This window comes from Carcharhinus amblyrhynchos, chromosome 12 (assembly GCF_965287045.1).
Source record: "Carcharhinus amblyrhynchos chromosome 12, sCarAmb.v2.hapA, whole genome shotgun sequence".
Lineage (NCBI taxonomy): Eukaryota > Metazoa > Chordata > Chondrichthyes > Carcharhiniformes > Carcharhinidae > Carcharhinus > Carcharhinus amblyrhynchos.
Genome location: NC_137335.1, coordinates 27,057,923 through 27,202,101, shown reverse-complemented (window position 1 = coordinate 27,202,101; position 144,179 = coordinate 27,057,923). Strand labels below are relative to the sequence as shown.

Below are 144,179 nucleotides of genomic sequence, written 5' to 3'. Positions count from 1 at the left end.
TAAATAGCAGTACTTCAAATGGTTCCTGTTGTGTTTCACAGGTTTTTAATTCATAGGATGGAGTGAAAAAAAGTTTGTGCTTCAGGGTTTATATTTTGAAAGCAAGTGGTAAAGGTGAAATCTTTTTGTGAGCATTCTGAATTGCATGATGATAATTGCTCACATTTGAACAGCTCAGTGATCTTGCAGAACGAGCTGAGTTTGTTTCTTTTTTAATTGGCCCAAGTGTTTTGAGTTTACATTGTGTGACATGAGTTGGCTCATACCCAGCAGAAAGATCAGCCATCGATTGTGTGTTTCTAAAAGTTTGTAAGCGATCAGTCCTGACCTGACATCAGATGGTACTTTTCAGAATGAGTATTGATCACAGATCAGTGAAGCATGTCCCTACCAAAACATTTTGGCATCACTTTTGACCTCATGTCTAGTCAATATTCTCAATTACAAATTGACATTGAGAGTTCTCATTCGGAATGAATTTGACACCAAATTTGATGGCTTGCTCAGCGCTATCCCACGGTGTTTAAAGTTACCCTGCCATATTCAAGGGTATCCAATGCACTCAGCAACCTGCATTGCAAAGTTAAAATGGAATTATTTATTTAAATAAAATCTGATTGATTCAGTATTTTATTTAATCCAAAATATTATTCCGCTGTGCAGCACAGGCTAGCAAGCACCAGCTCATCCCCATCAGCTCTTAATCCATTTTAGCCTCAGGGTCTGGACTTCCAACCTTTCCCTCCCAGGAGCCTCTTCAACCTTCCATTCCTCCCCCAGCTGCTACCTCCCTCCTTCCCAGCCTCTCCTTCCCTCCATCCTTCCCAGCCTCTCCTTCCCTCCATCCCTCACCCAGCTTCGCCCTCTATCCTTAACATTTATACCAACTTAAGTAATCAGGTGATACAATAGTTTTAGGGGGTCTTCGTGAGAGCAGCACCAGTATTTTTTGTTCTTTTAAGTGTCTATCTAGTATTTAGTTTTTTTAATCTAAAAACCAACAGAAGGAGGGAAATGTCAATGATGTTGTGTGCTATTCCTGCACGATATGGAGTACCATGGACACTTCAAGTTTCCCTGAGGATGACATCTGTGGGAAATGCATCCAGTTGCCAATGCTCACCGAATGCATGGATTGGTTAGAGCTGCAGCTGAAGGCACTAAGGAGCACACAATTAGCTGAAATTGTTATAGACAATAGCTACAGAGATGTGGTCACACCCAGGATGCAGGAAGCTACATGAGTGATTGCCAGACGGGGTAGGCAGTCAGTGCACGGGTTCCCTATGGCTGTCTCCCTATCTAACAATGCCGTTTTGGATACTGATGAGGGGGAAGTTCAATTAGGGGCCAGCAATAGCAGTGGCCAGAACAAAGGCACTAAGGTTAGCCCTGCTGTACAGACCGGGGGTACAAAGAAATAGTGGTAGGGGATTCAATAGTTAGGGACGCAAGTAGGCACTTCCGTGGCCACAGAAGGGATTCTAAGATGGTGGTTTGCCTCCCTAGATGTCTCTGAGAGGATGCAAAGTATCTTAAAACGGAGGGAAATCAGGCGGGTGTTATTGTCCACATTAGCAACAATGACACAGGCACAAAGAGTAGTGAGATCCTACAATAGCAATGTAGGGAGTTAGGTAGAAGGTTGAAAAGCAGGACCTCTGAGGTAGTAATCTCAGGATTACTCCCCGTGTCATGTGCTAGTGAGGCTAAGAACAGGGAGAAAGTGCAGCTGAACGCATGGCTAATGATCTAGTGCGGTAGGGAGGGTTTCAATTTTTTGTATCACTGGAATGTCTTCCAGGGAAGGTGGGACCTCTGCAAGAAGGATGGGTTACACCTGAACTGGAGGGACACCAACATCCTCGCTGGGAGGTTTGCTAGTGTGGTTCAGGTGGGAATCAGAACAGTAGGTCAGCAAGTGTAGAGACTGGGGATGAGCATGGACCCAAGGCCAGCTAATAGGAAGAGCAGGCTGGGGGAGGTCGAACTCAGTGGGCATAGAGCCTTGGAGTGCATCTGCTTCAATGCAAGGAGTATAACAGGTTAGGCAGATGAACTTTGATTATTGCGCGGAACTTGGATGTGATTGTGACAACGGAGACTTGGTTAAAAGAAGGACAGGACTGATAGCAAAATATTCCAGGGTATAAATGTTTTAAGTAAGACAAAGGGAAAGATAAAAGTGTTGGGGCAGTTGCAATACTGGTTAGGGAATAAATTACAGCTGTACAGAAGGAGAGGACACCTTGGAAGAATCATTGATGAGACACTGTGAGTAGAGCTCAGAAACAGGAAGAGGACAGTCACTATGATGGGGCTGTACTACAGGCTTCTCAACAGCCCACAGGAAGTTGAAGAACGGATATGTAAGCAGATTCTGGACAGGTGTATAAATAATAGGGTTGTTGCGATGGGAGACTTCAATTTTCCTCATATTGGCTGGAAATCCCTTACGGCTAAGGGTCCAGATGGTGAGGAATTTGTTAAGTGTGTCTAGGAAGGTTTTTATGGAACAATATGTGGATAGTCCATCTAGAGAGGGAACTATACTGGACCTAGTACTAGGAGGTGAGCCCAGCCAGGTCATCAAAGTTGCAGAGGGGGAACATGTGATGAACAGTAATCACAATTCCGTATTTTGGATACTGTGGAAAAGGACAAGGGTTGCCCAAGGGTGAAGGTGGTAAATTGGGGCATGGCTGACTACAACCGGATTAGACATGATTGGGAGGCTGTTCTTTGGGACAGGCTGTTTGAGGGTAAATCCACATCTGGCATGTGGGAGTCTCTTAAGGAGCAGTTGATCGGAATACAGGACAACATGTGCCTATGAAAAGAAAGGACAGGAAAGGCAGGATTCAGGAACTGTGGATGACCAGGGAAATTGTGGGTCTAGTCAAAAAGAAAAAAAATGCATATATGAGATCTAGGCAATTAAAAACAGACAAAGCATTTGAAGAATACAGGGAAAGTAGAAAAGAGCTCAAACAAGGCGATAGGAGGGCAAGAAGGGGGTCACAAAACATCTTTGGCAGACAGGATTAAAGAGAAACCTAAGACATTTTATACATATATTAGGAACAAGTGGGTAGCTAGAGAAAGTGCTGGTCCACTTAAGGATAAAGGAGGGAAATTATGTGTAGAATCAAAGGAAGTGGATGAGATTCTTAATGAGTATTTTGCATTGATATTCACAAAGGAGCCGGATACGTCAATTGATGGAGCCTTGGAGGGATGTGTAAACTTTTTAGAACAAGTCATCATTACAAGGGAAGGAGTGCTAGGTAAATTAAAAAGCATTAAGATAGACAAATCCCCAGGGCCAGATGACATCTGTCCCAGATTACTGAGGGAGACAAGAGATGAAATTGCTGGGCCTCTAACAAAAATCTTTGTTTCTTCGTTGGCCACCGATGAGGTACCAGAAGATTGGAGGATAGCCAATGTTATCCCGTTATTTAAAAAGGATAGCAGGGATAACCCAGGTAATTAAAGGCCAGTGAGCTTGACATCAGTGATAGTGAAACTGTTGGAGAAGATTCTTAGGAATAGGATCTATACACATTTGGAACTGAATGGTTAGCAACAGACAGCATGGTTTTGTACATGGGAGGTCATGTCTCACTAATTTGAGTTTTTTGAGGAAATGACAAAATGGTTGATGAGGAAAGGGCCATGGATTTTGTCTACATGGACTTCAGTGAGGTATTTGACAAGTCCCTCATGCTGGCTGGTGCAAAAGATTAAATTTCATGGGATCAGGAGTGAACTGGAGAGATGGATTCAGTACTGGCTTGGCCATAGAAGATAGAGGGTGGCAATGGAATGGTGTTTTTCTGAATGGAGGTCTGTAACTAGTGGTTTTCTGCAGAATCAGTGTTGGGGCCTCTGTTGTTTGTAATGGCTTGGAAGAAAAAGTAGCTGGTCTGATTAGCAAGTTTGCAGATGACACTAAGATTGGTGGAGTTGCGGATAGTGATGAAGATTCTCAGAGAATACAGCAGGATATAGATAGACTGGAAAATGGGGTGGAGAAATGGCAGATGGAATTTAATCTGGACAAATGTGAGATGATGCATTTTGGTAGATCCAGTTCAGGTGGGAGCTATAAAATAAATGGCAGAACCATCAGGAGCATAGACACAGAGAGATCTGGGATATAGGTCCACAGATCCTTAAAAGTGGCAGCACAAGTGGAAAAGGTGGTAAAGAAAGCATATGGCATGCTTACCTTCATCGGACAGGGCATCGAGTATAAAAGTTGGCAAATTATGTTATAAAATGTTGTTTAGGCCACATTTGGAATACTGTGTTCAATCCTGCTCACCACATTACCAGCAGGAGGCTTTGGAGAGAGTGCAGAAAAGGTTTATCAGGATATTGCCTGGTATGGAGGGTATTAGCTATGAGGAGAGATTGAATAAACTAGGATTGTTCTCCATGGAAAGACTGAAGCTGAGGGGTGACCTGATAGAAGTTTATAAAATTATGAGAGATATGGATAGGGTGAACAGTTGGAAGATTTTTCCCAGGGCAGAAATGACAATTACAAGGGGGCACAAGTTCAAGATAATTGATAAGTTCAAGTTCATTGTGGGAGGCCAGGAAAGAAATTGTGGGTCCCCTAGCTAAGATATTTGAATCATCGATAGTCGCTGGTGAGGCGCCTGAAGATTGGAGAGTGACAAATGTTGTGCCTTAGTTTAAAAAGGGCTGCAGGGAAAAGCCTGGGAACTACAGGCCAGTGAGCCTCACACTTAGTGGGTAAGTTGTTGGAAGGTATTTTGAGAGACAGGATCTACAGGCATTTAGAGACGCAAGGATTGATTAGGGACAGTCAGCATGGCTCTGTGAGTGGAAAATCATATCTCACAAATTTGTTTGAGTTTTTTGAAGGGGTAACCAAGAAGGTAAATGACAGCAGTGCAATTGATGTTGTCTACATGGACTGTAGCAAGGCCTTTGACAAGGTACTGCATGGTAGGATGTTGCATAAGATTAACGCTTACAGGATCCAGGCTGAGATATCTAAATGGATACAAAATTGGCTTCTTGACAGAAGACAGAGGGCGGTTAGAGAAGGTTGTTTTTCAAACTGGAGGCTTGTGACCAGCAGTGTGCCTCAGGGATCAGTACTGGGTTCCCTGTTATTTATCATTTATATTAATGATTTGGATGAGAGTATAGGAGGCATGGTTGGTAAGTTTGTAGATGACACCAAGAGTGGTGGCATAGCGGACAGTGAAGAAAGTTATCTCCGATTGCAACGGGATCTTGATCAATTGGGCCTGTGGGCTGATGAATGGCAGATGGAGTTTAATTTAGATAAATATGAGGTGATACATTTTGGTAGATTAAACCAGGGTAGGACTTACTCAGTTAATGGTAGGGCACTGGGTAGAGTTACAGATCAAAGAGACCTCAAGGTATGTTCATAGCTCCTTGAAAGTGGAGTCACAGGTTGACAACGTGGTGAAGAATGCATTTGGCATGCTTGGTTTCATTGGTCAGAACATTGAATAAGGGAGTTGGGATGTCTTATTGAAGTTGTACAGGACATTGGTAAGGTCACAATTGGAATATTGTGTCCAGTTCTGGTTACCCTATTATAGAAAGGATATTATTAAACTAGAAAGAGTGCAGAAAAGATTTATTAGGTTGCTACCAGAACTCGATGGATTGAGTTATAAGGAGAGGCTGGGTACACTATGACTTTTTTCTCTGGAGTGTAGGAGGCTGAGGGATGATCTCATAGACGTCTATAAAATAATGAGGGGCACAGGTCAGCTAGATAGTCAATATCTTTTCTCAAAGGTAGGGGAGTCGAAAACCAGAGGGCATAGGTTTAAGGTGAGATGGGAGAGATACAGAAGTGTCCAGGGGGCAATTTTTTTCACACAGAGGGAGGTGAGTTTCTGGAACAAGCTGCCAGAGGTAGTAGTAGAGGTGGGTACAATTTTGTCTTTTAAAAATCATTTAGACAGTTACATAGGTAAGATGGGTATAGAGGGATATACGTCAAATGTGGGTAATTGGGATTAGAACAAAGAACAAAGAAAGAACAAAGAACAACCCGGCACAGGAAACAGGCCCTTCAGCCCAACGAGCCCGTGCCGCCATTTTGAAGCATTTTCTTACACCTACCTTGCCAGGCCGGCATGGACAATTTGGGCTGCAGGGCCTGTTTCCATGCTGTAAACCTCTATGGCTCTATAACTCCATAAGGGGGGAAAGGTTCAGCGGAAATGTGTGGGGGAGGTTTTTTATGCAGAGGATGGTGGGGGCCTGGAATGCACTGCCAAGTGAGGTGGTTGAGACAGTTATGTTGGCCACATTTAAGACTTATCTTGATAGATATATGAACAAATGGGGAATAGAGGGGTATAAGTGGTTGGTTAGAAAGGTAAACATCATGGGCTCAGACTTGGAGGCCCAAAGGGCCTGTTCCTATGTTGTATTGTTCTTTGTTCTTTGCTATCTGCCCTTCCCTTCAGCCTCTCCCTCCCTCCCTCTCTGCTCCCCTCAGCCTCTCCCTCCCTGCCTCCTGCATCTCCTTCCCTCACTGCCCTCCATCCCTTGCCTCCCTCCATCCCTCTCCCTAGCCTCTCTCTCCCTGCACCCCACCCCCCAGCTTCTCCCTCCCTCTATCCCTACCCATAGCTTCTCCCTCCCTCCCTCCCTGCTCTCAGCCTCTCCCTCCCTCCACTCCTCCCTGCAGCCTCTCTCTTCCTGCTCCCGGCCTCTCTCTCCTTCCATCCCTCCTCCAGCCTCATCCTCCTTCTCTCAGCCAGCCTCTCCCTCCATCCCTCTCCTCTAGCCTTTCCTTCCTCTCCTGCTCCAGCCTCTCTCTCCCTCCCTATGTCCCTCCCTCCAGCCTTCAGGTTCTGCCTTGCCTTACATGTTTGGGCTTTGCTGGTTTTGCCTTGCTCCCAGGCTGTATCCTGACCTCCATTATCCGTATTGCTCCATAGGGTGGGATGAGAGCAAGAAAGTTTGTGATGGGTAAGGGAAGGATAGAGGAACCAAGGGGGAGGGTAAGCAATGGAATGAGGTAGGTGAGGGGAAGGGGAATGGGGGAGGGGAGATGAGAGAGGAGAGGGGGAAGGGTTGGGAGAGGGGAAGGGCAAAAGGGGAGTGGAGTAGGAAGAAAGAGAGAAGAGGGCAAGATGAGAGTGGCGTAGCAGGGGTTTGAGGAGGGGAGAGAGAGGAGGGAGAGAAAGAGTGGGTGTGGGGAGGGGAGTGAGAACACAATCAGCTGGGGAAAGATTGACTGTATATATCATCACACTTTGATATGATAACTACAGGATGGTAATTGATGTGAGTGATATCTGATGATAACTATCAATTAACATCACAACTATGGATCTGAGTGAAAATGAAATGGAATGATAGCCAGATGATATCAACTGATGACAAATGAATCGAGTGCGGCTGATATCAATTGAATGCTGTTCCCAGGCTTTCTCTCCTGCCCCTCCGCTGCCTCTCCCCATCACTTCCCCTCTGACCCTCACACCCTCTCTCCATCACCCCTTTGTCCCTCCCCATCCCTCCACCCTCTGTCCCTTGCTCTTTCTCTGTCTCTCCCTTGTCCCTGTCCTCCCTCTCTCTATCCCTCCCTCTGTCTTTATGTCCCTCCTCTGTCCCTCTCTCCCTCTGTCCCTCTTTCCCTCTGTCCAACTTTCCCTCAATCCATCTCTCTCTGTCTTGCTCTGTGTCTCTCCCTGTCTCTGTTTCTCTGTCTCAGGCTCTCTCTTTGTCTGTCTCTCTTCGTCTCTTTCTTTCTCTCTCTTTGTCTCTCTCTGTCTGTCTCATACTTTGTGTCCCTTGCTTTCTATTTCTCGCTCTTTGTCACTCACTCCTTCTCTGTCTCTCTGTTTCCCCTGCAGCGCCCCCCCCCCCCCCCCCCCCCCCACTCCCCACCCACCTTTTCTCTCTTTCATTCTTCTCTCTGGGCAGGATTTTCCACCGAGACTGGAAAATCCTATCCGAGGTCAACAGAGCTTTGCGTGATCCACCCCTGCCCGCTCTGATTCCCATGGTGGGCAGGACAGGAAAATTCCACCCTCTGTGTATGTGTGTCTCTTTCTGTCTCACTCACACTGTCCCTCCCTGTAGCACTCCAGATCTCTTTCTCTCCCTTTCTGTTTGTCTCTGATTCTGCCTCTGTCTCTTTCTTCATCTCTTGTTCTTTCTCTCCCCATCAATCTTTCTCTCTCCATCTCTCTCTGTCTCTATCTCTATCACTGTGTCTCTCTCCATCTTTCTCTGTCTCTCTCCATCTCTCTCTGTCTCTCTCTTTCAACTCCATCTCTCTCTCTGTTTCTCCTTCTCTAGATCTGTCTTTCTTCCATTGCTTTTCATCTCTCTCTCTCTCTCACTCTGTCTCTTTACATATTTCTCTCCTGTTCTTTTTCTCTTTTTCTTGCTCCCTCTCTTTCTCTTCCTCCAGTCTCCACACTCCACAGCCTAAACTCTACATTGCTCTGAAATCCCACAGAGGCTACATGTGTTGTCCAGGCCTGTGATGTGTCTTCCAGTCTGGCCAGTGACCAAGAAGCAAGAAGTGTTCTGGGTGGGGTAGAGGCAGAGGGTTAGGGGTGAGGGGATGGGACATTGGGGTGTGAGATAGGGGTGGGGGTTGGGGACAGGAGGGGATGGTGTTAAGATAATGGAAGTGTGGGGATAGAAAGTGGGGTGGAGTTGATAGGAGGTGGGTGGAGGAAAGGGTGTGTCAAGAGTAGGAGGGGGTTGGTGGTAGGGGTATATGGGGTTGGAGGTTGGTTTGGGAGGTGAGGTACGTGGATGTGAGGGGAGGAGGTTGGTGGTGGCAGAAAGGGGTGTGGGGTAGGCAGATACGGTGTGGGAGTAGGAGGTGTAGATGGGGATAGGAGTGGGTGGTGTAAGGGGTAAGAGGGAGGGAGGTTGGAGGTTGGGGATTAGGACAGAGGTAGAGATGAGAAGTGTGAGGGTAGGAGAAGGTGGGAGTGGAGGTTTGGGATAGGCAGGTTAGAGGGGTTGGGGTAGAGTTTAGAAGCAAGGATAGGTAGTTAGGAGGAGGGGGAGTAGGGGTGGTGTTATAAGAAGGGAGTGGCGTAGGAGATAAAGGGTGGGGTGGGACGGATGCAGTTTAGGAGGAGTTGGCTGCAGGAAGTGATGGAAGGTAGGACAGGGTGAGGGTGTAGGAGGGGGTCGGGAGGTGGAGGGCAGGGTAGGAAGGGTGGCGTTTAGGAGAAGTTTGGGGTAGGAAGTGCTGGAGGGTGAGGGTGTAGGAGGGAGTAGGAAGATGGACGGTGGGTGTGTAAGAGGGGGTAGGGGGGTGAAGGGTGGGTGTGTAGGAGGGGGTAGAGAGGTGGAAGATGGAGGTAGAGTGTGGTTGGTTTTGGGGTGTTGGGAGTAGGAGTGGGGTGAGCTATGAGGGGAATGATGGATAGGATGTTAAATGAGGTATTAGGCCAGAGGGTGTAGGGAGTTGGGGAGAGTTGGATATAGGAGGGTGTGGGGATCGGGAGATCAGTGGGGGGGTAATGGCAGGTTAGGGTTGTTAGGAGTTTGGTGGATACTTTTCCACGACACTGCAAACTCAGGGGCAAATGTTGTGACAACCAAACCATAATATTTGCTCTTAACCACATTGCAGTAACTTTATTAAATTTCCAGCAGTTTCAGGGATTTATCCATTTCTACCTGGGAATAATTAAACAGCTGAAGGTACTCGCTGTGAGCACGGTTAAAACTAGCTGATTCAGCAACTTTCCATGGCATCTGAGCATCAGTGATATCGGCTGAAGGTTGCAGGTAGAGAATATGGTTCGCGTGCTGTATGAGTTCATTCCGGGTCAGTTACTTCACCCCATCACTTTCACATATCTAATGATAACTGAAGGGTAAGTTTGGAACGCAGAGTATTGTATCCGCCGTTAGTTAATGCGATGCACACAAAATGCTGTCGGCGATTTCAGGTAGGGACTGATTGATGACATCTGTCATCTCAGTTTACTCTTTCCAAAAGCAGCTGTGTGCTTTTGTTTTGCTCTTTTGTGTCATATCGACTCCATTTTAACTTTTACAATGCTGGGTGGAAATATTTTAGCCATTATTCTATATTTCCTAATTTTAGGTCATTCTTTAAGTGATTGTGGCATTGATAACAAATGCTTTAGTAACCTGGACAGAAGTCAGAAAGGAGCAGATTATATTTTGGGGCCGATTTTCCCATCGCGAATCACAAATCTTCTGACAGGTTGGGTTGGGAGCTGTGCGTGTTGGCCATTATGCAGGATTTGTGCATGTGTTCCCAATGCATGTGTGTCTCCCAGAGTCAGAGAACAGGCATAGTTGAGACCACGCTGGAAACCGGCGGGAAGAGAGGTAAGCAATTTTAACATTTTAAATGTATTTTTAATCTATTTGAAATTGTCATTATTGGGCCAATAGCATCTTCCATCCCACCTGGAGTATTTCACTCCATTGGAATTCAGCTCCCCCTATTCATAAAACTAGTGAGAGACCCTGCAGGAGTGAAACGGGGGGCAATCGGGGTCCCCCAGGGGTCAGGCGGTGGCAGGGTGGTGCCCCCTGCCATGGCACCCTGACAGTGCCAACCTATGCCCTCAGCACTGCCCAAGGGGCAAAGTGCTCATGCCCAGAGGGCACATTGGCACTATCCAGCAGGCATGGGGCAATGTCAAGGAGCAGGGCCTATTGTGGACAGGGCCTAGGGGACAATCAGTGGGGATGGGGGTCCTGCTGCCACTTTGCATGGAGATCTGTCGGGTTGGAGGAGGGAGGCCAGCAATCGGGGCAGCGGGTGGCGGGGGTGCTCTGCCGGGGGGGGCTGTATCTGCCTTCTGTCGGAGGTGCCTGTCTCGGGGGGATGGGGGGGTAGGGGTTGGTCTGCTGCAAATTAACAGAGTAGGGGGTCTGCTGCAATCGAGGGGGTTGGGGGGGTGGTGGTGGTTGCCACTGCTTTTGGGGGGTGGGGGTGGCTGGAGATCAAGCTGGCCAATAAATGGGAAGACTGACAGGTCGGGGCCACTGCACACGTACAGAATTCCAGAGCAATCAGACTCTGGCGCAAATATGCTCCACCCTGGAGTTTTTAATGATATTCGCAACTGTGACCCCTGCATTGCACAGACTGGGGAGATTCGGGTCAGAAGTTACACTAAAATAATAGTCGTGATCTAGACCAGTTTTCTCGCCAATTCAGCATTTTTGGGAGAATCGCCCCTTTGTAGAGCAAGTTGCAGTTTTACTGAAGGCGATGAAACGTTATGTGGTTCAAGGAACACATTATAGAACAGAATAGAATCATACAATTCCTACATGTGGCTGGGGGCCATTCGACTCATTGAGTCTGCACCAATCACAATCTCACCCAAGCCCTATCCCCGTAAACCCCACACATTTATCCTACTAATCCTGCCGATACATAGGGGCAATTTAGTCCGGCCAATCAACGTAACACACACATTTTTGGAGCATGTGTCTCTCTGGAGAGAGAGTGACGATCTCATCAAGCAATCAGAAATTTTGTCTATGTGAATTTATCAGCAATTTAACGTGAAATGATGTGATTCTGTGCATAGCGGGAACCCAGCTGAATGCTGAGATCTTTATTACATATGCAATTAGCATTAGCCTGTCCTCCTGGACTGCAGAGGCCAAGCTTTCCCAAGCCTTTGGTGATGGTGGCTCTGTTAATATCACAACTGGAATCCGGGAGCCTTTGATAGAAGAGAACTAGAAAGCATGCTGCTGTAAGTTAGTGAACACAGTGGCACTATTCCTTTCCAACCTTCTTCCCTCAGCTTCCAGTTACATGTGATCTGACATCACTGAAGGGACACTCCAGCTATTAGCATAGCAGCTTTTATCCATCCTGCTACAACGGCAGGGGCTGGGAAAAGACAGTCTGCATTCCCTCCTCTGGAGGACCATCCTAGAGGCAGGCTGAGAGCCAGTTCAGCTATCTGCTCCATGGAAGCAGGCAGCCAATTAGTAAGGTGTCATTTTGTGACTGCACTTCTATCTTCCACCAATTAAATTAGCTGAGGCCTCTTTATTTGAGGCACCTTTATGCTGATGTGCCTTCCTCAGCAATGCCCACACCTCACTGCTGGAACTGCTGACCTGACATCTCTCCAGATCCAACCCTTGCATGTTCAGCCTTGGGAAACTTGCTGGCCTTCCACATGTTTTATGGCCTCCTGGAAGATTGCACGGCCAAGCTTCCTGATAACACGATGAGCCCAGGATCCCCAAATAAAGTTAAAGTTTATTTATTAGTCAGAAGTAGGCTTACATTAACACTGCAATGAAGTTACTGTGAAAATTCCCATGGACCTTCTGCCACACTCCTGATGCCAGCCAGGAATTCCCACCCAGTGAGCCCAAATCATCTTAACATTCCTGGTGTGAACCCTTGTGAGAATTGGAATAAAGATTACAGAGAAAAAACTTGCAACAGTTTTTCAGAATGGAGATCTGCAGGTAGTAGTGTTCCGCTGGGATCAGTTCTGGGACTTCTGTTGTCTGAAATGTATCTAAATGATTTGGAGGAAAATGTGGGTGGTCTGATTAGTAAGTTTACAGAAGACACAAAGATTGGTGGCGTTCTTGATAGTGCTAGGGATTGTCAGAGGGTACAATAAGATGTAGATAGACTGGAGACTTGGGCACAGAAATAGCAGGTGGAGTTTAATCCAGACAAATGGAAGGTGATGCATTTTGGAGGGTCGAATTTAGGTGTGAATTATACTGTAAATGGCAGAATCTTTCGGAACATTAACAAACAGAGGAATCTGGGCATTCAGGTTCACAGATCCGTAAAAGTGACAACACAGGTGACCAAAGTGATTAAGAAGGCAAATGATATGCTTTCTTTCATCAGGAGATTGAGTACAAGAGTTGGGAAATTATGTTGCAGCTATATAAAACCTTGGTTAGGCCGCATTTAGAGTATTGCATACAATTCTGGTCACTACACTATCAGAAGGACATGGAAGCTTTGGAGAGAGTGCAAAGAAGGTTCACCAGGATGTTGCCTGGTCTCAAGGGTGTTGAATATAAGGAGAGGTAGAATAAACTAGGATTGTTCTCACTGGAAAGACAAAGGCTGAGGGAAGATCTGATGGAGGTCTCTAAAATTATGAGAGGTGCAGATAGGGTGGATGATCAGAGGCTTGTCAATTGCAAGGGTGAGAGTAAGGCTTCTTAAGGATCAACAAGGTCATCAAGAGATGGGCGAGGTCCTAAATGAATATTTCTCATCAGTATTTACTGTTGAGAAAAGCATGGTTGTTAGGGAACTTGAGGAAATAAATAGTGAAGCCTTGAGTAGTTACATATCACAAAGAAGGAGGTGCTGGAAGTCTTAAAGCGCATCAAGATAGATAAATCCCTGGGAACTGATGAAGTGTATCCCAGAACACTGTGGGAGGCTAGGGAGGAAATTGCGGGTCCCCTAGCAGAGATATTTGAATCATCGATAGTCACAGGTGAGATGCCTGCAGATTGGAGAGTGGCATCATTATGCCTTTGTTTAAAAAGGGCAGTAGGGAAAAGCCTGGGAAATACAGGCCAGTGAGCCTCACATCTGTGATGGATAAATTGTTGGAAGGTATTTTGAGAGACAGGATCTACAGGCATTTAGAGACGTAAGGACTGATTAGGGACAGTCAGCATAGCTCTGTGAGTGGAAAATCATGTCTCACAAATTTGATTGAATTTTTTGAAGGGGTAACCAAGAAGGTAGATGAGGGCAGAGCACTGATTTTGTCTACATGGACTTTAGCAAGGCCTTTGACAAGATACCGCATGATAGGTTGTTGCATAAGATTAAATCTCATGGGATCCAGGGTGAGGTATCTAAATGGATACAAAATTGGCTTCTTGACTGAAGCCAGAGGGTGGTTGTAGCAGATTGTTTTTCAAACTGGAGGCCAGTGGTGTGCCTCAGGGATCAATGCTGGGCCCACTGTTATTTGTCATTTAAATTAATGACTCGGATGAGAATATAGGGCCATAGTTAGTAAGTTTGCAGATGACACCCAGATTGGTGGCATAGTGGACAGTGAAAAAAGTTATCTCCAATTTCATAAGAACATAAGAACATAAGAAATAGGAGCAGGAGTAGGCCATCTGGCCCTTCGAGCCTGCCCCGCCATTCAATAAGATCATGGCTGATCTTTCAACGGGATCTTCAACGGGAATTTCAACGGGATCTTGATCAATTGAGCCAGTGGGCTGACGAATGGCAGATGGAGTTTAATTTAGACAAATGCGACATGATGCATTTGGTAGATTGGCAGGACTTACTCAGTGGTAGAGCGTTGGGGATATTACAGAACAAAGAGATCTAGGGGTACGTGTTCATAATTCCTTGAAAATGGAGTCACAGGTGGACAGAGTGGTAAAGAACGCATTCAACATGCTTGGTTTCATTGGTCAGAACATTGAATACAGGAGTTGGAATGTCTTGTTGAAGTTGTACAAGGCATTGGTACGGCCACACTTGGAATACCGTGTGCAATTCTGGTCACCCTATTATAGAAAGGATATTATTAAATTAGAAAGAGTGCAGAAAAGATTTACTAGGATGCTACTGGGACTTATTGGATTGAGTTATAAGGAGAGGCTGGATAGACTGGGACTTTTTTTCTCTGGAGCGTAGGATGCTGCGGGGTGATTTTATTGAGGTCTATAAAATAATGAGGGCCTCAGATCAGCTAGATAGTCAATATCTTTTCCCAAAGGTAGGGAAGTCTAGCACTAGAGGGCATTGGTTTAAGGTGAGAGGGGACAGATGCAAAAAAAATCAAAATTTTTCACACAGAGGGCGGTGAGTGTCTGGAACAAGCTGCCAGAGGTATAGTAGAGGCAGGTACAATTTTGTCTTTTAAAAAGCATTTAGATAGTTAAATGGATACAATGGGTATTAAGGGATATGAGCCAAATACAGGCAATTGGGATTAGTTTAGGGATTTTTTTAAAAAAGGTAGCATGGACAAGTTGGGCCGAAGGGCCTGTTTCCATGCTGTAAACCTCTATGACTCCATGACTGTAAGTACACACAAGAAGAAACAGAACGCTGTATAGTGCTTAAATATAAAACAGGAAATTGTTAAATGGCTGAAGTGATGTCAACACAAGACAGTTGGAGACATGTTAACAAGATAAATGAAGATAAAATCATAAACAGAGTGTGGGTAATTTTGCCTTTATCTGACTATGTGGAACAGCAGCGCGCGTGTGTATGTATGTGTCCCCAAGTTACATATCTCACCTAATTATCATTCCTGTTGCAACAAACAGAAATGAAAATGAAAGAAGTGTAACAGGCAGCTGTTGTAATGTGGGTCACTGGTCTGTGTCTCAAACATTCCGACATATGTTTGAACAGGTAACAAAGCATAGAGAGCAGTCCCTGTGGGGAGTGGGATTGGTGGTCTGTACTGGAGAGCCCCCTCATGCACCAAGCTCGGTATTAACCATTAGATAGCAACAGAGCCTGTTTTTGAATAATTATGACATGTCTTCAACTGTAATGACAAAAGGTTATAGATTGGCTGTCATATGGATTAGTGAACGGATAACGGCTGTGAACAGCAGACTCTTAATGAGATTCTGCATCACAAGAAGGCCATTGAGGCTTAGAATGCAAATATATTTTTAGAACATTTGTAGGGTCAGTGGAGTGGACTGTACACTTTCAGAGGCTGCAGTCCTCATGTCACAGGCCTGTACCTCACTCTAATGTTTTATTATGGCTACAGTAATTCTGCAATTATATCACTGGACTAATAAAACAAAAGTCTTACTGATGCCGTTTTAAATGTTGATTTCACTTAAAAAAATCCTGGAAAATCTTATTATCTCCTTAAGGTAAGGAATGAATGGACACACTTTAAATATTTCCTCAATTCCCTCTGATTCATCAACAATAGTAACCATGGAACTGCTGGATTATTATAACAACCTGAGTGGTTCGTGAATGAAAGAAGCTTGTTACATTCTTTCTGATCTAGCCTGTATGTGACTCCAGTCCCACCCCAGTGTGGTTAACTCTTAACTTCCCATGGACTTGCTTGGCCACTTCAACCTGTTTTGTCAGGCATCGTCAGGGCAATTCAGAATGGATAATAAATGCTGGTCTTGCCAGTGATGCCCACATTCCAAGGAGGAGATTACAAATTTACTTTAGTGGAGTTAACGAGTATTGTCTCACAGCACAATAGAAAGTGAAGATCTGGAGGAACTTCTTCCTTATAGCGTAAACATTAAATCCTATTTATCCCATGAATTCTTGTGTGTCAAACTAGGTATGGCTCAAAAAGGGGTATTGATTGGGCTTTTCCTAATTAATGGTCAGGATTTTGCACGTACATTTTCTGCGGATGCACATGGTGACATTGGAGCAAGACCTCGCAAGAGGGCAAAAAGGAGGATCTCACAACTGTGATCTCCTGGAGGTCACTGCCAGTGTGAGAGAGGGATGAGGCAGTTAATCTCTCTGTAGGTCCCTGTCCATCAATGATGAGTAGGGAGGTGCGTACGCATCTCACACTGGTGGACGAGCTGTCTGTCGTCTCTCTGGGCTCCTCTCAGGGCACTCCAGATAAGGGCAGCAGCTCCTCCACCCCTCCGCCAATGGCTGCTGAACCTAATGATGCCATGAGATCTGAGGAGTGCCTAGTCATGGGGTTGGATGCTTCTTGCGAGCCGGAGCTGTGTTGAGGCTGTACTGGATTAGAGCATGAGTATAGTCCACAAGCACAATACCACTGCTGGGATCTTGTCAGGCCCCATGACCTCTGCTGTTTCCTGATATCATGTGGAGTGAATCAAATTGGTTAAAGACTAACATTTGTGATGTTGGGCACCTCTGGAAAAGACTATGATGGATCTTCCACGTGTCACTTCTGGCTGAAGGTGGTTCCAAATGATTCAACCCTATCTTTTGCAATGACATTCTGGACTGCTCCATCTTTGAGGATGAGGATATAGTCTCCTCCTCTAGTGAGTTGTTTAATTTTCCACCACACTTCATGACTGAATGTGGCAGGACTGCAGATCTTTGACCTGATCTGTTGGCTGTGGGATTACATACCTCTGTCCACAACTAGTACCCTCTGCTGTTTAGCATGTATATAATCCTGCCTTGTAACTTCACCAGGTTCACACTTCATCTTAGATATGCCTGGTGCAATTGCCTGGGATACAGGTTCAGTCCACTGGTTTGATGGTAAGGGCAGTGAGAGGGATATGCCAAGCCATGAGGTTATAATTCAATCTGTTGCTAATGATGGCCCACATCTCCACTTGAATGTCCAGTTTTGAGTTGCTACATTATCTTCAGGACACCGGAGGCTGCCAGTGAGATGGCACCCTCAAACATTGCTGATCTGTGATTGCCACAGGATGAGAGAGAGACTGCCAGTATGGGGGCAAAAGTCAATGTTTTCCTTGATTGCACTGGGGGAACGGTCCAGCTTCTGGTCAACAAGGAGTGCTTAGAAAGATACGTCCCTCTTTAAAGTGGCATTTCTGCCTCCCTTTCACTGCCTGGTTTCCTCAGCCCTAGGAAACCGACATAGCAACTGTTACATTTAAGTTAGGCTCCCAAATGCACCGTGCAAGCTTGACTATATATATAAACAGTGTTCCACGTCCTGCAGGACACTTACTGCCATAAATCCAAGGACCCTAAAAATGCCAGCAGAGGCATGTGAGGTGTGTCGAAATGTGTTTCCTGTTTTTATAGATTTAACACTGCCATTCCCCTCTCCACAAACCATCCTGCCCATCATAAAATGAGCTTATATTAAGGCCTTTAAGTTTTACTCTATACTGGACGTTCTCCAATATTTTACTGAGAGAACAGAGCACATGTCTGCATAGTAGGCAGTTAAAATAGCAACTAGATCCTATTTAAGTGGTTTGCAAATCTCAATTTACATTAAAGCACAAACACTCTGTTTGAGCCAGATGGGTGCTTTAACGAGCCGGGAAAACAGGAATAAAAAAAATCTGCAGAGCAGGAAACAAGCACTAAGTGTCAGGCAGAGGGAGTTCAAACTCTCTTTTTGATTTTATTGTTAATTATCATGGAACACTCAGCACAGCTCTTGACTGGGCTTTGGTATTTATAGAACACATACCAGCTTCCTTCACTTTGCATTAGCACTTTACCTTAATCCGCCCAGCATATACTTAATCCTCTAATAACTGTCTTGATATTAACTAGAAATCTGCTGACTATTAGATTTCAGCAATGCGTGTCTGAGCATCAAGCCATTTCAGTTGGTTTTAAATGACCATTTAAAAAAAAATCATAACATACTCAACATTCATGTTTAACCAAGCAACTGGGGTAGTAATAAACAGTGGAAAGATATTCCGGATTTGATTCAAATTAATGAAGCACAGCCTACTTATGTTGCATTTATTTTCACTCTGCGAACAGGACTATTTCCCACTGACCAGGGGCGCACAGTGAAAGGAGTCACATATTGCTGATGCCATAAGCTCTTGTCGTCAGCCAATGTCAATCAGAAAATGGGCAGGATCCCTGGAGACTAAATCCGGTGGCAGGCAGAAAAGTCGGAATGATTCTTGCTGGGTGGCAGGGTAGCTGAACATGTACGATCTTCTGCTTTTCACCTCCTGAATTCTGCACCTGCGAGGAACTTGGCAAATCCCATGGCAAGGCAAGCAGGGAACGGGTCACTGTTACCTCATGAGGTCAAAGGTCCAGGGACTACAGTTAATGAGCTCCTGGACTGTCATTTGCCACCACCCCCACCCCCAGCACCACATCCCCCCCACCCCCTGCCGCCATCGCTAGTCCTGTCTCCATCTCACCGCTCCCCACTAGTTGTGGTACCCATGCCCAGCCTTGGCACAGCTTGTGCTTTAGGCACCCAACATGTAGCAGCGACAGTTTAAAAGAAAGATACAAGTAGTCCGCAGACTTCCAAGCTGTGGATGAATTGAAGCTCAGCGGGTGCATGCCACGTATGTACAGTGGTAAAACAGAGCATTCGAATTGTCTATTGGTGGGAAACTTAATTAGCAGGGAACATGATTCCAGCAAGTTGGCCTTTTATTGATCATTCATGACATGGTAATGAATATAAAGGGGTTCTCAACACTACTCATCCAGAAACATGACCCACCTTTAACGTACCTTGAAAGTCGGGAAAACAAAATTCCAAACTATTTTCCTGTTATTGGGAAAGTGATTGATTCCACACCAAATTATGTGCCACCGTTCTCCCTGCTGATGCAAGTGGGAGATTTCATCCACCAAGTCTAAAAAGGAGATATTCAGACAGGTGGGAAAAGTGATCGATTTTAAAGTCATGATGTAAAGGAGGGGAGAGCAACTGGGAAGTTTAGGGAGTTCATTCCAAACTTTAGGCTCCAGCAATATTGGAGCAACGGAAATCCAGGATGCAGGAATTGCTAGAATTGGAGAAGCACAAAGTTGTTGTGTTATAAGATAATAAGAACATAAGAAATCGGAGCAGGAGTAGGCCATCTAGCCCCTTGAGCCTGCCCCGCCATTCAATAAGATCATGGCTGATCTGAAGTGGATCAGTTCCACTTTCCCGCTTTCTCCCCATAACCCTTAATTCCCTTGTCTATCAGAAAAGAGGAGGTTACAGAGATGAAGAGGGAGGGGTTGAAATGAGGCCACAGAGGGATTTGAAAACAAGAATAAGGCAGCTGGTGAAGAGCACATGGTATCAAAACTTCAGCTCAGGATCGAGTAGGATATCTAAGTTTAAGAGCAGTTTGTTAACCTGTTAGCCTGGGTAGAGAATAGACTTGGTGCTGAGGGAACTGAATTTGTGGTGGGGACTAAGGAAAGAGGTTTTGTATTTAGTTGGAGGAAATTTCAGGTCACCCAATAGTAGATGCTGAACAAGCAGCCAGACAAATCAAAGTCAACAGAGAGTTAAGAGATGTGGTGACGACGTAGAACTGGGTGTTGTCAGCATAAATATCGTACCTGTTGTACTTTGGAATGATGTTGCCAAGAGGCAGTACGCAAGCCAAAGTCCATCCATGATGACGTAAGAGGTTCCATGGTGACAATTTGAAGATGAGCAGAGATAAGGGTTAAAATAGATTGCTATTAAGTGGCCAGTGCAGACACGATGGTCTAAAAGGCCTCTTTCTGTGCTGTAAAACTCTTCTCCTGGGGCCCTGAGTCGTTGCTATCCCATGAATTACAAAATCTAGTGGGGTGGTCCAACAAGTAACACAGAAGACAAATGGCATTTTGGCCTTCATTGCAAAAGGATTGGAGTTTAAAAATAGGGGGATTTTGTTCCAATTGTACAGGATGTGTCCAGGCTTCACCTGGAATACTCCATACAGTTTTGGTCCCCTTACCTTAAAAATTGGAGGTAGTCCAAAGGAGACTCACAAGGCTAATTCCTGGGGTTGTCCTATCAAGGGAGACTAAATAGCCTGGGTCTGTATTCCTTGGAGTTTAGAAGAGTAAGGGGTGACCTTATTCAAACATATAAGATCCTGAGGGGCTTTGATAAACAGGCCGAAGGGCCTGTTTCCCGGGCTGTTTTTGTTCTTTAGGTAGATGTTTTCATTAGTGGGAGAGTCTCGAGCAAAGTGACAAGGCTACAGATAAAGATCATTTATAACTGAGGTGCATAGAAATTTCCTCTTGCAGAGGGTGGTGAGCCTTTGGAATTCTCTCCCTCAAAGAATAGTGGGGGCTGGATCTTTATAAGTATTTAAAGTGAAGGTGGATAAATAGTTGATAGTTTGAGGAATAGAGGGCTCTGGGCAAATGGCACAGAAAGGGAGTTGAAGCCAGCATAGATCAGCTATGATGATATTGAATGGCAGGGCAGGCATGAAAAGCCTGATGGCCCACTCCTGCTTCTATTTCTTGTGTTCTTGTGTATCTCTTAACAAACACTGAAATAGTTGAAAAAGACACACTGCGTGGCCATGTTCTTTTTGTCTGCAAAGGACAGGGACCTGCGTCTGAATGTATTTGCTTCTAGCACACTGAAGTGAGCCACACTCCAAGTCCGACTGATAAATTTAAATTTTGCTTAATGCAATTCTTAGCACAATCAGGATTGCTTAGCAAGCAACTGGCAGATCACATCAAACAGCATGTCCTCTTAACTGTTTACAATGCAAAGTAATGACCATACCCAACCTACCTGTGCTTGCAAAGCTCAGATCATAGTGTTCAACATTAAATGTGATTCCCTGGCTAAACGTCAGTTGCTAAACAATCCAATCAACTGAACAAAAGCTTGGGAAGCATTCAATCAATGGGCCAATGTCTTGATCAATCAGAATTGACCTACCTGGTTTGAATTTCAACAAAGTTGAGCAATTAACTGTTCCATGCTGCATTCTCTATGGCAACATCACCACCAATCAGAGTCCACTTGCCAATCAATCAATACTTTCTTCTCATGTAGTCAAAATTGTTGGTCTCCTTTATTTTGATAGACTTATGAGTTATCCTGATGAGTCCAAAATGAAAAACTTTGACGGCCCAACTTCTGAACTATCAAACAACTATTAATGAACATCAGCAAAAAGACAGATTGGTGGGATTATACGACCTTGCTCATGCGAGACTGGAAAATTCCACCCGAGGTCAACAGGCATTTCCGTTGTCCACCCCTCGCCTGCTCTGAGTCCATGACGGGTAGGATGGTAGGTTTCCAGCAATTATCTGAGTATTTATTTCATTGATGCTTATGAGACTTTAGGTGTGTAGATTAGTTGCTACAATTGCCTACGATGGTGATTACATTTCATTGGTTGTGAAGTATTTTGGAACAACCTGTTGGTTTGCAAGGTGCTGGAGGAACATAGACTTTTTATACACCAATTCTTCTCTAAAATCAAAGAAAGTTCAGACAAAAGAAAAAGTCTAAATAAATATAAACATGAATAGAATTGAGGAATGTAGGAGCAAGAGTAGGCCATTCAGCCCCTCAGACTTCCATTCAACTGGATCATTGCTGATCTACTAGCTCAGTGCCATTCTCCTGCACAATCCCCATATCCTTTAATAACATTAGTATCCAAAAATCTACTGATTTCTGTCTGGACCAAGTTTCCAAAGCCCTCTGGGGTAAAGAATTCCAAAGATTAACCATTCTCTGGTTGAGGATCCCTTAATCTGAGGCTGTGTCCCTGGGTTCCAGATGCCCCCCAGCCAGGGGAAATATCCTTTCTGCATCTACCCTGCCTAACACCTCATGAATTTTGTAATTTTCAATGACATCACCTTTTATTCTTCTATATTCTGGAGAATACAGATCCAACCTCCGCAGTCTCTCCTCACAGGAGAGTCCTGCCATCCTTGAATCAGTCTGGTGAATCTCTGCTGTACTCCCTCTATGGCAAGTCCAGTAAGGGACTAAAACTGTAAACACACTGTACTCCAGGTGTGGTCTAACCAGGCTTCTACACACTTGAAGCAATGTATCTTTACTCCAGTACTCAAATCTTCTGGTGATAAAAGCCAATGTATCATTTACCTTTCTAATTGCTTGCTGCTCCTGCATGTTAGCTTTCAGTGACTTATAAACAAGGACACCAAAGTCTCTTTGCACATTAATGCTTCTCGATTCCTCACCATTTAATAAATACTCTGCACTTCCATTCCTGTTATTAATGTAGAGAACCTCACATCTTATTCACATTACACTCCATTTGCCATATTCTTCTGCACCCACTAAGCCTGTCCAAAGCCTCTTCAAGCTGGTTTACACCATCCTCACACAGACTTTCCACCTAATTTTGTGTCATCCGCAAATTTGGAAATATTATCTTCGCACCCCAATTCAAATTATTGATACAAAGATATTGTGGACAACTGGGACCCAAGTACTAATACTTGTGTTACCCAACTAGGCACAACCAGCCAAGCTGAGATAAACCTGTTTATTCCTACTCTGTATTTTCTGTCATAAACAATTGTCAATCAATGCCAGAATATTACTACCTATCCAAAGTGCTCTGCTTTTGTTTATCATAGAACTATTGAATCCCTACAATGCAGAATGAGGCCACTCAGCCCATCAAGTATGCACTGACTCATACTCAGTTTTACCCTGTAACCCCACCTACTTACCCTGTTAATCCCCTTACCTATATTTTTTGGGACACTAAGGGGCAATTTAGCATAGCCAATCAACCTAACTTGCACATTTTTGGACTGTGGGAAGAAACCAGAGCATCTGCAGGAAACTCATTATTGGTAGAGGGATTGAATTTCGGAGCCATGAGCTAATGTTACAACTGTACAAAACTCTGGTGCGACCGCACTTGGAATATTGCGTACAGTTCTGGTCGCCGCATTATAAGAAAGATGTGGAGGCATTGGAAAGGGTGTAGAGGAGGTTTACCAGGATGTTGCCCGGTATGGTGGGAAGGTCTTATGAGGAAAGGCTGAGGGACTTAAGGTTATTTTCATTGGAGAGAAGAAGGTTACGAGGTGACCTGATTGAGGCATACAAGATGATCAAAGGATTGGATATGGTGGACAGTGAGAGCCTTTTATCTTGGATGGTGATGGCTAACACAAGGGGACATAGTTTTAAATTAAGGGGTGATAATTATAGGACAGATGTCAGAGGTAGGTTCTTTACTCAGAGGGTAGTAAGGTCGTGGAATGCCCTGCCTGCAGCAGTTGTGGACTCGCCAACTTTAAGGGCATTCAAATGATCAGTAGATAGGCATATGGATAACATTGGAATAATTTAGGTTAGAGGGTCATTAGATTGGTTCCACTGGTCGGCGCAACATTGAGGGCCGAAGGGCCTGTACTGCGCTGTAATGTTCTATCTATGTTCTATCTATGTTCTATCTATCTATCTATGAGATGGGGAGAACATGCAACCTCCACACAGACTGTGACCCAAACTGGGAATCAACCCCAGATCCCCTAATCTCTTGTTTATGTCCATATCAAAAGCTTTCTGAAAATCCATCTATTGGTTCCCACTTATCCATTCTGCTGATTACATCCTCCTTACTTAAATAGTAAGGTTGCATTTGCAATCTTCCAAAACAGATTTAGGGTTATTCATGTAAAATCTTGCTTTGAAAGGAGCAGTTGTTAGCTTAAAGATTAACTAAGTGCTTCAAAGTAAAATCTTACAAGGTGGAACTATAGATTTGTCTTCCTCAATGTTACTGCCATGAGAATATACAATCGTTTTCCTGAGAACAGAGAAGGCTGAACAAGAGCCTGATTCATGTATACAAAATTATGAGGGGCATAGATAGGGTACATAAGTTGTGGAATCAATAATCAGGCAGCATAGATTTAATGTATGGGGCAGGAGATTTAGAGTGGATTTGCAGAAAGACATTTTCACCCAGAGGGTGAGGGACTCTGGAACTCTCTGCCTGAAAGGATGGTAGAGGCAGGAACCCTCACAACATTTAAGAAGCATTTAGATGAGCACTTGAAAAGCCATAGCATTCGCAGCTATTAGACAAAGTGCTAGAAAATGGGTTTAGAATAGATAGTTGCAGACACGATGGGCCAAAGGGCCTCTTTGTGCTGTAAAACTTTGCCAACTCTAACTTTGAATAGAACTGAGTTGTGTGGGCTTCAAGATCTAATTTTCAAAGCTAACAGATTGCACAGACTACAAAATAGGACATCTCCCTGCTCTAGGGTATGTCTCTGGGTTCAATTCATGATGATTTAAGATTTATTTCATTGTTGGTGCTTCTTCCCCCAAGGAATTTTAATCTCTGCACGTTAAAGGCTCTAAGTCATTTTCCCAAGTAATTTTGTGTATATGGCTCTTGGAAGCGTGATATGTTAAACTTGTTAGGATGAGTTAGATTGAAATGTCGCTTCTACACTTTTAATTATGCCCTTTGAGAAGAAAATATTGTGAGATTTTTCTATTCATAGAAACCCTACAGTGCAGAAAGAGTCCATTGAGTCTGCACTGACCACAATCCCACGCAAGCCCTACCCCTATATCCCTACATATTTACCCAATAATCCACCCACCTCAGGACACTAAGGGGCAATTTTAGCATGGCCAATCAACCTAACACACACATCTTTGGGCTGTGGGAGGAAACTGGAGCACCCAGAGGAAACCCATGCAGAGACACGAGGAGAATGTGCAAACTCCAGTCAGACGGTGACCCGAGCTGGGAATCGAACCCAGGTCCTTGGAGCTGTGAATCAGCAGTGCTAACCACTGTGCTACCGTGCTGCCCTATTGTCAAGTTAGTTGTTCAGTTGCCTGGCAACATTACATCTGCAATGTTATCTCAAAGCTGCTCCAAAGCTATCAGGAAATTCTAACAATGCTCTGTGGTCATGTTATTGATGGTAATTAGTAAATGTAGCTGTTTTATAATTGCAAGTGCATGAGACAGTGCAATGGGTAAATGTTATATATTCATCTCTCAGCGCAGAGTTTCGCTCAATGGGGGTGAATGTCGGAAAATTAACACATCCCTGAGTCGTAGGGCTGAAGTGATGTAGAGATGCTGGCGTTGGACTGGGGTAAACACAGTGAGAAGCCTCACAACACCAGGTCTAAGTCCAACCAGTTTATTTGATAGTAATCCCACAAGCTTTCGGAAACAGTGTTCCTTCGTCAGGTGTGTGAAAGGTTCTCCACGCACCTGACGAAGGCACACCGTTTCTGCAAGCTTGTGGGATTACTATCAAATAAACTGGTCGGACTTAAACCTGGTGTCATAGGGCTGAAGGCAGAGGTATGTGTTCAGTAGTAATGGGAGTAAGGAGAGAAATAACTAAAAATGCCAGCATGTCAGAAACAGTGTGCTCCCACCCAGTTTCAGCCTTTACAGGCATGTGGGAAGCCACAGTGAAACCCCATGTTGAGTTAGTGATTAAAATAGTCAAACATTGATTGTGTCTTTGGGGGTTCAGCTATTCCAGTTGGTGAGACAATTCAAGCATGTTTCAGAATAATGGCGCTAGCATGGGGGTAGGCCACCGTTCCAGCTATTGTAGAATTTGGGCCTGCCTCATCCCTGGAGAAGAAGAGGAATTCTGTATTTTTTACACCAGGATGGAGGAGTTAGCTGCCAGTGAACAGGTTTCCTATTCTGTGTGGACCACACACAGATCAACAAGGTGAGTGAGTGCACAGTGGGGAGTTACTGACACATGAAACTGATCGGCTGGAATAATTGTGAGACAGCACAGCTGTGTTTTGCCAGATGAAAGGCTTGTGTTTAGGGGACTGTTTCTCACAGCATGATTTCAGTGCTTGATTGGTGACTTCCAACATTCTTTGGGAGTCATTTGACATACCTTGCTCTGCTTTCCCCTGCCTTCAGATTTGACTGGAGCAGCACATGTAGCTATTGTATGACTCCAGTGGAATCAGTGGGGCAGCCAGACCAGTGCAAAGAGCAGCAGAAGCAAGAGGAGAAACAACAAAACCCATGGGAGCTGCCTTCTCAAGCTGTTTCCCAGAACAGAGCAGGATACAGAACCCCCAACTCAACACACACAATGGGTTTGATTATCACTTTCGAGGCAGGTAGCGTTAAGTCAGAAAAATCCTATTTCCACAAGTCTGCCTCAGGGAAGATGTGGTTCCAGAAGCTCAGTGTTTACTGGGGGGGGGGAGTGCGGTGTGGTTCTGGGGGTTATGTTGGGCGTGGGTTGGAGTCAGGCCTGCTGACCCTGGAAACAATTCAGAAGAAGAGGTGGGCCTGAATTCAGGGATGGACTTTTCACAACTGGGGCTATAGAGAGGTTGCACAGGACAACAGTCATAGGAGAGAAAGGAAGACAAAAGGTTCACAGGTTGTGTGGAAGAAAACTACCAAATACTGTTATGTGTGTAGAAATTGTCAATGTCAGCCAACTGGTTAATGATGCTGTAAGAGATGGACCTTTACGGGCCTTCCATAGGGAAGTATAGATTGTCAAATCTGCCTATTGCCCACACGTAAGGATTGTCCACACAGCAGTGATTCAGTGCTGGCAATGATCCAGCACACCGGCCATGACGGTGGTTATATCTTGACAGGTTTAGCAGGTCACAACACTATGCAATAAGTGAAGTGAGTATTAAACCTCAGGAGCTGATCTCAGGACCCCCACATGACTCCTTAATATCCTGCCACATACCCTTTCATCTTTCACATTTCCAAGTGTGGGCCCCCAAAGGTGAGACACCCAAAACTCTAGAGGTACACACTGTGTTATTGCAGGCATGGGAGCAGTCCAGCAGGGATCTCTAACCCCAAGAACACACAACGACATTTTAGGGTGCTTACACACACAAGTACAGTCCATCCAGCCTATGCCGGCAGCCCCATACCACCACCTCAAACAATACCAGTTTGTGGACAACTGGAGATTACATGATTACAATCTGCTATTGCGTAGTGCCACAGAAAGTGAGAATGCTTACTTATATATGTTCATTCAAGGCGAAATGTCACACAAGAGCAGTGTGAGTGGATCACGCAAAGACATAACTGCCTGGCTGTGACCAGGGCCTGGAGATCCTGGTTCCAGCTGGAATTCAGGATGCAACAAAGTAGATAGCAGGAGAATGAAAAGTTAAGATTATGGGCAAAATTTTTCTCTCTCTCCATGTCGCGTTTGGTGGCTTGGGGGTGGGGGGGTGGTGGGTTCACACCTCACTCACAACAGGATCTTATCGCCTCGCCATTGTCAATGGGATTTCCCACTGAACGCATCCATCGTGACCAGGAAATGAACGTTTCAATGAGTCTGCAAGCCACTGATTATAACTAGCACGCGCTCAATTGCCTACCCCATCTGATTCTCCATGCTACAAGCTACACTTCCCATGGACTCCGTCATCAGCACAAATGCTGAGACATCATGGCACTCATGTTAGAGATGGACAGCTCCAATCTCTTTCCAAATCTGCCCCTGGAAACACTCGCATAAGCACAGATTTTTCCATGCTGCTCCAGAAGTTCCTTTTTATTGTTAACACCCTGAGGCTCAGCGTCTGTGCTCAATTGGACAGATGTCAGAGTGTCCTCTGCCCTAAATGGGGAATCTCTAGTGCCATCTTTCTCCTACACCTACTCCTGCTCACTTATGATACATTCTTCACTATGTGACTACTTCCTGTTATGAATCACGTGGGAGCCGTAGAGCAAATGACCAAATTTACAGGTTGACCCCAAAATGAAGAAATTAACAGACAAGGCTTCACTTTTTGAAACTTTTCCTTTAACCTAATTCAGAAACAACATAAAATAAATGCAAATTTACAGGTAAATCATGATCGATAATAACTCTAAATTGAAAATGGGATAGCAGATACCACAGAGATTATCTCACTGGGTTAGTATTGAGTTCATTGCCTCTATGATCCCAATTTCAGCCTTTAAGAGTTTAGCTTAATCATAGATCACTGAATCATTGAAGCACTGCAGTGCAGAAAGAGGCCATTCAGCCCATAGGGCCTGCACTAACTCTCCAACAGAGCATCTCACAGGCCCACCTCTGTCCTACCTCCCCAACCCCATGTATTTACCCCACAAATCTCCCTAACCTAGCTATCTTGGGACATTCAGCAGGAATTTAGCATGGTAAAACACCTTATCTACACATTTTTGGACTATGGGAGCACCCAGAGGAAACCCACACAAACACGGAGAGAATGTGCAAACTCCATACAGTCACCTAAGGCTGGAACAGAACCTGCGGTCCTGACGCTGTGAGGCAGCAGTACTAACCACTGTGCCACTGTGCTGCCCTATCTTAATGTTTGCCATCCTGTCATTGTTTTTAATGTCTCCATCAAATCAGTCCGTGAACCCTCCTGTTCTAATGAAAATGACCCCAACCATTGAGGTATGATGAAAGGGTATGATAGTCATGGAGGAGCTGTTTCTGCTTGTGGGGAGTCGGGAATCATCAGTACAAGGCAGTCACTAAAAAATCCAGCAAGAAATTCAGGAGAAAATGCTTTGCCTGGAGAATGGTGAGACTGTGAAACTCTACCAATAGACAATGCCAAAAATGCAGATGCATTATTAAAAGGGAAAGCTAGGTGAGTGTGTGGGAGAAAGAATTAGAAAGCTAAGTCAATCAGATTTAATGATGTTAAATGGGAGTAAGCTCATGTGGAGCATAAACGTTAGTATGGACCAGATGGGCAGGGCTGTAAAGTTCATTGTAAAGGGTTGCTTCTCATTAGCAAAGTTATTCTCCAAAGGCAGCAGCTTCCACATAAACAGGATGACATATGTGCAGTCCTCCTCCTATGCAATTCTTTCCTCCCTTCTCTCTACACTGTCTGCTTTCCTGTTTTTGTTGTATCCGGCCACATATCCTCCATTTATTAACTTCTTTCCTATTGATACTGCTCCAGGTCAAGGGATTTCTAGGTCACATGGACTAATATTCCTTACCCTGTAATTATAATTAATCCTTTTGCAAGTGCTGCAAACTCTTAAAAGCCCTTATCAGGCAGGTTCCCCAAACATTTTAACATAACTACAAATTTTCCTGACTGGACCAAACATTGTCACGCTTCAATTGCTTCTTGTGTGAGTTTCTGTCCCCATAGTAACTGGATTACACGGGCATGTCTCAGGCCTGAGGTGTTTATCTGGAATTGTCTGTCTAACTTTGAGTTAGAGGTACATTTCAAAATGTAGCAAGTGTGTAAATTTCAGCATCTATGACAGCTCTTCCCAAAGAAGGAAAACAAATTACAATAGTAATGATTTCCTCCATAATGAGCTTGTTCCCAATGACAGATGTTAAGCTAATCAGCCTATAGTTACCTGTTTTTTGGCTCCATCTCTTTTTGAATAAGCGTGTTACATTGGAAATTTTCCAGTCCTCTGGGCTTTTTCCAGGTTTTTGGAAGATTAATACCAGGTCCGCTATCTCTGTAGCTATTTCCTTCAATATCTTAGGATGCAATCAGTCAGGTCCAAGGGCTTATCCCCATTAATTTCCCCTAGTACTTTTTCTCTAGTGATTGTTACTGTATTTATTTCGCACCCCCCCCCCCCCCCCCACTGTGCCTTGAATACTTAGTATTTTCGGAACACTATCAGTCTCTTTTACCATGAAGACTGTTGCTTGGCTAAGCCCGAGGACACAATGGACCCGACATTACCATTTTCACTCTAAGTGCTGAATCTGGGTGCAATTCAGATCCGACTTGGAAATCTGCTTTCAGGCCACCACCCCCCACGCACTCAGCCTGAAAAAAAATCAGAGTCTGAATCATGCTGTGGGCCGGGCTTATCACACCCGAAACGATCAGAGCTCTGAACTGTGCATGCACAGTTAGAAAAGAATTTGAGAAAGCACGCTGGTGTCAGATTGTTCTCGAACCACAGAAAACAGGGAAAGCAGCCCAGGAGCAAAACGTGGGAGCAATGGTCCCCACGGACATCGTCCCTTATCCACCCAACCCCCCGCTACCCAGTCCGATTGCGACCCTGCCCTCTCCCCCCAACCCACCACATTGATGACCTGCAGAATGGCAGTGGACCCTCCACCAGAGATCCATCTGGCCTCATCCCTCCCACTCCCACACGTACATCTGGCCTCCTCTCCCTCCTACCTCCCCCCAGAGAATGATCTGGCCTCTAAATATAAAAAATGATAGTAAAAGTTTTTACAAATATATAAAGAAGAAGAGAGTGGCTAGAGTGAATGTTGGACCCTTGGAGGATGAGAGGGGGGATATAGCGGTGGGAAACAATGAAATGGCTGAGGCTTTAAATAAGTTTTTTGCGTCGGTCTTCACGGAGGAGGACACAAATAACTTACGGAATATTAAAGATAGAGGGATGGTAGGAGATGAGGTCCTTAATACAATTACTGTCACTAGAGAGGTTGTGCTTGGTAGACTAACGGGACTGAAGGTAGACAAGTCCCTGGGACCGGATGGAATGCATCCCAGGGTTCTGAAAGAAATGGCAGAAGTAACAGCAGGTGCGTTAATAGTTACTTATCAAAATTCACTGGACTCTGGGGAAGTGCCGGCAGATTGGAAAACAGCTACTGTTATGCCGCTGTTTAAAAAAGGTAGCAGACAAAAGGCAGGTAACTAGAGGCCAGTTAGCTTAACGTCCATAGTTGGGAAAATGCTAGAATCCATCATTAAAGAAGAAATAGCAGGACACCTAGAAAAGAACGTTTTGATCAAGCAGGCGCAGCATGGATTCATGAAGGGGAAGTCGTGTTTGACGAAGTTACTGGATTTTTATGAAGATGTGACTAGGGCAGTAGGCAGAGTGGAACCGGTGGATGTGATGATTTCCAGAAGGCGTTTGATAAGGTGCCTCAAAAAAGGTTGCTGCAGAAGGTTAGGGTGCACGGAGTTGGGGGTAAAGTGTTAGCGTGGATTGAGGATTGATTATCTAACAGGAAGCAGAGAGTTGGAATAAATGGGTGCTTTTCTGGTTGGCAGTAGGTGACTAGTGGAGTGGCGCAGGGATCAGTACTGGGGCTTCAACTGTTTACCATTTACATAGACGATCTGGAGGAGGGGGCTGAGTGTAGGGTAACAAAGTTTGCTGATGACACGAAGATGAATGGAAAAGCAAATTGCGTGGAGGGCGCAGAAAGTCTGCAGAGAGATCTGGATAGGCTGAGTGAGTGGATGAGGACCTGGCAGATGGAATATAACATTAGCAAATGTGAGGTTATCCACTTTGGAAGAAATAACAGTAGGAGGGATTATTATTTAAAGGGTGAAAAACTGCAGCATGCTACAGTGCAGAGGGACCTGGGGGTCCTTGTGCATGAGTCGCCAAAACCCAGTCTGCAGGTGCAGCAGGTGATCAAGAAGGCAAATGGGATGCTGGCCTTTATAACGAGGGGGATAGAATATAAAAGTAGGGAGGTCTTGCTGCAACTGTACAGGGCACTGGTGAGGACGCTGCTGGAGTACTGTGTGCAGTTTTGGTTGCCGCACTTGCGGAAGGATATATTGGCTTTGGAAGGAGTACAGAGAAGGTTCACCAGGCTGATACCGGAGATGAGGGGGTTAGCTTATGAGGAGAGATTGAATAGACTGGGTCTGTACTCATTAGAGTTTAAAAAGCTGAGGGGGGATCTTATAGAGACTTACAAGATAATGAAGGGGCTAGATAGGGTAGAGGTAGAGAGATTCTTCCCGCTTAGAAAGGATAGCAGAACTAGAGGGCACAGCCTCAAGATAAGGAGGGGGCAGTTTAGAACGGAGTTGAGGAGGAACTTCTTCACTCAAAGGGTGGTGAATCTCTGGAATTCTCTGCCTGTTGAAGTGGTTGAGGCTACCTCGCTAAATATATTTAAGACGCGGGTAGATAGGTTTTTGGTAGGCAAGGGGATTAAGGGTTATGGGGAGAAAGCAGGAAAGTGGAACTGAGCCACTTCAGATCAGCCATGATCTTATTGAATGGCGGGGCAGGCTCGAAGGGCTAGATGGCCTACTCCTGCTCCTATTTCTTATGTTCTTATGTTCTCACACCCCCATCCCCCCCCCACTCCTAGAGAACGATCTGGCCTCACTCCCCCCACCCCACAGTACATCTGACCCACCTTCCTCCCCTCCCCAACCAGACAACGATCGGGCCTCCCTGCTCTGCCCCCCCACCAGAGAATGATCTGACCCACCTCCCTCCCCCGGAACACCCGATTCAGACTTTTATTTAACGTGTTCATTTTGGCGAGATTCCGGATCAGCGAACGTGGCAGTAAAGGGGGAAACGCTGATAAAGTTGGGCAGGCAGTTCATTAATTCAATTTAAATGCATGCAAACGCATTTAAATCGGATCGCCGCCATTTCTGGGTCTCAGTAAAGTGACCATCTGCGTGGGCGTGGATCGCGTTAATGGCCTCGTGCCTGACTTTACCACATTTTCACACCCGAAAACGGGCGCAACACAATGGTGAAATCGGACCCACTATGTATGAACTCAGTTGGAGTCTGGTTCCACATGGGAAAAAGAGTGTTCATTTTGATTGTCATAGAGTCATCGAGGTTTACAGATGGAAACAGGCCCTTCAGACCAACAGGCCCAACTTGTCCATGCCACCCAGTTTTTATCAACAAGCTAGTCCTAATTGCCCACATTTGGCCCATATCCCTCGATACCCATCTTACCCATGTAACTGTCTAAATGCTTTTTAAAAGACAAAATTGTACCTGCCTCTAATACTGCCTCTGGCAACTTGTTCCAGACACTCACCACCCTCTGAATGAAAAATTACCTCTCCAGACACTTTTATATCTCTCCCCTCTGACCTTAAACCTATGCCCTCTAGTTTTAGACTCCTCTACCTTTGGGAAAAGATGTTAATTATCTACCTTATCTGTGCTCCTCATTATTTTGTGGATCTCTGTAAGATCACCCCTCAGCCTCCTACGCTCCAGGGAAAAACGGTCCCAGTCTATCCAGCCTGTCCTTAAAACTCAAAACATCAAGTCCTGGTAACATCCTAATTATTTTTTTCTGCACTCTTTGTAGTTTAATAATATCCTTTCTATAATAGGGTGACCAGAACTGTGGACAGTGTTCCAAGTGTGGCCTTATTAACCAGCCTGCCTCAGAACTAGGTAATGACCATGGCCAGCCACCTCTGTACTTCCTCGGGAAGCAATAGGTCCAACACCACTCTGTCCCTGTCCCTGCCCTTGCCACTGTCCCACCAGAATGAAAGTACAATGCCCTGGAGCCTTTTAAAAGGAGACAGCTCTGCTGGGTCAAATATTTTACCAACACAACATTCTCAGCCTTAGCTGTCAGACCAGCAGAGTGGTAAATAAGAGGAGAGATAGGGAAGACTCTTGCCTTTTATCAAACATTCTGTTTGAAGGATCAAAACTTGAAGTACTACCACACCAATTTACAGTTAACTCTCATTCTGGTTTCTACCATAAATTGTTAATAGGATAATGACAGTTCATTCTGATGTGGAAGCTACATGTTACTCTAATCCATATATTCAGTTAGTGAACACACTTGTCAGAGTCTCTCACTGTCAGCAAATCCCAAGAACTAGTTATTACTTCTCCTTTGTTTATTGTGTCTTCTCCAGTTTGCCCATCAGATCTTTGTGAATTGTTTATCCATTTTCCCTCTTGCAGGTATCCCAGCCATGCAAACCTTGACAGTGAAGACTCCAATTTATTCAATCCTGCCGATGAGTGTGGCGGGGAGCAACCCCATACTCAGCAACAGCTGATGTAATGCTCATAAAGTGGGGCAGGTGGTGGTATTGTTCAGAGAAATCTGGGGACTGGGTTCAAATCCCACCATGGTAGATGGTGAAATTTGAATTCAATAAGAACTCTGGAATTAGATCCAATAATGACCATGAACCCATTACCGTAGTATTTTTTAGAACTAATGTCCTCACCTGGTCTGGATGATGTGTGACCTCAGATCAACAACAATGTAGTTAACTCTTAAATGCCACTTAGATCAAGGACAATAAATTCTGCCTAGCTGGTGATGCCCACATTCCATGAATGACTAAAATGTTCATGTCATTTGATAACACTGGGAGTCATTATCAATCCTGCCACTAACCTAGAAATTTGGAGTTGAAACCCTAATTAAATCTGCCACTCAGAAGTAAAAACAGAATCTACAAATGCAGCAAATGGTGGCACGGTAGCACAGTGGTTAGTACTGCTGCCTCACAGTGTCAGGGATCGGATTTGATTCCCGGCTTGGGTCTCTGTCAGTGTGGAGTTTGCTTGTTCTCCCCCCTGTCTGCGTGGGTTTCCTTCGGGTGCTCCGGTTTCTTCCCATGGTCCAAAAGATGTGCAGGTTAGGTGCATTGGCCATGCTAAATTCCCCCTCAGTGTAACCGAACAGGCACCACAGTATGGCGACTAGGGGATTTTCCCAGTTACTTCACTGCAATGTTAATGTAAGCCTACTTGTGACACTAATAAATACACTTAAACTTAAAACTTAAAATATATGTCAGTGTTTAAAGAATATTGGGTTACTGTTTGGTGTCTCTTCCCTGGGTGGCAGCTGTGCCTCAATGCTTTCTGCATCTGAGTCAGATAGATGTGAGTTCAAATCCCCTTCAAGATGTTTGAGTGTATAATCCAGGTTGGCATTCAATCGCAATGCTGAAGCAGTGTGGTCATATCTCACAGATGACGTGTTAAATCACCTGCCACTTCCCCACCCCCATACTTTTCCCCCTTCTCCCCCCCATATTCCCCTCAGCTGAGTATAAAAGATCCCAAGGCACTATTTTTTGAAGAAGAGATAAGGAATTTCTCCCCAGCGTTCTGGCCAATGTTTATTCCTCAACCAACATTACTAAAGCAGATTACCTCACTGCTTTCTCACTGCGGGACCTCGTTTTATGTAAAATGGCTGCCATGTTTCTCATGATATATACTGACTTCATTAACTGAAAAAGTAACTTGGGACATCCTGAGATCATGAAAGGTGCTATATAAATGCAAGTCTTTTTGTTCTGTGCTAATGGATCCTCTGAGGATTTCCAGTAATTTCTTGTTTTTCTTTCTGACTCTTTTACTCAGTGATGCTTGAACTAATGGCACTGTTTCCCTGTCGCCATGGGCGATATCAACTCACCGAGCACAAACAAAGGACCCAATTATGCTCTTCCTGATCAATGTACGGCACAACATGGTCACTTACCCAGTGAACTTTCAGGTCCTCTACGCATCTTGCTAAACAGTTGACACAGAACCCATTGACATTACATAAGCACAAAGTAGAGGCTGGAATAATGAGGTCTCCCACTTTTATTGAGTCAAATCAGATCTATTGACAAAGAAGCCAGCATCGGTAACTCAGTGCAAACAGTTATTGTGCTTTTTGGAAACCATCGCTTTGAACTGCCACTGTGAATAAAATTAATTCAAGCACCCAAATATCAAAGAGGAATGCTTCTCATCTGAAGAGAGCTAGCTACAGTGCATTCTCTGCCACAGGATCCAATACACAAAGACTGAAGCACTATCAGTTGCTAAATTGGTTCAGTAATTGGGGGCTCTTTGGGAGTCGGAGTGGCTGTGGAAACAAACAGCTGCCTCCTGCAAATGCTGCTAATAAGATGAGCGGGGCCCACCAGCTGACGTGTAAAAGAGATTAAATCTGATCATCAGGATTAGATTATTCCAGAAACAGCCATTGCTTCTTTCTCACGTTGTCATTCTCATCACTGTTGTAATTGTCACTCGGGGACGATTTATTCCAATTGGCCTGCTCGAATTTGGCAAGGGTGACTTCGAAGGGAGCGGGGCAGCTTAGCCCACCCCATCCACAACCCCACCCTGACCTCCGGGGCTCCAGCTACCACTTCACTTTGGAAGACGTGCAGTTCCAGTCATTCTGATCCCCTTTGCAGAGACCTGCAGCTGTCATTATCCTCCTCTTCAACATTGTTTTTCGCAATTTGCTTTTGGGAATATATCATCAGGTCTCCAATTAGCAAGAAACAGATGTTTTGTTACTGAAAGTGTCAAATCTGGCTTAAGAAAACTTTTTTTTTAAGTATGAATTTGCAAATTGAATTATTATTTTTTATCACCATTTTTGCGACACACCAAGTTTCTGGGAGTAAAGGTAAGTTGATTACTAGATGTTGGATTGGCTAATTCTACTGTACAAAATATTGAAATAGATGATGACTTAACAGTGAAGCAGTATTCTATTTATAGCATGACTTTAAGCAGTTAAGATGCATTGTAATTGTATAGGAAGCTAATATTCTCCTCTTTGTCTCATGTCTCTATACCCATGTACGACCCATTACCAAAGAGGGTGTGTGCAACCTGCTTCCCAGTATCCACTTAACCCTGATTTAACCTGATCAGAGGGAGGATGTCCATAAACTAGTTCCATAAACTATAAAAAGCTATTTGACCTTCTTCAGGAACGTAGGACCAGGCAACACAACCTGTAATCAAACAGGGTAAATCCTAAACTAACCTCTAGAAGTACGAGGCTGGAATTTGATGGAAAAGTAAAAGCCATGAGCGATGCATTTCATTATTAATGCATAAATTCTCCAGCAACCTCCAGTGCCCCAACATAACACTTCATCTTGCCATCCTCCCATCTGCTCTTCTTACTGCTGCAGATTGCAAGTGATTTATATAATGAGTACATTTCCATGTATTGACTGCAAGGATAATACTTTCCCACTTATAAAGCACTGATGACTTGAGGAGGCAAATTGCGATTTACCACAAAGTGCTAGAAGATTTTCATTGTTCCACAATTAACATTGTGAAATCAACATCTCGTATTTAACCTCCACGAGATTCATGAAGTTGCTGCACCTACACATTAATAGCTCATGACATTTACCCCAAGAAATTAAGTATCATTAATAGTGCGGGCACATTTTCTTAATTATTCATGATTGTCAATCAACCTCTGCATTCTATAAAGTGAACAATTAGAAGCATGGAGTCTCAATCCTTCCGGTAATGAAATATTTTTGGAGACTTTATGGATGGGACTTTACTCTTGACCTGAGACCGGAAAATCCCACCCGAGGTAATGACTTGTGCCGGGGAATATAAAGTTTGGGATTGACCACTTCATGTGCAGACTTCCCATTCCCTTCCCAGCCGTGAGAAGGCTGTCCAAGGAAAGGATTGAATATCAAAGGGAAACATAGGATCGTAGGAATTCTAGAAAAAATGGCCAAGATCTGTGTAGTTTGTCATTCAACCATCCAGGCTGGTACAACAATAAATAATTGCAGAGTACATCAATTAGTTTATAATGGATTTGGGCACAAGGTGAGGAAAATTCTAATGGTGGTGAGCTCTGGGGATCCTAGTCACCTGTCCCCCTGAACATTCGGTACACAATTTCATTCTTATCCATAGAACCTTTTAAAGGAAAATATCTAATTTACATTTGGATAAATCAATTCTCTTTCTAGTGAAAGCTTGTTCACTGAGGGATTGAGTCTGGACTTACTGCAGTGCGTCCGGTTAGATTATTTTCTGTACTCTTGTCTGCCCCTCGCCTGTTCCGATTCCATAGCAGGTAGGGTGGTAGAATTCCGGTGTATAACCAATTTCTTTATTGTATGTTTTCTGTCTCTCTTAATCCAATCTTTCACAGCTTTCCCACTGTCCCTGATTCGCCTAGAATTCATCCTGCTTTTTGGTTATGTCTCTACTTATTTCTCAATCCTTGGATCACATTGGTTAGAGAAATACACTGTTGGTCCCATCACTCAGAAACTGTACGCAGCTCTGTTGCCTCCACTTTGCATTTATCAGCTTACATTTTCAGCAACCCACAGAACAATGACAAGAGTACAGAAAATAATCTAACTGGACACACTGCAGTAAGTCCAGACTCAATCCCTCAGTGAACAAGCTTTCAGTAGAAAGAGAATTGATTTATCCAAATGTAAATTAGATATTTTCCTTTAAAAGGTTCTATGGATAAGAATGAAATTGTGTACTGAATATTCAGGGGGACAGGTGACTAGGATCCCCAGAGCTCACCACCATTAGGATTTTCCTCACCTTGTGCCCAAATCCATTATAAACTAATTGATGTACTCTGCAATTATTTATTGTTGTACCAGCCTGGATGGTAGAAGGACAAACTACACAGATCTTGGCCATTTTTTTGAGCAATTCTTACGGTCCTATGTTTCCCTTTGATATTCAATCCTTTCCTTGGACAGCCTTCCAAGGCTGGGAAGGGAATGGGAATTCTGCATGTGAAGTGGTCAATCCTAAATTTTATATTCCCCGGAACAAATCATCCAACATAACACTTCACCTTGCCATCCTCCCATCTGCTCTTCTTACTGCTGCAGATTGCAAGTGATTTATATGATCGGTACATTTCCATGCAAGGATAATACTCTCCCACTTATAAAGCACTGATGAATTGGCTATAATCCAGGTATTTACAAGGACATTTCCAATTGAATCATGCTGTTGCAGGCCCTTAAAATGAGGCATGAATTAAGTTCCTATTAACAACTTGTCAAAGGCGAGCTAGCCTAATCACTGATTTTCAACACTCCCCCTTTTGGCTGCCAAGATCCTAATCTCTAGAATTATCTTAAAATATCTTCACCTCTCCCACTCTGTCTCTCTCTTTTTAACATGTTCCTTAAAATCTAACCCTTTAACCAAGCTTTTAGGCACCTCCTTGTACAGCTTAGTGTCGAATTTAGTTTGTTAGGGAGAGGATTTATATGCATTTGGGAAAGCATGATCTAATTAGGGAAATAATAAGTGTCCTGGTGTTGTCAGACTTTTTACTGTAATTAGGGAAAGTCAGCATAGCTTTGTGCAGGGCAGGTCATGTCTGACTAATTTGATTGAATTTTTCGAGGAAGCAATGAAGGTGACCAATGAGGGTAGAGTAGTGGATGTTGTCTAGATGGATTTTAGTTAGGCTTTCGACAAGGTCCCTCATGGTAAGCTCATCCAGAAGATAAAGATGCATGGGATCAGTGGTGACTTGGCCACTTGGATTCAGAATTGGCTTGCCCATAGAAGTCAGCGAGTAGTGATGGAAGGGCGTTTTTCTGGCTAGATATCCATGACTAGTGGTGTTCCACAGGAACCTGTACTGGGACCTCTACCGTTTGTGATATGTGTGGGTTAGTAAGTTTGCAGATGACACAAAGATAGGTGGAGTAGCGGGTAGTTTAGAAGGTTGTCAAAGGATGCAGCAGGACATAAATTAATGGGTGGAGAAATGATAGGTGGAGTTTAATCCGAACAAGTATGAGATGCTACACTTTGGGATGTCAAGGATAAGTATACAGTTCATAACAGGACCTTGAACAGCATTGTCGTACAGAGGGATCTTGGGATTCAAGTTCATAGCTCCCTGAAAGTGTCCATGCAGTAAAGAGGATGGTAAAGAAGGCACATGACATTGGTTGGGCATTGAATACAAGAGTCAGGATGTCATGTTGCAGCTTTATAAAACTTTGGTTAGGCCATGCTTTAGAGTATTGCGTTCAATTCTGATTGCCACAATACGGGAAGGATGTGGAAGTTTTGGAGAGGGTGCAGAAGAGTTTACCAGAATGCTACCTGGATTAGAGGGTATGAGCTATATGGAGAGACTGGACATACTAGGGTTGTTTTGTCTGGAGAATAGAGGCTGAGAGGAGACCTGATAGATGTCTATATAATTATGAGAGGCACAGATAGGGTTAACAGAAATAATCTTCTTCCCAGAATTGAAATGTCTCATACTAGGGGTTATGCATTTAAGCTAACAGTGGGAAAGTTCAAAGGAGAATGAGAGGCAAGTTTTTTACACAGAGAATGGTATGTGGCTGGAATACACTGTCAGGGTTGGTGGTGCAAGCATATATGATAGGGGCATTTAAGGGGCTTTTAGATAAGCACATGAATATACAAGGAATAGGCAGATATGGACCAAGGGCAAGCAGAAGGGATTAGCTTAATTTGGCGTCATATTCGGCACAACATCATAGGCCAAAGTGTCTGATCTTGTGCTGGGCTGTTCTATGTTCTATGTACTATTCCAGTGAAGCCATTTGGAACATTTGACTGTTAGAGCAGCAATGTGAGTGTAAGTTCTTATTGATGTTATGATGACCAAACAGTGCATGACAGACCCATTCACTATGGGGGAGGGGGAATTGACTTGCTAATTGCGTAACCAATACTGTATAAAGAATTTTGACCTTGGCATAGCTAAAAATCTTGATAAGTTCAAAGAAAGTTGAAACTGCCAAGCTCCTTGGATCAGATAGCAGATAGCTTAGAGCATGAAAGGAAACTTTGGAAGAACTTTACAAGGATCTAACATTATTGAACTGATGCAGAACTCGAAGGAGGTGAATTTGATACTTAGCAGAAGGTTTTGGATGCAAGAGCAAAGATTGCAAATGCTGACAATCAGAAACCAAAACAAAATGCTGGAAATGCCAGCCTATTAGGCAGCATCTGTGGAACAAAGGGCAGAATATTACAGTGACAAGAGGTCAGGGAGTGGGCAGATCACTCTGGCCACTCCAGAAACAAAGCTGGCATGGAGCTGTCCTGCTCTGTGTCCATCCATCCCAAAGCCATAACATGATGTGGGTGGGCTGAAATGGGGCAATGTGGGAGCCCCTGGGGAGTCAGCCCCACCCTTGGGAGCTGCCAGACAATCCAATTGGCCAGCAGCTCCATCAGCCCCAAGAGCGCACTGTGGCCACTGTTGGGATGAACAAGAAACCTGACTGACCCCAGAGCCAGGTAAGTTTGGGGTTTAGGGAGGGTTCAGTGGGGAGTGGGTGGTATGTTAATGGAAGAAGTCTAGGGGAGTATTATCTTCGGGGGACTGCACCCCCAACCTGCAAAGGCAGTCCCAATCCCCGAAGGTAGTATCTCCCTTCCTCCCTCTCCTTTAAGAAGTCTATTAAAGTGCGGTTTTCCCATTCCGCTCACATGAACCGTTTCATAGCATAGACAATGTATTATCAGGGCAAACTGTCTTGTTAACAAACACAATTGATGCTTGATTCTTTGTTCAAATACACCAGGCGGACACCAATTTCAGCACCTTCTTCCCCCATTCCCTCCACCATCACTACCCCCGCCCACATTATGGGGTGAGCTCAGGGGTAGGTGGGAAATTGGGGGGGGGTGGGCCCTCACCCTACTTTATGTGCCCCCCACCACCCCTACCCTGCCCCACCACACCCAAAAACACACCCTGGCATTCCAGGTTGATGAACTATCACCAGAACTGACTTTTCTGATGAAAGGTCACCAACCTGAAACAATAACTGTTTCTCTGTGTAGACATGCTGCTGGATCAGCTTTCTCTGCTTTATGTCGGAAGAAAGCTATCCAATTGAACTGAAAGTCAAAGGAATTCTTGGCAAATAGACTTGGGTCAGAGGCTGTTTAAGGTGAGAAACAGAGTCTACACTGGTGAGGTATAGTGCTAGATTGTGGAAATCTCACAAGGGGTCAGCACTTAAACCCATGTTTTTAATCCCTATTTAATCCACATCTCATTTGGTGATGACGCAAACATTCGCAGAGCTGTAACAAAGGAGTGGAGGGGGCGAGGCAGCAAATTGTTTTACAGTGAGGTTTTAATTGCTTCTGGAACTTGACAGACTGATGATAAATGAGATTCCACACAGGTAACTATGAAGTATGGCACATAGGTCAATTGAAATGTTTGAAGAATGCAATTAAATTAACATGCAGAGACCTATTAAAAGGATATAAGAATCAAATGGGCACGTCGCTTTCGATGTTTGGATAAAGCATTCTCCAATGAAAACTAATAATAATGACAGCAGATTGCAAACCTGGACAAGTTGTTTTTAGGGTTTACATTGACATTGTCAGTATGTTGTGTCAATTGTGTGAATAAAGATACACTTACATTAGAAAAGACATCAAAAACCATATGAAAGATGGAAGAAAGAATAGAGAAACTTAACCTTTGCAGATTGGAAAGAAAATGATGAAGGATGTATGAGAGGGTATAAATGGAAAGTAGTGAAAAGTAAATCTTGTACAGGTATCAGTGAAAAATATTTAATGTGATTAGCCGGCTAGCAAAGTGGGGGCAGAAACATTGGGAAACGTCAGCCATCAGAAAGATAGGTTTGAAAGGGTGAAATTGGTTTTGCTTGTCCTGATTTTTCATTGTGCTAACTAACTTTTCCTATTATTATCTCCCAATTTGTCAGCCAGATCTTTAAATGTGAAAACAACAAGTGATGCTTTACCTCTTTGCTGACAGACTTATTTCACACTGGATGCGGTTATAATGATATATTGGCCTTGGAGAATAAGGGATAAAATTCTGAGGACAGGTTGCATTCACTAGGCTTGCATTCCCTGCAATATAAAAATATAAACAGAGCTCTCATCAAGTTGTTTAAAATGATTAAAGAATTTGTTCGGATGAATAGGGAGAAAATATTTCCTATGGAGGGACAGTCCAGAACAAGGGGCTACAACCCTAAAACTAGAATCCCTAAAATGCAGAAGGAGGCCATTTGGCCCATCAAACCTGCACTGGCAACTATTCCAGCCAGACTTTATCCCCAGAACCCCACATATCTGCCCTGGTAGTCTCCCTGACACTAAAGGGCAATTTAGCATGGCTTAACCTAATATGCACACCTTTAGAGTGTGGGAGGAAACCCACACAGACAATGTGCAAATTCCACAGTCACCTGAGGCCAGAATTGAACCCGGGTCCCTGGCACTGTGAGACAGCAGTGCTAACAACAGTGTCACTGCACTGCCCTAGAATTAGGCTGTTCAGCAAGCACTCATTCAAAGGGTATTCATGAGTGTAGAATCCAGGTAGGGCAACAGACTTAAGATACAGATCAACCAAGAATAGCAGAGCAGGCCGGAAGGATTGAATGGTCTTTTCCCTGTTCCTATGATCCACATGAAGTCCTGATGGCATGAGAGATGGTCTCACAAAACATATTTAAATAAAGCATCGCATTACTAAGCAAATATTTAATTCTCGTCAGTAACAATACTTCCAATTTGCATTAATGTGGACTATAAATGGCCCATGATGTTCTATAGGAGTGAATTATTGATTGGAGACTGTAAATAATTTTGCACCACTAAATTTTGTTTAGGCTAAAAGGTTATTTGTTCTGCCAAACCTGTGAACGTTGTTCATCTTCCTTCATTATGGAGTGAAACAATGGTTGTCTGTTGGCCTTAGAAGACATTAATTTATTCTGACTTGCTTACAGGGTGCAGTTGGTGTGGTCAAAACAGAGGCTGATTTCATTCATTTCCGTAATGGTTTTAGTCCAAATTGGTGACACATAAATAGTCATGGTTCAGAAGGCAGAACAATTACTGTCTAAATGGAGTAAGACAGATTCTTGTTTCCAGTTCCACTTTTAATTCTTTGTTGTTTTCGAAATTATCTATTGTGTACAAGAACATTTTAATTATCCTCATTTCTAACATACAATAATAGAATGAACAAAGATTTTTTGTGGTGGTTTCTTTTTTAATAAATGAAATGTGTTGTAACATGTTAAAATGGCAGCAAGCCAGAGGATAGGAATTTCCACATTATTTGGATGATTTTTTTTCTCTCTGTTACTTGTTGTTCTGACTATGTTCTAACAAATTTATTAGATTGCAACATCCAGACTGCTGTCCATCTGTAATCCCTCTACTCTGGGTATCAAACGTTGCAACAATCATTTTGGGGTTGTATTGGAAGGCTCCAATATGCATACGTACAGAGGTGAATGGGCTTGTGAATTCACACCACTGATTAGTGTGTCAGTTTCCCAGCACCATCTTGTCCCCAGGCTATCTTGCACGAGGGTGTTGGAGGATGCAGCAAGACCATTCATCTATAAGCGGCTGGTAGCTAATTGACATTGCTAAAAGCCTATTAAGACCTATTGTTAGATTTTCCAGTAGGTCTCCAGACTCCCAGAGAAATCAAGGAAGGATATAACTGCCCAGAGGCACCTTGTGTTCGGTGGAATAGCAGTGTATATAGACTGGCTTAGAAGCTCTCCCCCCTGACTGACTTCAACTAGAGCAGGAGGCCTCCCTTGGAGGGTTTCACTCCACAATGATGGCTGGACAGCTAATGGCTTTGTCACTTTAAACTTTAGAAAATGTTGTACGTCCTGCCATCACAGGAACAGGAGGTCACTGCTACTGATGTTATCACTGTGCGCCCATCACTGCTGCACCTCCAGCTTCACACAGGGAGAGGGGCAGTAAGCAGGGAGGCAGCGAGAATTCAAGAGTCGGGGAGGGAGGCATGAGGGTCAACAAGTGGGACAGCGAGTGGAGGTGAGTGGGGCAGCAAGCAAGGTGGCAAGCGGGAGGGAGTGAAAGAGTGGAGAACAAAGAACAAAAACAGCCTGGGAAATAGGCCCCTCGGCCCAATGAGCCCGCGCCGCCATTTTGACATTACCAGTCCCCCCTCCACCCATGACCCTTATCTATGATTATGGCAATCCACATTGAGGGAAAACTAATTTAGGGACAATTTATTACCTCCAATCGGCCTAATAGCACATCTTTGGGGTGTGGGAGGAAACCGGGGCACCTGGAGAAAACCCATGCAAGCACTGGGAGAATGCGCAAACTCCCATAGACACTGGCCCAAATCCATGTGTCTGCACAGCAAACAGTGATAGTCTCTGAGCTGTCGTGTTGCCCAGCATCTGGTCCAGTGCATTCTGCAGGATGTGGGAAGTCAATGCCTTTGATGATTGTATCTGCAGGAAGTGTCATCAGCTGCAGAAAGCTGAGCTCTGGCTTGTGGAACTCGAGCAGCAGCCGGAGTCACTGTGGTGTATTCACAACGATTATGTGGCTAACATATTTAAAGAAGAACCAGTGAAGCAGCACACAGGAAGAGAGGGAATGGGTGACCACCAGAGAGTATCTAAGGGGAAGAGGCAGGAGTCCCTTGAGTCTATCTCACTCTCTAATTGTTTTTCATTTTGGATATAGTGAGCAAGGTGGTTCCTCAGAGGACTAGAACAAGAGCCAATCTGTGGCACCACATGTGACTCAGCTGCATGGAGGATGGGGGGAAGATTGGAAGTGTTATAGTGGTACAGGGTTCTATAGTTAGGAGAGTAGACAGGCATTTCTGGGGAACTGACAGCGTTTCTGCAGCCATAGATGAGATATCAAGATGATGTGTTGCCTCTCTAAAGCCAGGGTCAAGGATGTCACACAGCAACTTCAGGGCATTCTTGAAAGAGAGGGTGAACAATCAGAGGTCATAGTTTACCTTGGTACCAATGAGACAGCATAAAAAGGATGAAGTCTTAAAAATGGTTTTATGGAGTTAGGAAAGCAATTAAAAAGCAGGGCCTCAAGATCAGTAATCTCAGGAATACTCCCAGTGCCATGTGCTAGGGAGCACAAGAATAGGAAAATTGAAGAATTCAACACATGTCTAGAAAAATGGAATAGGTGGGAGAGCCTTAGATTTCTGAGGCATTGGGACTGGTTCTGGGGAAGGTGGGATCTGTACAAGAAGGAAGGGTCATAATGTAACGGGAATAGGACTAATGTCCATGTGGAGACGTTTACTCCTTCTGATGGGGAATGTTTCGGGTAGATTGGCAGTGGGATAGAAAATTCAGAGTGGAGAGGAGAAAAACTGGCAATGGGAAGAAGAGAAGTGTTAGCTGATAAGAAGGATACTCCAGAGTAATATCAAGGTAAATAGAATTCCTGGAGAGTTTGATAAGGTTAGAGTAGACAATGGTAAATTATTAGATGAAGTTAGAATAAGGGGGAAAGTTAAAAAGCCTAAATCAGGATTAATGTATATTTATGTGAATGCATGGATTGTGGCTAATAACATTGGTGAACTACCAGCACAAGCTGTCAAAGGGAATTATAATATTCTTGCTGTATCTTAGAAACATGGAAACCAGAAGCAGGAGTAGGCCATTTGGCCTTTTGAGCCTGCTCCACTATTCATCATAGCTGATCCTCGAATTCAATATCCTGATTCCCGCCCCCTCTACCCCCTGCACATCCCTTGATCCCTATATCTAATTTCTTCTTGAAATCAGACAACATTCTGGCCTCAACTACATTCTGTGGTGGTGAATTCCATACATTCATTACCCTTTGGGTGAAGACATTTCTCTTCACCTCAGTTCCAAAAGGTTTAGCCCTTATCCTCAAACTATGATCCCTCATTCAGGACTTCTTCACCATTGGGAACATTCTTTCTCAATCTATCCTGTCTAACCCTGTTAGAATTTTATAAGTTTCTATGAGATTCCCTTCTCACTCTTCTAAACTCCAGTGAATGCAATCCTAATTGAGTTAGTCTCTTCTCATTTGACAGCCCTGCCATCCCAAGAAACAGCCCGGTAAACCTTGATGTACTCTCTCTATAGCAAGGACATCCTTCCTCAGATAAGAACACCAAAACTGCACACAGTACTCCAGATGTGGCCTCACCAGTGCCCCATATAATTGCAGTAAAACATCCCTATTCCTATACTCAAATCCTCTCACTTTAAAGGCCAACATACCATTTGTCTTCTTTACTGTCTGCTATACCGCACTTACTTTCATGACTAATGCACGAGGACACCAAGGTCTTGCTGAGTATCTACCCCCCTCAATTTACATCCATCAAATGATAATCTGCCTGCCTATTATTGCTACCAAAGCGGACAACCTCACATTTATTGGCATCCTGGCTCCAAGAGGGACAAAACTAGGAATTAAATAAGAGAGCAGGAAAGGAAGAAAAAGTGGGGTGGGGGTAGAAGAGTGGTAATATTGCTTAAAGATGGTGTAACAGTACTGGAGAGGGAGGATGTTCTGGAGGGGGCCAAGGTTAGAAACTCTCTGAATGGAGGTAAGGAATGAAAAAGGTGCAATAACATTGATCGGTGGAATAGATGTAGAGAGATAAATTAGCAAAGAAATTTCAGAGAGATGCACGAATTATAGAATAATTATAATGAGGGACTTCAATTCTCCAAATATAGACTGGAATAGAAATAGTGCGAGGGGACAACAGGGCAAGAGCTCTGGGACTGAGTTCAGGATAACTTTCTGCCACAGTCCAATAAGAGTGCAGACATTGTTGAACCTGATTCTGAGGAATGAGTTGGATCAAACATCAGTGGGAGGTTCAGATTGGCCATGGAAGAGGACATGAAACAATCCAGAGCAGGTATAACTAACTAGGGGAAAGACAACTTCGATGGGATGAGAATGCATCCACATGAGTCGAGTGAGTTGGAATCAAGTGTTAGCAGAAAAGATGGTGGCAGAACAATGGGCTGCCTTCAAAGAGATGGAATTGCAGGCAACGTCAAGGTACATTCCCCTAAGGGGGAAAGGTCGGACAAATAAATGTAGAGCATCCTGGATGGCGAGAGAGATAGAGGTGAAGATGAAAAGGAAGAAGTGTTCATATGACAGAAATGTAGAAAATACAATGGGGAATCAGGCTGAGTTACAGAAGGACCAGACAGGAAGTGAGAAAGTTAATGAGAAAAGCAAGCAGGGAGCATGAAAAGAGACTGGCAGCAAATATAATATACGTGCTTATCTTTTATAAGCATGTAAATAATAAAAGGATGGTGAAAGAAAGAGGAAGGCCAATTGAGGATGGAAAAGGAAACTTGCACATGGAGGCAGGAGAAATAGTGGAGTTATTAAATCTGTATTTTGTATCTGTCTTTACAAAGGAAGACGATGCTACCCAGGTGAGATGAGGTAGGAGGTGACTAGAACAATTTACCTTTTGAGAGGAGAAGATGGTAGAACAGCTATGTTTATTTAAATTAACTAAAGCACTGGGACCGGATGTGAAGCATTGAAGGGTACTGAGAGAAGCGAGTGGAAATTTTAGAGGCATTAGTGATAATCTTTCAGCCTTCCTTAGATACAGGGTGGTGCCAGAGGACTCTAATATTACAACCTTGTTCCAAAAGGTGTGCAAGTATAATGCTGGCAACTACAGATCAGTCAGTTTGACTTCAATGGTAGAGAAACCTCTGACAACTGTAGTTTGGAATAAAATCAGGAGTCACTTAGACAAGTGCAGGGTAATTAAGGAAAGCCAGGATAGATACATGAAGGGAAAATCATGTTTACCTAACTTGCTAGAGTTTTAGTGCAGCTAACAGAGATGGTTGATATGGTGTATATGGATTTTCAGAAGGCATTTGCTACAGTGCCACACAACAGACTTGTGAGCAAAATTATAACTCATGGAATAAAAGGTAAAGTAGGCACTTGGGTAAGAAATTGGCTGAGTGACAGAAATCAGAGTAGTATAATAGTCATGCGGTTAGGTGCATTGCCATGCTAAATTGTCTCTCAGGGTATCCGAACAGGTGCCAGAGTGTGGTGACTAGTAGATTTTCGTTGCAGTGTTAGTGTAAGCCTACTTGGGACACTTTGAGTTGAACACAGACACATTTTTGACATCTGAGGAAGGAACAATTACTATTTATTTCTGTGAATATGTTGCTGCTGCTTACCTGTGGAATCTTATAAATTTCCCTCGGCGCTGGGGAGTACAGTCAGCCCATCTAGTTTATACTGGCTTTTTATTACCTAAAACATTCCAAAATGAACCGGATCTCCAGCCTCCTGCCACATTTAGTTCCTCTACTGCAATGATGTTTGCAGTGCAATCCATCCTTCAATAAAATAAATATCTGTGAACTAAAAATATTCTCCCAACTCAATCTTCACTGTCAATGTCAATATTGATGCAGGTCATCACTGTCTCTCCAACCAGAGGAGATCATCTTTAATCTTTTAGTATGAATGAATATATTTTAAACTTAGTTTGCAAGTAAAGCCAGGGTCTGAGAGTATCTTTCCAAAGCCGAGGAGAAAACAACTTGTTTCACTGATATATCCAGTAAACTGAATACAGGAACACTGATTGTGGAACACACTACACTACTTAGGTATAATGATAGAAAAGGAACACTTTGATTCACAGAGAATGAGGGGTTTTTAATGAGAGTGTTTGGTGTTGCTATGTTCACAGAACTACCTGAGAAAGGACAAGAACATAGTAGTAAACTCAATCACCTTTCTTCAGAATGTATAATTGTGTGTATGCTTGTAAAACTAGAAATGGATGCCAGGATTTTACACCTCCACCACTGTCCCGTTTCCCCCCGCCCCTCCTTTCTCACTCCCCGCACATCCTGAGGTTGAGGGGGAAGTGTGAGATTGCAGGAACGAGATTCCCTCCAGATCCCACCTTTTCCAGCCTCACATCGATTTAACGCAGGGATGGGTATGGCTTTGGACAAGAAGTCCACTCTTTTCCCACTTGAGTTCTCTAAGTGGCCAATTCAAGGGCTCTTTCCTGACCAGCCTCAGTTTTTAGGCTGGTGGATGGATGACAGCTTGGGGGAGGCTAAGAAGGGCAGTGAAAAAGGTAACTCAGAAAAGTCGGTCAGAAGTGGGGGGTGGGGGGTGCAGGGAGTGCTGACACATCTCCATCATCTCTTTTCAAGCGCCCTGAATTGATTGTTGGAGCACAATGATACATCTGTGGTTGTGGTAAGTTGTTAGCAGGTATTCTGAGAGACAAGATTTGCATGCATTTAGAGAGGCGACGACTGATTAGGGACAGTCAGCATGGCATTGTAAGTAGAAAATCATGTCTTATAAATTTGATTGAGTTTTTTGAAGGGATAACCAAGAAGGTAGATGAGGGCAATGTAGTTGAAGTTGTCTACATGGATTTCAGCAAGACATTTGACAGATTGTTGCATAAGGTTAAATCTCACAGGATCCAGGGTGAGATAGCCAAATGAATACAAAATTGGCTTGATGACCGAGAAGACCGAGGGTGGTTGTAGAGGATTGTATTTCAATCTGGAGCGTGTGACCAGCAGTGTGCCTCAGAGATCGATGCTGGGCCAACTGTTATTAGTCATTTATATTAATGATTTGGATGAGAATTTAGGAGACATGGTTGGTAAGTTTGCAGATGACACCAAGATTAGTGGCATAGTGGACAGTGAAGTAAGTTATCTAGGGTTGCAATGGGATCTTAATCAATTGAGCCAGTGGGCTGACAAATGGCAGATGGAGCTTAATTTAGCCAAATGCGAGGTGATGCATTTTGTTTGATTGAGCCAGGGCAGGACCTATTCAGTTAATCGTAGGATGTTGGGGAGAGTTATAGAACAAAGAGATCCAAGGGTACAGGTTCATAGCTCCTTGAAAGTGGAGTCACAGGTGGACAGAGTGGCATTTGGCATGTTTGACTTCATTGATCAGAACATTGAGTACAGGAGTTGGGTCGTCTTGTTGAAGTTGTACAAGACATTGGTAAGGCCTTACTTGGAATACTGTGTACAATTCTGGCCACCCTATTATAGAAAGGATATTGTTAAACTAAAAAGAATGCAGAAAAGATTTACTCGGATGCTACCGGCACTTGATGGTTTGAGTTATAAGGAGATGTTTGATAGAGTAGGACTTTTTTCTCTGGAGTGTAAATGCTTAAGGGTGATCTTATAGAAATCTATAAAATAATGGGGGGCATAGATTGGCTAGATTGTCAATATCTTTTCCCCAAAGGTAGGGGAGTCTAAAACTAGAGGGCACAGGTTTAAGGTGAGAGGGGAGAGATACAAAAGAGTCCAGAGAGACTATTTTTTCAGACAGAGGCTGATGAGTATCTGGAACAAGCTGCCAGAGGTAGTAGTACAGGTGGGTACAACTTTGGTTTTTAAAAAGCGCTTAGACAGTTACATGGGTAAAATGGGTTTAGAGGGACATGGACCAAATGCGGGCAATTGGGATTAACTTAGTGGTTAAAAAAATGGGCGGCATGGACAAGTTGGGCCTGTTGAGCTGAAGTACGTGTTTCCATGCTGTAAATCTCTATGACCCTATGATTGTTAGAGCATAATTCAACAGCACAGTGGCACGGTGGTTAGCCCCCTTCTGAATGGAGTTGCCCTCCCCTTAAGGCCAGCAATTTCCAGACCTCCCTTCCCATGTGGCAAACTCCCAAGGACTCAATTTTTCCCCCTCATGATCCCCAGGTCTTCCCTCCACTCCACCCCCTTCCCCCAGAACATCTGGCACTTACCTGGTCCTCTGGTTCCCAGGCTTTTGCTCTGGTATCTCCTTGCAGTGCCTCTTCCAGCCACTGCAGCGCTGTTGCTAGGGGAACTGGAGAGCTGGAACTCAATGTGATCTCCAAGTTGGGACTTTCTCCTCACTGAGGGGCAGAAGTCAATCAGCTTGTTAGGGCATAACCCGGGGCTTTCGAAGACAGTGGACATGTATTCCCCGCCGACTCTTCAGATGGCCATGCCCCGGCACCATTTTTTGTTGCCTCTGCATGGATGATGAAAGTATAGATGAACATTCTAAAGAAAATGCCTCAAGTCATTTAATTGATGTGTTTTGCGATACTTGTTTAGTGAATAGTAACTTTGAAAATCATGGAAGAATATAATCATTTAGGTTTCAGCTGGACTTTCATTCCTCATGACTCCTTTATTACTTGCTTACATTTTGTCAATTGTATATTTGGTAGCTTAAGTGGTTAGCTGCGCCAACCCTAACAATTTGTCTTATAGTTATGACAGTTGGGTGTTGTAATTTTTTTGAGGTACGTATACTTTGTGTGACATGATTTACCTCAAATGAGAAATATTTTCCTTTGTAGTTTCGGAAGAGTGAAGTACATTGGCATCAAGGTTGAGGACATATGAAAACAGTTTATTTTGCTTTCTTTTTCTTCTGTTCTTCCGAACTGTACAGCTTCAGTTGAATCGCCCTGGGACATTTTATTTTGTTAAAAGCTCTTTCTAAATATAAGTTGTTGTTACTGTTCATCAACTTTCTTCTTCGTTTATCCCTAGGGACTCCTCTGGTCTCGTTTAGAATTAATGGGATTATAACCATCCCTCCTGACTTGAGATTTAGTTGACAATTTGCTCAACTCTGTTTTTGTCACTTAGTCCTGACGGTTTTTTTTCCAGAATTGCTAGTTTAGAATTGCTCGGTATTTTATTTTTATTATATTACGCTGACATGTGATTTAGATTTCCACTTAATGTAACCTTTCTGAAGATATATTGACTTAATAGTTCTGATCGGAATCCACTGTCTAAAAGGATGATGATAACTAGGTAACATTCGGAAGAGCATATTTATTTGCAAAGGAAATATTTACAGGATCACAGGGAGCCGAACCAAGGGGAGGACTCTTCAGAGGGCTGGCACAGGAAAGATTGGCCGAATGGCCACTGGCTGTTCCGAATGACTTCACGATTGAGTCAGCTGGAATTTAGAAAACAGTAAAGAAATATCTTATAAAGGCTTTTCAATAGAAACTGTGTGGCAAGAAAATAATTTATAATAATTGGGCCATTTGTTTCTTTTGATATTTATAGATGGTGTTGCAGTGGGGAATATTAGTGAGAAGAAAAGCAACCATGGAGCTTCTGAATTTCTGAATGCAATGAAGAACCAACAAACCTCAGCCATTGGAAGGATAGTCAACTGGACAGCAAAACACAGGGCAAAAAGGTCAACCTTCTTCCCAAATGGAGTTAAAATTTGTACCACAGAATCTATGAGACAGATCATGGCCAGTCACCTAGCATATTACAAGTTAAAGGGTAAGTTATTAACTTTGATGTTTAACCACTTTATATGAAGTTAGTTTGAAGTCGAATTGCTTACCTGTAAATGTGTGCCTGGCGACAAAAAGCTCTGGAACTTATTTCCCTTTAACTGTGTCACATTATTCAAGAAGGGCAGCTAAAAGCCAGGTAAGTACACACCAGTCAGTCTGAGATAGGGAAATTATTGTAAAAAATTCTGAGGGACAGGGGTAATAAACACTTGGAAAGGCAAGGATTGACCAGGGACAGTCAGCACAAATTTGTTGGTGGAAGATCCTGTCTGTTATGGTGCTGTGATGGTCAGCTGCTTACAGATATTGTTCCACTCAAGTGAACCGACAAAGAATTTTGGAGTTTTAAAATTAGCTTTTATTTACAAGGGTTTCTGCATGCTAGCTGGTGGTCAAGTCCAGAGCACTGGGTACAGAATTACACAATACTTCCAGATTTAATTACAAGTCATTAGCATATACCAATCAGAGGTATACATTTGTATAAAAGTTATCTGTGTCCACTCACAAATATTGATTAGGTTCACATCGTGCATAAGGTATTGATACTCCTAACCAATTACAACACATGTACATCTAAGTGATTAAAATATACAATTAGTGTAAAGGCTTGGATATGCTACCTGGTCGTTAACATAACTTGTGTCTGACTTGTAGATATTAATTATTATTCCCATGTCCAAGGGCCCTGGAACTTGTTGAATTCTCCTAGGCTGGGGACGTTTGATAGTTAAACAACCCTTATGTTAAAGTAATCAACAGTGTTGCTTCCCCATGTTATCGTTAGGATTGAATTGTTTATAGTGCATGAGGGTTGACAGCTGCGATATTTCTGCCTAAGAATTAATAGCCTCCAGTTTGTGCTCTTAGAAACTTACTGCTAGCAGTGTATATGATTTTTCTGTTGAACTGAATCTTTTAACCCTTTAAGTGAATATGATTCTTAGTATGAATACTAACATCCTTCATTGTCTAACTAATTTAATTGAGTTTATTGAAAAGGTGGCTAAATACTTTGAAGGTAGTGGTTGATGTGGTTTACATGGATATCAATAGGACCTTTGACAAGGCCCCACATGGAAGGCTGGTCCAGAAGGTTAAAGCCATTGGGATTCAAGACAATTGGATCCTAAATTGCATTGTTAGTAGGAGGTAAAAGATGATGGTGGAAGGGCTTTTATGATTGGAAATCTATGACCAGCGGTGTACCACAAGGGTCAGCGCTGGGACCCCTGCTGTTTGTTATATACATTAATGATTCAGAGATGAATGTAGAAGGTGTAATTAGTAAGTTTATAGATGATACGATAAAAACTACCAAATTAAATGAGGGAGTTCATATGTCCAAGGTGTGGAGACTGTGATAAGTAGAACTGCATATTTAGCCAGGTGTCCTGTTATACCCAGTGAAGAAAACCAATTCAGACTGTCATAGACACCACTGCAGTCCTAATGAGCCAAAACATCTACTCCTGGACTGTTCCATTGTTCTCCTCCACAGTTTCAATGATTAAGATAATTCTCTTAAACCAATATGGAATGCATAAAATACAGTTCCAAGGTGTATGATGTTCCAAGTAATTTTGCCTAAACAACAGCCTCCATATTGTTGACAGATGCTGAGTTTTCTCACCATCCTGTGTCCTTGTTTCAGATTCCAGCATCTGCAGCATTTTGCTTATTTTGGTCTAGATCTGTTGAGTGTGTTGGAAATAAACCCTCAAACCAAATTTAACTTGATAACAGCAGCTTAAACAAACTAAGCTCAAAATTCCTCACAAGGGCAATAACTCAAAAATGCAACACCCAGTTTAGGTTCTCCATTGCACTGATTAGTTCACAGCCGCGGATACAACGGGGGCTAAATTGAACAGCCCCTCAGAAATGGTGGTACATTGGCACACTGATTAGCACTGCTGCCTCACAGCGCCAGGGACTCGGATTCAATTCCAGCCTCAGATGACTGCCTGTGTGAAGTTTGCACATTCTCCCAGTGTCTGTGTGAGTTTCCTCCAGGTGCTCCAGTTTCCTCCAACACTCCAAAGATGTGCACGTGCATGTGACCATGATAAATTGCCCCTTAGTGTCAGGGAGATTAACAAGGTAAATATATGGGATTACAGAGTTAGAGCCAGGAAGGGATTGTTGTTGGTGCAGACTTGATGGGCTGAATGGCCTCTATCTGCACTATAAAGATTCTATGATTTAAAAAGTTACCTCATTTGCAATGTGCATGTACTCCCTGCTCATTCAATGTCATTCAGGCATTGTCCCACTTGTTTGTTACCGTGATTGTAGCACATAGTCATCGACTGAGCCATTAGCCTCACACACTTCATTGCAGCACGCTCTCTATAACCGATGATATAAAGATATGTAGAGGGACAGGTAATATTGAGGAAGCGGGGACTGCAGAAGGACTTAGACAGGTTAGGAGAGTGGGCAAAGAAGTGTCAGATGGAATACAATGTGGAAAAGTGAGGTTATGCAGTTTGGAAGGAGAAATGGAGAAATAGACTATTTTCTAAATGGGGAAATGCTAAAGAAATCAGAAACCCAAAGGGACTTGGGAGTTCAAGATTCTCTTAAGGTTAATGTGCAGGTTCAGCTGGCACTTAGGAAGGCAAATGCATTCATAGCGAGAGGGCTAGAATACAAAAGCAAGGATGTCCTTCTGAGGCTGTATAAGGCTCTGATATTGTGGAATACTGTGAGCAGTTTGTGTTTTGGGCCCTGTATCTAAGGAAGGATGTGCTGGCCTTGGAAAAGGTAGTCATGATGCGGAAATGCCGCTGTTGGACTGGGGTAAACACAGCAAGAAGTCTCATAACACCAGGTTAAAGTCCAACAGGTTTATTTGGTAGTAAATACCACGAGCTTTTGGAATGCTGTTCCTTTGTCAGGTGAGTGGAGAGTTCTGACCACAAACAGGGCATATAAAGTCCATGTAATCCATTCATCTATTGTGAAGCAAGAACTCACTTTTGTCAGAATGACAGCGTTCTGCCACTCTACCAATGCCCTTGCTGTTACCTGTCAGCCATTCAAGCCAGACTGCTGGTACCAATGCCAAGATGGTGCAGTTCCATACAGAGCATAACTGGTGTACCAGGCGCTGAAGAGTTTTGTTCTATAACTTCAGGGTTTCTGCTCAAACCAATTGCTCCCAAACATGGGTCCGTTAGCAACCAATCCTCTTGGAATTGAGCCCAAGAGGTTCCCTCACCCAGTTGTTGAAATCATTCATACCTGCTGCAGAGTTCAATGCTGAGTTCCAATGTTGTGATGGACTGACTTGTTACTCTTGGAGTTTATACGTCTGAAAAAGATGTCATAACACAACAAGGACATTTGTGGAGAGATGGCAGAAGCCGGGGGTTACCTCCCTTAGTGCAGAAAAGGTTAAGGGCATGTTCCATCCAGATGTTCAAAATTACGAGGAGATTTGATAGATTGGTTAGGATGAAACTGTTTCTGTTACCAGAGGATACAGATGTAAGACAATATACAAAAGGGAGAGGAGAGGGTTATATATTACACAACACCTTTTTAGGATTTGAATGTTCTGCCTGAAAATATTGTGAAAGCAGATTTAATAACTTTCTCAAAGAAATTGGATTTCAGCACTCCTTGTTTCTACAAGGACAAGAACCTGTATCGAATGTTTGGATATTACGTAATGAGTATTTTTTATCTGCTACATGACTTACCTGCAGTTTCATTTTGCATTTGAAGTATTTTGGAGAATGACGTTATGATAGGTATCAGTGTAACTTTGTCAGTGTGATATCTGTATGATAAGCAATACATTATTATCCACATCTTTCTACAATTGCTCCTTGTGGCATGCTTTAAAACTTCTAAATAATATCTATTGTACTTGAAAGTCACTCTCTCAGTTCAACCTTGTTATATCCTAGGTGAAGCTACTCAAACACACGGTTTATAGAATCATAGAAACCTTACAGTGCAGAAAGAGGCCATTCGACCCATTCGAGACTGACCTGCAATCCCAACCAGGCCCTATTCCTGCAACCCTACATATTTTCCCTGCTAATCCTCTAATGCTAGGGTCAATTTATCATGGCCAATCAACCTAACTTGCGCATCTTTGGATGTGGGAGGAAACTGGAGCACCCAGAGGAAACTCACACAGACAGTGACTCAAGGCTGGAATTGAATTCAATTTCCTGTGAGGCAGCAGTGCTAACAGCTGTGCCACTGTGCCACAGTTATCAGTATATAGTAGCTTCAGATGACTCAAGTTCATTATCTGTGGCCACATCTGTACTATTCTTCAGGTCTTCACCCTTCCCCTGGATAATGACACCACGTTCATCATCCACGTGATCCTTTTTGACATCTTCTGTACCCGCCGCACATTAGCGATTAGCCATTAACTTGAACAAACGTGCCAGTAATACTTCATTCCATCTACAGTCAGCTGCTGGCTTTCTTGCGTGAAGAAAGTTTCTGAGGTTCTGTGCTCTTAAAGCAATACAGAAACATATGAATTATCCAGACAGAAAATACCAAGATCCATCTCGTTTATTTCCTATCATCCTGATCTGGTTACATTTCTAGTCAGCAGTGATCCACAGATCATTGAAGGTAGAGCAATTAATGTTGATAATGCTGTTGTACAACAAGGGGTGATGGTTAGATTCCTTTGAGTTGGAGATGGTCATTCTCTGATACTTGTGTGGCACAAGTGTTATTTGCCACTCAATCCAACTGGAATGTAATCTAGGTCTACTTCCTTATATGTGAAGTTGCAAATGTAACTGTACAATCTACAATCATTAATGGATATCTCCATTTCGAACCTTATGATGAAGGGAAAACCATTGATGAAGCCATTAGATTTGGTTGGGCCTAGGACACTGCCCTGCAGAACTCCTGCCTCAATATCCTGAAACTGGGATATTGACTTCCAACAGCTACAACCTATTTCTTTGTGCTAGCGATGCTTCCAACCAATGGAAGAGATTTTTCTCACACTTCCTTTAACTTCAGCTTGATGAGGATTCTATGATGCCATCATCGGTCGAAAGGCAATCACCCTTACCTTGCCTCCGGAGTTCAACCCTTCTGTCCATGTTTGATCCAAGGATATAATGAGAATTGCTGCCCAATCTAAGCGTTGGTGAGCAGATTGTTACTCAGTTATTGCCGCACTGTCAGTGAGGCTGATTGGATGGTTATTGATTGGATTGTCTTATAGACTGTAGAACAGTACAGCACAGGAACAGGCCCTTTGGCCCACGATATTGTGCTGAACATGATGCCAAATTAAACAAATCCCTTCGGCCTGTCTTGGTCAATATCCCTCTATCCGTTGCACTTAATGTGCTTACCTAAAAGTCCCTTAAACGTCCCTACAGTATCTGCCTGCACCACCACCCCTGGTAACATGTTCCAGCCACTTACCACACTGTGTAAAATACTTGCCCCTCACATCTCCCTTGAATTTTTCCCCTTTCACTTTAAGTGCATGCCCTCGAGTATTAAACATTTTAACTCTGGGGAGAAAGATTCTGACCGCCCTGTGTTTTGTGGACAGGACGTACCTGGGCAATTTTCCACATTGCTGGGTAGATGCCAGTGTTGTAGCTGTACTGGAACAGCTTGGCTAGAGGTTCAGCAATTTCTAGAGCACAGATATTCAGTACCACAGCTGGAATGTAGTCAGGGTGGAATTTTTTAGTTTTGTTTTGAAACATCCTCCATCAGGGGGAAAAGCAGAATGCAGCCCACCAACAGCCTTGCCAGGTTTCCCCGCCATACCTTTAAACATTTTGAAAATAAATAAGGAAGGGCGGGTCCCACAACATCATGCTAGAGGAGTGATTCATTAACTGATGGAGGCCAGCCAGTGGTAATCAGTGAGGTTTGTTTGAGTCAATGCTGAGGAGTCGCAGGGCTACTTCCTCCCAAGTGTATATCTCATTGCTCCTCTCTCTAATGCATCTTACCATGTTAATGGGACAGGACATATCCAGGGGTGGTGACGGAGGTGTACGGGACATCAGCTAAAAGATATGGGCTGCATTCTTCGACCTCTCCCGCAGCTGGGATTCTCCAGTCCCGCTGCAGTGAACAGAGATTTGACTGAGTTCTTCCTGGCAGCAGTAGATGGGTGTGAGAGACCAGAGAATTCCAGCCATGATTCTGTCGGTACATTCAAATCTCGCCTTAGGAACAGAGCTCCCAATTTTGGCATAATTCCCCAGCTCTTAGTGAGCGAACTTTGCAAGGTTGACTAAACAGGGTGTATCTTTATGAAGAGAGCATAAAGCCAACTAAAGTTCTTTGTGAAGAGAGAATAGAACTCTGATAAAGGGTCATCCTAACTCAACGTTGGCTCTATTCTCTCTCCACAGACGCTGTTAGACCTGCAAAGATTTTCCAGCATTTTCTGTTTTTGTTTCAGATTCCAGCATCCACAGTATTTTATCATTATCAGAGTATGCCTTTGTTGGTTACCATGCCTCAATCTATGTCAGGGATTCTGTCCAATTTTTTTCAATATTTTTATAGCAGTTTGATACAAGTGAGTGGCTTACTCAACAATTTCAGATAGCAGTTAAGAGTCAGCTAGGTTGATATGGGTCTGCAGTCACTTATAAGCAATGACAGATAAATTGGGCAGATTTCCTTCCCTCGCTGGCATGCAATAGATTTTAACACTGATCTAAGAGTTTCATGTTCTCTGTGAGAACTAGTCTTCTTCCAGATTTATTTCACTAATCATTATATTGTGGCATTCTAACATTGTCAAGAGATGTGAGACTTTGTTAGGAACAAAAATATGTCAACTGATAAGAGAAACTTGGTACAGGGGTTTGCAATCCTGGAGGAGAGCTCCAGTCTCTGCTTGTTTATAACATGACTGCTCAATGATTCTGCCTGAGAGAGGATGCCACCTTCTGAGGTGATCACAAATTCTAATTTTCTGTTGGTCCCTCAAGATAAGTGACTCACTTCTGCTGTGTTGTCTTAAAGACACCACACAAATTAAATTTACTTCCACAGATTCCATGGTGGGATTTGAATTTACAACTCAGAAGTATAAATCCAATCCTCTGGATTAACAATCCAGTAATATAACATTATGCAAACGTTCCCATCCATTTGCTGATCTTCCCTCACTCAGAATTGTTGAGTCTCCCCTCACAACTGTTGGGAACCATTCCAAGTATCTGGGGCTGTGGCCCTCTCCTGCCCTCTGCCAAGTTAATTGATAGTGGGATTTGAACCCGTGCCCCCAGAACTTTAGCCTGAATTTCTAGCCCAGTGACACTACGACTCTTCCACTTTCTCCTGATCATTACAAAAGTGTCACCATTATTTCTGAAAGTTCAGTGTAATCCTGAGAATGTGCCTGAGAAGATAAAAATGATCTCTTATGCACTCAATCTACTGACTAATTACATTTCCTAGTTACATTGAAGAATGTAGAAAAATTCTATTCTCAGAAATTAAACTGAGGAGCATTGGGCAAATTATGCAATTACCAGAAAAGGGCTTCCTTTCACTTCATAAATCTATCACTTTTATGGAGGATAAAGCCATGTTAAAGCTTTTGCTTCAAATTTGCTGTTATAACTGAGATAATATCAAGTATGTCCTTTCTTTCATTCTCTAGACTTCAAGTTGGCTTCTAATCCTGTTAGTAGCTGTTCTAAACATTTTCTAGAGGTGTGCTTCTGAAATCATCCTGTCATTTCCCACACTTCCATCTTATTGGAAATGTCTTCAATTCTAGGGCATTTATTGTGCTCATCATGTTACTAAGAACGCTGGTACCTCTTGTCTTCTGCTATTAGCTCTCTGTCTGCCTGCTGGTCAGAGATTCTTAGATTCAAGCCTCTCCCTGGACTTTTAAGCATATAATTGATGCTGTCTCTATGATGTAGTAATGACGGTGCTACAATGTCAAAGATCCTGTCCTCTGAAGGAGATGTTAAATAAAGACCCCTTCGACACTCGCAAGTCACAATAGATGATTCCATGACACGACTGAAAAAGTAGCAGCAAAGATGTCCTGGTCAATATTATTTGTCACTCAACCAAGATACCTGATCATTTAACTTATTAGAGTTCAAGCTTGAACAGGTTGCTGTGGTAACCACTTTTCAAAAGGACTTCCTTGGCTGCAAAGCACTTGGGATTGTTCCGAGGTGACAAAACTAGGAATAACAAATGCTACATGTATTTGGCTCCATCTATCTTATTGGACCAGTCCACCCGTCAGACCTTCTGTTAGACCAAACAGCTCGGAGCCATTTAGCTCCGAAACATTTCTCCTTCTAGAGGTTCCACATCCTGATGATGCTGGGGTTTTTGTCTTTTATTGTGGGTGCCTGTTTCTGCACAAAACCCGTCCAACCCCCCAACAATTTCCTTCTTCTAATTTATAACCTCTTTCTCACACCACAATTGCCGTTTGATGATAAAAATGAACAGAGACAAATGCTGCAAGGTTCTGTTGCATGGCCCCCATATTGACAGCACTAAGTATACTGTCTCAGGTCTATGTTGGTCCCATGTGCCTTTGCTCACATCCCTGCTACAGACAGCACCAGATGTTATTTTAAACATGTCATTCATTTTCACAACCATTTTCACATCAATCCTACAATGCAAAAGGAGACCATTTAGCCCATCAAGTCTGCACCAAACTCTTCGACAGGGCATCCCACATAAACCCAATCCCTGTAGCTCTACGTATTTACCCTATTAATCTCCTTATCTACATATCTTGGGACTAAGGGGCAATCTGGCATGACCAATCCATCTAATCTGCACATTGTTGAACTGTGGGAGGAGACCGGAGCACTTGGAGGAAACCCATGCAGACGCAGGGAAAATGTACAAATTTCATACAGACAGTAACCCAAGGCCAGAATTGAACCCGGGTCCCTGATGCTATGAGGCAGCAGTGCTAACCATTGTCCAGATGTACCAGAACAATGTAGAGTAGGCAAACTGTGACATTAATCAGTGCATCAACACTCCAGCTATCATCTTTTTACCTCACATGGTTGAACATATCTACAGGGCTTGTGAACCATTTTCACATCACAGCAGATTAGTTTTTTTGGCTGTTGGCTGAGTTTATAGCTGTGTTTGGAGGTCTACAATGTTATTTTAAAGTCGATGAAGTCTACCAGAAGTGGTATGGTCCATAGGTGCCATAGGTTCTCACTGCAAGTGTTCAGCTTAGACCACTTGCTCCCAGACATGGGTGCAAGGGTTCCAATCCCCAAGGTCTGCAGCATGACAGGGGGAACGAGGAGAGACGACACACAGCAGAACAAGCTCTTCAAATTAAGAGAAGGAAAGAGGAGAGAAGGTATGTAGTGGAGGTTACATCCACCCAGCCTCTTCAAGGTGCAATTCTGTTACTTCAACCTCCCCAACTGTAACTTCTCCATTTCAGTAAGGAGATACTCATTGTAAGTTGTCAACTACAGCCTCGGAGCAGAACAAGGAAGGCACTGCCAGTGGACGTAAAGGTGACTCATGACATAAACCTCTTTGCACCAAATACAGAAAATGCTGGAAAATCTCAACAGGTCTGACAACACCGGATAGCATGGTGGCACAGTATTTAGCACTGTTGTCTCACGGCGCCAGTGTCCCGGGTTCAATTTCCAGCTTGGGTCACTATCTGTGTGGAGTCTACATGTTCTCCTTGTGTCTGTGTAGGTTTCTTCCGGATGTTCTAGTTTCCTCTCACAGTCCAAAAGATGTGCTGGTCAGGTGCATTGGCCATGCTAAATTCTCCCTCAGTGTACCTGAACAGGCGCTGGAGTTTGGTGACTTGGAGATTTTCACAGTAACTTCATTGCAGTATTAATGTGAGCCTACGTGTGACACAAATAAATAAACTTTAAAAAACATCTGTATAGAGAGAATAGAGCCAACATTTTGAGTCAGGAAAAATTGGCTCAATTCTCTCCCCAAGATTCTGTCAGGCCTAATGAGATTTTCCAGCATTTTCTGTTTTTTGTTTCAGATTCCAGCATCCACACTATTTTGCCTTTATAAATCTCTTTGCATCTGGCTGCTTTCAGAGTGGATGATGTTGCAGCATCTCACGGTTTTATAAGGAAGGTCACTGGCTTTGCATGCAGAGTGAGGAGATTTTACAATCTCTCTTGCCAATAAGGAGCAAATTAAGCAGAGGGAGGCTATCGTAGCTACCGTATGGTACAGGGTGTTATTGACTGCACATGGATCATTTTGTGGGCGCCACATGTAATTTGATGGATATAACATAGCCACAGATGGTTCTACTCCTTCAGTGTCCAACCAGTGAGCAATCACACTCAGCAGATCATGCAGGCCAATGTTCCAGCCTGTCCTAACTTCAGCAACTGAGCCAACAACAGAAACCAAAGGGGAGCCACTGGATGACAAGATTAGCTTATAGCTCTGGTGTTAATCCATGGACAGCATGTATATAATGAGAATCATGATGCCATACAAGATATCATTGAGCAGATCACTAGAGTGCTTAAAACAACGCTGCTGCTACCTGGGCCACTCTAGACTGTCCTGCCCTCTCAGAGAATGTGTTGTTATAGAACCATAGAACATTACAGCACAAAAACAGGCCTTTTGGCCCTTCTTGGCTGTGCCGAACCATTTTTCTGCCTAGTCCCACTGACCTGCGCCTGGACCATATCCCTCCACACCCCTCTCATCTGTGTATCTCCTGCATCCTGCACATCTTCACCATCATGGGGACACATACCTTGTCTGTACCACCTTCAAACCGAGTAGCTGAGGAGGAGGAAATGGAAAAGAAGAGAAAGGGATGAGGCAACAACACATTGCCAGAAATCTCTGTGATCAGGCGTCCGACTGTGGATGCAATCCATTTCTTATAAACAAACAGTCCCTTTGTTGCGCATTGGTTTCCACAGCAACAAACGCATGGCTTGGGATTGAGTTTCGATCTGGAGATTACAATCAGGGAGATTCATGTTATCAGATTTCAGTGAGATCTCACAGATTAACAGATTGGGATAGTACAAATATTGTAATTCCTGTTTAATTTTCCTTCTTCACATTCAAAGTGCCAAAATCATAATACTGATATGATTTCATTTTCTTCTATTTAACATCATGTCTTAAGTTTAATTGTCAAAGCTATTAAGTTGCTCTTAATTACAATTACACAACAGCTTTAGTGTTATATGTTTCCATGACTGCAAAACACAGGGTCTCTGGTGCAATGTGTAGTGTCCCTGCCTCTGAGGCAGAAGCTCCAGATTCATGTCCCCAGGACTTGTTGGCCAAGGAAGGTACATTCATAATGCGGTTGAATGTCAACCTGTAAATCCTGCCAGTCAGCCTGTTAGTCCTTACTGCCAATAGCTGGCAGTAAAAGCAGGAGAGATGCCTGGTCAGCATACTTGAAGTGGGATGGTGCCCCTCAAGGTATAAATCTCTGGTGACAGCTTAACAACCTGTTCTGAGATTAATAACTATGAAAACAGATAAAAATGTGCCATAATGTATCACTAGGTGCATGAGGAGAATAGGAATAGATGGTAAACAGTGATGCAGAGCAATTAAAAATGATGGTAGCTATAACTCAAGTATGGGATCAAAAAAACTGCCTTACCTGACCTTTTGCACACTTTTACCTACATTAAATATAAATGTGCAGACATTGCTGAAACTCCTACTTTCCTCCTTAATTTGAACTGGCAGGGAAAGGTGCTGCACATTCTTATCTATTTACAAGCTGAGTTTACATGCCTCCCGTTGTAGCACTCAGATACAATGTGGTTTCTGCTGGTTCTGCAATGAAAGCTGTGAATTGGCTATCGGAGTTTGCATTATGGGTTGGGTCCATAAATGCGATAATGATGTTAGCCACCACTTCCACACTAGAAAGGGTGGTCCCCAAGCTCTTCACAAAGCTCTCTGTGAGGTTCATGCCAGGCTCCTCCATGCTCCGTGACAGCTACAATGGGCTTTCTGGCAAAGCTGTCAATTCACCAGGCATTTCTCAGGCAGGTACATCAGTTTTTCCTGTGGTTGCTCCAGTGTAGTCCTCAACCAAATCCTCTGCTGCTGTAAGGTCACCCCTGGTTCCTCCAGTCATGGTGAGCGTCTTCTCCTCTGCTGGGTTGAAGTTATACAGCTGTGCCTGTCCCCTACACATTCCACCTGCACTGAGTCATAGAGTCATATTCATACAGCATATTCATACAGCGCAGAAAGAGTCCCTTCAGCCCATAGTGTCTGCACCTATCTATTTTAATCCCATTTTCCAGCACTTGGTCCAAAGTCTTGTGAGCTATGACATTTCAAGCTCAGCTAAATGCTTCTTAAATGTTGTGAGGATTCAGGCAGTGAGTTCCAGATTCCCACCATCCTCTGGGTGAAGAGGTTTTTCCTCAAATTCCCTCTAAATCTCCTGCCCCTTACCTTAAATCTATACTCCTTGGTTATTGAGCCTGCTACTAAGGGGAACAGTGTCTGCCTATCTCTGTTCCTCATAATTTTGTATAGCTCAATCAGAGCCCCCATCAGTCTTCCCTGTTCTAAGGAGAACAGCCACAGCTTATCAAGTCTCGCTCCATAGCTGAAACCCTCAGCCCAAGCAACATCCTGGTGAATTTACTCTGCACCCTCTCGAGTGCAACTGGGACTCACAGATTTCAGATTTTGGGCAAAAGATATGGGAAGAATATGAGGAAGAACTTTTCAAAGCAGTGAGTGGTAGAGTCATAGAAGCTCTACAGTGCAGAAAGAGGCCATTCAGCCCATCAAGTGTATACCGACAACAATCCCACCCAGCTGCTATCCCCATAACCCTACATATTTCCCTACTAATCCTCCTGAAACTAAGGGTCAATTTAGCGTAGCCAGTCAACCTAACCAGCATATCTTTGCAGTGTTGGAGGCAACCAGAGCACCCAGAGAAAAGCCATGCAGACACAGGGAGAATGTGCAAATTCCACACAGCCAGTGACCCGAGGCTGGAATTGAATCTTGTCCCTGGCACTTTGAGGCAGCAGTGCTAACCACTGTGCTGCCCACAAGGATGGTGGAAGTAGAAACAATGATTTCAAAAGGAAATTTGATAGGTACTTGAAGGAACTGAACTTGCACTGGGATGGAGCGGGCGGGGGGGAGCGGAATTAACTGGATTGTTGTGGGGCAGAACTGGCGTGGGTCGAATGGCCTCCTTCTGTGCCATATGACTGAAAAGTAGGTCATAAGCTGCAATACCAATGTCGCCCGTATTTAGCACAAGGCAGCATTTTTGTAAAACGTGGAACAACAGCCCAGAGGATTGTTAAGGGCTGATTGACAATTAAATAGCCTGCTAAAGCCCAGTAAAGAGGTGGTATGTCATCTTAGTAATAGCAACAGCTGCCTGCTGAACAGGAGTGAATAAGTTGCTGCCGAGAATGGAGTGCCATTTAAAACAATGCTCAGCTTTCAGTGTGCACTCTCTGTCTGAAATCAATCAGTCTGAAAAATAACTTTGATGCACGTCAAGAGACTGTGTTGCTCTACCTTATTGGACATCTTGTAGAAGCTAACAAGAGAGAGGGCGTGATCGGTCATGGACATCTTGCTGAGTGGCTCCATTCTTCTGCTGGAGAAATGGGAGGAAAAGATCAGACAGAGTACCATCAGTTAACATAGGAGAAGGGGACAGGAGAGTGAGGGCAGCTCTCAATAAAATATCATGTCCACCCAAGGTATTCAAAGACAGCTAAACCCACATTCATATAGCCAAAGATGAGGGCATTATCTAAACTCTGAGGTGTTAAGAAGAGAAAGAGATTCCACTCGCTCAGTGTGCAGTTTGTCTTATTCAGGGAATTGCGTCACTGCATTAATGTTGAAAGAGTTATCCATCTCATAGATCTTTGAACTCCAGTATATGTAAATACTGGACTAGCCATAGCTATTAGCTGATACTCTTCACCACTAGTGCAATGTTCTCTTTAAGCTACACAGCCACAGGGCTGGGCAGAAACCCAACAGTCCTCATGTAGGCTACACAAACGTTGACTCCTTTAAATTAGTGTGCATCATGGCAGCGCAAAAAACTTTAAAAGGGCTGAATAATTAAATAAATCACTGTGACCTCCAAAAAATAGAGGCAACGTTGCTCTGATAGCCTAGCTCATGATTTCCCTGTGAAACCCCAGACACCAGCTGAGCACTCCTGTGGTGAGAGTCCCCTTCCACTGGGAATATCACTGAGCAGGCGAATGAGATCCTAAAGCAGAGATTTCGACGCCTTACCCTGCTCCTGCTGCACTCTGCCAGGATGTTGCCCAGATTCTTGTTGTCACACTCAATGCTTGCGTGGGACCAGTAATTACCATCAGTGATTTGCCAGAGAGTCAAGCTCAGAAACTGAAAGAGGAGAAGCAGGGAGATCCTTGCTGGGCCCCTCGTGCTGTGAGGCAGCAGTGCTACCCACTGTGCCACCTTGTCACCACTTGCCCTCATCTAATTAAAGAGCACTTTTGAAAGACCATCGCCCACCATCAGAGCACTGTTGTTGCCACATGGTGCCCCTTTAGATTCAGCAGGCAGCCCATCGCCACACAGGTTGGCGGACTCTGCATTTAAGCATGGGTGAACTGATGGTGGATTCCTCCACCCCCACTCAACAAGATCATAGGTTTTCAAACTTTGTTTTGTTTATCTAAATCCATCTGCCACTTTCTGTAACGTAGTCCTGTGAGGACATCATTGCTTGAAGGATGGAGGCATAGTTGTAATATTACTGGACTAGTAATGCAGAAGACCAACTGAATGCATCAGAGACATTAGTTTAATCTCACTATGGCATCTGGGAGGATTTAAATTCAATAACTTAGTTAATGTGGAAAAAAATGTAAATGTCATTTAAGAAGAATTGTGAAATTACCAGATTGTGATTGAGAACCGATTTGGTTCACGAATACCTCTCAGGGGAGGGATTTGTCAGTCCTCACCTGGTCTGGCCAATGTGTGACTCCAGATAGAAACAAAGTGACCTCTGACATGGCCCAGCAATGATGTAGAGATGCCGGCGTTGGACTGGGGTAAACACAGTAAGAAGTCTCACAACACCAGGTTAAAGTCCAACCAGTTTATTTGATAGTAATCTCACAAGCTTTCAGAAATGCTGTTCCTTTGTCAGGTGTGTGGAAGGTCCTGGTCAGAGAAAGGCGTATAAAGGAACACACAGTTTACAGAATACTGATTGGAATGCAAGTCTTTACAGCTAATCTGATATTCAAGTCTTAAAGATGTAGACAATGTGAGTGGACATAGCATTAGCATAGGTTAAAGAGATGTGTATTCTTTCCAGACAGTACAGTAAGTGAGATTTTACAAGCCCAGGCAAGTCATGGGGGTTACAGATAATAAGACATGAACCCCAGATCCCGGTTGAGGCCGTCCTCATGAGGCTATCAGTCTCTGCTCAGCAACTCTGCGCTGTCATATGTCGTGAAGGCCACATTGGAGAATGCTTATCCGAAGAACAGAGACCGAATGCCCGTGATGGCTGGAGTGTTTCATGACTGTTGTTTTTTCACTGATTATGAGGTTACGTTCACTGCTTAGTTGTTCCTTTATATCTGATTTGCTGATTTGAAAGGCCACTTTTAAACCTTCTTCACCATACTGGACTCAACTGATTATAAAAGTCTGAATCATTAAAAAAAAGAAGCAGTAATAGGCTCCATGAGTTTGTTCCACCAAAATAAAATCATGGCTAATCTTCTACATTGATTGGCACACTTGGCCTAATTTTCATATCCTTTTACTCTCTTAGAATCCAAAAATCTGTTGAATACACTGAACATCTGAGCAACCACGGACATTTGGCAACATTCCCACACACGCCCTTGTCCCGTGGTGAATTACATTCATGTGTGCAACTACATAAGAAAATTTAAATGGAAAGCGCATTGAAAAACTGACCAATCACAATAGAACATTAAAAGGAATATTTTTCTTTGGAGCGGAGGATGCCAAAGATTCATGACCCACCAAATTTCAACTCATCTTAGTCAGGAATGGAAAATGCCTCATCCTGAAATTTTTCTCCTTGATCTGGGATCACGAGGCAGGGAACCTGCCTCTCAGCATGGAGTGGAACTTCCAACTGGTGGTGTTCCCAGGTAGCTTCTGCCTTTATCTTTCTAGATGGAAGTGGTCGTGGGTTTGGAAGGCGCTGTCAAAGGAGCCTTGGTGAGTTCCTGCAGTGTATCCCGTACTTGGTACACATGGCTGCTGTTGTGTGTCAGTGGTGGAGGGAGGGAATGTTTGTGTGAGGGGTACCAATCAAGTGTCCTGGATGGTGTCAATCTTCTTGAGTGTTGTTGGAGCTGCACACATCCAGGCAAGTGGGGAGTATTCCATTACACTCCTGATTTCTGTCTTGTGGACAGGCTTTGGGGAGTCAGGAGGTGAGTTACTGTCTGCTACTCTTGTAGCCACAGTATTTATATGGCTAGTCCAGTTCAGTTTCTGGAGAATGGTAGCTCCCCAGAATATTAATTGAGGGGCATTAAGCAATGGTGATGCCATTCACTGTCAAGAAGTGATTGTTTGATTCTCTCTTGTTGAAGATTGCCTGGCATGTGTGTGGCGCGAGTGTTACTTGACACTTTGTCAGCCCAAGTCTGGATTTCATCCAGATCTTACCGCATTTAGACGTGGACAGTGTCAGTATGTGAGGAATCGTCAGTAGTGCAGAACATTGTGCAGTCATCGTGAACATCCCCATTTCTGACCTCATAATGGAAGGAAGGCCATTGATGAAATATTTGAAGATAGTTAAAGATAGGATACTACCCTGAGGAAATCCTACAATGATGTCCTGGGACTAAAATGATTGATACCCAACCACCACAGCCATCTTCCTTTGTGCCAGGTATGACTCCAACCAGTAGAGGGCTTTTCCCCTCAATTTCCATTGACTCCACTGAGCTAGGCCTCCTTGATGCTATACTAAGTCAAATGCTGTTTGTTGACATAACCCTAAGTGCTATCATTATAGAAGTATGAATCATAGAACCCCTACAGTGCAGAAGGAGGCCATCTGACCCACCAATATGGCACCGACAACAATCCCACCCAGGCCCTATCCCTTAACCCCATGTAGTTACCCTAACACCACAGGATAATTTACCATAGTCAATCCACCTAACTCGCACATCTTTGAAAAGGGTAACAAATGAATGTTTGACTGCTTTCCACACCCTACCCTAATCACAGTCTGTCCAGCTTGACTGACAGATCAAAGAGATTATTAAAGGATTAGCTGTCCTTGAAGTGAAGTTATGAATATAATGCTTAATTTTACAAAGGATTCAGTGCTTGAAGGGATTTAAAAGTGTTGAGCGGCTCTTCATGAATGAAAGGGCTTTTTGTACATCATGATGTTTACATTAGATATTTCAAATTTAATTTTATTTAATCTCAGCTTGTCTTTAATGGGTACTGCGTGAATTGACATGGATTGTGTAAGGGCAAAAGGGTGGGGAGAGGCATAAATTGGCAGAGTTGGCACTATGTGAGCTTATGGGCCAGGACATAGGTTAGCATGAGTTGGCGTGTAGGCACTGGGAAGTCAACGCGAGAGTGAAGGAGTGTGAGGAATGAGTGATAGAGACATTAATGTTTAAGAAAACAACTTTCATTTCCTGTACTGGCTGAGGTTATTCTTGAAGGCCCGCATTCTCCACTGCCTGAGGTGTGGCGATCCTCAGGTTAAATCACCTGAGTTCTTCTTTGAGTTCTCCCACTCAAAATCACATTTGCTTCTTTTGGAAATCACTTTAAGTCTTCTCATTCTTGATCCTTTTATGAGCTGGAGCAGGTTCTCCCTATCTACACTGTCCAGTTCCCTCATGTTTTTGGACAACTCTATCAAATCTCCACTTAGCCACCTTCTGTCCAAGGAGAACGGTCCCAATCATCCTCATAACTGAACTTTCTCATCCCTGGAACCACCTCATAAACCTTATTACTTGCTGTAGTTTAAGTTATAGGTGGATTAAATTTAAAAAATACCTGTCGTATGAACCACCATAAATATTGAAGATAAAAGCCAACAGCTCACTCCCACTCTCACTAAATTCCCAGCTGATGATTGCATTTGAAAAGTGCTTCACTGATTGTAAAGTGGCTGGGGGCATCCTAAATTTGTGAGAGGCAAAATATAAATGCAAGTTCTTTCCATCTTTGATGTCAATATATTGAATTGAAGGGAATAATTTTCAGGTGGGGAGCAAGTTACTGAATGAGTCAGAGTAGTGTAAATATGACATGGACATATATCATAGTTCCTTCATTGTCACTGGATCAAAATCCTGAAATTTACTACCTCAGACTGTTATGGGAATTATTTCCCCACTTACAATCATAGAGTCATACAGCACAGAAAAAGCCCTTCGTCCCATCGAGTCTGCACCAATTTCTACCATTAAAAGCGCACTAATTCCATTTTCCTGCACTTGTCCCATATCCTTGAATGTTAAGATATTTCAAGTTCAGCGTTTCAGGAGCATGGCCCTGTGCCACAACCTCCTAAAGGCCGATAAAGGATGAGCACTAAATGCCCATCTTGCAAGTGACACCCAAGTTAATAAAAGGTTTCATTTACTTTGTCCTGTATCTACTGTATGCTAGCCTGATCTGGGAGTCATTTGCACTTGTATTTATTTGCCTTCACTATACAAGGAGAAAACATTTGATAAAACCAAACCCCAGAATTCATTTAATTTCTCAGTGAAACCTCCCAGTTTCTCAGTATCTTGCCTCCTCTGACGACAGCTAGTCAATTATTGGGTAGATTAGTGAACATCTGCTTGATGTTCTTTCACATCAAGAATGCTACAAAGCTGAAACAGGAAGTGTTAGTTTACTGTCTCAATGACAGGGTGGGTGACATTGAATTGTACAGATGGCAAGATCTTGCTTTTAGTGCTTCTCTGAATCAACTTAGCTGGTTGGCAGAGTGGGAATTAAATTTCCCAGATATCCCCGAGATTGTCTGAAAATCCACGACATAGATCTTGAGTTTGCACAATAGCAATGGAAATAAAACTTAGAAGCAATCTAGGGGACAGCCAGTTATCTATCAACAATTTCATACTGTCACACAAACTTGTACAACTGAGTGAAGGATTGGGCTCGGCTCTGGTCAATGGTCTTTTCGGACAAAGTGGAGATCACTTGCACCTTACTTGACACCATGAATCACAGTGTGTGTGAATTTGTGTTTGGAGGGTATGAATCATAGAATTTCAGCAGTGCAGAAGGAGGCCATTTGGCCCATCAAGTCTGCACCGATTCAGCATCTTACCCAAGCCCACCCCTCTGCGCTATCCCCATCATCCCATGCATGGTTAATTCACCTAATCTACACATCTTGGACCAATAAGGGGCAACTTACCATGGCAATCCACCTAACCTGCGTAGCTTTGGGAGGAAACCGGAGCACCCGGAGGAAACCCACGCAGACACAGGGAGAATGTGTAAAATCCACACAGACAATCATCCAAGGCTGGAATTAAACCTGGATCCCTGGCACTATGAGGCAGCAGTGCTAACTATTGTGCCACGGTAAAGGCAAAGAATTGCTACATGGTATCAAATGTTCTAAAATAATAACTTCAGTATGCACTGGGCATAAGTGCAATGCAGCTTAAGAGTTTGGTGAGGGTAAGTAGTGGGCGATTGCTCCCAAACTGAAAAGTATAGTTTAAATTTTTGCATTAACTTCAAAAGCTGTGAAAGAGATTTCTGTTTAATTAATACTGAATTAAAGATTGCCTGTCTGGTTAACAATTAACAGCCAATAAGCTGTAAGTATTATCTGAATTACCGTGAACAGCAAGTTAAATATTTGTGACTTCGAATTGCGACACTAGAGTGTGAAAGTTGAGATAACTTAGAGGGGAATTTGGAGATGGTGGGTTCTCCATGCATAATGTTCCCATGCATCTGCTACCTTTCTCCTTCTGGTGGCAGAGGAAACTCACACAAAAACCAGCCAGCCCACTCACAGCACTTAACCTGTGCAGATGCTTACATCCAACCCAGATTTTAAAAACACGGATGTTTCTATATAAAAAAATGGAAGAATTGATGAATGTTCAGCAATCAAAGGGTTAACATTATCTGAATAACCCCATCCAGGTAACTGAGCAAAATGAAAGCATTGTTGCAGGATAGCGCAGTAAGTTACCCCATTTCCATTTCACTGCTTTCCTCATTCCCAAATATTGTCATGAATAAAAGGCACAAAAGAATTTCAAATACTCCAAACACTTATTGCAGGGCCATGAAAATTCCAACTCAGTAGAAACAACGGCAAATTCAGGAATGAAATTAAGATTCCAAGTTCAGCTGACTGAATCACAACTGTGGCTTGCTCATTTGAAGTCAATTAAAAATATCAATATGGAAGTGAGACAGTGGCCAGAATTCTCCAACCTCGCCCATAGCTGGGATTCTCAACTGCGGTGAATGTAGGTTTGGCTGAGCACCAAATTCTCCATTCTCTCGGGCAGCAGAACATGCAAACTCCACACAGACAGTGACCCAATCTGGGAATTGAACCCAGAATACCTGGCACTGTGAGGCAGCAGTACTAACCACAGCGACTTCAAATCAAAGCCGTGTGCAAACATCGCGGTTGAGCACACAGTTGTGCAGAGTGAACCGCACTATCCCCTCCCCCCGGTGAAATTGACACCACCTCTCTGTCAGAGGACTTCAAAAGGGGTCTGCTCTCACCTGCAGCTTCTGACAGGGAGAAAAGAACATCTCTGCTGCAGAATGGAGTGCTGAAATGAGTTAAAATCCTGCCAGGTGATTGAGGGGCATGGAAGTTAAAGTGACTTGGCCATTTCAGATTTTCACCGCTGACAGTCAGCAATGAAGATTTTGATCACCGGGCTGCCTGAAATCACCATGCCAGGGGTGAGCTTCAGGTCTGCCAGGGACAGAAGAGGCAGTCCAGCCACAACAACCCCATCCTGGTGGATTCCCCCACCTGACAGATGCTGCTAATGCCAACTAACTCGCCAGGTTTCCTGCTGGCATGAGCACTTAGTCCCAATTTGGGAAAAGAGCTGCTTTTATGGATCATCTACTTAATGAGGATGGTTGCAAACTTTTCAGCCTTGTCCTTTGTCCTCACACATTGAGCTTGGGCATTATTGAAATCGTGGAGCCCCCTCCTCCCATTAGTTAGGTGGTGGTGGGCTAGCACAGTAGCACAATGGTTAGCATTGCTGCTTCACAGCTCCACGGACCTGGGTTCAATTCCCGCCTCATGTCACTGTTTGTGTGGAGTTTGCACATTCTCCTCATGTCTGCGTGGGTTTCCTCTGGGTACTCCGGTTTCCTTCCACAGTCTAAAGATGTGCAGATTAGGTTAATTGGCCATGCTAAAATTGCCCCTTAGTGTCCTGGGATGCATAGGTTAGAGGGATTAATAGGGTAAATATGTGGGCATGTGGGGATAGAGCCTGGGTGGGATTGTGGTCAGTGCAGACGTGATGGGCCAAATGGCCTCTTTCTGCACTGTAGGGTTCTATAATTCTAACTTATTATCTGCTTATGGGGATCATGTTGTGTACAAATCGTCTTGTTTATTTCCAACATTATGAAAAAGGAACTGAAAGTACTTATTTAGCTGTAACTTGCTTTGAGATCCTGAATTCATAAGGAACAAAATATAAATGCAAGTTTGTTCCTTCTTTGATATCTATATATTAAATTGAGGAAATTAATTCTGAGTTGGAGAACGAGTTGAAGAATCAGACAGCTTGATGTGAACATTAAAAAAAATCAATAAGAAAGACCCATGAAAAATCAGTCAAAATGAGAAAACAGGTTCAAGTGCTAAACTATCCTAGACCTATTTTAGTGGCACAAACTAATGATAATGTACTGTCCACATTATAATCAACTTTGATTATACTTGTGAAAGGGCATATCTGATAACTTGAGAAGGCTGTAGTGGTTTAAATCATTGGATTTTAGTGCTAATGAAGAATGTTTCTTTTATATCATCAAATTATTATTCACTCTGTTACTTTATTCATAAGATAGCAGCTTCTCATTGCTTGCCACCATCCTAGTGGCACAGTGGCTAGCACTGCTACCTCACAGCACAAAGAATTCGGGTTCAATTCTGGCCTTGGGTGACTGCCTGCATTGTGTTTGCACATTCTCCCCATGTCTGCATGGGCTTCCTCTGGATACTTAGGTTTCCTCCCATTCTGCAAAGATGTGCAGGTTAGGTGGATTGGATACCTTGGTGTCCAAAGATGTGTATGTTAGAGGAATTAGCGGGGTAAATGTATGAGGTTACAGCATTAGGATCTGGATAAGGTGCTCTGTTGGAGTGCAGACTCAATAGGTCGAATGGCCTGCTTCTGCACCGTAGGGATTCTATGAAATCTCCCAATTCTCCTCCAAGTCACTCTCATTCCCGACATTGACATATATCACTGTCCCTTCATTGTCCTCGGGTCAAAAACCTGCATTACAGGAGTTCTTCCACCTTCATGGATTGCAGTGTTTCCAGAAGATAGCCCAGTACCACCCTAACTAATGGGAGAAAGGGGCTTCACGAACATCCCCATTTCAATAATGTCCAAGCCCAACGTGTGAGGGCAAAGGACAAGGCTGAAAAGTTTGCAACTATCCTCATGTAAAAGCCTTAAGTAGACGATCTATCTTGTTTCCTCCAAAATACAGTAAAAGCTGTGGGCCATAATAAAATCCTGGCTGTATTGTGAGTCAAGTTATTTCAGTACTGCAACAACACTCACATATATCTGACAAGCTAGATAACTGCTTAGCTATGTCCTGTCCACAAAAAGAACAAATTCTATCCGGTCAATTACCATCCATCAGTTCACATTTAATCATTAGCAAAGTGATGGAAGATGTCGTTGACTGTACTAGCAAGTGACACTTATATTCACTGATACTCAGTTTGGCCTCTGCCAGTACCATTCAGTTCCAGCTCTTGTTACAGCCTTTGTCCAAACATGGATAGAAGAGCTGAGTCCCAGAGGTGAGAGGGGAGCAATGGCCATTGACATCAATGCAGCATTTGACAGAGTGTGACATCAAGGAACCCTAGCAAAACTGAAGTCACTTAGAAAGGGGTGGGGGTGGGGCGGTGTGGAGGGAACTCTCCAAAGACCGAGGTCATTCCCTAGCACAGAGGATGATGGTTGTGCTTGTTAGAGTCCAATTCTCTGCCAGAGTCCCTCAGGATAGTGTCGTAGATCAAATCATCTTCAGCTGATGGGATTTTTAATAGGGGGCTGTGGGTTTTAGTTGAGTCAGGCAGGATGATTGGTGCAGGCTTGGAGGGCCAAAGGGCCTGTTCCTGTGCTGTACCTTTCTTTGTTCTTTGTTATATATACAGTAAAGGGTACAGACAAGAAGTTACTTCCATGTCTAAGTCTTTACACATTCTGCCCAACACCATACTGACCCTACGTCTGGGCCATATACCTTTCTATATGATTATGTGGGTGGGACTATACTCAGTCCTACATTAACCCTTTTGAGCCAGGCTCTTATACTACAAAACACTCCTCCCACACTCCATTTTTCAGTCCAGTTATGGCAGTGAAGGCGGACTGAGAGACTGAAATGGCCATTTCACGGCTGCAATAGGCCCCTGAGTGGCTGGCTAGAGGACACTATATCCGTGGGCCCAAACATTAACTCTGTTTCTCAATCGATAGAAATTGCAAGACCTGCTGGGTATTTCCAGAATTTTCTGCTTTTAACCTTCAGATATTGAATTGGTATGTCCCTGCATGTAGAAGACCTGACTTTGATATGTGACATGTGCCACCCAAATACCATACAATGAACATCTCAGTAAGTGAGAACCTAATTACATCCTCTTTACCTTCCGTGACATTATCATTATTGAATTGCTCCAATATCAATTGCATTGACCAGAAATGTAACTGGACCAGCCACATAAACACTGGCTAGAAGCCTGGTCAGAGGCTGGAAATTGAATGACTCACCTCCTAACTTCCCAAAGCCATTTACCAGCCACAAGTTAGGAATGTGATCCAGTTGCCTGGATGAGCACAATTCCAATGACACTCGAGATGCTTGACACCATCCAGGTGTTAGTACCCCATCCAACACCTTCGACATTCACTCTCTCCACTACCAGCAGCACACTGCACCACAACAACTCACCAAGGCTCCTTCAATAGTCCCTCCCAAACCTGAGGCTCGACCAGACAGGACAAAGACAGCAGACGCATGTGAACACTACCATTGCCAAGTTCCCTTCCAAATAACACACAATGCTGACCGTGAAATATATTTTCATCTTTCATTGTAGCTGGGTCAAACCTCTGGAACTCTCTTCCTAACAGCATTCTAGGAGTACCGTGTCCACACTGACCGCAATGGTTCAAACAGGCAGTTCAACCGTCTTCCCCAGGGTGCTTCAACTGTGACCGCCAACATCTCCTCGATGTGAAAAAAGATACTCAGCCATCCCTGTCACCTGCCAAATAGCTCCTACTGGCTCTGTTTATGTACCAACATGTCCTGCAAAAGAGAGTGGAGTGTGCCAGAGGGAGCGGAGTGTGGCAGAGGGAGCGGAGAGGGTCAGAGAGAGCGGTGCAGTGTGATTGAGCAGAGAGGGTCAGAGAGAGCGGTGCAGTGTGATTGAGCAGAGAGGGTCAGAGAGAGCGGTGCAGTGTGACTGAGCAGAGTGGGTCAGAGAGAGCGGTGCAGTGTGATTGAGCAGAGTGGGTCAGAGAGAGCGGTGCAGTGTGACTGAGCAGAGTGGGTCAGAGAGAGCGGTGCAGTGTGATTGAGCAGAGTGGGTCAGAGAGAGCGGTGCAGTGTGACTGAGCAGAGTGGGTCAGAGAGAGCGGTGCAGTGTGATTGAGCAGAGTGGGTCAGAGAGAGCGGTGCAGTGTGACTGAGCAGAGTGGGTCAGAGAGAGCGGTGCAGTGTGATTGAGCAGAGTGGGTCAGAGAGAGCGGTGCAGTGTGACTGAGCAGAGTGGGTCAGAGAGAGCGGTGCAGTGTGACTGAGCAGAGTGGGTCAGAGAGAGCGGTGCAGTCTGATTGAGCAGAGAGGGTCAGAGAGAGCGGTGCAGTGTGATTGAGCAGAGTGGGTCAGAGAGAGCGGTGCAGTGTGACTGAGCAGAGTGGGTCAGAGAGAGCGGTGCAGTCTGATTGAGCAGAGTGGGTCAGAGAGAGCGGTGCAGTGTGATTGAGCAGAGTGGGTCAGAGAGAGCGGTGCAGTGTGACTGAGCAGAGTGGGTCAGAGAGAGCGGTGCAGTGTGATTGAGCAGAGTGGGTCAGAGAGAGCGGTGCAGTGTGACTGAGCAGAGTGGGTCAGAGAGAGCGGTGCAGTGTGATTGAGCAGAGTGGGTCAGAGAGAGCGGTGCAGTGTGATTGAGCAGAGTGGGTCAGAGAGAGCGGTGCAGTGTGACTGAGCAGAGTGGGTCAGAGAGAGCGGTGCAGTCTGATTGAGCAGAGTGGGTCAGAGAGAGCGGTGCAGTCTGATTGAGCAGAGAGGGTCAGAGAGAGCGGTGCAGTGTGACTGAGCAGAGTGGGTCAGAGAGAGCGGTGCAGTGTGACTGAGCAGAGTGGGTCAGAGAGAGCGGTGCAGTGTGATTGAGCAGAGTGGGTCAGAGAGAGCGGTGCAGTGTGATTGAGCAGAGTGGGTCAGAGAGAGCGGTGCAGTGTGATTGAGCAGAGTGGGTCAGAGAGAGCGGTGCAGTGTGATTGAGCAGAGTGGGTCAGAGAGAGCGGTGCAGTGTGACTGAGCAGAGTGGGTCAGAGAGAGCGGTGCAGTGTGATTGAGCAGAGTGGGTCAGAGAGAGCGGTGCAGTGTGATTGAGCAGAGTGGGTCAGAGAGAGCGGTGCAGTGTGATTGAGCAGAGTGGGTCAGAGAGAGCGGTGCAGTGTGATTGAGCAGAGTGGGTCAGAGAGAGCGGTGCAGTGTGATTGAGCAGAGTGGGTCAGAGAGAGCGGTGCAGTGTGACTGAGCAGAGTGGGTCAGAGAGAGCGGTGCAGTGTGACTGAGCAGAGTGGGTCAGAGAGAGCGGTGCAGTGTGACTGAGCAGAGTGGGTCAGAGAGAGCGGTGCAGTGTGACTGAGCAGAGTGGGTCAGAGAGAGCGGTGCAGTGTGATTGAGCAGAGTGGGTCAGAGAGAGCGGTGCAGTGTGATTGAGCAGAGTGGGTCAGAGAGAGCGGTGCAGTGTGACTGAGCAGAGTGGGTCAGAGAGAGCGGTGCAGTGTGACTGAGCAGAGTGGGTCAGAGAGAGCGGTGCAGTGTGACTGAGCAGAGTGGGTCAGAGAGAGCGGTGCAGTGTGACTGAGCAGAGTGGGTCAGAGAGAGCGGTGCAGTGTGATTGAGCAGAGTGGGTCAGAGAGAGCGGTGCAGTGTGATTGAGCAGAGTGGGTCAGAGAGAGCGGTGCAGTGTGATTGAGCAGAGTGGGTCAGAGAGAGCGGTGCAGTGTGACTGAGCAGAGTGGGTCAGAGAGAGCGGTGCAGTGTGACTGAGCAGAGTGGGTCAGAGAGAGCGGTGCAGTGTGATTGAGCAGAGAGGGTCAGAGAGAGCGGTGCAGTGTGACTGAGCAGAGTGGGTCAGAGAGAGCGGTGCAGTGTGACTGAGCAGAGTGGGTCAGAGAGAGCGGTGCAGTGTGACTGAGCAGAGTGGGTCAGAGAGAGCGGTGCAGTGTGATTGAGCAGAGAGGGTCAGAGAGAGCGGTGCAGTGTGACTGAGCAGAGTGGGTCAGAGAGAGCGGTGCAGTGTGACTGAGCAGAGTGGGTCAGAGAGAGCGGTGCAGTCTGATTGAGCAGAGTGGGTCAGAGAGAGCGGCGCAGTGTGATTGAGCAGAGTGGGTCAGAGAGAGCGGTGCAGTGTGACTGAGCAGAGTGGGTCAGAGAGAGCGGTGCAGTGTGACTGAGCAGAGTGGGTCAGAGAGAGCGGTGCAGTGTGACTGAGCAGAGTGGGTCAGAGAGAGCGGTGCAGTGTGATTGAGCAGAGAGGGTCAGAGAGAGCGGTGCAGTGTGACTGAGCAGAGTGGGTCAGAGAGAGCGGTGCAGTGTGACTGAGCAGAGTGGGTCAGAGAGAGCGGTGCAGTGTGACTGAGCAGAGTGGGTCAGAGAGAGCGGTGCAGTGTGATTGAGCAGAGTGGGTCAGAGAGAGCGGTGCAGTGTGACTGAGCAGAGTGGGTCAGAGAGAGCGGTGCAGTCTGATTGAGCAGAGTGGGTCAGAGAGAGCGGTGCAGTCTGATTGAGCAGAGTGGGTCAGAGAGAGCGGTGCAGTCTGATTGAGCAGAGTGGGTCAGAGAGAGCGGTGCAGTGTGATTGAGCAGAGTGGGTCAGAGAGAGCGGTGCAGTGTGATTGAGCAGAGTGGGTCAGAGAGAGCGGTGCAGTGTGACTGAGCAGAGTGGGTCAGAGAGAGCGGTGCAGTCTGATTGAGCAGAGTGGGTCAGAGAGAGCGGTGCAGTGTGATTGAGCAGAGTGGGTCAGAGAGAGCGGTGCAATGTGATTGAGCAGAGTGGGTCAGAGAGAGCGGTGCAGTGTGATTGAGCAGAGTGGGTCAGAGAGAGCGGTGCAGTGTGATTGAGCAGAGAGGGTCAGAGAGAGCGGTGCAGTGTGATTGAGCAGAGTGGGTCAGAGAGAGCGGTGCAGTGTGATTGAGCAGAGTGGGTCAGAGAGAGCGGTGCAGTCTGATTGAGCAGAGTGGGTCAGAGAGAGCGGTGCAGTGTGACTGAGCAGAGTGGGTCAGAGACAGCGGTGCAGTGTGATTGAGCAGAGTGGGTCAGAGAGAGCGGTGCAGTGTGATTGAGCAGAGAGGGTCAGAGAGAGCGGCGCAGTGTGACTGAGCAGAGTGGGTCAGAGAGAGCGGTGCAGTGTGACTGAGCAGAGTGGGTCAGAGAGAGTGGTGCAGTGTGATTGAGCAGAGTGGGTCAGAGAGAGCGGTGCAGTGTGATTGAGCAGAGTGGGTCAGAGAGAGCGGTGCAGTGTGATTGAGCAGAGTGGGTCAGAGAGAGCGGTGCAGTGTGACTGAGCAGAGAGGGTCAGAGAGAGCGGTGCAGTGTGACTGAGCAGAGTGGGTCAGAGAGAGCGGTGCAGTGTGATTGAGCAGAGTGGGTCAGAGAGAGCGGTGCAGTGTGATTGAGCAGAGTGGGTCAGAGAGAGCGGTGCAGTGTGATTGAGCAGAGTGGGTCAGAGAGAGCGGTGCAGTGTGACTGAGCAGAGTGGGTCAGAGAGAGCGGCGCAGTGTGATTGAGCAGAGTGGGTCAGAGAGAGCGGTGCAGTGTGATTGAGCAGAGAGGGTCAGAGAGAGCGGTGCAGTCTGATTGAGCAGAGTGGGTCAGAGAGAGCGGTGCAGTGTGACTGAGCAGAGTGGGTCAGAGAGAGCGGTGCAGTGTGATTGAGCAGAGTGGGTCAGAGAGAGCGGTGCAGTGTGACTGAGCAGAGTGGGTCAGAGAGAGCGGCGCAGTGTGATTGAGCAGAGTGGGTCAGAGAGAGCGGTGCAGTGTGATTGAGCAGAGTGGGTCAGAGAGAGCGGTGCAGTGTGATTGAGCAGAGTGGGTCAGAGAGAGCGGTGCAGTGTGACTGAGCAGAGTGGGTCAGAGAGAGCGGTGCAGTGTGATTGAGCAGAGTGGGTCAGAGAGAGCGGTGCAGTGTGACTGAGCAGAGTGGGTCAGAGAGAGCGGTGCAGTGTGATTGAGCAGAGTGGGTCAGAGAGAGCGGTGCAGTGTGATTGAGCAGAGTGGGTCAGAGAGAGCGGTGCAGTGTGACTGAGCAGAGTGGGTCAGAGAGAGCGGTGCAGTGTGATTGAGCAGAGTGGGTCAGAGAGAGCGGTGCAGTGTGACTGAGCAGAGTGGGTCAGAGAGAGCGGTGCAGTGTGATTGAGCAGAGTGGGTCAGAGAGAGCGGTGCAGTGTGATTGAGCAGAGTGGGTCAGAGAGAGCGGTGCAGTGTGACTGAGCAGAGTGGGTCAGAGAGAGCGGTGCAGTGTGATTGAGCAGAGTGGGTCAGAGAGAGCGGTGCAGTGTGACTGAGCAGAGTGGGTCAGAGAGAGCGGTGCAGTGTGACTGAGCAGAGTGGGTCAGAGAGAGCGGTGCAGTGTGACTGAGCAGAGTGGGTCAGAGAGAGCGGTGCAGTGTGACTGAGCAGAGTGGGTCAGAGAGAGCGGTGCAGTGTGATTGAGCAGAGTGGGTCAGAGAGAGCGGTGCAGTGTGACTGAGCAGAGTGGGTCAGAGAGAGCGGTGCAGTGTGACTGAGCAGAGTGGGTCAGAGAGAGCGGTGCAGTGTGATTGAGCAGAGTGGGTCAGAGAGAGCGGTGCAGTGTGATTGAGCAGAGTGGGTCAGAGAGAGCGGTGCAGTGTGATTGAGCAGAGTGGGTCAGAGAGAGCGGTGCAGTGTGATTGAGCAGAGTGGGTCAGAGAGAGCGGTGCAGTGTGACTGAGCAGAGTGGGTCAGAGAGAGCGGTGCAGTCTGATTGAGCAGAGTGGGTCAGAGAGAGCGGTGCAGTCTGATTGAGCAGAGTGGGTCAGAGAGAGCAGTGCAGTGTGATTGAGCAGAGTGGGTCAGAGAGAGCGGTGCAGTGTGACTGAGCAGAGTGGGTCAGAGAGAGCGGTGCAGTGTGATTGAGCAGAGTGGGTCAGAGAGAGCGGTGCAGTGTGATTGAGCAGAGTGGGTCAGAGAGAGCGGTGCAGTGTGATTGAGCAGAGAGGGTCAGAGAGAGCGGTGCAGTGTGATTGAGCAGAGTGGGTCAGAGAGAGCGGTGCAGTGTGATTGAGCAGAGTGGGTCAGAGAGAGCGGTGCAGTGTGATTGAGCAGAGTGGGTCAGAGAGAGCGGTGCAGTGTGACTGAGCAGAGTGGGTCAGAGAGAGCGGTGCAGTGTGACTGAGCAGAGTGGGTCAGAGAGAGCGGTGCAGTGTGATTGAGCAGAGTGGGTCAGAGAGAGCGGTGCAGTGTGACTGAGCAGAGAGGGTCAGAGAGAGCGGTGCAGTGTGACTGAGCAGAGTGGGTCAGAGAGAGCGGTGCAGTGTGACTGAGCAGAGAGGGTCAGAGAGAGCGGTGCAGTGTGACTGAGCAGAGAGGGTCAGAGAGAGCGGTGCAGTGTGACTGAGCAGAGTGGGTCAGAGAGAGCGGTGCAGTGTGATTGAGCAGAGTGGGTCAGAGAGAGCGGTGCAGTGTGATTGAGCAGAGTGGGTCAGAGAGAGTGGTGCAGTGTGACTGAGCAGAGTGGGTCAGAGAGAGCGGTGCAGTGTGATTGAGCAGAGTGGGTCAGAGAGAGCGGTGCAGTGTGATTGAGCAGAGTGGGTCAGAGAGAGCGGTGCAGTCTGATTGAGCAGAGTGGGTCAGAGAGAGCGGTGCAGTCTGATTGAGCAGAGTGGGTCAGAGAGAGCGGTGCAGTGTGACTGAGCAGAGTGGGTCAGAGAGAGCGGTGCAGTCTGATTGAGCAGAGTGGGTCAGAGAGAGCGGTGCAGTGTGACTGAGCAGAGTGGGTCAGAGAGAGCGGTGCAGTGTGATTGAGCAGAGTGGGTCAGAGAGAGCGGTGCAGTCTGATTGAGCAGAGAGGGTCAGAGAGAGCGGTGCAGTGTGATTGAGCAGAGTGGGTCAGAGAGAGCGGTGCAGTGTGATTGAGCAGAGTGGGCCGGATAGACGGGATATGTGTCAGTGAGTGCGGTGCCATGTGTCTGGCTGATGTGGCTGATTGATTGCATAGCTGGCAGATTGTGCAAGTTTTAAGACCGGGTGTGAACTTTGCAGCAGGGCTGAGTGAACGGGCATGAGGTGTATCTATGAATGTTAGATATGGGTTGTGATTAATAGAGATTGGTGGTGGATGAGTTTGTGCTACGCTGTGCAGTGTATCAGGCTGGTAATGAAGTTGATGGAATATGGCATTTGAATGCACATTTTCTGATCTTGAGCACTCGTGTGAAGTCAGCGAGCTTCTTGCAACACTGCCTCCAAGTCCATGTACTACATCCCTTGCTTTTGGCCATCACAGCTATTTGACCTCAATGCTTTCTGAGAGTTTGTTTCAAAAAATTTTCGGTTCCCTGTGAACAGAATTCTCCTCAGTACCTCCTCAACCAAGGCCGCCAGTGCAGCATCAGAAAATCTTGGAGCCCGCTTGATGCCATGTTGACCAAACTTGTACCTTTCCCACCTCAAACTCCGTTTTAGAATGATTTCCAAAATACACTTTCTCTTAAAGAAATAGGCTTGCTTTAAGGGGAGGCTAACTTGAACAAGTACTAATCTCTCATGAATTTACATCACCTGCTGAGATATTAAGAAACATATTTAATATGGTTACTCATTAATATCATTTAAATGAGCAGGCAATGTGAAGGTTACATGTTGCCTGTATCTGAAACAAACAGGCTCTGGTTAATCACGCACCGGATTACCTCTGATCTCCAAATGGGTTTTGTAACCATATAAAAAGGGAAAAGTTTTCCAAACTCCTACAGGTTTGAAGGACCCCTAATATCAATAAATATTTCTTATATTTACACGAGTATACAAGTTCAGAACAGGAGCAGGCCACTCAGCCCCTTGAGTCTGCCCTGCTATTCAATAAGAAGATGGCTGGTGCGATTTTAACTTCAGCTTCACATTCTTGCCCACCTCTGATAACACTTCACCCCCTTGCTCATAATGAACCTTACTTATGAAGAATCTGCTTATAAAGAATCCATCTGTTTCTGCGTTAAGTATATTCAAAGACTCTGGCTGGAATTCTCCCAGCTCACTCGCAGCTGGGATTCTCCAGTCCTGTTGCAGTGAATGGAGATTTGGTTGAATACCAAGTTCTCCAATCACATTGGCAGCGGTAGCATGACCGGACAATTCCAGCCTCTGCCTCAACCACCTTTTGAGGAAGAGAATTCCAAAAACTTCTGAGAGAAAAGAAATTCCCTCATCTCTGTCTTAAATGAATGGCACCTTATTTTTAAACAGTGACCCCTAGTTCTAGATTTTCCCCAAAAGAAAATATCCTCTCCATCTCCGCCCTAAAATAAATTAGAAACAGGAATTGGTGTGTTTTCTTCAATACAAATGGAACTCATGCATCTGAACTTGAAACAAAATAGTTATAGACCTTTGAGCAGAGGGGGCTAGGAGGAGAGTAGCATAAGGACAGCATGTTCCTGATTCACCAAAATGAGAGGGATAGAGGCTGCAGCCAGTAACTTGAAAAGCATCTGCACTGAACATTAGAGTCAGTAATTGGTGTAATGGCACAGCTCTCAAAGAATATAGAGGCTAAGCTCACTCCTATGTACCTTGCACTGTGGTGTTAGCAAAGGATTAAGGACTTTGTAGAATAATACTGTAGAACGGAGGCTTGTGAGCATTTAACAACTATTTTCATTATTTTGTTAATATGAGAAAATGTCTCTCAGTATTTCTTGAAGAAAATGCTTTTAGACTTTATCATGGAATTACATTTTTATCGATAGTTATTTCCTCTTTAAAGGATCACAGAGCAGGAAAGTGTCGGTGTGGTGACCTGATTTGTGAGTGAATACCTCAGCTCCAAAACCAAAGCTAAATACTGAGATTGCTAGAACAAAAAAAATGCTGCAAATGCTCAGGAGGTCCGGCAACGTTTGTGGAGAAAAAAACCCAAGGTGATGGGCAGAATCCTACCAGCCCTGATAGGACATGGGGGTGGGGGAAAGAGGAGGCAGAAGGGGGGTTGCAGTATAAAGGTGGAGATCCAAGTTCAGTTGGCTCCACTCCATTGCTCAGCCATTGGGGAAGGTTCCCGGCCACTGGGTTTGAGGTGATTCAACTGCCCCTGCCAAGGAGGGCTGACGGCTGATTTTCATGATTAAAGCCCTTTAAAGGGCATTTTACCAAGCTGCTGGCATTTTACTAATAGCTGAGTAACTCCTCAGCACTTACGGATGCTGCCAACTTCATTGAGGCAGAGCCCCTGTCGTCTAAATAATTCCCTCAGAGGACTTTCTCCAGCACTCGGAATGTTTTATTCTTATTTTAGTTGCCAAGAAGTGCCTCAGAGTCTTCTGCTGGCTGTAGCAGTGCCCAGCTCTCCCTCTGACTGTGGGTCAGTATCAGTGTCCAGCTCTCTCCCTCTGACTGTGGGTCAGTATCAGTATCAGTGTCCAGCTCTCCCTCTGACTGTGGGTCAGTATCAGTGTCCAGCTCTCTCCCTCTGACTGTGGGTCAGTATCAGTATCAGTGTCCAGCTCTCCCTCTGACTGTGGGTCAGTATCAGTGCCCAGCTCTCTCCCTCTGACTGTGGGTCAGTATCAGTATCAGTGCCCAGCTCTCTCCCTCTGACTGTGGGTCAGTATCAGTATCAGTGCCCAGCTCTCTCCCTCTGACTGTGGGTCAGTATCAGTATCAGTGCCCAGCTCTCTCCCTCTGACTGTGGGTCAGTATCAGTATCAGTGTCCAGCACTCCCTCTGACTGTGGGTCAGTATCAGTATCAGTGTCCAGCACTCCCTCTGACTGTGGGTCAGTATCAGTATCAGTGTCCAGCTCTCCCTCTGACTGTGGGTCAGTATCAGTGCCCAGCTCTCCCTCTGACTGTGGGTCAGTATCAGTGTCCAGCTCTCTCCCTCTGACTGTGGGTCAGTATCAGTATCAGTGTCCAGCTCTCCCTCTGGCTATGGGTCAGTATCAGTGCCCAGCTCTCTCCCTCTGACTGTGGGTCAGTATCAGTATCAGTGTCCAGCTCTCCCTCTGGCTATGGGTCAGTATCAGTGCCCAGCTCTCTCCCTCTGACTGTGGGTCAGTATCAGTGCCCAGCTCTCTCCCTCTGACTGTGGCTCAGTATCAGTATCAGTGTCCAGCTCTCCCTCTGGCTGTGGGTCAGTATCAGTGCCCAGCTCTCCCTCTGACTGTGGGTCAGTATCAGTGCCCAGCTCTCTCCCTCTGACTGTGGGTCAGTATCAGTATCAGTGCCCAGCTCTCTCCCTCTGACTGTGGCTCAGTATCATTATCAGTGTCCAGCTCTCCCTCTGGCTGTGGGTCAGTATCAGTGCCCAGCTCTCCCTCTGACTGTGGGTCAGTATCAGTGTCCAGCTCTCTCCCTCTGACTGTGGGTCAGTATCAGTGTCCAGCTCTCCCTCTGACTGTGGGTCAGTATCAGTGTCCAGCTCTCCCTCTGATTGTGGGTCAGTATCAGTGTCCAGCTCTCTCCCTCTGACTGTGGGTCAGTATCAGTGTCCAGCTCTCCCTCTGACTGTGGGTCAGTATCAGTGCCCAGCTCTCTCCCTCTGACTGTGGGTCAGTATCAGTGCCCAGCTCTCTCCCTCTGACTGTGGGTCAGTATCAGTGCCCAGCTCTCTCCCTCTGACTGTGGGTCAGTATCAGTGCCCAGCTCTCTCCCTCTGACTGTGGGTCAGTATCAGTATCAGTGCCCAGCTCTCTCCCTCTGACTGTGGGTCAGTATCAGTGTCCAGCTCTCCCTCTGACTGTGGGTCAGTATCAGTGCCCAGCTCTCTCCCTCTGACTGTGGGTCAGTATCAGTGTCCAGCTCTCCCTCTGACTGTGGGTCAGTATCAGTGCCCAGCTCTCTCCCTCTGACTGTGGGTCAGTATCAGTGCCCAGCTCTCTCCCTCTGACTGTGGGTCAGTATCAGTGCCCAGCTCTCTCCCTCTGACTGTGGGTCAGTATCAGTGCCCAGCTCTCCCACTGGCTGTGGGTCAGTATCAGTATCAGTGCCCAGCTCTCTCCCTCTGACTGTGGGTCAGTATCAGTGTCCAGCTCTCCCTCTGACTGTGGGTCAGTATCAGTGCCCAGCTCTCCCACTGGCTGTGGGTCAGTATCAGTATCAGTGCCCAGCTCTCTCCCTCTGACTGTGGGTCAGTATCAGTGCCCAGCTCTCTCCCTCTGGCTGTGGGTCAGTATCAGTATCAGTGTCCAGCTCTCTCCCTCTGACTGTGGGTCAGTATCAGTATCAGTGCCCAGCTCTCCCTCTGACTGTGGGTCAGTATCAGTGCCCAACTCTCCCTCTGACTGTGGGTCAGTATCAGTGTCCAGCTCTCTCCCTCTGACTGTGGGTCAGTATCAGTATCAGTGCCCAGCTCTCCCTCTGGCTGTGGGTCAGTATCAGTGCCCAGCTCTCTCCCTCTGACTGTGGCTCAGTATCATTATCAGTGCCCAGCTCTCCCTCTGACTGTGGGTCAGTATCAGTGCCCAGCTCTCTCCCTCTGACTGTGGGTCAGTATCAGTGTCAGTGCCCAGCTCTCCCTCTGACTGTGGGTCAATATCTGTGCCCAGCTCTCCCTCTGACTGTGGGTCAGTATCTGTGCCCAGCTCTCCCTCTGACTGTGGGTCAGTATCTGTGCCCAGCTCTCCCTCTGACTGTGGGTCAGTATCAGTGTCCAGCTCTCTCCCTCTGACTGTGGGTCAGTATCAGTATCAGTGCCCAGCTCTCCCTCTGACTGTGGGTCAGTATCAGTATCAGTGTCCAGCTCTCCCTCTGACTGTGGGTCAGTATCAGTATCAGTGCCCAGCTCTCCCTCTGACTGTGGGTCAGTATCAGTATCAGTGTCCAGCTCTCCCTCTGACTGTGGGTCAGTATCAGTATCAATGTCCAGCTCTCTCCCTCTGACTGTGGGTCAGTATCAGTATCAGTGTCCAGCTCTCTCCCTCTGACTGTGGGTCAGTATCAGTATCAGTGTCCAGCTCTCTCCCTCTGACTGTGGGTCAGTATCAGTGCCCAGCTCTCCCTCTGGCTGTGGGTCAGTATCAGTGCCCAGCTCTCTCCCTCTGACTGTGGGTCAGTATCAGTATCAGTGTCCAGCTCTCTCCCTCTGGCTGTGGGTCAGTATCAGTGCCCAGCTCTCTCCCTCTGACTGTGGGTCAGTATCAGTATCAGTGTCCAGCTCTCTCCCTCTGACTGTGGGTCAGTATCAGTATCAGTGTCCAGCTCTCTCCCTGTGACTGTGGGTCAGTATCAGTGCCCAGCTCTCTCCCTCTGACTGTGGGTCAGTATCAGTGCCCAGCTCTCTCCCTCTGACTGTGGGTCAGTATCTGTGCCCAGCTCTCCCTCTGACTGTGGGTCAGTATCTGTGCCCAGCTCTCCCTCTGACTGTGGGTCAGTATCAGTGTCCAGCTCTCTCCCTCTGACTGTGGGTCAGTATCAGTATCAGTGTCCAGCTCTCCCTCTGACTGTGGGTCAGTATCAGTATCAGTGTCCAGCTCTCCCTCTGACTGTGGGTCAGTATCAGTATCAGTGCCCAGCTCTCCCTCTGACTGTGGGTCAGTATCAGTATCAATGTCCAGCTCTCTCCCTCTGACTGTGGGTCAGTATCAGTATCAGTGTCCAGCTCTCTCCCTCTGACTGTGGGTCAGTATCAGTATCAGTGTCCAGCTCTCTCCCTCTGACTGTGGGTCAGTATCAGTATCAGTGTCCAGCTCTCTCCCTCTGACTGTGGGTCAGTATCAGTATCAGTGCCCAGCTCTCCCTCTGACTGTGGGTCAGTATCAGTGCCCAGCTCTCTCCCTCTGACTGTGGGTCAGTATCAGTATCAGTGTCCAGCTCTCTCCCTCTGACTGTGCGTCAGTATCAGTATCAGTGTCCAGCTCTCTCCCTCTGACTGTGGGTCAGTATCAGTGCCCAGCTCTCCCTCTGACTGTGGGTCAGTATCAGTGCCCAGCTCTCTCCCTCTGACTGTGGGTCAGTATCAGTATCAGTGTCCAGCTCTCTCCCTCTGACTGTGCGTCAGTATCAGTATCAGTGTCCAGCTCTCTCCCTCTGACTGTGGGTCAGTATCAGTGTCCAGCTCTCTCCCTCTGACTGTGGGTCAGTATCAGTGCCCAGCTCTCTCCCTCTGGCTGTGGGTCAGTATCAGTATCAGTGTCCAGCTCTCCCTCTGACTGTGCGTCAGTATCAGTATCAGTGTCCAGCTCTCTCCCTCTGACTGTGCGTCAGTATCAGTATCAGTGTCCAGCTCTCTCCCTCTGACTGTGGGTCAGTATCAGTGTCCAGCTCTCTCCCTCTGACTGTGGGTCAGTATCAGTGTCCAGCTCTCCCTCTGACTGTGGGTCAGTATCAGTGTCCAGCTCTCCCTCTGACTGTGGGTCAGCAACCAGTGGCCAGCTCTCCCTCTGACTGTGGGTCAGCAACCAGTGGCCAGCTCTCCCTCTGACTGTGGGTCAGCAACCAGTGGCCAGCTCTCCCTCTGACTGTGGGTCAGCAACCAGTGGCCAGCTCTCCCTCTGACTGTGGGTCAGCAACCAGTGCCCAGCTCTCCCTCTGACTGTGGGTCAGTATCAGTGTCCAGCTCTCCCTCTGACTGTGGGTCAGTATCAGTGTCCAGCTCTCCCTCTGACTGTGGGTCAGTATCAGTGCCCAGCTCTCTCCCTCTGACTGTGGGTCAGCAGTATCGGTAGCCCACTTGCCCTACTTAATCCAAAGGTGGGCCTGAAGACATCCAAATTGGAGGCCAGCAGACATAGATTACTGGACCAGTCCCTTGTTCGCATTTGTAGGTTTGAGACCTAGTATTCCACTAGGCCGGGGTCTTGAAATCCTCAGTAAAATCCAACGTAATGTTTCCCATTGATAACCACTGATAGAACCTCTCTCAATGGAAGGTCATCCACTTGGAACATCTACTCTGTTTTCCTCCGCACAGACACTGCCTGATCTACTGCTTATTTCCAGTATTTTCTGTTTTTATTTAATCCTTAGACACTAATATTTACAGGGATTTATACTGATATTGTCAGGAGCTGGTAAACCTGGAAATACTGGAATGGTGGAAGGCCCTATCATATACAATGGGAAGACAATTAGGATATTTTTCCTCCATTTCCTGCCTGGCAATCGGCCAGACTGAGCCAGAGTTCAAGGCAACAGCCACTTCTGGGGGTAATCCCTGACATTTGTGAACATTGGCAGCCATTGGAGAAGGGCTCAGAATGACAGCATGAAGTAAGGTCGAGATTGTGGGGGAGGGGAGATCACTCAACGTGAGGGATCCTGGGAGGAGGGGTCAGTCACCTGGAAAGGAGAGATTTTTGGGGGAGAGATGTCAATGGTGGCGGGAGTGCCAATTGTGTGGAGAGGAGAGATTGGAAGGATGGTGAGGTGTTGATGGTGTGAATCGGATAGTTCAGTTGAGACGGGAGAGTGACCATGTGGAAAGGAGAGACCAGACTGATTTGCACAAGGAATCAGGAGGATTTCTCCTTCAGTGCTGGCTTTGAGCACTGGGAAACTAGGCCCAATGTCAATAAATGTAAATAACTCCCAAAATCTGGGGCATCAACCCTATTTTAAACATAACCATCGAGTCACCTTTCTAGACCAGTTACTCAGCTAGCTCCTGTCTCATTGAAAATAGACCACAAGTAGCTGTATTCATCCACAATGTCCCCAATGAGGAATTAGCTTAGCTGGATTCAGATTTACATGGCCACTGGACTGCCTAGTTTTTCCTTTATTTAACCATAATTTCAACTTAATGATGCTTATTCTTCGATGTAATTTGTTGTTTAGGTATCTATTTTTTCTATCCAATCATACGCACTCATGAGTTCAGCAGAAGCGATATAACCAAGGAGATAAAAGAGAGAGGGGTGAGGAATACCACAGAAGAATTTGCAGATGTGCATAAGAACTTAAAATGCTAGACATTGCTGGACCAGGAACCAGGGTAGATCAGCAAGCACAGGGGTGATTGGTGTGCAGAACTTGGTGCGATGTGGAATAGGAGCAGCAGAGTTCTGGATGAATTTTGGAACGGGTTAGACAAGAGATTGGCCATTGGAATCCAGAGGTAACAAAAGTAGGAATGAGGATTTCAGCAACAGATACACTGAGGCAGAGGACAAACTGGTTGATATTGCAGAGACAGAATTGGATGATATTTGTGGTGGCGAAGATATGGCTATAAAAGTTTCACTCAGAATCACATGTTATGCTGAGGTTCTAAACAGTCAGTTTTTTTGAGCCTGTCTTCACACATTTTGCTTTCACCTTGGGAACAGTGGGACAAGGATTCCTAAGCTGATTTACAGGCTGTTGAAACACATTGTGAATGCTACTTCTGTGGCCAGCAAGTCCTAAAGTTTGACCTAAAGTTTATTTGTTAGTGTCACAAGTAGGCTTACATTAACACTGCAATGAAGTTACCGTGAAAATCCCCTAGTCGCCGCTCTCCAGAATCTGTTTGGGAGTTACTTACATTTATTGACATTGGGCCTAGTTTCCCAGTGCTCAAAGCCAGCACTGAGGGAGACATCCCCTAGTCACCGCACTCCAGCATGGCCAATTCACCTAACCTTTCAGACTGTGGGAGGAAACCGCAGCACCCAAAGGAAACCCACGCAGACAGCGACTCAAGCCAACAATTGAATCCAGGTCCCTGGTGCTGTAAGGCAGCAATGCGAGTCACTGTACCACCATGCATATTGGACTCAAAGCCAAAACTTCTGTTCCAGCAGTAGGGGCGCCAACACTTCACCACAAGAGCTCCTAGAATAGTCAGTGAGGGGTATGAATCACTGAAAGTGAATGGAGTTTGTGACAGGTCTAAAAACAATGGTGTTGGTTTTTCCGATGTCTAAAATGGAAAGAATTCTGACAGTGTTTAATGAGCTGCTTGGTTTTCAACCATGGGACCCTTGGCTTGAATCTCATCTTGAGAATCTCCTAGAGATACTTGAGATGGCTCCAGTCTCCCTATCTGCTAAATAAGTACCAGCATTACCTGAAATGGACAAGAGTCCTGAGAGGGCAGAATGCTCACTGGGTGCAGGAGTTATAAACTCTTGGCCACAGGCTGATAAAAGAGATCGGCATCACCCCGATGGCAGGACTTTCAGTGTTAGCTGTTGTTTGTGCTTAGTTGCAAATAATCTTTTTATAATTACTTGTCAATCCTGAGATTTTGTTATTAATTCATTAACCCTCTCCTAAATTTTATTCATGCAGTTTTATTGTTACTCATGTAAACATCTTTTATCTCTGTGTTCACCCACGTTGAGTTTTGGTCCATGAATTCTTAACCTTATCATTCGTATCCTGATACTCCAGCCCTTTCATGTCTCATCTCTGTAACCTTCTCCAGTCTTACAACCCTCAAGAACTCTGCATTACCACAATGCTAACCTCTTGTACATACAAACCTTCAGTGACCCACCTTGGACTGTTATCTCTGGAATCCCTTCCCTACATCTCTCCACCTCTCAAGCTTTCCTTCTTCCTTTATGTGAGGTGATGCATTTTGGTACATTGGACAGGGCAGGACTTATTCAGTTAATGGTAGGGCGTTGGGGAGAGTTACAGAACAAAGAGATCTAGGGGTACATGTTCATAGCTCCTTGAAAGTGGAGTCACAGGTGGATAGAATTGTGAAGAAGGCATTCGGCATGCTTGGTTTTTATCGATCAGAACATTGAATACAGGAGTTGGGACGTCTTGTTAAAGTTGTACAAGACATTGGTAAGACCACATTTGGAATACTGTGTGTAATCCTGGTCATCCTATTATAGAAAGGATATTATTAAATTAGAAAGAGTGCAGAAAAGACTTACTAGGATGCTACTGGGACCTGGTGGATTGAGTTATAAGAAGAGGCTGAATAGACTGGGACTTTTTTCTTTGGAGCGTAGGAAGCTGAGGGGTGATCTTATAGAGGTCAATAAAATAATAACATAACTGAACAATGTTGATAGGCAATATCTTTTCCTAAAAATAGGGAAGTATAAAGCTAGAGGGCATAAGTTTAAGATGAGAGGGGAACCATACAAAAGTATCCAGAGGGGCAATTTTTTCACACAGAGGGACTGGAACAAGCTGCCAGAGGTAGTAGTAGAGACGGGTACAATTTTATATTTTAAAAAGCATTTAGATAGTTACATGGGTACAATGGGTATAGAGGGATATGGATCAAATGCGGGCAATTGGGATTATTTTAGGGGTTTTAAAAAAAAAAGGGCAGCATGGACAAGTTGGGTCGAAGGACTATTTCCATGCTGTAAACCTCTATGCCTCTATGATTCTTTCGGCTACTCCTTAAAATTTACCTCCTTGACCAAGTTTTTGGTCACCTGTTTTAATGACTCCTTCTTTTGCTCAATGCTAGGGTTGATGTTTGATTACACTCTTGTGAAATACTTGGGATTGTTGTACTCAGTTGTCAATGCCAAATAAATGCTGTTGCTGCTTTTATTGCCCCTTGATTCATTGCAGCCAGAGCCCATATCTTATAGGATTATCATTCCACGTCAGTCATGATCCCAATAAAAGGTGGAGCAGACTCGATGAGCTGAATGGCCTACTTCTACTCCTATGATCTTATGGTCTTAAACTTTAATTCCTGAATGTGACAAATGTTTAGTTTACTTTCTCTATTAACTGAGCGTGTAATTACAAGCGTGCGTACAGTTATCTCAGTTTCTCATTGCGATCTCTGGTTCTTTAATATAACACATTAACATACAATACATATAACATATAAGAATGAGAAGTATTTCAATGTGGTGTTTCTTCAATCACTTTTTGTAGCTTGAAATCTGCATCAGAGTTTTGGTTTTTAAGCAGTTTTGAGCAAAATGAAATCTTTTTGAAACAGGTCTCTTTTTAGTACAAAAGAGAAATTGGTAACTGCATTGAATGCTCGCCCCAGTGATTGTCAATTTTCTAGCAAAGTACAGGTAGATCCATTCACATCAAACTCTACTCAACATCAATGGGTATTGATCTCAGGAGGGCACTACCTGATCATTATCATTCGGCTAAAAAATAAGACATTTCCTTGCTTCAAATCACTTCTCCCCCATCTTCAAACAAATGCCGCACAAAAGTCATTTCCCTTCAATATTGTCTAATCCGGTAAACTTCATGTACAAATTCCTGATGCGTTCATGCTGCATTGCTCCGTGCACTACTCATAGTTCACCTATAACTCTGTGAGGCAGAGTGCTGAATGGTCTGGAACAAAGGAAAGTAGATATAAGATTTAATGTAAGAGATGTCTAATTCTTTTGGTGTCTTTGTCTACTACTGGGATCAAATTAGACAAATGCCTGCCTTAGCTTAATGTTTCACTAATCTAATATCAAAAACAAGTGCCTCCATGCTGAAGAAACCAAATGAAACTCAACTCCCCAACATGTCATAGTTAGCATTCAACAAGGTTGGGTTAAAGGCAAAGGTGAGTTTAACTGGTCACCTGTTAGTGTCAGGACTTCAGATAGCCAGACTTCATCACCAAATCATAAGACTTTGTTACATTGGATCATTTGGGCTACTTTTCCTGATGGATTTTCCCTTGCTCAGTTTGTCAGGAAGCAGTCTGGGAAGCATTTCGGATTTTCCTGGACAGAATTCCGGAGAACGAAGAGTACCAGCAATGGGTCAATGTTTGTCAGCGAGAAACTCACTATCTGTTCCAGATTGGGCAAAATTTCAGTGAATCCCAGGAACATCTACAGATGGTTCAGAGGGTAAGCAATGGGTTTGGTTCAGAAACAATTTTATACATGAACTCATTTTGCACATGTTTTAGTTCCAGTTTTCATGGAAATTGAGGTTTAATATATCCACAACAACTACGTTCTGACATTTAAATATTAAGCTGGTATGAAATGGAGACAAAGTAAGTGTAAGAATTTTAACTGTTCTGTAAGTTTTATTTTCCATTTCATTTCTACATTTTACTGATAGAAAAACAATGGGTTTCCTTTCCCCTACAGAGACTGGGTATAAAGGATCGTGATCTTCAGCTCAGGTAATGAGTGCAGCTTGCAATGCTCTGAAAACTATTGTATTAGGCCTGTTTTTTGCTGTTGACTTAGTGTTAAACCTGAAGAACATTATTTAGCTGATGTGTAAAATTGATAGAATTTTATAAATATTAATGTGTTCTGACTGAGTGAAGTTGATCAGATATTGTCACAGCTGGAAACTAGCACAAAATGAAATGATGATTATTTTTAGTTGTAGTCCATATTGAATATCTTTTCTAAATTGGAACAATCGTACCAGATTTCTAATGTGTGTCTCTTTCTCCTCTTTGCTGAGGAAGTACTCCAATGGGTAATCAGCCGAGTGAAATTTCAACACTGCCCACAGGTATTGTTTCACCTCAGCTTTTGACGTTTAGAGGGGAATTTTCTCAACCCACCCGCCATGGGAATTGCAGTGGGTGGAGGGGAAAGGGGGGAGATACAGACCATGCAAAGGACCATTGAACGTAGGCAGGATTTTCAAGTTATAGAACGAGCGTGGCTGGAAAATCCCACCCCTAATGTTTGACATGTAAATTGAAGATGATGAACCAATTGGTAAAAGCTGCAAATAAAGCAATTTAGATTTCCCACATAGCACATTTTCTCAACAATCCACTCCCCTGCCTTTCTCACAGTCTTTGATCAGCGTTCCACCCTACTTGAATGAGCCAATGGGAGGTAAAGGAGAGAGATTTGGGAAATGTATGAATGCCAGGGGGGGATATATAGGAAAGCAAGAGGCTTGGGTAACTTTCCTTTTGTTATTTCTCTGTTCCGGTTCATCATTGCAGAGTGCGGTAGCCAACTGATGTATCGGGGCTATTATTTTTGCCTCCTTATATTTGGAACTCCTTGCCACAGAGGACTATGGAGCCTTGTGTATATTTAAGGCTGAGATAGATAGACATTCATTCAATGAGGGAATCAAGGGTTAAGGGCAAAGTGCAGGGAAGTGGACACGAGGAATATTGTTGGATCAGCCGTGATGCTATAGTATGGCAGTGCAGGCTTGAAGGGCCAAATGCTACTCCTGTTTCTATTCCTTATGGTCTTATGGTCATGTAATGAGTGGATTTATGACTCAATATTGTGTAGCAGGCTAAGGTGTGTGTCTTCACCTCATCACTTGAACACGGAGGCTGAATCTCTGATTGGCTGACTTGTGCTTTCTGGTTTTGCCCAGGTTGTGTCTTGCATGGGGAATCACTGATTAACCTCTCTGATTCATTGAACATGAGCCCGTTGGGGATTAGTAATTAACTCACCAGGTGGAGCTCATACACCGAACCCTGTTTAAGGCAGGCCCATGGGTGGGTCCATTATTGTATCGTCCCAATTGGGACCTGTTTGACCAGGCTTGTGATTTTGCTTTACTTTATTTTACAGCTGATTCTGGGCATTATTATGGTATTGATATCAAGTACTATACAGAGTGGAGCCCTGATTAACAAGAGGGCAAAATATCGACAGGGGCTCCATGTTAGACTGCTTGTTGATTGTATTTGCTGACTGGAGATAAATGTTACAATGTGTAATTCACAGATTGCCAATGATAAGAGAATAGAATTTTATACAAATGCATGTTGTTGTCACTTAGTTTCTACTGGCAGACAGCCCTGAGATAATCCATAATAGTTTATCCCAGTGAGTTAGTCTGCATTATGGTTCAGTTGAGCACTGCCAGAATCATCAGCTTGATTTGGGTCAGAGATAATTTTGGGATTCCAATCTTTAACCTTCCAGTTAAGCAGCAGGGTCTCCACTGCTGGTGCTATCAGGCAGTATCATGCCTTATTACATTAGTGCACTTTATTACTTATCTAACTTAGAATTATACAGTGCAGAAGAGGCTGTTTTGCCCATCGAGTCTACACCAACGCGCGAGAAATATCCGAACTCCTACCTAACCCCATTTACCAGCACTTGCCCACAGCTCTGGATGCTATGATGTGCCAAGTGCTCATGCAGGTATATTTTAAAGGATATGAGGCAACAAGCCTCTACCACCCTCCCAGGCACCGTAACGCAGACTGTCACCACCGTCTGGGTAAAAAGGGGTTTTCCTCACATCCCTCCTAAACCTGCTGCCCCTCAGCTTGAATCTATGTCCCCCCGTGACTGACCCTTCAACTGAGGGGAACAACTGCTTCCAGTGCACTCTGTCCATGCTCCTCATAAACTCCTAACGGTTTACATTTTGTCTACAGAGATCCCGACTCAGCCATTGTCAACAACTGCATCAATTCCTAATATTGTGATCTCCAATGAGATTGTGAATGACACTAAAACACCTGTTGAGGTGAGGCCTGTGAAATTCAACATTATTTACCTGTTTTGTGACTGGAGACTGTGCTATGAAACGGCTGTGTACTCGTTCTGTTCAATAATCATGCTGAGCTGTTGAATTAGTTCAATGTTAATTAGCTAAAGCTGAGCCGGAATTGAGGTTTTTTGCAAAACTCCAAGCTGAAGTGGAGGCAGTATACACAGACAGGCCAAACAGCAGGGTTTCAATCCATAAGCCAGCTTGGTAGAATCTCAGGAGGGCAATCATTATTTTTTGTCGATTGTATTGACAACTTTGAATTCCAGACAGCTGAAGTGGAAAGTCTGACTGTGAGGACCAATCAGATCAATTGGAAAACTGTCAGAAGAACCTCCAATCAGAGGTGACAATATCTTTGAGAGGAAAGAGATGAACTTATGTTTTTTTCCTGAGAGCCACATGCAGTGTTTACCCCAATCGGAACTTGCTATTACACGGATTTTAAACGTTTAATTTTCCTCAAAGGGTAACAGGTGGAATTTTATGGCCCCTCCCACCAGCTGGATTTTCCAGTCCCGTCGAAGTCAATGGACGTTTGAATGGTTCGCTGCACTTTACAGCCCCGTCCCCACCGTGACAGGGCCGTAAACCTCTGCCTGATATTCCTGAGTTGTGTAGAGCTATCGGGTGCCACACAGGCACAGCCACACGCACACAGCACATTTCCCCTCAGTGACGGCTGGCGGAATCTCCCAGTTCCATTGGATACCGACAACATTTTGTGTGGTTGGCCTGTCTCACCTCCAGGAAACTCACCGCAGGGAGTCACCTTTGGCGAGACTGGAAGATTCCACTGCCAGGAATGGTCAGAAAATCCCAGCTGTATTCTCTTTGGGACAGTTGCAGCTATATTTTTAGAATAGTTAGGCTATTCTCTTGGTCTTATATTGGCACCAATCCTATCACTGCATTTACAGAATTATAACTATCACACAGTACACCAAACATAAAGTAAAAATAAAGTTTCTGTTTGGCTTGATTATAGGTTAGTAACATCACTCCTTTTGTCATTGATGTGTATGAAGAGTATGCTTTTACAATAATAGATGCTGATGGAGCATATCCTTTCTATCTGCTTTAGGATCTGCATGTAACCAATGTCATCCCAGAACAGCTAACAGAGCAAGTTGTGGAGTTCAGTGTTAGACTCACCGATCAAAATTACAGCTCAGAATTGAGTGACCCAAATTCGCTGGAGTATCAGGAACTCACCCAGAAGTTTGAGATTCAGGCAAGTGTACATGATGTAAAGTAAACCACATTATTTCCCATACAGCAGCAATTGAAAATTCCAGTTCAGCAGCATTCATCAGGCAAAACAGATCTTATCCAAATTTCTAATCAGAAGCAGTGTCTACCTCCTGCCCCCCATTTCAAACTAAGTGAAGCGAGATTAGATATTATATATAATATATGATATATAGAATATATATGAACAAAGCCCAGTCCATCACGCAAATCTGCCTCACATCCATTGACTCTGTCTACACTTCCCTCTGCCTCAGCAAAGCAGCCAACATAATCAAGGACCCCATTCACCATGGACATACTTTCTTCCACCTTCTTCTGTCAGGAAAAATATACAAAAGTCTGAGGTCATGTACCAACCAAACAGCTTCTTCCCTGCTGCCATCAGACTTTTGAATGGACCTACCTTGCATTAAGTTGATCTTTCTGTATACTCTAGCTTTGACTGTAACACTACATTCTGCACTCTTGTTTCCTTCTCTATAAACAGTATGCTTTATATACCTTGCAAGAAACAATACTTTTCGTTGAACACTAATACATGTGACAATAATAAATCAAATCAAATATATTAAAATCCATTTATATATTATTACATATATTGGCAGAACATTTAGCCCAAATGTTCAGTACCAACTTTCCACACAAATCTCAGCCTTATTTCATATCATTCTCTCACTATATCCTTTCATTTCTTTCTCCTTCATGTATTTATCTCGTTCCCACTGTTGTGATACTTGGCTAGATCCTGGCCTGTGGTGAGATGTCTGGTCAGGAACCACCTCATTCTAAAATATTTAAAAGTTGAGATTACTGACACCTGCTTTTGAAATAAAACCACAAAATATCACAGATTTTGAATGAATACAATAAGCTTTACAACTAAAAGTTAGCAAAATACCTTACATTCTAACATTCAGAATTACCATGAGGGACACATGAATTAACAAACAAACTGTGGTTGAAACCCCACAGTGCATATCAAATGATAGATGTGGTCAAGGCAGATCCCGCAGATTTAACAAAGAAAAGTACAGCGCTGGGGAAGGCCCTTTGGCCCTCCAAACCCATGCTGATCATGATGCCCTAACTATACTAAAAAAACCTTCTGAACTTATTCCAACAGTATCCCTCTACTCCATCCCTATTCATGCATCCATCTAGATGCTTCTTAAATGTCACTAATGTGCCTGCTTCCACCAATCCTGTGGCAGTGCGTTCCAGACACCCACCATTCTCTGCATGAAAATCTTCCCCCCACATCTCCCTTAAACTTTCCCCCTCTCACCTTGAACCTGAGCCTCCTTGTAACTGACACCCCCACTCTGGGAAAAGCCTCTGACTATCTATCCTATCTATGTCTCTCATAATGCCCCTCATAATTTCTCAGTAACCCACGCACATGACACTGTGGGTCACCAAATCTCATTAAAAATCTGTTGCCAATTTTGCAGTGTCAGAGATCTAGCTTTGGAGCTCCCTCAAAGCCTCAGCCTGTTTTAATGATTGCTTTAAGCCAGGGTTTGTGCCTCAGGACTTCCTCTGAGCCCTGACTCCCTGGAGACTGTGCACCACAATACCTCTGCTGCCTGGATCTTTTTCTGCCTGCTTCTGAACAACACCCAGTCACATAGGAGTTCTTCAGCCCCAACTCTTAGCTGCGTCGAGCTACCAATAGTTCCCAAAGCTTTTTCTGCAGAACAAGCAAATGGATACTGGGCTTTCGTCAGAGCCACAACTGCATGGAGTTATCAGGTGGCTCCCAGAGCTAACAGTGGCATTTTAGGCTGCATGGAACCAGCCACCTTCTTCTTTACCTGCTTCAGACTAACTGATTGACTAAAAATTGACAGACCCTTAAAATGCCAATCACTCACCCTGAACTGACCTTGGAAACCTACCAACACATTCACAGTGGGTTCCACCCTTATTACTAGTCAGGAATCATCAAAACATGTTGTACCTTCCTAACACGTCTTAAACTCATTGATGCCATTCACCTCAACAGCTCCACGTGGTAGAAAGTTCCCACCACTCTGAGTAAAGACACCTCTTCAAATGAAGAGCATTTCCCGCACTCACAATTAGAAGGCACGGAAGTCAGAATGCTTGTAAGGTAGCACGCGTCTGTTGGGCAGGATATATTGTTTCTGAGTGGTAAATGCTGTGTCATAATGTAATGTTGTCCTTTGAGAATTTGGGGCCAGAGTCTCAACGGGTTTTAATTATGATAGTTTGCCTGTACTGGAATGAGGCACAACGCTATCTTTACAATGAACCTTCTATCCCAGTGCTATCAAATTTCTCTGAATTACACCTAGGTCAATACTTATGACTTTATATGACATATTCATCAACATGACCACAGGTTATCTCAGCATCTTGAACTGAGTGCCAGCTTCGATTCCCAGCTTGGGTTACTGCCTTTATTTATTCTTATTTATTAGTGTCACAAGTAGGTTTGCACAAACACTGCAATGAAGTCATTGTGAAAATCCTCTAGTTGCCACACTCCAGCGCCTGTTTGGGTACACTGAGGGAGAATTTAGCATGGCCAATGCACCTAACCAGACTGTGGGAGGAAACCAGAGCATTCAGAGGAAACCCACAAAGACACGGGGAGAATGTGCAGACTCCACACAGACAGTCACCCAATCTGTGAATCGAACCCAGGACCCTGGCATTGTGAGACAGCAGTGTTAATCACTGTGCCACCGTGGCGTGCCAGTCTGTGTGGAGTCTGAATATTCTTCCCATGTCTGCGTGGTTTCCTCCAGGTGCTCTGGTTTCCTCCCACAGTCCAAAAGATGTGCTGGTTAGGTGCATTAGCCATGCTAACTTCTCCCTCAGCGTACCTGAACAGGCGCTGGAGTGTGGCGACTATGGGATTTTCACAGTGACTTCATTGCAGTGTTAATGTAAGCATAGTTGTGGCACTAATAAATAAAAACACAAGTTGCAGAATATTGCTAAATAGCACAGCGAGCATCACTAATGAGCAAGCTTTGCTATCCCATATGATCTGACTTCATGATCCAATGTCTATTTTCTTTCCAGATGCAGAACCTTCTTGAAATTCTCCCAGGATTCAAAGAAATTCAGGTATTAGGTTTCAGGTGGGTAAACAAAAAGAATCATTGTGCATAGCTGTAGCAGCTGTCGTGTATAGCATCAATGAAGGTGCCTTGTCATACATATTTAGTGTAGAACCTTAGTAAATTGTGCTCCAAAATGAACACATCGGAAATACCTGATATATCACACAGTGTCTGCGCAGTCCTGTCAGTAGTCAGAATGAGATGAGTTCAAACAATCTCAATGAGGGATCCAATAAACATGACCAGTCATACATAACCGTGGCCACATTTGATATTATTGTCCTGCAGAACTGGATGATTCCAATTACATCTCACTTCCAATTTGCAGACCATCAATAATTATAGATTTCCTCTAACCCATGGAGAGTCTTTAATGTGAAGTATGTCGTCATCTGGAGCTCAGTTAAACTACATGTTCTATTCTCCGACTCATTCAAAAGTTCCCTCCTCAAATTGATTATTTTACCCAATTCTTCTTCCAACATCCCCAACGTGTTGAAATCAAAACAGATGACAGCCTCATATTAACTCATTTTCTGATAGGCTGTCAGCAGCTAATGTACTTTGCAGGTATGAGGATAGGAGCTGGGTGGGATTGTTGTCGGTACAGATTCCATGGGCCAAGTGGCTTCCTTCTGCACTGTAGGGATTCTATTCTGATTAAAAAACCCAGTTCCACATATTGGCTCAACCTCTCAGTGTTCTAGCCATATTAGGCTTCACAGACTGTAAATTAACAAAACATTTTTTTTCTCTGTAATAAGGTACTAACCAAACATCTCATCGTAAATTATTTTCCTTTCAGTGCGGACAGTCAGGTGATTCGCTTTGCTGCCATCTTTGATAAGCAGGCTGCCACACTGAGTGACATTCGTAACGACGTGCTAAACATCGGCACCAATAAGGTCGAGAATGGAGAAATGTTTTTTGAACCACAAGAAGAGATCCTGGTGAAACCAGTGGCCGCCATAACAGTAAGCAGGTTTCAGGATATGGTTGCCATGGCACTACTCAATGATACTTCTTTCTCCATGGACCCAAGCTCACTGCAGTTTGCTCAAGGTAATGTAATTTAAATCGGTAACCATGCTTGGCTGACTTCATCTGACTTATCCCAATCAAGGTTGATTTTCTGAAGCTTTGTGTAGTTATAGGAAGGATACTAGAGTTTGCTGGGGCATGTCCACAAGTGGATATTTAGCCACATGCTAACTTCCTCACTTGTCTCAGTTGGTGACCCTATCAGTCAGAGGTCCAAGCCTTACTACAGATTTAAGCATAGATTCTAGACTAGATGCATGTAAGACATAAGTATGCAAGATGACATTTCACTCATTCTGCATAGTTCTGCATTATCGGATCGTACCATCTTACAGATTAGCATTATAATTAGCATGAGGTCTCAGAATACAAAGACAAGCCGTCTAAAAGTAAGCACCCAGCAGCCCTTGTGATGACCTCTGCACTGTTTCCACGTGGCCCAACTCCAATTAGCCCCAACTGCCTCAGAATGAAAATTCATGGCAGGGATTCTCCCAAAGAAGTTCTAAATGCCAAGTTTGCATAAAAACTGGAGTAAATCCTACTGGATTTTTTAGCGGGGTTTCAAAATGAATCTCCCACACTCTTTGCATCACAGATTGCCTCAGCTTGATCGCTGGCCAGCGCACGAACCCTTCATCGCTGCCTCTCTGATCTCCCGGCTGTCTCCAGGCTAGCTTCAACACCTCCCCTACCACAGTCCTAACACACACCCCAAGCCTACTCATTGGCAAGTTGAATCTCACCCCCCACCCCCCCCCGCCCCCACCTTGCAGTCCTTCCCTCCCTCTGTCTCCGATCCCAAATGCAGAGTGGTAATGGGACCACCACCCGCAACAATCTCCCACCCCCACAAGCCCTGCCTCCTCTGGCCCTACCCCCTGTGCATTGCCACTTAGCCCCTTGGGCATTGTTAGGGCACCAGGCCTGCCAAAGCTGGCAATGCCCAAGGGGCAACCCCTTACCCCTGACTTCCTGGGGGGCCTCCATGGCCCCCTTTCACTCAAGCGAGGTTGGGCCATGGCTCCCCAGTAGTAGGGGGGAGAGGCTAGCAGCCCGGAGACTTCAGTCCTGGGCCCGCTAATGATATGCAAATACAGATTTAAATATTTCAGTCAGCTCTGCACTAATTTCTGGGACAGAGTGGGACAAGACTGGAAATCCGGCGACTGCTGGAGAGGTGCAGCAGGTTGGAAGAATTGCCCCCTGTACATTCAGGGAAATTTCTCTGAGAAAGCTTTGGAAAATTCTGTGCACCCAATATGCGACCAAGAGTTTTGCCCATAGACCTCTTACCTTGTGTCCCTCATGTGGTAACAACAAAGGGAGATTAACTGCTCACACCATTTCTCTTCCTGTCTTATATTTCAGAGTGAAGTTGTAGCTCTGAAGCCTCAAGAATAACCTCTTCAGTCTTGCTGCTGATTTACACAGATTTCTCTTGTACATCTTGCCCAGTGGACGCTGATCATTCTTCAATGTACACTTCCTCCCATAGAAATCTGTATGGAACTCACATCCATAATGTCTGCCAAAAGCTATCAGTGTTTCTTTTTGTACCAAAGTCATTCCTAGGTCATTTGTAGAAGCATCTACTTGCAGAGTGACAGCTTTCTCTCTGTTATAATATAACACACCTTGCATTCTGCTTCTTTGTTGAAACCCCTCTCTTGCGACTCTGGCTGCTGGATCTTAACATCTCATCACAACAGCTCTGGGAGCTTTGCTGTCTGCTCTGACATGTAAGGTATAAAAGAGCTTACTTAGTGCTTCAAACCAAGGAAACTTCTCAACCCTTTCTTGTCTCGTAGAGCTTCCATCCCAGGGATAGCGGTGACTTTTTTTTTGAACTTGGCTTGATTTTGCCAAGTGTGTATAACAATCTAAAGAACTGTAAGTTCGTCATCTTCACAATGAAATTTGTCAGCATTTAGCCAGATCCCAGCTTCCCTGGTTCTCTACATACCTTCATGTAGCTGGTAGTCATCACTTTTCCATCTCCTCCATAGATCTCCACTTTGAGATAGGAACCTGTATCAGTCTAAAGATGTCAACAGCGATGATTTCTCATAAAGCTTCACATTACAGTAACCATTTCTGGCAACAAGTTTGATGAAAAGCCTTTCCTTTACCAGTGGTGACAGGATTAATTCCACTGTTGACAAGATAATCCCACTGATTTATCCTACTGTTGACAGTATTTATCCCAGTGTTGGAATAGAATAGTGATCCCTCTTTATTGCTTGGTTAAGACCTTTGGGATCAAGATCAATCTGACACCATCCATTTTGTTTCTCTCTCACAATCTGTATGCTCTGTGTCTCTGGCAATCACCATCACTTGAAGCTCTCTTTCAAGCTTTCCTTTTCCTTCTTTTGGTACTTTATAAAGAACAAAGAACAAAATCAGCCTGGGAAACAGGCCCTTCAGCCCAACGAGCCCGCGCCGCCATCTCAACACCACCAGTCCCCCTCTCCACCCACGACCCCTGTCTAATGTTTTATGGCCATCCAGATTGAGGGAAACTAATTTAGGGACAATTTATTCCTGCCAATCAGCCTAACAGCACATCTTTGGGGTGTGGGAGGAAACCAGAGCACCCGGAGAAAACCCATGCAAGCACGGGGAGAATGCGCAAACTCCCACAGACACCGGCCCAAATCCATGTGTCTGCACAGCAAACAGTGATAGTCACTGAGCTGTTGTCTTGCCCAGTATCTTGTCCAGTTTAGGCACACACTAACGACATGAAGCACTAGGCCAATCTCGAACAACCAAGAGCAGCCCCAGTATGACCCATCGTGTGTATGCCCCTCGTTGGACACGAGGTGGACCGACTTAAAACCTGTGAATGAAAAGAGAAAAAACTTTATTATCATACCATGTCCATTTACATTACCAGGGACGCCCCAATGCTAATGACCCTTATTTAAAACAATCTCCTATATCCACCCATCTCCAACCCAGTCATGTGCCTGTCTAAGTTACTCTTAAATGACTCTAGCGTGTTTGCCTCCACCGCTTAACTTGGCAGAGCATTCCATACCCCCACTACCCTCTGTGTGAAAAACCTCCCTCTAATATCTGTGTTGTACCTCTCCCCCCTCACCTTAAGCCCATGGCCCCTTGTCCTATGTATCTCTATCATAGGAAATAGCTTACCTCTGTTTACTCTATCTATACCCTTCATAATCTTATATACCTCTATTAGATCCCCCCTCAGTCCCCTTATTTATTCCCCTTATGTGGGGAATAAATCACGGATTTCTTCATTGAATCGATAATGAAGCAATGCTCAAAATCTTCAAACTGTCTCAACAAAGCACACTCAGGATATATCCATGCCACATCCTTATGGCTTCTGATAAGACGGCACTTTTCAGTGAGTGTTGTACTTTCGACCTTGAGTGACATCTCTTTTGTTTCCGAGCTTCCGGAGAAAAATTCTTTGCAACTGTTCAACCCAGGATGGCATCTGTTTCAGTGAAGTGTGTCACTCGGATTTGTTCCCTCTTCATAGTACTGGGTTGTGTAATGTAGAAAACACAGCAGCCAATTTGTACGCAGCAAGATCCCACAAATAAGAATGTGATCATGAAACAGATCATTACTTTTTTTTACTGAAGTGGTTGCCAGAGACAGAGTACAGGAAAGAGATAGTGAACTGGTGCAATGACAATCATCTCTGCAGCAATGTCAACAAAACGAAGGAGATAGTCACTGTCTTCAGGAAGTATAGTGGAAGATACGCACCTGTCCACATCAACGAGGATGATGTAGAAATGGTCAAGAACTTCGAGATCACCAACAACCTGCCCTGGTCCCTTCACACTGATGCTATAGTTAAGAAAGCCCACCAACACCTCAACTTTTTCAGTAAGCAAAGGAAATTTGGCATGGCTGTTATGACTCTCTCCAACGTTTACAGATGCACCATAGAAAGAATCCTTTCTATTTGAATAACGGCTTGGTGCAGTTGCTGCTCTATCCATGACTGCACAAAACTACAAAGGGTTGTGAGTGTAGCCCAGTCCATCATGCAAACCAGCCTCCCAGTCATTGACTCTGTCTACACTTCCCGCTGCCTCAGCAAAACAGCCAGCATAATCAACGCTCCCATGCACCCCAGACACATTCTCTTCCACTTTCTTTCATTGGGAAAATGGTACAAAAGCCTGAGATCACGGATCAACCAACTCAAGAACAGCTTCTGCTGTCATCAGACTTTTGAATGGACCTACTTTATATTAAGTTGATCTTAATCTACATCCTAACTATGACTATATTCTGCACTTTTTTCCTTTCCTTTCCTATGAACAGTATGTTTTGTCTCTATAGCATACAAGAAACAATACTATTCACTGTATACTAATACATGTGAATAATAAATCAAATCAAATTTTAAAAAACACAGGATACTGGGAAGCATAGAGGAACAGAGGGACCTTGGAATCCATGTCCATTAGTCGGTAAAGGTTTAAGAAAGCATATTGGATGGTCTCCTTTATTAACCAAGGCATAGAATAAAAGAGTGAGTGGATTTGCTAAAATTGTATGAAGTTCGAGATGATGCCTCATGGAGTACTGCTTAACAATCCTGGTCGCCACTGCAGGAAAGATGTGTTCTGACAAAATAGGGTGCAGAGAATGTTATCAAGAATGGAGAATTTTAGTCAGAAGGAACGATTGAGTAAGGTGGGCTTGTTTTGTTTTGTGACAGTGAGGCTTCAGGGAGATTTAATTGAGGTGTATAAAATTATGCTGGGCCTAGACAGATAGGAAAGAGGTATTACCCTCAACAAAGAAGTCAATAACATGAGTTACAGGTTTATTGTAATGGGCAGAATGACTAGAGGGGAGCTGGGAGAATTGGAATTCACCGCATTGGAAAAAAAATGACTGCGAACAGCAACATGGAGTGTTACAGACCAATGGCAGAGGAGCAGGGGCCTTACCAAAAAATGGCAGAGTGTTGTTTCTGGTGAGAAAACCTGTGTGTATCTCTGCAGAGAAACTAATCGGTTTTCTCTAAGATCGCATGACATTGCCAAAATCAAAAATCAAGGGAGCGTATCTCACGCCGTGGTGCAGGGCGGTGGGGCTTAATCAGCAAGTCAGACCCAGCTCCACAAAGATCAGGATGCCAGCTTTAAATAGCATCCTGATCATTACCTGTATAACCCCCCCACTCCCACCCTCCTCCAGCCCATCACAAAGGTCTCAGGCGGCCCCCTCCTCACCCCAGGTCAGAATTGACACTTCTCTATTCCCCTCCCCACCCTCCCTGCGATCATCAATGGAAACCCACCCCAATGAGGTTCCCACTGGGACCTGCCCCTTAGTCATGATGTGGAGATGCCAGCGTTGGACAAAACAAAAACAAAACAAAAAGAAATCCAACAACACCAGCTTAAAGTCCAATAAATTTATTGGACTTTAAGCTGACCTGCCCCTTGGCACAGTTTGACATTGCCAGGGTGGCTTCTGAACCTTGAGGTCCTGCCAGCAACCTGTCAAATGGTGAAAGCAGACTCAGGCAATTGTCCTAAGAGCTGGAAAGTGGAATTCAATTGGATAACTCTTTCTGCTGGCACAGACATTAAGAGTTGAATGGCATCCTTTTGTGCCAAAAATGTTCCATATGTTTTCTTCTAAATCTGTCATGAGATCTGTATATCCACCTTGGAGGGTAGATGGGGCCTCCATTTAATGGTGGATCAGTTAAAAACTGCTTCTGTGACTGTGCATTGCTCCCACAGACCTGTACTGTCAGTCTAGATCTGTGCTCAAATCTTCCAAATGGGGTTCACAGCCACAACCACCTGCCTCAGAACAGAGAGTGCTGCCAACTTAGCTGCTGCACACATACTGACTGAACAACCTTCCCTTGTAAGGATTTGATAGGGAAACTCAAGGCAATGCCCTCATCCCCTACGCCTTCTGCTGTTGTGCTGTTTACACCATTTCAACAAAACCAATTCTTTGAGTTGTAATGATGGTGCTGTACAGTCATTACACCAGTGGGTTGGCCTCCATTACGAGCTGACCTTGCAAACATAGAGCTGTGACATGCACTGAATCCCTCACACTTTGCCACAATCGCTGTTATTATCTCCCAGGCTCAAAATGCAAAGAACAACAATTGAAATACATGTGTGAGTAAGTGATAACAGGAGAATGATACAAGGTGGCATTGCTTAATAACTGTCTCAAATAAAATCATGCTGCACTCGATCATCACCAGGAGGAATGAAACTTAATTTTGTTCAAAAATGAAGAGTCCATTATGAACCTCGGTACTAAAAGGCAATTGCAAAATAGATGTTTCATGCACACTTAATTTGATTTTAACAACATACAGAAAGTTGTTCTTTTCGAAAGTGTTACCATGGTGATATGCTCAGTGGTATACTGCATCATCAGAATGGTTTGTTTATCTGCTGTTTGCTCCTGTAGAAGATTAATTATCTACAATCTGATGCCTTTTTTTATGTATAGATAAAGTCATGTACCTCATGAGCAAACAAACAAAAGGGTGAATTTTAATCTTCCAAAAGATGCGTGGAGTTTGCACATTCTCCCGGTGTCTGCGTGAGTTTCCTCTGGGTGCTCCGGTTTCCTCCCACACTCCAAAGATGTGTGGGTTATGTGGATTGGCCTTTAGTGTCAGGGGAATTAGCAGGGTGAATACATGGGGTTACTGGGATAGGGCCTGGGTGGGATTGTTGTCGATGTATCTTTGATGGGCAGAATGGCCTCCGTCTGCACTGTAAGGATTCTATGATTTCATGAAAACAGTTGGGTTGAGACTGGGTGTGATATTGACATTTTTATAATCTCAAACTCAACCCTAACCACCCTCAGCTTCTTACATCTGGATCTAATAGATGAGGGACAAGCAGGGGTTAGTCAACGTATGCCCAAGAGGTGGGTTGGCCAATTCAATTTTATAATGACAAAGGCAAAACACTGCAGATGCTGGAGCCCGAAACAGAAACAGGAAGTGCTGGAGAAACTCAGCAGGCTTGCTGAAGGCTCATCCTGACTTGAACCGTTGGCTCTATTCTCTCTCCACAGATGCTGTCAGACCTGCTGAGTGTCTCCAGCATTTTCAATTTTATAATGAGGCAAGAAGACATAGATTTTCAAGCTAAACCCAAGTTGTCCAATTTCCCAAGCCTTGCAGGAATCCTGGCAGTGAAGGAAGGTGAGGACAGCGTCAGGGAGAAGTTACATTTCTTTATAGCTCGACTTATGGATCAAGAGGAACAAAAACACCTCCCATATGGATTGGGCAGCCCCCCCCATCCTAGCAACTCCCCCAGGATCGAAACTGGGCACACCAGACTCCCAGGATCGGAGCCTGTGGCCGGAATTTTATCAGAAATCGGGACATGCATGCCGGTAAATTTAGGGCCGATGTTTGAGATTGGGAATTGGATCTCACCTCCTGTCACATTCTTAAGAACAGTTTGGGTTCCCAATCTGGGGCCACGGCCTACTCCAAAGAGTGCCTCACCTGACTGGAAGACAAACTTCGAGCAAAAAAAACATGTTATGAAGTTAAACCTCCACAGTAAATAGGGAATCGCAGTCTTTACCCGAAACTCCATTTTCCCACCTAAGTGACTTACACCTGGGGCCATAATAATTATTTGCCCAGTGAATAGCGGACTAGTCAATCTTCCACTTCTTCCTAGTTCATATAGTTCCTCTGCCATGACTAATTTTGATTAAATCTGATAAGGGACACATCAGAATTATCTTTGAAAATTTCACAAAGCTACAGTACAAATAATAGAGGACATTAATTGAAAGCCAACAGTTCTCCATTCAATTGGCTTTTTGCCTCCATTGCCCTACCCAGTGTCAATTCTTTATGACAGCCACCTTGTGAAGAATTCCCTGACATTTTGGAAAAATGTGCAAAGTCCAATGATGTGCGGGTTAGGTGGTTTGGCCATGCTAAATCTCTTAGTAGCAGGGGGACTAGCTAGAGTAAATGCATGGAGTTATGGGGATGGGGATAGGGTCAAGGTGGGATTGTGGTTGGTGCAGACTCGATGGGCCAAATGGCCTTCTTCTGCATTGTAGGATTCTATGACTCTCTGATTTCCCTTTCCCAGTTTGAGCTCTTTCTACAGCCACAGTTTATCTTGAAGTAACCGTGTTCTGAATTAAACTTTTATACACCATTTACTCACACTTTCAACTTAACCCTTTCCATCTACAACAGCGTGCTATGGTTTTTATCCCCCAGTGTGAAGTATCTTACATCAGAATTCCACCTGTCACTCCACTGTTAGTTTTTATTTTGAGAATGATAGATTTATGCCTGCACTGCCTCAGCAGCATTGTTTGCCCTTCCCTTCCCCTTTCCTAGCTTAATGTCATTGGCACAACATTGAGGGCCAAAGGCCCTGTACTGTGCTGTAATGTTCCGTGTTTCTATGACAAACTTTCCCAATTTACCTTGTTCCATTTCCAATGCACAGTATTTTGTGAAGCAGTTATTCATCATCCATTAAAGCAAGTGGATTTACGGACAATAAAGATCTTTCTGTTCTCCTCTTGTTCAAGGAGATATTGTCATCCGATTTTTAAAATCTGATTTCAATTTGAGTTGGGAAAAATTAACAACAATTTGCATATTTATACCAGGGAGCAGATTTAATAGGCCGATGACTCCTTATGTGTATCTTCGTTACCATGGAGTTAACTGATCAGCCCCTGATGGTTTACTGACTTCACACAGTGCTGTTCAGGATGGATCTCCTTTTAAAGGTGTATGAGGACCTTCGACATGTACCTCGGAAAATTGTGCTTACATATTCAAAACAGTGTTTTCCCGCCCAAACGGGGAAGCAACGGCCTAACGGTATTATTGCCAGACTATTGATCCAGAAACTCAGCTAATATTCTGAGGACCTGGGTTTGAATCCTGCCATGGCAGGTGGTGGAAATTGAATGTAACAAAAAAAGATCTGGAATTAAGTGTCTATTGATGACCATGAAATTGTTGCCAATTGTCGGAAAAACCCACCTGGTTCACAAATGTCCTTTAGGGAAGGAAATCTGCCATCCTTACCTGGCCTGGCCTACATGTGACCCCTGAGCCATAGCAATATGGCTGACTTTCAACTGCCTGGTGAATAAGGGCAACTCGGGATGGGCAAATAAATGCTGGCCAGTCAGTGACGATGTGGATATGCTGGCGTTGGACTGGGGTAAACACAGTAAAAAGCCTGACAACACCAGGTTTAAGTCCAACTGATTTATTTGATAGTAAACTCAAATAAATCGTTCGGACTTAAACCTGGTGTTGTCAGACTTTTTACAGTCAGTGACGTCCATGTCCAATGAATGAATCAAAAGAATACAGCTACCTACACGCTGTATGTAGCTCCCCGCAATGCATCAAACTGAATTGAGTGACTTGACCCGTTGAGAAGTTGCAGCACTTTGACCGGGCGATGAGGTCGGTCTCCAGTGGCAGTGGTTGATCCTCGGGTATCAATGTCTTTGGCACCCCTGCCAGAATATGTAATCTAGGCACCCCGCAGTGACAGGTCACAGGCACTGACTTTAACACGAGCTGTGTTAGAATGAGAAGCAAAGAATCCAGTGAGTAACCCGCCATAAACAATAGTGCTTTGTTTCTGACAGAATATGCTTTTTCCCAGTTAGATTTAAGTCTTGCCACGTCTTTTGACTATTCTACAATGTTGAAACATTAAACAGTTCTATTGAGGTGGATTTATTCACTTCATATTAACAGGAATTTCACCTCATTAGAACAGCTCCAACAAAAGCAGCTCTAGTTGACACTGACTGGGTGATGCAGGGCATTAGAATCTCGAGTTCAATCCAATACGGAGTGAATTTTCCCTCTCTGCCAACTCCAAATATTCTCATTAAAATCACTTGAAAAGATTTGTCCACCCACTTCCCATGGCCATTAGGCCACAGCACAGAGCTTCTCATTGTACACCTTTATTTACTTGTCATTCTCAAACCACAATGATAGTTAATGAGGAAAATCAGCACACTGAACTTGCAACAAATAGGGATTAATAAATGTGTTTTGCTACCATACGGGACAAATGCACATTGTTATAACAAAGTGGAGGGAGTTCTCCTTCCTGTTAACTCAAAGTATACCCATGTTTGGATCTGACATTTAGTGCCTGGGAGAGGTAATGGTGTGGTGGCATTATCTCCAGACTCGCTATTGAGGAATCCAGGGTAATGGTGGGTTCGAATCCCACCATGGCAGATGGTGAAATTTGAATTCAATAAAAGTCTGGAATTAAAACCCTAATGATGACCATGCAACTATTGCTGTAAAAACCCACCTGTTTCACTAATGTCCTTTAGGGAGGGAAATCTGTCATCCTTACCTAGTCTGGCCTACATGTGACTCCAGATCCTCAGCAATGACTCTGAAATGGCCACTCAGTTTAAGGGCAATTAGGAATGGACAGTAAATGCTGGCCCAGCTAGTGATGCCGCCCAGATCCCATGAATGAATCTTTAAAAGTTTAAAGTAGTTGTAGTAAACAGGAGTCAGTATTTTAAAGCACAGAAACAAGCCACATGGTGCACCTTACTTCACCTAATCCCATCAGCATAAACTTCTGTTCCTCTTCCCACCATGTGTTTATCTAGTTTAATCTTAACTGCACCCTGTTATTCACTTCAAGCACTCCTCATGGTAGTGAGATCCACATTCTTACCGCTCCAGCTAAAGAGGTTACTCAAAAGAGTTTGAATTTCAGGACTTTCTGACTTTAAATGAGAGAAGAATTTCTGGACTTGTAATTTCTAAATTTAAGTTTTCTGACACAGAGAATCGGTTCTTTCCCAACAGAAATAAATGTGCTTCCTGCAACAGCTGATGGTCTCGACCAACTGGATCCCAAATTGGCTCCAACTCCTGTCAAACAGGTATTGTGGCCTGCATCCTGCAAATTTCTTGGACAATTTTTAAAAGCCCTTAGTGTATCTAGTATACATCAGCTGTGAGTGTCATGTGTACAAAGTGACTCTCTATTCTGTCAAAGGTGTTTGGTTGTCCATGTGCCAGCAATGGATTGACTGGGAATGACGCTTGGTGTGAGACCAGTATCGTGGCATTTCTCTGTCACTTGGTTAGCCCTCCTGCCCAGCACTATTGAACGGTGGATTTTTGTATCAGTCGGGACAGAATGCAGATAGAAAATGTCTCTCTTTACAGAACCCACTGTAAGGAAAATCAGTTGGTTTCTGGTACAGGAAGGTAACCCTTCCATCAGAATTTCCTGTCAGTATTCCACCCATGTGGCTCTTCATGCCAAGGAAGTGGAGACAAATTGTTAATTTAAACTTAGGATAAGCTTAGACCAGTCAGAAAACAATATAGATTTTTTGTTATTTTTCTTTATAGTTGGATGCTTAAACAGCTTTCAAATGATGAAAATGGCTTAGATATAATCTGATAATAAATGGGAGAAGATATGCTGGGGAGGAGACTTTGCCACCACAAGATAATAGGAAACATATCTGAAAGTACTGTTTTTGTCAAAGTGTCCTGCGGAGTCAGGCATATTGTCATGTATTCTTTAAGTAGTAGTTTCTCCATGAAAATTATCAATGGTCCGTTACCATTCATTCACTTTCCATTCATTCCCCTTATATAGAGCAAGACATTACAAAGAGTAGTTATTAACAGTGGAGCAGGTGGGAGACGCAGGTTATGTGAAAAGGAATTTTGAAGAGACATTAGAAAGTAGGCAGGAGAGTGGTGAAGCAGAACGACTCCCAGAATTGAAGTTGAATTAAAGTAGCATATTATGGTCTGCAACACAATGACACATGGTTCAAAAATATATCTGTTTTCTCGTTTTTAGGACAATTTTTTAAGTCCATCTGCTACTGAAGAATATGTGGATGACAGCTTGTTAGAAAGGATTCCAACCATCCCTCATGGAGAAAATTTTGAAGAAGCCATTAATGAAATCATGACCGATACTGCGGTACAGGCTGGTGTCTGGAGTGATTTGCCAAATCACCTATCTGTGACAGAACCTTCACTCACTGTCCCAGAGGCAACTTTCTTAGAGAAAGAGACCACATTTGTGCCACAAACTAGTTCGGAAGGAGATGTGACTGAAAGCGGACACCAGCTCAATAGCCCTGCACTTCCAACACTTTCAATCACTAGTGAGAATATACTTACAGAAGAGATCATCGTGATCACCCCTATTTCACCCGACATACAGCCAATGACCAGTGATGAGGACATAGTTGGTGACACAGTTTCTGATACAGAACAATCCAAAGCAAGTGTTACTGAAGGCGAAGGAATCAATAGTAACACAGCTTCTTCAACTGTACAGGCTGATCACATGCAGGAAACAGAAGGATATCTTCATGGGGGAACTGAAGAGGATGTTACTGCAGATGTGGATGTTGGAGGGAGCACATCTCCTCCAACTGTACAGTCCGAACATCTACAGGAAATAGAGGAGGAGGTCCCTGTAGATGAAAATATTGTTAGTAACACAGTTTCTGCTACACACCCTGAACGGGCCCCTCTTACTGAACTGGGCAACGCCGAGAAGACTGAAGATGGCTTAACAACTCTTGGCATTGCAGAGTCTCCTACTACACAACCAGAGAGTCAGAAGCTGCACTTGGATGCAAGTGTTCAGCAAGGAGAACAGGAGCAGAACAATGCATTGCCTCCTGACACCCAGCAAATCATTCCACACATGGATGAGGAAAGCATGGAGTCAAACTTCATTGACGAAGCACAGCAATCTGGCAGTATCATACACACTACAACCTATCCACTTATTTTTGATCACGAGGCAGGAACTAATACTGAGCCAGAAGTTTCTGTGGACACTAACCAGGACACCAATACAATGATCACTCTTGCCCAGGCAACCACGAGTGACAATGGAATTGGGCCAATGTTTGATGAAGGAGAGAATGATATCAGCATAATGGCAGCCAGGACCTCACCACCAATAAGTGGGATAGAAGGTGAGTCTATTTGAAAGAACTGTGAGGTATTTCAAAGGTTCAGGGAGGCCGCAAGAACACATTAGCCCAAGGAACAAAACAGCCCAGGACTATATCAATCCAGTATAAGACCATGCCTGCACAGGACCATACATGTAGATGGGTCACATGGACTTAAAACATTAACTCTGTTTCTCTCTCCACAGATGCTGTCAGACCTACTGAATTTTACTAGCCTTTTCCGTTTTTATTCCAGATTTCCAGCATCTGCAATATTTGCTTTTATTGAGATATATTGGAAATGGTCATTGCCTCACATTTGTTTAGCACATTTTTCTAATCTATTCTTTCACAGGTTTGGGATATCATAGCTAGATCAGCATTTATTATCTATCCCTAAATGCCCTTGTGAAAATGGTAATGGACTATCTTCTTAAATTGTCATAGTCCATGTGGTGTCGGTACACCTACAGTGTTGTTAGGAAGAGAGTTCCAGGACTTTGACTGTGAAGAATCAGTGATATAATTCCAATTCATTTGATCCGGAGGGGAACTTGATGGTGTGTATCTATTGCTCTTACATTACTTGCCATTTATCAACCTATGTCTAAATGTTGTCCAAATCTTGTTGCTCGTGAGTACGGCCTGCTTCAGGGGAGACGTTAATGATACTGAACACTTTGCAATCAACGGTGAACAATCCTAATACTGACCTTATAATGGAGGGCAGATCAATGATGAAGTAGCTGGGGCTAGGACACTGCCATATGAACTCTTGTGATTGGCCTCATCCACCACAGTCATTTTGTTTTGTGCTAGCTATGACTGCAGCCAGAAGAGCCTGCCCCCACCCTCCACCCCCACTCCAGCTGACTCAATTGTATGAGCGTTCTTCAAGTCACATTCTGTCAAATGATGCCCTGGATGTGAAGAGTTCACTCTCACCTCACCTGTAATATCCAGCTCTTCATGAACATGGGACTATGCCTGTACAGGATAATACCAGAGCAAGGCCACATCAGCACTGGACAATACCAGCATTTTTTACCATTTAGTTTAATTTTATTCTGGATTTGGCATCAACTGGGTAGCATTGGGCAATCCCATCTTAGTTTATGGGGCTGTCTAAAGATAAAAGTTGCTAATGGCTAGCATCAAAAAGCAAAAGACAAAGAATACACAGGATAGAATCAGGACAGCAAAATCTTATCTCCCACATTGGGCAACAATCTTCCAGCCATGCTCACCCCAAAACTGGAAAACCCCACCTGAAGACAAAGGACTTTTCCATGGCCCACCCCTCGCCTGCTCCAATTCCTACAGCAGGCAGCTCGGTAAAATTCGCCCCACTGGGTGTGTTACTGAGAGCCATGAGGGGCCAGACACACATACTTTTCTCCAAAAAGGGAAGGAGAAAGCAGTTGCTGTCATAAAGAAGGGATGGCTGGAGGTGGTGCAGGAGGGCAGCGGCAGGAACTTGGCACCACATGCCATCACCACACATCACCCTGACTTGAAACTATATCGCCCACTGTTCCTTCACTGTTAGACTGCAGCAACTCCCCACCACCTTTTTCAGGGCAAGGAGGGACGAGCAACAAATAATGGCCTTGTCAGTGAGAGAATGAAAAATACTCCCTGAAGCCTATCTTCCAATGGTTTGCTCAATGAAATGACTCTTTTTGTGACGCTGGCAGGCTTGCACCTTGAGGATTTTGATGGGTGTCACCATCCAAGTATAGAATTGCTATCCCAAGTTCCCTCACAGCCACCGCTCAAGTATGCCTGACGTCACAGAGTTTGGACTGTGCAACGTGGAATATCAGGGCAGCCTCGCAGGAATCTTGCACATGTCTGAAGAAGTATCTTTTTGTGATAGCACAATAGCTGCACACTGATGGAAAAGAAGCCATTATGATTCATGGTTGACCTGGAGGTGTCTGAACTGCCGTATGTGTACACTCGATGACACCCCGTCCTGGTGAGAAGCCAGCCAGACATGGAAACCTAAGTATCCACTCAATCTGGAAAATCTGAACAGGTCTGACAGCATCAGTGAGGGAGAGAATAGAGCCAAAGTTTCAAGTCTAAATGACTCTTCATAAAGCTCTGATGAAGGGTTAACCAGACTCAAAACATTGGCTCTATTCTCCCTCCACACATGCTGTCAGACCTGCTAAGATTTTCCAGCAGTTTCTGTTCTTGTTTGAAATTTGCCTTTTACCCATTCATTCTGACTGGTGCCATTGGAGGAAATGCTCATATAATTGCCAGACCTGGATGTCAACCCATCAGCCACTTGTCTTCTGTGTTTGTGGGCAGTTGCACTCTCAAGAGCCTCTCAAGAAGGCTCTGGCCCAGTTGAGGGCAGTGCTCACTTTCGCAGTCGCCAAAACACTTGGCTTCCAAAAAGAGCAGCAAGCCAGCATTCCTTGAGGAGGCTGCAGGTACCTGTCACCAACTGATGCGAGAATCTGAGCCTCCTAAAACACTGCTGTCCTGACATATGAAGAAAGCTCAGCCTGGGCCTTTAGATCTGGCAGTGTTTCCTGTTGCAATTCTCTGTTCTCCAACTGCAGGTCTCCAAACAGTAGTGTGTTGCTGGCACTGCTCACCCTAATGGTCACATTATTGATCCGAGGTCCAAACAAACAGCCCAAGCACCACCCATCCTAACGTCATTCCCAGTACCTGGCAGCACCTGACACAATAACATCAACCTCCAGAAGATCACTTTTTGGGGAACTCTAGGAAGCTGAGCTCTGCCTCACAGACAGTATCTTGAACGAATCTAATGCCTCTGCTGTTCCCCTCTCTTCTCACTGCCTTCAGATCCAGCTACTGCTGTTGTTTCTTATCATCAACTTTACTCCTTGTCCAAAGACTAAACGATGGCAGCCAGACACCACTCTACCTTAATCTGGGTCTGAAAACTGCACTGAAAACTAAAAAAATTTGCAGTGCACTTATTTATGTTCCTATTCAAGCTTATTGTTGAAACTTGGATTTTGCATAGTTTTTTTGTATAAAACACCAGATGACTGTCTATCTATAGTATAAACACTAACATATCATGTATTCTCTGACTAAAGCCTTTCCCAGGGCAAGGTAAGAAAGTAACTGGGAGTATTTTGGTAAGCCCCTGAATTGTCATTGTAGTCTCAATGGTGAGTTTAAATCTGGAAAGGCTGTGGATGTGCTGGTAAATTTGAATGTCGGTTGGAATACAATGCGGCAATACCATATTTAAATTGGCGACTTGCCTCCAAGAGATTACACACTACACCCAGCTGAATATTTCCATGTTAAAACCAGAAGCTGACACATTCGTAGAATTATATAGTATTGAAGAGGCCCTTCAACCCATCGAGGTTTCACTGACACTGACGAGAAAGACCCAAACTCCCACCTAATCCCATTTCCCAGCACTTGTCCCATAACCTCGAATGCCATGTTGTGCCAAGTGCTCGTCCAAGTATTTTTTAAAGGATGTAAGGCAACCTGCCTCTACTACCCCCCCAGGCGGCACACTCCAGACCGTCATCACCCTCTGGGTAAAAAGGTTTTTCCTCACATCCCCCCTAAACCTCCTGTCCTCACTTTGAACTTGTGTCCCCTTGACTGACCCTTCAACTAAAGGGAACAGCTATGCCCTATCCATTCTGTCCATGCCCTCATAATCTAGCATACCTCAATCAGGTCGCCCTCAGTCTTCTCTGCTCCAACGAAATCAACCCAGCCTATCCAACCTCTCTTCATAATTTAAATGTCCATTTTAGGCAGCATCCTGGTGAATCTCCTCTACACCCCCTCCAGTACAATCGCATCCTTCCTATAATGTAGCAACCAGAACTGTACACAGTGCTCCAGCTGTGACCTCACCAAAGTTCTATACAACTCCATCATGACTTCCCTGCGATTGATAAAGACAAGTGTCCCGTATGTGATTCTCACCACCTTACTAACATGCCCTTTCATTTTGCAGATGCAAATATATTTTCAATCACTAAACCAAGCATTTGACTTATAGCCTTGAACGTTATGATGTATCAGTGTTTTGGTTCCATAGTCACAGGAGGACTATGTTATATAAAAATCTTTTTGGAATTATGAATTTGTAACAATGCACAGACTAATAAACTGTTATAGGTAACCCCTGGTGTTTATTTCTGTTATGTAATGGATAACCTGGGAGTAAAATAGGCTGAGAAATGTGTATCATCCATTAAACCAAGTGTTGCTGCATCTTAAAATCATCACCACCTTCTCAATACATGTTTTATAAATCAAAGTAGTTTATGCATTGCAGCTAAAGTCTGATCTGGCAAACTGTTAGAATACAAAGAAAGTTAAAAAATAATGTATGTCCTGTATTTGGATTCCAACTATAAATGAACAAAGCTCATTTCTTCTCTACAGGTCCAAATTATGGATATTATTGTATATCCTACAGATATGAGCAGTGCACTATTAACATCATTGGGTCTGAATATTCCTTTCATTTCAGAACCTCATCTTCCACCGTTGACAGACCATCCATCTTCTCATGACAGCTCAGGAGAAACATTGGAAGAAAATATCACCACATTACTATCAACAGAAGACACCTCACAGTCCCCACTGATCTCAGCAGAGTCCTCAACAGAAGTCAGACCCGAGTTAATGCCAGAGACAACTGAACCCGAAAATTCAGCAACAGCTTCTCCATCTCCAGTCGTGCTAACAGCGGGTATGCCGCTATCCTCTGATCTGCTTCAGACAGCTGGGAATGAGATAGATGGTGAGACCAACACTCTTCCTGTGGTGCTGCACACTACTGCTGTCCCTCACCACTCCGGCAATGAAGCTTCAGACTCTGGAACAGGGGAGGAGGACGCTGGGGGTGAATTTAATATTGTGGATACCATCAGTGCGACAGACAGACTGGCTGGAAGTGAGGGGAGTGCTCCCTCCAGCACGTCCCCTTCTCCTATGAAATATTTAACATCAAGCTCCTTGGCGCCCACGCCATCGAAAGAGCTGGTGGTGTTCTTCAGCTTACGGGTCACTAACATGTTGTTTTCCGATGATCTTTTCAATAAGAGTTCCCCGGAATACAGGACACTGGAGCAGCAGTTCCTTCAGCTGGTGAGTGAATGACTTTGCAATGTTGGGACCATTGACTCCCCAGAATCACCCATTACAGAAGAGGCCCTTCGGCCCATCGAATCGTCACCAACATGTGAAAAACACCTCACCTACTGACCGAATCCCATTTAGCAGCACTTGGCCCATAGCTTTGAACGTTATGATGTATCAGTGTTTTGGTTTCACAGTCACAGGGGAACTATGTCATATAAAAATCTTTTGGAAATTAAACATTTGTAACAACAAATGGCTAATAAGCTATCCATTACATATAACCCCTGGCATTTGTTTCCATTAGGTAATAGATAATTTGGGGACTAGGCTGTGAAATGTGTATCATCCATTTAACACCATTGGTAAAAGTTAGGTTCACTCTCTCCTCTTGCATAGGTAAAGGCCATTGCTTTCAATAATTCTGTTTTGACCGAGTAGACTGAATAGTCGCAACATGCCAGCCCCAGAAAATGATGGACGTGATTTTCCCGGCCCACTGTGCTACTTGAGTAACAACAAGAGGGGAATGTCAGCAGGAGGGAAAAAATGGGATTTGTAGCCAGCTTCTGGCTAGTTGTGATCTTCCCAGCCCACTTGTTACAGCATTATCAGCCCCTCGCCAGGGAACTGCACAAGGCTGAATTTCATATGCAGAAGCTGCTCTGCATCTCTTTAGTGAGCCCAGATCTTAATCGTCAGGCTTGTTAAAGTTTATGCCTTCGCCGGTGGAGGTCCACACCAGCGAGGATCATTAATGGTTCCCATCAACTGGGAGGTCAGGGATAGGGGACGGAGTTCTGCTCAGTCAGTGCCCTGTGAGCATGTTGGCCCTGCCCTCCAGACACCCTGGTACTGCCAGCCTAGCACATTGGCACTGCCCACCAGGCACTGGGGGTAGAGTCTGAGGGAACAGGGCCAGACATTGGCAGATCCAGACCAGGGTTGGGGGAGTAAAGAAGAGAAGGAATAGGGGAATTTTGTATGGGGCGGTAAGGGCTGATGGTGGGGTTGGGGAGTGAAGGGGTTGGCACCAGCCATCAGGAGGCTGCAATTGGGAGGCCGATGACTGAGGTGGGGGGGTAGAATGCGCTTGTTAACTCTGGGTGATCAGCACATGCACACGAGCCCCGTCTACAGTCTGATGCCGGCCTCTCGAGTGGGATTAGGCTCCACTCCTCCCTCCTCCTTAACAGTGTGAATCCCCTGATGAACTGTATAGTGTAGTCCTGGAAATTCATCTAACTAAATTCGCCCAAAAGCAGGCAAGAAAAACTCCCATATTCCCACCCATTGGGTACGTGGTTTGTTTTGGGAAAATCATGCTCTATATATAATCAGAGGTGTCTGTGAATCAGTGAAGATGTGGAGATGCTGGCATTGGACTGGGGTAACCACAGTAAGAAGTCTCACAATGCCAGATTAAAGCCCAATAGGTTTATTTGGTAGCATAAGACACGAGTTTTCGGAGCACTGCCCCTTCATCAGGTGAGTGGGAATTCTGTTCACAAACAGGAAATATAAAGACACAAACTCAGTTTACAAAATAATGGTTGGAATGCGAGTCTTTACAGGTAATCAAGTCTTAAAGGTACAGACAATGTGAATGGAGAGAGGGTTAAGCACAGGTTAAAGAGATGTGTATTGTCTCCAGACAGGACAATTAGTGAGATTTTGCAAGCCCAGGCAAGTTGTGGGGGTTACAAATAGTGTGACATGAACCCAAGATCCTGGTTGAGGCTGTCCTTGTGTGCAGAACTTGGCTATCAGTCTCTGCTCAGTGACTCTGTGTTGTCGTGTGTTGTGAAGGCCGCGTTGGGGAATGCTTACCTGAAGATCAGAGGCTGAATGCCCGTGATCGCTGAAGTGTTCCCAAACAGGAAGAGAACACTTTTGCCTAGTGATTGTCAAGCAATGTTCATTCATTTGTTTTCGTAGCGTCTGCATGGTCTCCCCAGTGTACCATGCCTCAGGACATCTTTTCCTGCAGTGTATCAGGTAGATAACGTTGGCCAAGTTGCAAAAGTATGTACCGTGTACCTGGTGGATGGTGTTCTCATGTGAGATGATAGCATCTGTGTGAATGATCTGGCATGTCTTGCAGAGGTTGCTGTGGCAGGGTTGTGTGGTGTCGAAATCGAGCCAGCCAGCAAAGTGGGAGGCTGACAGTTCAGGGCCACTGTGCTTGTGCAGGGCCCACTGTTTCAGACTCTCCAGTGTGAATAGGTTACATCCCCTGAAATCTAATGATATTCATATTGGTGGCCTCTGCATTGCGCAGAGTGTGGGAGATCCTAGTGTGAACACTCACTGAAAGAAACAGCATCAATTACCCAAGTTCTCCCAAAATTCAACACTTAGAACCTTTCTGGGGGAATCCTGGCCAGTGTCTTCAACCCATGACCACAGAGCCAAGGCTGACATTTGAAATGGTAACTCTTTCGGCAGTAATTCCAGTTATAAGAATATAAGAAATAGGAGCAGGAGTAGGCCATCTAGCCCTTCGAGTCCGCCCTGCCATTCAATAAGATCATGGCTGATCTGAAGTGAATCAGTTCCACTTTCCCGCTTTCTCCCCATAACCCTTAATTCCCTTGTCTATCAGAAATCTATCTACCCGTGACTTAAATATATTCAACGAGGTAGCCTCCACCACTTCAATGGGCAGAGAATTCCAGAGACTCTCCACCCTTTGATGAAGAAGTTCCTCCTCAACTCTGTTCTAAACTGCACCCTCCCCCACAATCTTGAGGCTATGCCCTCTAGTTCTGTTTTCCTTTCTAAGCAGGAAGACTCTCTCTACCTCTGCCTAACTTTGATTTGCAGCAGAGACAATACTGCCTAACTTTGATTTACATAAGAACATAAGAAATAGGAGCAGGAGTAGGCCATCTGGCCCTTCGAGCCTGCCCCGCCATTCAATAAGGTCATGGCTGATCTGTCGTGGCTCAGTTCCACTTTCCCGCCCTCTCCCCATAACCCTTAATCCCCTCTCTTATCAAAAACCCATCAACCCGCTTCTTAAAAATATTTAGCGAGGCAGCCTCCACCACTTCAACGGGCAGAGAATTCCAGAGATTCACCACCCTTTGAGTGAAGAAGTTCCTCCTCAACTCCGTTCTGAACTGCCCCCCCTTTATCTTGAGGCTGTGCCCCCTAGTCCTACTGTCTTTTTTGAGCGGGAAGAGTCTTTCCACCTCTATCCTATCCATCCCATTCATCATCTTATACGTCTCAATGAGATCTCCCCTCATTCTTCTAAACTCTAACGAGTACAAGCCCAGTTTATTCAGCCTCTCCTCATAACTCAACCCCCTTAACTCCGGTATCAGCCTAGTAAACCTCCTCTGCACTCCCTCCAAGGCCAAAATATCCTTGCGTAAGTGCGGCGACCAAAACTGCACACAGTACTCCAGCTGCGGCCTCACCAATGCCCTATACAGCTGCAGCAAGACCTCCCTACTTTTATATTCAATCCCCCTCGCTATGAAGTTAACTGCAGAGGGGTGAGAATGATTTGAAGATAATGGCTTTTCTTTCTCTTTGTAGTTGCTTCCATACTTGCAGAGCAATCTGACTGGATTTAGACAGCTGGAGATATTGAACTTCCGAAATGGCAGTATTGTCGTGAACAGCAAGATGAAGTTTGCTAAGTCGGTTCCATACAATGTCACTCAAGCAGTTTACTGTGTTCTGGAAGACTTCTGTAATGCAGCCGCCCAAAAAAACAACCTAGAAATTGACAGATATTCTCTTGATGTGGAACCAGGTAAATGATCAACGATGGATTCTACAACAGGAACAGAAAATGCTGAAATATCTAAGCAATTCTGACAGCATCTGTGGTGGGAGCACAGAGTCTGAATGGTTGGCTTTATTCTCATTCCACAGATGCTGTCAGACTGGCTGAGATTTTCCAGCATTTTTTGTTTCTGTTTAGGATTCCAGCATCTGCAGTAATTTGCTTTGATCTTAATGGATTCTACTTGGTCTCTGTTGACAGTTTGAAGTTTAAAAGGAGTCAAAAAATTGGAAAAGACAAAAAGAATGAATACAACTTTTCTCAGATTCTGGTTTTAAATATAATAGTGAATGATTTACAGCCTGGGGCTTACGGTCAGCTATGAAATGATAGCACTCACTGCTGACCTCAAAGAAATCTGTCCACAAAGATCCAATGATCTCTATGGCTTGCGCTTCACCTTTCTTAATGCTAATTTGATTCTGGCACCACATCAAAATGTCCAACAACAGTGATGTCATCAAACAGGTGAAGCAGCCAATCACAGTGAGGAATTTGCACAGTCAGCAAACCAGGAAGTATAATTCACTGATTATTTTTCACTTTTTGTATTTTTTAAAAAACAGCAAAATAAAGGCACACAAATGGGACTAAGATAAGAATTGAAATATCATCAACAAAGTTAAAAATATATAATGTTATTACAGTAGAACCTTCTGGAGTTTTTTTAATGTAGAATTTTGATAGACCACAAATATAAAATTAGTTTTTCAAGCCGGAGTGATTTTTCAGCAGATGTTATAGCTTAAACACACCGTTACAAACTCAGTTACACCTCATTTGACAAGACACAACTTTTTGGGGCATTATTTTTACAGTGATATTGCAGTTCAGAAGGGAAAGGTTATGTCTGCTCAAGATATTTCTAAAGTTTACAGTCTAAGAGACTTCAACAGCACACCTTTTGAAGAAACTGAGAATCACTGGCAGCAGCTTCTGAATTGCCGCGTTTAATTACAAATGTACAGAAGCCAGAAATTTCTGTCAATCTCACAGTTGCAAAAGAGCAAATGCTGGCATTTTCACTGTCAATACAACAGCAGCATCCAGGCCCATAGATAGGTATCAAATGGACTGAGACACCAGTAATTAGGACTAGTTAACCTGAGTAATTAAATCAATGGGTGTAATAGAAGGTTCAGTCAAAGAATAGCACAAGGAAATCTGTCAAAGTAAGTTGAAGAGAGGCAATGTATTTTGGGAGATCCCTACCATAGTAGACCTGTGAGTGCATTAAGGCCATTCTTAAATCTCAATATAGAAGTAGAATAATGTGAAGGTTTTAATTTGCCACCACTGTTGTCATCACAGGAAAGGCATCAATAGACATGTAAAGATACCAGTCCAGTAGCAACACATCTGCACAAGGGTCACCAGCCCTTCAGGATTGGCAGCAGGGATTGAAGATTCACCTCCAGGACACTGCTATGACCAACCCAGGACAAACATAAATAAATCAATTGTCATTCTTCCCATTTTCTTCAAATTCTTTTATTAGTTGTAAAATATTGGAGATGAGGGAATCGGCTGTTTAGCCAACAAGTGCTTTCCGTTGAGCATGGGAAGGCATTGTGCATTGAGAGTGGGGGTGTCCAGTGACTGACAGTGGGAATATAGGGGTGAGGCTGTTAGAAATTCTATTCATGTTGATGAAACCTTCAGGAATACGTCCAACAAGAGTTGGTCACCCAGAACCAGCAGAGTATTGACCTGATTATAATCATAGAATCCCTATAGTGCAGAATGAGGCCATTCGGTCCATCGAGGCGTTACCGACCACAATCCCACCCAGGCCCTATTCCCGTAACCCCACATAGTTCCCCTGCTGATCCCCCTGACAATTTAGCATGGCCAATCAACCTAATCCTCACATCTTTGGGCTGTGGGAGGGAACCGGAGCACCCAGAGGAAATCCATGCAGACATGGGGAGATAGTGCAAACACTACACAGACAGTGACCGAGGCTGGAATTGAACCTGGTCCCTGCCGCTGTGAGGCAGCAGTGCTAACCACTGAGCTAAAGTAACGTCCCCAGATATGTGCTCATCTCAATTTTTCAATGGTTGAACTAATCCGGAATCTCATTTTCAGCTGACCAGGCCGATGCGTGTAAGTTCCAGGCGTGCAATGAATTCTCCGAGTGTCGAGTGAACAGGCAGACAGAGGAAGCCGAGTGTGTGTGCTACCCTGGTTATATCAGTGTGGATGGACTGCCCTGCCAGAGTATCTGTAACCTCAGACCAAACTATTGTCTCAACGATGGCAAATGTGAAATCGATCCAGTGAAGGGAGCGGTCTGCAGGTTTGTAATCTTTGGAGGAGATGTGTATATATGTACAAGTCCGGAGAAAAATATACAAGTATAGCAAGTTGATAATTTCTTCAAAGTGTTGCCTTCATGGAAACCTCAAATCCATTTATGCTGACTTTTCCTGATGTTCAATCTAAAGATTTATAGCAGAATAAAACTTTTCAGTTAAATCACTGTCACATAAGATTGTTCTCAGAACAAGACATCGTTTCATTCTAGTGCTTCTCATGCACCAGTGCACTGACATCCAGATCTTTCCATTAACAAGACTGACACTGAGCATATATTTACCCATCACTTCCTCCTCCAAAGTTACTGATCCCCTCTGAAAAACTTTTCCACTTACTTTGCATGATTGTAAAGCAGTCAAACATTAATTCTTTTGCTGTTCATTCCACTTTTTTGTTGAACAGTTATATTCAGTTTGAGGGAGAGAAAGGTGGGTCTAAGACCAGTACTTTAAACTTTAAATAAGGACAATAATGTGAGCATGAAAGCTGAGCAAATAAAAGTGAACTGGAAATGTAGGTAAAAGTATGGATAAATAGAAATGCAATGGCAGATTTTAAGACAACGGCCAGAATCGTATAGCCATTCCACTGCAGTGAACAGAGATTCCTTTGTGGGGAAATTTCCATTAGATTGCAAAACATTGAATGTAGCTCCTTTATTCTTAAAGGGAGGGAGACAGAAAACAGGAAACTACAGTTCAGTTAGCTTAACATCTGTTAGAATAAAATGTTAGCAGAAGTTATTCTTAAAGATGTTATAACAGGGCGTTTAGATGAATTCAAGTAATCAGACAGAGTCAACATGGATTTGTGAAAGGAAAATCGTATTCAATCAATTTAGCTCAGTTCTTTGAAGAAGTAACATATGCTTGGATAAAGGGGAACCAATAGATGGACTGAACTTAGATTTCCGAAGCCATTTATAAGATGGCACATCAAAGGTTATTGTGGAAAATAAAGGCTCGTGGTGTAGAGATAAAATACTAGCATGGGTATAAGATTGACTAGCTAACAGGAAATAGAAAATAGGTATAAATGGGTCATTTGCTAGTTGGCTTGAGGTGCTTGCTGAGTGGTGTGAAACAGGGATCAGTGCAACAATAGTAAATGTGTTTTTTTTGCATGCTGAAAAGTAACTTTTATTTAAATTATAATTTAATGAGTCAGATATTTCTAAATATGGGAAGGAATGTGACAAAGTTTTATCAGAAAGTGGTCAAAATCCAAGAAATTAAGTTTTGAGGATGGAAAGCAAAAATTAGTGTGTATTCCCTGGATTATAGAAGGTTTGGGGTAATTTAATTAATTGTTTTAGAATATTAAAAGGAATTTATATGATGGATAAAGGAAGCTCTTTTGTAAGTAGAGGAATCTATGCCCTGGCATTTTGGATGGCTCATAGCGGGGTGGGGGTTGTGAGGGTCGGGGGGTGGTGAAGGTTGGGGGCAAAGGGGAGGTGGTAGGTGAGATTGGCTTAGATGGGACCCAGAAGATCCTGCCAGTGGAAGGGCTGGAAAATATCACCCTGTGTCAAGTGACTTCAAATTTACAACCAGGATACACAAGAGAGAAATTGGGAAATATTTCTTCACATGAAGGTTGATAGAGGTGTGGAATTCTCTGCCAGAAGAAGTAATAGATGCTAGTTCAATTAATAGTTGTACACCTGAGATTGATAGAATACACGCTAATTTATGCTTTCCGTCCTCAAAACTTAATTTCTTGGATTTCGACCACTTTTTGGTAAAACTTTGTCATGTTTCTTCCCATATTTAGAAATGTCTGACTCATTTAAGAGTGTAAAACTATACAGGCAAAGTAGATGGCTCCAGTTAAGAGGATCTGACTAAATGGTAGGGCTGGTTTGAGGGGCTGAATGACTTTGTTTTGTTCCAATGTTTCTTTGAAAGCTATCCACCTGGCTTCCTAATTTCCTCCAAATTCTCTGCCTCAGTATTTGTGTTGAGCATGACTTTTTTTATTGACCTCAGAGGATCCGCGAGATTCCTTCATCTCTTTCTTTCTTCTCAAGGTCATCAGGTTGCATTTGTGGTTGATGATTTCGTGCAGCATTTACTTTCTCCACATTACCATTCCTAACCCCCTTGCTCAGTGCTTTGATTCTGCCATCTTTGTCTCCGCCATCAATGAGGGAGTGAAAATCTTGCTTCTTTTATTTCTTTAAATGTCCTGTCAAACTAACAACCAAGACTCTCGCCCCTGTTGTTCCAAGCTCTGATCTCTCTTCATCCAGCAACATTTTTGGCCTTAGTATATTTTCTGATCACAATTCAAACACAACTTTTGATCCATTCCTGCAGCTGCCTGTTGCTTTTCTTCTACTGTGTTCTCCAAATATTCTTCTCCAAACTCTCAACACTCGATCCTAAACATGAACATTGCCCCCACTTCTTCCAGCACTATTCTCATTGTCAAAGATTCAAAGAAAAATTGATCACCATGGAGTTCACACTGATCACCAGTATGAACTCCATGTCGATGTTGTCATGTCAATCCCACATACTACTCATTATCCACTGCTGATATTGAGTTCACGGCATGATTGCCTGCTCGAACTTACTTCTTTTCTTTGGACCTGCACCTGAAGAACTCCTCAGTTGCCTCACTTTTTTCTTTCTTCCTTCAATATGCTACATCTGAAAATTGTCAGCTCATTGCTGCTTTTCTATTTACCCAGTGCCCTCTCACTCACCCTTCTCACGCATGACCAGTCCTTTCCCGTAGCTTTCTCACTTTAAAACCATTCTAGCATGAATAAGACTTAAATTAATAAACTCAACATCTGATATTGAGAAGAGGCATCTTTGCTTAACTCACTGCACATTTCAACATCAAGCTAATGGCCTAAATAATATCAAACAGAAACAGGAAGAACAAAATCAAAAGCTGTCAGTATGAAGCACAATTCTTTGTAACGACGTGAAGTTTGAAATGTATCCTAATTTTGACATGCTGTCTTGCTTTTCGAAAGCAAGTTTTGTCTCAGCAGGCATTGCTGGAACACAACATTATCTTGTCCGGATAATTTTTATATTCTAAATTCCAGATGCCACATAGAATCCAATTGGTTATATCAAGGCGACCACTGTACCAAGCTCGAGTCTAAGCCACTCATTACCATGGTTGCCATTATGTCCATTTTTGGTTTGCTGCTGCTTGTTTCGTCTGTTACTCTCATCTTGCCAAAGATATTCCACAAACCAGTGAAAAACAAGGGCGATCATTTTCTGTAAGCTTTTTAAATACTTTTTCCAAGTGTTTTTTCCATTGAGTCTTTTTTCTCTCTCTTGCATTTTGAAACTCCTTTTCTCTGAGATTTTTCTGATAATGTTTGAGGAATTTGCAATCTGTTCTGTAACGTAGACAGATCTATGGCATCGAGAACAAGGCAAGCGATAATCCAGCCTTTGAACATGACGAGCCATTGGTAGTTGACCAGCGGCAACCAACTGATTCTCCCAGCATTCCTAGCTGTTCAAGTACCATCACAGCTGTTGCAGCACCCCCTCAAGAGTTAAAGAATATGCTTGAAAATGTAAACTTTAGCAAAGAGGTAACTGAATCAATTCTTTTTGTGTATGCCTTTTTTCTTTTTCTGCATTGACAGAACTCTTTCTTTTTTTGCATTGAGTGGGATGTTTATTTTCCCATTTTACATCAAATGAACTTTTTTACCGATATTTTGCTCAAAATGGATGACAATGGATACTAGAACATTTAGAAGCCCTGCTTACAAATTTATATAGTGTGGCATTTCTAAGAAGCAAGAGCCAGCTGAACATTCAGATTCAAAAATAAACTTGTTCAAATTGTCATCAGACATTGAAAGGCACACATATTATTAAGTGCTGCATAAAATGAAACACAAGTTTGGACTATCAGAATAAGCATAAGTATTTCTTCCATCATTGTACTGATGAACTTGGTCAGAAACCACAATTTCCATTATCCCATATATCAATAGATGGCATTTTTTAAAATCATCTCTTTGATTTTTCTTCGGATCTTCCCTCCCCTACGAATGTAACCTCAATTGAGATTTTCAATTTGGTGGGGCCTAAACTCTTAAAGCCCATGAAAACTCCAACCAGTCTCAATGAATTTTTCATCAAGGAAGAAAATTTGTAATATGTGCAAACATTTTTTTCAAAAAGTACAACTGCTTTCTGTTACCAAATCCCTAGTTCCAGGTGAATTGCATACTTGGCTGCTGTGGGAGGCAAGGCAGGAAATTGTAGGGGCTCTGACATAAGTTTTTAATTCCTCTCTGGTTGTGGGGGAAGTGCCAGAGGACTGGAGAATGGTTAATGTGGTTCCACTTTCAAGATGGGTGGTGGAGATGAACCAGGAAATTACAGACTGGTGAGTCTCACATCAGTGGTAAGAAAACTATTTATTGGAGAAAATTCTGAAGGCAAGAATTAAAATCTATTTGGAAAGGCATGGGGTAATTAGTGATGGTCAGCATGGTTTTGTCAGAGGAAGGTCTTTCTTAACAAATTTGTTCAAATTCTTTGAAAATGTGATCAAATGTGTGAATGAGGGAAGTACAGTTGATGTAGTTTAAATGGATTTTAGCAAAGCTTTTGACAAAGTCCCAGAGGGGAGACTGATTGGGGAGGGTGAAGCACATGGAATTCAGGGAAACGTGATGAGATGGATCCAAAACTGGCCTAGTAATAAGACACAAAGGATAGTGGTAGAAGGTTGTTTGAGTGACTGGATTCCTGTGTCCAGCAGTGTACCACAAGGATCAGGACTGGGATTACTTATTGTTCATACAGATGAAAGTTTGGGTGGAACATTAAGCAAGTTTGCAGATGACACCAAGATTGGTAGGGTGGTTAATAATGAAGAGGATGGTAGTAGCTTACAGGAAGATATAGATGGGTTGGGGTCAGATGGACAGAGCAGTGACAGATTGCATTTAACACTGATAAGTGCAAGGTGATGCGCTTTGGGAAAAGAAGCAAGAGGAGAGAGTATTTAATGAATGGCAGGACACTGGGAAGCTCAAAGGGACAGTGGGATCTTGGGGTAACTACTCACAGATCCCTGAAGGCGATAGAGCAGGTGAGTAGGATAGTTAAATAGACACATGGGACATTTGCTTTCATCAGTCATGATATAGAGCAAGGAGGTATGTTGGAGTTGTACAGAGCATTAGTTAGGCCATAGCTGGAGTACCATGTGCAGTTCTGGTCACCTCACTATAAGAAGGATATGGTGGTACTAGAGGGGGTACAGAGTAGATTCACCAGCATGTTGCCTGGGTTGGAGCATTTGAGTTATAAGGAGAGACAGTTGGGCTTGGATTGTTTTCTTTAACACAGAGAAGGCTAAGGGGTGGGGGGGCAGGATGGTGACATGATTAAGGTGTACAAGATTATGAGGGGTATGGGCAGGATGAGTAGGGAGCTGCTGTTCCTTCTGGTTGAGGGTTCAATCACAAGGGGACAGAGTTCTGGGGTGAGGTGTAGTAGATTCAGAGAGGATTTGAGAAAAACTTCACACTCAAAGGTGGTGGGTATCTGGGACACATTGCCTGGGATGGTAGTGGAAGCCAGGAACCTTAAAACCTTGAAAAAATATTTGGATGAGCACTTGAAATATAACATTCAAGGAAACAGACCATGTGTAGTAATGGGATTAGTGAGCCTTTAGTGGTAGATATAATTGGTGCAGACTTGATTGGCTTCTCTGCACTATGTGCTTCTATGAAACTATAACGAAGTACACAATTGTAGTCTCACTTCTTGTACAGTAACTCTGTCAGCTATGCCATCAAGGAAAGTCAGATGTGTATCAGCAGATTTTGGAAAACCACAAAAAAATTTATAAGGTTAAATGAGCTGAAATACGGGATTATAACTGCTTAGCACAATAGCAAATTCCCTTGTCCATAACTTTGATACGAGCAATAATAACTTCCAAATTTTGTCTTATATGTATATATACAATATGATCCAGAAGTCATTGCATATCCATGGATATAAATAATAATCTTGTTGCATAATATAACCCACATTCCAACCCCACCCAACTGGCACATTTTAACAAGGGAACAGCTACCCTTGGGGTTAGAAACTGTTAAGGTAGTCTAGGTGATAGTCTACTTTTCAAGTCGAGTTAAATCCATGTCTTAGGGGTTTCACTTAGTGAGCAAAATTTCCTGTGTTGGAAAACCTGGTATCAGTTGCTAAAATAAAAGTAAGCGATTCTTTTTTAAAAAAGAATGCTTTCGTTATGTGAGAAGAGTAGACAAGGGTGAATGAACAAGACCACATTTACTGACCATCCCTGAGACGGTGGTGATGGACCTCTTATTTGTCCATGTGGTAATAATGTTTCCCCAATTCTTTTAAGCAGTAAAGATTCTGACCCATTGCTAATGGAGCAGCCGTCATCCAAATTCACATTAAGATAAAGGGTGACTTGGAGGAGAAATTGGAGGTGATGGTGTTTCTTTAACATTGCTACACTTATTCTTTGTGGCAGAGGTCACAGGGAGGGAGATGATGTTGAAGGAGCCTTGGTGAGTTGATATCATGCATCCTATAGATTATACATATTGGAGATGCAAAGAGAGGATATTATGTGGATGAAATACCAATTAATCAAACTTCTCTGTTCAGATGGCGCTTTGTTTCTTCAGTGTGTTTGAAGCTGGTCCCCTCTTGGCAAGTGCAGACTACTGCCTCATACTCCTTTAAGGGATCAGGAAGTGAGCCACCACTCCCAGACTCCTGCCCTGTAGCCAACTAGTTGGCACGACAAGCCCAGTTCAGCTTTTGGTCAATGGTGACTATGCAGGATATTCTTATAATAAAAGCAAAATACTGCAGCTGCTGGAAAGCTGAAATGAAAACAGAAAGTGCTAGAAAAACTTAGCAGCTCTGACACTATCTGTGGAGAGAGAAACAGAGTTAATGGCCTAGGAGTTCTGGGGGGTGACAATCACAATCAGATTGCTTCTCCAATCCTCTACACTCACCAGATAGTTGAGCAAGTTCAAGCCCAAGGGTGGTTGGAGGTGTTGAGTGGTCCGTTAGGGTTATATGGTTGGGAAACTAAGAGTCAAGTGGGTTGTTGGAAGGTTGTTTGATTTGATTTATTACTGCCACATGTATTGGTACACAGTGAAAAGTATTGTTTCTTGCACACTCTACAAACAAAGCAAACCATTCATAGAGAAGGAAAGAAAAGGCTGCAGAATGTAGTGTTACAGTCATAGTTAGAGTGTAGAGAAAGAACAGCTTAATGCGAGGTCCATTGAAAAGTCTGATGGCAGCAGGGAAAAAGCTGTTCTTGAGTCGGTTGGTACGTGTCCTTGGACTTTTGTATCTTTCTCCCTGATGGAAGAAGGTGGAAGAGAGAATATCTGGGGTCCTTGATTGTGCTAGCTTCTTTGTCAAGGTTGTGGGAAGCATAGATAGAGTCAATGGATGGGAGGCTGGTTTGAGCGATGAACTGGGCTTCATTCACAATCCTTTGTAGTTTCTTGAGGTCTTGGACAGAACAGGAGCCATACCAGGCTGTGATACAACCAGAAAGAATGCTTCCTATGGTGCATCTGTAAAAATTAATGAGCATGTAGAGGACATAGCAAATTCCCTTCATCTTCTGAGAAAGTAGAGGCATTTGTGGGCTTTCCTAACTATAGTGTTGGCATGGGGGGCCCAGGACAGGTTGTTGGTGATCTGGACACCTAAAAACTCGAAGCTCTCGATCATTTCTACTTCATCCCCATTGATGTAGACAGGGGCATGTTCTCCACCATTCTTAGGAGGTTAGGGTTGAGGGAATGGAGTCATGGTGTTGCAACATAGTCAGTGAGTTGGGAGGGTGTACTGGATGGGGTTGGGGTAATTTGCTTTCAAGGATGGAAGCTGGAGTTAGGGTGCAGACGGAGGTGAAGGGGTTTTATGGGAGGGTATCTAGGCATTGCGGTGGTCGGGGGGGGGGGACAGACAGGTGAAAGGGCTTTGTGAGAGGACACCTGGGCATTGGTGCGCAGTCGGGAGGGGGGTGGTTCAGGATGGTGATCAGTGGGGAGGTCAGGTGGATAGTGGAGGTTATGGGTTAGTCAGAGATCAGGAGGCTCTTTGGGGTGTGGGGGAAGGTAGTTAGTTAGACCATTGGGAGGGACCACTGAGGGAACTGGGTGGGTAGCTGGGGTTGTGAGTTAGTCAGGGGTCAGGCAGGTAGTTAAAGATTTGAAGTGTAGTCAGGGGGTGAGGGTGCAGCCAGGAAGGGCAATTGGAGGGATGGGGGGTAGTGAGGGGGTTGGTCAAGAGGATAGTCAGGAGAGTGGGGATGTAGTTGGGAGTGTAGTAAGTGAATCCAGTGGGGGTTGGGTGGGAGTGTAGTTGGGGGGGATATAGTCACCGGGCCATTTACTCGGGAATTAGAAATGGTTTTAATTAATCTAACTTTTCTTGGGTAACTATTCTGGTCAGACTGCCAGAATCATCCTAAGCTTTTGTTTTCAATGGGAATGTCAGATGGTGCTGGGTCAGTGACCATTGGAATTTTGAACTACCTGGAAAACTCCAGTATAGTCCTTGTCTGGGGTTTTCCAGTGGGGGGAGAGAGGGCTAACAGCAGCAGGGGGAGGTCCCAGGGTACAGCCCCCAATCCCCCTAACTTCCTGCCAGGGAATAGAGTTTCTGGGTCAATGTTTCAAATCCAATGTGACTCTCCTTTGGAACTGGATAGTGATGTTGGAAGATTCGCTGATGAGGGTGTCATGGGAGATCATGAGGCAGGGAGTGAGGGGGATGAGAATGCTTCTTCCAACACCCCAGCTTCCCCATCACCCATACTGCTGGAAAAAAAAAATTGCTCAACATTTAACCCCTGCAGAAGCAACAGAAATCTGATTTGACTTGATGTATTACTTGTCACGTGTTAGTACACAGTAAAAACTATCGTTTCTTGTGCTCTACACAGATAAAGTATACCATACATAGAGAAAGAAAGGAGAAAGTGCAGAATATAGTGTTACAGTCATAGCTAGGGTGTAGAGAAAGATTAACTTAATGCAAGGTCAGTCTATTCAAAAGTCTGATGGCAACAGGGAAGATACTGTTCTTGAGTCGGTTGGAATGTGACCTCAGATTTTTGTCTTTTTTGCAATGGAAGAAGGTCAAAGAGAGTGTGTCCAGGATGCGTGGGGTCCCTGATTATGTTGGCTGCTTCTCTGAAGCAGCAGGAAGTATAGACAGTCCTTATAGGACAATGGAGAAGGAATAGTAAGTAATCCAAAAGAAAAGAGGTTAATGTTATCAGTTTGTGGAGCCAATCAACATTAGATCCTGAAGAAGGTCCCCATGACACTGCAGCCATTGGGCTAATCTCTGCCACTGTCAGTTTCCCCTCCTCCAGGCCCTACTTTCTATAGAGTCTTAACGGAGTTCCTGTTCCTCCATTACTTCAAACAGTTAGAATTCTTTTCCCCTCGCAGAAAATATCATGTAGACTTGAATGACCAAAACTTTAATTTTATTCCTTTTAAAACGTCTCCTTCTCTGTATCACAAGTGAAATTGCCACATCCTACAGAGATTCTGAAAAATCTGCCATTGTAATTTCCTCCCCCGCCGTTAAGGCACCTTTGATGACAGTGTCATTTCTGATAGAATAGCTGGGATTAATTACAAGGCAGAGACTGATCCCAGGCTGTTAAATTTGACTGAGCTCCCAGCACCAGACTTTCTGGTTTTCAATAATCTTTAGGATTCATTTTCCCAAATTTCCTGTGGCCAAGAAAGTAGCTTACTGAGAAAGCATGGAGTTCTGCTAGTTTGAAAGAAGTTGAAGTGTAAATTATTGTAGTTACTCAAGGCCAATTCAGGAAAGCTCCAGTATTTGACCAGGGATATATTCAATCCTTTATTTTACAAGGTCAGACCAGGTAGTATCTAACAAAAAACCAAGAATTCCAAAATGATTACCATATTAATACTGAATTGTTGAGCTCACCATTGTATTTTCTAAGTGTCTGAATGTAGACATAATCATTTTTACACCATTACTTACCTGCTGTTGACTAAGGAACATCCACCTATCCTGGGAAAACTTGAAGATGAAATCTATGGCACTATCAACAGAATCAACATTTTAATCTACATTGTGTGTTCCAATACATTGCCACATCATTTTTAATTTTTAAATTTTTAATTTTTGTTAAAAAAAATGAGAAAATGAATCACATTAATAAGGCATTGGTAGCCAAAATTTAATGTTGCACACTGAGCTCAGAATGATTGAAGTACTGATATGATAGAACATTATTTTATGTTTAATTTGCATAGGTCACTGAAGCCTCTTACAAGGCCAGGCCTGACAAGCTAGCTTTCGAAAGCATGCAATGTGAGCAATATCCAAAACACAGAGAGGTAAGCTTTGAAAATAAAATAAGTTTTTAGATCAGTGTACTTCAATTTGTGCAGTGTTACTTGTGATTTAGCCTAATATGTTTTATCCTTAATATGTATGTTCAGCTGAGAGCCCAGAATTGCATTAGTCTGGTGGAACACATGATCCTTGGGGAAAGTATTGCTTGGATTGGCAGTTCTGGGTCTCTGATTTCTTCTATCAAATGCACAATATTTATTTACACAAGATATGGAGAGATTTCCAGTATTGCAATTTCAACTATTAACACTTTGAAGGGTCTGGCTGATTAACACTTACTGAGCAATATTAAAATGAGCTTTCTCAAAGAAACTAGAAATTATCAATAAACTACTTTTTAAAAAGCAGTTTTTACACATCCTAAAGTCACAACAGTGTTTCTTGCTTTTACTTAGTGGGCAAATGGGCATGGAAGTGCCTTGGCTTGGCATATGGGGTAGGAGGTGTTGGAATATCTTAACACGGGGGAGGGTTGGGGGAGCCTGAGGAGGACATTTCAAAAGATGCTCTCATACTGAATATTGTTCACAACACCTCAAAGATGTTCACTCAACTCCTCAAAAACTAAGGAGGATTAGGACATACCTAAGCCACAGTGGGGCCAGCTAGGTCAGGAGTACTGAGCACAGGGCTTGTAACTCAACCAGTGCACATTGTCAATGGACCCTGTTAACAACTGAGAACCCCAAGAATGGGAGCTGGGATCCTGGGATTCGGACACACCTACCGCATCCCACTCAAAGAAAATTTCTAAGGTTGACACAAAATTAGAGGAATAGAAGACATGAATGAGACTGGGACACAATATTATTCCATGGGTAGGAAGGATTGGCAGTTCAGCCCAACAAGGAAAGGAATAATGGAAGAAAACTTTATTACTGCAAAACTGAGGCTTTGGAAGGTCATGGAGGCATATTCACCTCAGTGCTAATTGTGTGGAAAGAGAAGAATAGCTGTAATGTGATCAGGGGACCTTTCTTGATCAATATGTCTCTGGCCCAACACTGAAGGAAGCAGAGTTGGACCTGATTCTGGGAATAAAGGATGAGTAAACCGTGTCACAGCAGAAGCATCTAGCTAACAGTGATTACAAGACCACCTAGCTAACAGTGATTACGAGACCACCTAGCTAACAGTGATTACAAGATCACCATGTTAACAGCGACTACAAAACAGCCTGGTTAGCTGTGACTACAAGATCACCAAGCTAACCGTAACTATAAGATCACCTAGTTAATAGTGACTACAATACCACTTAGCTAACAGTGATTACAAGGTCACCTAGCTAACAGCGATTACAAAATCACTGAGCTAACAGTGACTACGAGATCACCTAGCTAACAGTGATTACAAGGTCACCTAGCTAACAGCGATTACAAAATCACTGAGCTAACAGTGACTACGAGATCACCTAGCTAACAGTGATTACAAGGTCACCTAGCTAACAGCGATTACAAAATCACTGAGCTAACAGTGACTACGAGATCACCTAGCTAACAGTGATTACAAGGTCACCTAGCTAACAGCGATTACAAAATCACTGAGCTAACAGTGACTACGAGATCACCTAGCTAACAGTGATTACAAGGTCACCTAGCTAACAGTGATTACAAAATCACCTAGCTAACAGTGATTACAAAATCACCTAGCTAACAGTGATTACAAGGTCACCTAGCTAACAGTGATTACAAGATTCCATCATTACTTCCCTGCTTTTGTATTCAATTCCATGCCCAATAAAGGAAAGGATTCCGTGTACTTTCTTGACCACCTGTTCTGGTACATTCAAAGACGTGTGGACATGCACTTGAAGGTTCTTCACTTCCTCAACCCCTCACAGTATCTTCTTGTTTATTGGATGCCCCTTTGCTTTTCTATCCTCCCCATTTTGTCCTCTTCCTCCCCATGTACATCTCTGATAGGCCCTACCTTTACCTTAGTTACCTCACACGTTTCCGGATTGAATTCCATTTGCCACTTCCCTGTTCACTCAACCATAGCAGAGATTTCATTCTGGAGTTGACAGTTATCCTCTTCATGAACAATTTTATGGCCAATTTTTGTGTCAATTGCAAAGTTCCCAAACCTGTCACTCACATTTAACTCTAAGTTATTAATATATACAGCAAACAGTAAGGTTTACAACACTAAGCCTGCGGAACACCACTGGAGACTGTTTTCCATCAACCATTACCCTTTGTTTCCCGTCACTAAGCCATTTTGGTTCTAATCTGCCACATTTTACTGTATCTCACAAGTTTTCACTTTTCTGACCAGACTGCATGTGGTTTCTTGTCAAGTGCCTTACTGAAATTAATGTAGACAATATCTACTGCACTACCCTCATCAATCCTCCTTGTTATTTCCTCAAACAAAACTAAGTTAGTAAGACATAATCGTTCCCTAATAAAACCATGCTGACTATCCCTGATCAATCTGTATCTTTCCAAGTGATGGTTTATCCTGTTTCTCAGAATTGTTTCCAATAATTTGCCCACTACTGAAGTCAGACTGACCAGCCAGTTTTCAGGCCTATCCCTTACATCCTTCTTAAATAATGGGATAATATTCACAGATCTCCAATCCTCTGGAACTTCAGTTGCATCTAGTGAGGATTGAAAAATGATCCTCAGGGCAACCACTATTTCCTCTGTGGCTTCCTTCAACAGCCTGGGATACAATCCATCTGGCCCTGGTGATTATCCACTTTCAAGGGTACCTGTCCTTCCAATACTTCCTCTCTCACTATGTTTATTGTATCTAATATTTCACACTCCATCTCTTTAACCAGAATGTCTGCATCGTCCCCTTCCTTGGTGAAGACAGAGATGAAGTACTCATTGACAGCCCTGCCCACATCCCCTGCATCAACCCACAAATCACCACGTATATCTCTGATAGGCCCTACCTTTGCCTTAGTTATCCTCTTGCTCATAATTAGCTTTTAATTCTTTCATGAAATGTGGGCATCAAGAACTTATGGCCCATCCCTAGTTGTCCTTTGGGGCCCTTAAAAGTCAACCATATTGTTATGGATTTGGAGTTGCATGGAGGTCAGACTGGGTAAGGATGGTGGATTTCCTTCCCTGGTCCTGGAATCCTGGGTCTCATGATTACTGTCCCAGTGAAAATAAACACCACGTCACTTTATAAATGTCTTAACATTTCCTTTGATTTTTACCTGCTAATAGTGTTTCGTATCTTCTCTTTGCTTTCTTAATTTCCATTTTTATTTCACCCCTATACTTCCTATATTTCTCAAGGCTTCCTACAGTGTTTAGTCTTTTGTGACTGTCATAAGCTTTCTTTCTCTGCTTTATTCTGGCTTGTGTATTTCTGGATAATCAAGGGGCTCTAGATTGGCAGAACCACCCTTTTTCTTTGTGGGGGCCATGTCTACACTGTGCCCATATCATTTTGTCTTTGAATGCCTCCACTGTTTTGACACAATTTTTCCTTCTAGTAGTTGCATCCAGTCCATTCTTGCCAGCTCACCTCTTAGTTTTGTAAAATTTGCCTTCCCCCAGTTTAGGACTTTCACTCCTGTTGTATCTTTGTCCATCTCTATGACGATGTTAAATCTAACTATATTATGATCACTATCTCCAAGGTGGTTCCCCCAGTGCTCTTTCATCCACTTGCCCAACTTTATATTCTAAGACTAAATCTAGAATTGTTACTCCCTCTCATTAGGCTTTTTGTGCGCTGACTAAAAACGTTCTCTTGAATGCAGTTCAAGAGTTTTGTGCCCCTCACACTGTTCAAATCCCAATTGATAACTGAAGACCCCAGTGATTACTGCTCTATAATTTATGCACTCAGAAATCTGTCCACATATTTGCTCTTCTAACTAACTCCCTTCCAATATTTGGGGGTCTGTGATTCACTCCTGGCAGTGTGACTGGCCTCATTTGAGACTTCATTCAGCGTAACATCCCTCCACACAACCGTGACTGATATTTTAACCAACAATGCTACAACCCCATCTTTGGGTGTTGATAAACAGATATTTTTAGGCTGGTTTGCAGTGGTGTTCCCCAGTGGTTATTTTTGGATCCATTGCTTTACAATTGTTACAAATGATCTAGAGTGTAGAGAGCAGCATTATGAAGTTTGTACATGATATGAAACTTGGGTAAAAGAGTGACAAAAATAGTAATTGTTTTTGGGATGCTATGGAGAGGATATTGAATCAATAGATAGAGTTTAATATCATAAAGTGTGGAGTGATGTACTTTGAGGGGATTGATCTGGAAAGACTGTGCTAACAATATCATGAGTTTGAAAATATAGATAAGCAATGTGTTCTGAGATTAATCTTTAATTCCTAAAGATGCGAGAACAGTCCTAGAGGCCTGACAACACGACAGCGGTATTGAATTTTATCCAGTCCACGCATGTACATTGTAATTGGAAGTTTTGTCATTCATTCATTCATAAAGTGTATCTAAGCCCAAGTTCTCTGCTTCACTTACCAGCGAGGTGCTAGAGCCACTACACCTCACTGAGAGTGGCAACAGCAGCATGTGCCTTTAGTAAACAGCTCCTAATCATATTGATTACTTTGTTCGCAGCTTTGGACATTACCAGAATCACAGGCGAATAGTGCATCTTTCTATAATATCCCAGCAAGATGGAAGATGGAGTCTTCTACTAAAGTAACCACGTTCTGAAGAGTTCAATCACAAACAATTTTCACATTGAGATCTGAAACCTCTGCCTTGTACAGTAGCTCCAATAACTCAATTCACTTATTTCTGTATTTTGACAACTAGTGTGTGAATAGCTGAAGTCCACTTTATGACATTACTATAAAAAAACGTGCTCTCTTTGTCTGCACCTCCTGCTCCTCCTTTAAGACACTCCTTAGACCCAAATCTTTGATCAACAGTTTAGTCTCCTAATCCTAATATCACTTAATGTAGTTCACTGTCAAATTCTATCAGATGACACTCCTGTGAAGCACGTTGGAATGTATTTCTGTGTGAAAGGTACAGGATAAATACAAGTTGTTGTTATGAGCACAATATCTTGGGATTTCTGTAATAGGAAAGACTTCCCAACAAAGAAAATAATCAAAATGGTATTGGTTAGATTGCCAGAACAATAATCATTGTTAAATCAATGCTTTATGTGTGGGTTTAATAATTTTAAAATCCTTGCTTATCATTTATAAATCTCTCAACAGCGCTACCAAACCAATATTTCTGAGTTTCACCTCTTTTGTGTCCTGTCTCAATCTCTTTGCTCCTGTCTTTAGCCTTTTGTAGATTCCCCCATCCTCTGTCCTACAGCAGAGCTAAAGCTTTCTTAGCCCTATTTTCCCCTTTCTTCTCTCCCCTCTTTACAACGCTGCTTTCGCTCTTAACTTCTCCATTTAAACTCGTTGTTCTTTCCTTTCTCGATGAACAGCCTTGCAGTATTTTTCTTTGTTAAAGGTTTCACATAAATGCAAGTCTTTTGTGCTGGTCATTAATGATGCTTTATGGTCCGACTGTAATGTTTTGTACAATGACAATGACAGCAAGAACATTATTTACTTGTGTCAAGAATCAAACTTGAAAGAAATAAACATACATACACGTTACTAAACCCAATTCACGGAGTCGAGGAGATTTTATGGAATCCACAAGCGTGGCAATCAAGGCAAGTGGAGTGACTTAATTAGACAACAAGACAATACTGATTTCTCAACGATAAAGTTAGCAGTGTGATTCCAGCATGCTGCGCCTCACACTGGCCTGTCGTAAGTATTTATTAAAAATTGCTTCAGGCTAATGAAGTCCCACCTTCAAGATAAAGTCAGCAGCATATGAGAAT

General features: G+C 44.1%; 1 protein-coding gene across 2 annotated transcripts; it reads left to right on the top strand.

The window, feature by feature from the left end:
• Window positions 1–36,150: 36,150 nt before the first annotated feature.
• On the top strand, window positions 36,151–143,956 carry LOC145350874 (interphotoreceptor matrix proteoglycan 1-like). Of its 2 annotated transcripts, XM_080200280.1 has the most exons (18): window positions 36,151–36,607; window positions 52,926–53,153; window positions 95,506–95,672; window positions 95,922–95,956; window positions 96,254–96,300; window positions 98,165–98,256; window positions 99,365–99,514; window positions 102,589–102,647; window positions 103,435–103,691; window positions 114,541–114,617; window positions 115,559–116,699; window positions 121,186–121,805; window positions 125,346–125,565; window positions 127,690–127,900; window positions 130,988–131,170; window positions 131,305–131,494; window positions 138,257–138,340; window positions 142,934–143,956. In XM_080200280.1, exons 1-18 carry the CDS (start codon window positions 36,538–36,540, stop codon window positions 143,030–143,032), a joined length of 3,930 nt encoding a protein of 1,309 aa, XP_080056406.1. In that variant the 5' UTR covers window positions 36,151–36,537; the 3' UTR covers window positions 143,033–143,956. The 2 variants fall into 2 exon arrangements, with proteins under 2 accessions (XP_080056406.1, XP_080056407.1); XM_080200281.1 differs by lacking the exons at window positions 130,988–131,170; window positions 131,305–131,494 and having other exon boundaries at window positions 36,152–36,607; window positions 142,934–143,022.
• Window positions 143,957–144,179: the final 223 nt, after the last annotated feature.

What these genes read in the sequence shown, in the direction of transcription:
- LOC145350874 (XM_080200280.1), top strand. Translation starts at nt 36,538, where the DNA reads ATGAATTTGCAAATTGAATTATTATTTTTTATCACCATTTTTGCGACA. An exon ending in CCAAGTTTCTGGGAGTAAAG is followed by an intron (nt 36,608 to 52,925) that starts GTAAGTTGATTA and finishes TGATATTTATAG; the next exon opens with ATGGTGTTGCAGTGGGGAAT. An exon ending in AGCAGCAGTTCCTTCAGCTG is followed by an intron (nt 121,806 to 125,345) that starts GTGAGTGAATGA and finishes TTCTCTTTGTAG; the next exon opens with TTGCTTCCATACTTGCAGAG.